Source organism: Solea senegalensis, linkage group LG17 (genome assembly GCF_019176455.1).
Source record: "Solea senegalensis isolate Sse05_10M linkage group LG17, IFAPA_SoseM_1, whole genome shotgun sequence".
Taxonomy (NCBI): domain Eukaryota; kingdom Metazoa; phylum Chordata; class Actinopteri; order Pleuronectiformes; family Soleidae; genus Solea; species Solea senegalensis.
The window spans coordinates 2,520,380-2,664,558 of record NC_058037.1 but is presented as its reverse complement, the minus strand read 5'-3'; the positions used below and the strand labels follow the sequence as shown (position 1 = coordinate 2,664,558).

The window sequence follows — 144,179 nt, the reverse complement described above, 5'->3', positions numbered from 1 at the left end:
AGCATGATCAATATCACATCATTATAGATTTTGTTCAGGATAAAAGAGATTTTTCATTGTTAATTAAAGGAAAGTGAAACTAAAAGCAGGGAAGCATAAAAAAAAGAGAAAGACGGAGCATGAGGACTGAATCCGGTGAGGTTATGTCATTAACGTCCTGACCAAAGTAAATGTGATTCATGATATTATTGCCATACAAGTCATGCTTTAAACTCGTAGTAGTGGTAGGAAACAATTTTAATATTGTTTACATCATAGGATTCACATTTAAGAATCTTAATTAAGATCTTTATAAAACACAAGGTTCTGGAATGACTGGAAATGCAGCACAAACTTGTTGTGAGTTTATCGAGATGCACAATAATATCATACATCTTTCCAGACTTTACTTGCAGAATTCATTACCATTCAGCCTACAAAGACCATGGTGAAATAATGTCTCATGTTATTTATATATCATTTTATAAATGATGGTTTTAAGCCAATTTAAAAACCTTTTACACTACATATACATCTGAGAATATGTGCATGTGATGTTTACTTTGTGCGTGAACAACCTTCTGCCAAATATCACAATTTACTGCATAGAAATGTTGCCAGAACAGCTGCTCCTGATCCTGATCCTGATCCTGGGTGAGTTTGAAGGACAGTGTATCTCAAGGACAACTCCTTCTCTCGGTTTTACATTTAAAAAACAACAACAGGTAGAGTATGAGAGTATGTACACAGGCCACAGTTTAAGAGGGTTATTGGTTAGAATGCCATAGGTTGCATGTATCTCCATAGGTTTTCTCTTTTGGTACTATATTGTGGTATGGTATTCAAAGACACACAGATTGGGCTACAGTTATTGGAAATGCTAAAGTCTAGCATTAGAAGGTATATACAAGATTTTTAACCCCGACTGAAACAATTAAAAAGGCAATTCAATTCAGTAATTGCCTTTTTTTGTGAATTTTGACATCACATATGCGCCAGGAACAAAATTAATTACAGGAACCATAGTTGTACAAGTCCTGTTTCTCGGGCTAAAAAGGGGGGTGGGACATTGGGCTGTTCGGGCTCTGTTGTGGCTGCTAGTAATGGATGTACAGTAACTGCTGAGAAGAAGTTCAATAAAGAGGATCATCTGTCGTCATTATTGTTTACAAGTTTAACCACTTGGATTGTCACAGTAAGGATTTCTACAAACATTAACGCTAATGGCTATGAATTGGAATTGGTTTTATTTGCACACTCACCAATTAGTGATATTGAATTTGACCTCTGCATTTAACTACACACCAGTTGTGAACATACACAAGTCGGTCACATGAGCAGCGGGCACCCCAGTGCAGGACTTGGTGACCCTCTGGTTACAAGCCCCTTTAGCTCGGCCCTGGGCTGCTGTATGCTAACTGCCAGAAGATGAATGTGCCTCATATAGTAGCATTGAGCCAGAAATGGTACAGACAAAGAAGAAATGACTGATGCACTGATGCCCACTGGTGCATTGCAGAATCATTTGACCCAGGTAGTGAATGTCAAACACATCCCCACTGTAAAAAGCACCTTTAAACCAAAGATTAAATTAGTGTTTTGACCAGTGGGAATGGAGGATAGACCACAGTTGTGAACATGAGGGTTAATGGTTGTTTGTGTCTGTGCTACGCTGGTGAACTATCCTGGGTCATACCCTGCCTTTCACACATCGCCAGCTGGGATGGCTCTACCTGCCCTCATGACCCATTTGGATGGCTGGAGGTGTCTGTATTTAGTAAACACTGCAGTTTGTATCTGTACGGTAGTTTTCCAGGCTTGACGAAGACTGAATGGGCATGCACCGTTTCTAAAAAGGCATAAAGAGACCTGTACACGGACTAATCAAAACATGTATATTGTTGTTCTGCATCTTTCCATTGAATCCGATCATTCAGTCATTCCAATCAATACAAATGTACACTTTATATATGCTACAAGCCCATGACTACACTGTAAGGCACATTTTATAATGCCGCTACTTGATTTAAATCTTTTAATAAAGATTTTTTCTGGCCTTGTTGACCATTCAAAGTGCTTTACACTACAGTTGTGTCATTCACACACATTCATCCAGTGCTTCCATCTGCAGCGCATTTTTCCCGTCACTCATCTGTCATTCCCATTCGCACGCCGCCGGCAACACACACACACACTCCCCGGCCACTCAAGTATGTATAGTTTTCTTTTAGCTGCTGCACTAAATCACATCACAATGTGCACACAAGGAAGCAAATGCATAAACAAATCAAACCATTCACAAACAGTCACACATGAGCACGTGCGTGCCACTGTAACACATTTCGCTCAGAGCGAGACTTTGGTCCATGCCACACAACTGCACCATTGACGTGTCACATTTCTCATAACAATCGATCTGTTGTGAGAGAGAGCCGTGGTGAGAAATGATGCATGCCACGGCCTGAACACACTCGCTGGGGCATATCCATGGATGTGCCAATTTTCTGCTCCACTGTGATATGTAAATCATTAATAAAGCACTGTGGCAGACGGGGCAATTTATTTACTCCCACTGAAATTACTTATTTGACAGTGACAAATCAGAGTGAAATGTTTTGCTGTATGTGTGACGAGGGACATGCACTTATTTGTCTAGTTGTATGTGTTGGGTAGAAAATGAGCTTGAAAGAGAGAGATAAAAAAAACAAAAAAAAAACACATTATTGCCGTGAAACAAATACAACAGAAGCGCTATCAACGGTAAAATAAGCAGCGTTTGTGTGAATGCCAAGTTAGGGTTGGTGAGGTTTCCAAGTGTCGAGGCCATGACCTCGGAAATTCGTAATTTCAACTACAAATGGAATGTACCATGTGGCCCGATACCTGGTAAATGTCTTGCTTTGTTGCCCATTTTCTGTTCAAATACGCAGGGGAGGATTAACGCAAGAGCAGAGGATGGTGCCATCCTGTCACATGCCTGATTGATACATGCATGCTTGTTGCTGTCTCTCTGTATGTCACCAATATAATATTTGCAGACACACATATTATACACCCAGGCTTGTGTGTGACATATTTATTATGGCTAATCAAAAAAACGCAGTGAGAAGGCACACAGTGAGGCACTTTTTCGCCAGCTCATGACAAATGTCTAAAATTATGCTATCGCTGCCTTGATTATAGGCAATACCAAGCAAGGGTGTGTATGTGTCGTACCAAAAAGCTATTTGTATTTCTCGTGAGACCCAAGACTTTGTGAGACCTCCTGATTCCAAGGACCCAAAAGGCTGGTGACCGTGATTTTGCAAGGCTGGTTTTCTGCCAACAGATGGTAGGAGGAGTGAAGACGGCCCCCGATCTCGCCACAGCAAGTCATTTAACCATTAAATTAGGGTAAAAATCATGACAACCACAGCTGGGACGTAAGGTCTGTAGTGGGTATAGTTCCTGGAAATTCTCGCCTTGCGCGATACGACTTAGCAAGTCGTCAATTAGCTGCTCGTTAGGTGAAAGTATCGCTGGAAGCGGGGTTCTTATCCATACAGAACTCCAAATGTTGTGTCCAGCTCTGGATGGTGTTGTGGACCCACACTGCATACGTTTCTACAAGGGAGTGTGTATAGTAACTTGTGTCATAGAGCTCCAAGTAATGTAAACTCAGCACACGAAAGATTTGCACCTGGTCCGGTGTGAAAATGTTTGAACAGCAGCAATAATATCTAAAGTTTTTTGGTCACAGTCAAAGAAAATGTTTTTTTTGCTGTAATGGTATAATGAACTACTGAGTATAGAGTAGTACTCAGATTTAAATAATTGTACTTTTCTCAGTGAGAAAAAAAAGGTGATATTGATTCATCCCTAGCTGCCACTGTTGGTTCTGTCTCGGCTGCCTGTACAAATCAACAGATTTATTTCACAGCCAAGTTAAACTTGAAGTGTGCATTTACATGCATGAGCACATTCATCTCCTGGTAAGCCTGAGTAAATAAAGGGAACCTTATTTCATCACCGGTTCTCTCGAGCACACTTTCACACATACCAGCAAATCCCCCACCTGCACACACACACACAAACACAGTCATTAGTCATCCACATGAAGACCCACCCCCACAGCACACACACACACACGCATGCAAAAATGCACACACACCAAAGCACACTTAAACACAGACTGTAACAGCAATCCCTCTCAAATATTTCCCTAGGGGCCCCTATAATGTTTCTGACTAGGGTGGAAATATCTGAGCTGGTCCCTTTATAGCATGTTGCTGAGGTAAGTGAACACTTAAAAATAACCTCCATTCATGTGTAAATATGTCAGAAATGTGTTCTGAGCTTTACCCAACTTGGAAAATATATCCACCAATAACACAAATCATTGGTTGTGTAAATATTAACAAGAACTCTGTAAAGCTGGAAGTTAATGACATCCTCCAAGTCGAGGTGATTTATTTTCGGCCCCCAAATGTTTTCCCCCCCAACTGTTAAATTGTATGATTTTATGCGAATATGTTTTAAATGACATGCTTGAAAATTAATTTACCAAACATCTCTTGGAAATGTTTCCTTAATCATTTTGAAAACCACATTACGTGATTTGGCCGTAATTGAGTGGCTCCATCCACATATTTGCTCTCGTCACAGTTGATATTGTGATCTTTGCCTTTGTAGATTGTGATGAGTTTTTCAGCAGCGGTGCTTTTTATGTCATGAAAATGACATGCATCCCCATCAGTGGTCTTCTTACTGGCCCGTCTTTATGGCAGTGAGTCAACCATAATACACCTGGAACAGTGGGGACACAAAGGTCTTTGGCCTCTTTGACGGCTGCTGTATTTACCCCATAAGGGTGATATTCAGGCTGACAATATGGGTCCCAAGTGGGTTTGTCTGTGGTTTCCATGATGGCCCAACCCATGTTACTGAAACCATGGGACCTGTGGAAGTTTCCCACTTAAGCCATGTTTCCACTTCTGGTCCCAGCTTGCCTCGCCTCTAGACGGTTTGGTTGGTTTTCCATTACAAATTAGTACCTCCTCAATGTGGGCAGAGTCATCACTGCACGGATGCATGAAACTGTGTGACACGCGACACAAACGGGTGACTAATGACTTGTAAAGCAGTTGTTTGCAGAGTACTGAATCAATGGAATTAGTTAATTAAAAATACACCTGTGCTCCATGACCAGAGCACAGACTTCTGACACACTCACTGGACTGAAATAAAGCGGCAGGGTCACCGGTCGCAATCGCTGCTTTCAGCAGTGCCGTCGTTAAATACACCAGTGTCCTCTGTTAAATGATGAGACTTTAGACATTTCCCAGGTAGTTGTTGGGTCTTGATAGTTGATTAGGCCACGTTTTTAGGATTGTTAAAGGTGACATCGAATGCTTGCATCGCACATATGTTAGTGATGGAGGTCTATATATATATATATATATATATATATATATATATATATATATATATATATATATATATATATATATATATATATATATATATATATTAACTTGTTTTCAGGGTCAAAATCCTCCTAGTCGCTGCAAACAAGCCGATCGAAATATCACCTTACTGATGCTCTCGTTAGCCTCGCCATTTCGGACCAAAATCACACCCCCAGAATGTGGACTGTGTTGTGATTGGCCAGCCAACAAGAGTTTTCCCACTTTCCTGTGATTGGCCAGGTACCTGGAAGTGACATAATTAGTAGGTCAACTCTCAGATATACAGCTCCCCCCTCTGGCATGATGGATGCTCTGCATCTCAGCAGCTACAACGAGAGTAGTTCTGCAGTTGAAAGTACGCAACCGGATGTGCCCGGACCACCACCAGGAGGAGCTATAGTGGTGAGAGGAGTGGTGAGGTTTCCTGATGACACCATCAGCAAACGGAATTGCCTTTCCGCTTTGCAGAGCCCAGGAAAACAATAAAACCCTATTTTCTCAGCAGTGGCTGAACTTTTTGTTCTGTAAAACGAGGTAATGACGCAGATACACACACAAAAGCAGCGTTAATTGGAGCTTCCAGTCTCTGTCCCTGAGCTAGAGTTCGGCATTGTTCAGCTTGATTCTTGTGTCGGATGTCTCTTCCTGTGATGGCCCACTGACCAATCAGTGCCCGGCCATCTGGCGACACCATGCATAGTATCACCTAAGCGTGCTTGGAACTTCGCCAGAGCAGGTACTAAAAAAGAACCAGGTTCCAGGTACTATTGCTATACTATATGGAAACACAAAATAACAGTGTTGTGTCATGATATAACCCTTATGGGGGCCCACATGGACATGCTGGCTGAACCTCCAACTCAAAGATTCAAGGAGGAAGAGGAGAAGAGGCAAAGCAAGGGAGAGAAGGCAATAATGCAAATGTCCCAAAAAGCCAGTTGTTGCAAAACACCAAATCAAACCAAACCTACTTAAAATGCAACTGCTGAATCAAAATCCAGTATTAAGGCTTCAATTATTATTCCCCTTTCCAGCCGACTTCCTCAAAAAAAGGATTTCATTTAGCAGGCGAGCAACAGGAGACTGACCTTGTTAACAAGGTAATGGGAATCTGCTTTAGGGAGAAATCTGCCATGTAACAGAATTATGAATAGGTGGTGTGAATCAAGGTGACAGTGAACAGAAATTAGGAATCGTAATGAGCAGATGGAGTAAAAGCAGCTTCATTCTGCAATGCATTATAATTTGAGTCTGTAGTTATGGTTTGGTACCGAGAGGACGACCACTGCCCAGCATATTTACAGTACACTGCATTGACAAATGAGCAAGTCAAATGATCTTTGCCTGGGGTGGGTTGGAGTGCAATGCAATTGAGTGCTTATTGATTCTGGCCTTGACCATCTAACCCTCTGCATTTTGTCTGAACCCTCACACATGTCAGCCTGGGGTCAGTCTGAGGCCTCTAGTGGCAACAAACGGCTTCCAAAGACATTGGGTACAACACCACTTTTCAGGCGGTGGAGCTCATTAAAAAAGGGAGAGCCGATTTTTGAGGATTAACAGAATATAGCCCAAAGATGGCTGTAGAGAAATATGCAATATCTTCAGTCTTCCTCCCACACCGTTAGTCAGAGATCAAAGAGAATCAGAGAGAATCAGAGAACGGTGAAGCCAGCAGAAAAAGCAGAGATGTTGTTTTACAACAGGCTGCGGAGATGAGATAGACACTGGCTTTCTTTAGCAGTTCATCAAAACAGCAGCAACAACCAGCTGTGTAACCACTTCTGAAGGTGTTGAAAGCACACAGACTTCAGACTGATTTATCTTTTTATAGTATGCACTTGCATAGTCCAAGTATTAAGGCAGCTAGGCAGACAAATGATAAACAATGAGCTTGCACTCAATAATATGACTCCAGTTGTATGTGAAGGAGTAACTGCGTGTCATCCCCGTTTGTCGGCTAATGGGAACCAAACTTATAAAATATGATTAAAAATGACTCATTTGCAGTTTTTATGGCTTCTATTTTCATAAATTTGGCCCTATCAATAGAAATGGAGGTCATCATCAGTTGGTGGGTTGTAAATAGACAGGATTACCAATTTGTGGAATATTGAGGCAGCGGTGATTGTGGCATTCGAATTTATCTGAACTAATTATAGGTCATGTGACAGCCCCAATATCAGCCGCAACCAGACACCTATTAGCTGGTACAAGCTTGATCACATTAGTGTTGACTCATATGTGCTGATGACCAAGAACTAGCAATTGAGAGCATTAGGAGCATCATTATATGTTAAATCATCACTGATTCAACATATAAGGGGGAAGTTACTATTTTTTCCCCAATTCAAACATAGTTCCTTTTGCAACTAGTTGAGTAGCACCCTGGTGGCCAACTGTTACTTCCTTCCTACTTACTTGGCTTCACTTCTTTTGAACGAAAACACTATGTCCACTCCTTAAAAAATAGTCTATGGCCACAGTGTGGGACTGGGAATGGAGGTGGAAGACAACACACAGTACATAACAGGATTTTTTTCCCCCCACAACTACCGAGTTTGCACGTCATTAACATTTTAACAAGTTTGACATACACGGTCAATGGGCTCCCTGCACATTTGGTTTACCTGCAAGCAACCAAAGCAAGTTGCAAAACCTTCGTATTCTGCATATTCACATGCAGGATGATCTGTTTATGGAGATTACTACTGGTTGTGAATCGATGACTGTTAATTGATCTTTTACTGAACAAAAATTGAAACGCACTATTATCGTATTATCTATTATTTTGTGTACGTGATTAAGGATGCTACAGATTTCCTCTGAACCTCCCGTGATTCGTCTCAGCACTTCTTTAAACAAACATTTCTTGCCTCAATTCAAGCAAAGTCCAAACAAGACGGTTGGATCACTCCGAGATATTTTTTCTACGTCTGGACTCATTCCATCAGTCCGCCTCTGTCTGTTGTTGTGTTGCTCCCCTGCTGTGCTGACTCCATATTTTAGAGCTTAATGTTTCATGAGGAGAGTTGAGACTGACACGGTGACAAAAAATAAAGATGCACTGCCATCCATTTCTGTCGGCCCTGTACTTCATTTATAATCCAGTATGGTTAGCCTTTATGAAGAGATGACTGAAGGAAAGAGGATGAAGGTGAAGGAGAACGTGTGACGCAGATCCTCGCAGAGATGAAAATTTTGGATTGGATATTGCAACTGGAAGTTCAGAGGTGTCTGTCCTGAAATGAGAGCATCTATTGGTTTGCCCATGCACATGTATCATGCTTTGTTTTTTTTCCTATAAGAAGGAACATACTTTACAAAATTCACATACAGGTTTGAAGATGACCTTGGGAAAATTTTTACCTACATCATAAATCAAGTGAAAAATATGCTAATTCTCGCCTTGGATTTTCGCTCTGCTTTTGTTTGCAACCAGTAGTCGCCCCCGGTGGCTACCTGCTATATAAGCTTCAATTTTCAAACCAAAGGATGTCAGTTTTATAAATTGATGATGGAATCATATTAACCTAATCAGTTTGACTTGTGACAGATAGATTCTTATACTCTAATTATTTTAACGTCTATTTTTTATTTTATTTTTTTTTTACATGGAGCAGCAAATATTCTAGATTGTCTAAATTTTTTATGACACAAAATGACATTTTAAAGGCCAAAAAAGGCAGGTTTTTTACTGTTATTACATACGTTATTAAACAGGTCTTTTTTTTTGTTGGGTACTCCCGATGATCTCTGCATTATGAACCTATAATCACCGACATTTATGTCATGCTATTACGACAAGAAATAATGAATGGGGACCGACCAGCTTGTAGGCAGTTAAAAGCGTGTTCAGGAAGCGACCGTGCATAATATCAGTCATTAGCATCTCCATGGCAACACGATGCTGATGAGCATCACAGCTGTGACAATAACTCACTTTTTTCCGAAGACGAATTGACTTGACTAAATTAACATCCTCTAAAGCAAAGATAATTTGAAGGCCAATACGAAGATAATGCAGCCTTTGCATGTAAATATGGCCACATTTGTGACTATTTAATAGCATGTGTGCTCTCAAAATGAGTCAAGTGGTGAGTTCCTATGAGTCATGTCACACAACAGAGAAGCTATGTTTAGCCTGATGGGGAGTCCACGTGTTAACCACTTTTTAACTGCTCTGCATTTCAGTTTCTGTTATGCTTAACCTAGGTAGACTAGGGATGAGCCTATATGATATCCATCCATCTTCTACTGCTTTGTCCTCCACACGAGGGTCGCGGGGAAAGAAGACTTGATAATGGTCTGTATTTATACAGAGCTTTTCTCATCTCGATGAGCTGCTTTACACTACAGTTGTTCATCCATTCACAAGCTGCAACATGGGGTTAAGTGTCTTGCTCAAGGACACATAGATTGAACCCACAACCTTCCAGTTGGAAGACAACCTACCACTGAGCCACCATGGCTCAATCTATATTTGAAATTGTTATTTATATATTTGTTTTTTGCACCAAGGGAGTGGCACCCAAATTTCATTGTCCACAAAATAACGACAATAAAGGCTATTCTGATTTTTTTTTTTTCTATTCTGATATGACATCCATTCGTCAATATTAGTCAAAACACTACATTGGTTGTCTGAATAAGATAAAGTTAAGTCAAGTCAAAAACCGTATACATCACATAAATGCTTCACAAAGCACAGCCTGTAAATATTGATAATTTCATTCACCAAATGTCCTTGTTACAGTTTTGACAAAATAATAAAATTGAATGAAAACAAACATGCCTACTGTTACCTACTGTATGTACACATATAGGCAAACACACATTTAGCATCAATTTAAAAAAGAGGGAACAGCATTTGTCTTTATTGTACGGAAAAACAGTCTCCACTGCTCCACTAAAAAAGCTGTGTAGAAGCAGCACAAAAGTTATATTTCCCTGTAGGTTCAACACTCGCACTGACCCCTTTTTGCGCTACAATTTTTTATCCAATGTAAAGTATAAAATATTAAGGAGTGCACTTTCAAGTAGAAGATTGAACAAATGAACTTGTCACCGTTTTGGCCTTTCTTCTCAAATTCCTTGTTTTCTCTGCTGTCGCCATCTCAAATCCAATTATCTGTTACTTTCCGAGACAAAATAGGAGTCGCTCCTCATTTTTTTATTTTATTTTGCTTGAGGCAATCCTCCCTCAAGTGCTTGATAATGAGGTCAGATGAATGCAAGGGGGGAGTAAGAGAGATCCAGGTATTATACTGATACAATCAGGACTTAAAAGAAAATGTTGGATGCTTTAATGTAAAACTGGCAAATGGGGATAATCTTTGGGATTAGAGCTCAGTCATGTAGACTGATACTAAGAAGTATATGCAAACATGCCTAATAGAAAATATTTGGTTACAAAGTACACCACGTCATTTCATCACAGTACTGGAGGTAAACGTGGATATTTGATGTTATCTTGGCAATTCCCTGACACTTTTCCATCTTCCATCTTTCATCTTCATGTTGCAGCATAACTATGTTGATACTGGAATACAGACTTTTCCACTGAAGTAACATGGACAAGCAACTGCTTAGTAGCACAGCCAATACAAATGACCTCCCACTCGGAAATGGCCCGTGATTGGTCAACAGACCGTAGAGGAGGTGAAGAAGACTAGCACTCTCTCTCAGGTCACTCGATTTACATTATGCTGAAAGGATATTGTGAGATTATAGATCAATAATTCACAAAAATATCCCCGCTTTAACACAAATACAATGACTAATTGATCTGCCCTTTTATCTCAGAAAAATAATGATAAAATAATCAAACATTCACATCACATCTCTAAATGTAGGCTATGGCTTCATATCATCAAATTTGCACTCTATGTGTGCCAAATTGTTAGTATAAGGCAGGTTTTTGTGTGTGTGTTGGACACTGTTCTTTGACAAAATGACAAATTTGTCTTCATTAGTAGAATTGGTCTGTGGAACCAGTGTCCTTTTGCCCTGTGGGTTGAAGCCGCCCCGCAGTCTCAGATGCTGAACAAATACCCATGATAGCATTTCTCAAAAAAAAGAACCAAACTGGCAAGGTGAGTCAAAGTCAAACGTGTCACGACAGCATTCGCCTGCAGGAGAGAAACAGACCCAAACTAATTAATCCAAAAGATAACGAGGGGCTGAGGGGCTGAGGGTTGCAGTGTGGTGACAAAACCGTGAAAAAAAATAAAGAAAACGAGAGAAAATGGGTGAGAAAATCTCCTTTTTCTCTCCCTCTATGGACACTAAAGCAGCACATGTGGCAGCAAAGGAGCTCTTAAATAAATGAACCCAATTCCCTGGTGTGCCTTTACAGGGGCAATTTGCCAAGCCTATTGTTACTGCTTTAATGTCACTTATTGATTAGCTGCACATTTACATCAAGGTGAACCTTTGGAAAGATTACAAGCTACAGTACGTTGGATAAGCCGTTACACTATCTGCTTTTCTCCCTCTTCTCTGGCAGCGGTGGCGCGTGGCCCAGGACAGAGCTGATGTAAAGGATGCTGAGTCTGCTGTCATTTTAAGTTGAATTAGGAGACACAATTTGGCAAGAAGCCTCTGATTTCAGGGCATGACAAACCGCTCTTGAAAAGATCAGCTGTAAAGATAAAAGTAGAGGGTTAAAAAAACAGGGACAGGGGGGTCAGTTGCTTAAAGGGGAAACTTGGACTTTGCAAATAGGAGATTCAAATTTCTGATATCGATAGCCAGGTTACTGCTGCATCGCTCTGCACACAACTTTTGCCAAATTCTTTAATTCCTCACAAATACTTTTGGTAATTTCTGTACAACATCTCTACTTCTTTGGCTGACAGTGTACAGGTCTGACTTATTTAAATCCAGGAAGTGACTAAAAATATAGCCCATTAAAAAAGGAGAAAAGAGGAAAATAATAGGGATAACAATGACGGAAGTCTCCAGTTTATAGCAATAGCCCCATGTGGCCCTCACAACCTGAGAATAGAATTTTTTTTTTTTCTCTGTCTCGGGGCAAATTGCTGATGCAGCACCCTGTGCCCTACACAGATAATCCTCAATGCCACCTGGCACATTCAGAAAGTCACTGTGCCGCTGCTCTTCTTTTTTTTTTTGCAGCTCTAAGCTGCCGGCAAACAGCAAAAGTGAATCAGTGCTGAATGAGGAATATGAACGAGCTCGAACCAGATGTAGCGAAACTGATAAAAGCTCAGATGAGTGCAGGAAACTCTGTTGCATTGATTCAGAGGAGGGGATGTGACTTTGCAGCAGAGCTCCTTTAATACAGGTGCCCACTTCACTGCACTGTCTCTGCCCTATCTTGTAATATTAAGAAGGCAAATCACAGCTAAAACCTAACAAGGACCAAGTCTTGTAACTGCACAACGATTAATAAACAGACATGGTAGGCTTTGCAAATATAAAATACTAGTCCCAAAATAATTAATTGTGTTTTCCATTTATAAAACATGCATATGAAAACAAACACAACACCTTTCATGCACAAATACACCAAGTCAACATGATTCCATACATTTCTAAGTGTAACTTGTAAAAATGATTTTTTTCTCCGTGTTCTGTGCAACTTGTTCTCCAACTGAAATGGGTCGTTTTGGTCAACCCCAAATGTTTTAGTGCATCAGTATTTTTTAACTCAATGAGTTTGGGAATTATAGAACGTAGAGTTTCTATACTGTGCGCTATGTATTTATGTGAGCAACTTATTGAATAAACATTGAAAACATTATTAACCCTTAGCATGTGTGCTGCTTTTTTCCAGTACTATTTTTAAACATAGTAAAATAAAAAAAGGCTAGAAGAATGTGCAATATAGTGTCTTATATCCTTTTTTCCAGCACAACCTAGGCAAAATAATTTGACCTATATAAACACACATGACCAAAAAGTACTAAAAATGTTTAAAATTGGATTGAATTGAAATTTGGAAATATGTCACAGTTCAAAGTTGACTCATCTTTATGTGCAAAAAGAAAAACAAATGTCAATTTTTGTGACTTCTGCACAATTATCACTACTAAAATGTGATATAAACACAAGATGAAAAAACCCACATTTTGAATGGGACCTATAAACACACACCCCCAGGATGTCCGTATAAGGAGTTGTGCATTAGCACTAAGGGTTAATGTTATTTCTTCCCTTTCTTTTGTTGTACAAAACTGTGTCCTTAAATCAAATTGTTAAAGAAATATCAATTCATATCCATGTCTTTTAACACAGACATGTATAAAGACACGATGGCCACTGCAACATTCCTCGTCTTTGTATTCACATCATCCTGCATTTACTGTGTTTTTATTTACAGAACGTGCTTTATCTTGTGCTGCAATGTTTTTTTCTTGTCTTCACAACTACTGTTTTTTTAGGTTTTCTTCTGCCCCTAAAAGGCAGAGTAAAATAAACTAAAATCAAAAAAACCCTGCTTTGGTGTTAGAGGTCACTGCTCCACACATTTGTGCCTGCAGCAGTGTGGGCAAGCATCTGGCATCAATTTTATACAGTAGGTTAAAGCCAAAGAGGATGAGAGCGGCTGCTTCAGACAGCAGCGTATCGATCGGTGATTCATCTTAAACGTACAGAAGCGAGGAATCCTGCATGTGTGGGCTTTTCTCATGAACATGAGCCTAAAGCAGAACGAGGTGCAGATGTACTGTATGTGCACGATCTGCATCGCAGCGCTGCACACCTGAAGATCCCACTGGACACAGCTGAGAGGCAGAATAATGAGGAGAAAGTCTCATGAAAAAATCTATACAGCATGAGAAAAATCCAATTAAAGACTGTCATCTAGTGGTGAAGCTGGAAGTTACATTATGTGAAATTGGCTGATCGGAGCCAACACACTGTAAACTGGATAGACAGCAATTTATTGCCTGGGTTGCATATTTTAATTTGTCTCGTGTTTTATCGAGATGAAAAGTCGCATCTCGGATCAAGTTAATCTAAATAGTGTAAGCAGCCGTTGCCATGAAGGAGGTGATGCACATCATTTATACTCCACTTGTCAGTGGGATCCGGTGATAATATGATCATTGTGTATACAGCAAAATCTAAAAATAACCACATTATCATCGACATGATGAAAACAAATATGCTGCACAATTTGATTATATTGGGAGTCTCTTCCTCCCTGCTCCTCTTTTTGGGGCCTCTGCTTTGAATGAAGAACTACAGAACTTCAAGCAGTTTTATTCCAGTGGACCACAGTAACGGTTTTGATATCTTAATACAAAACTATTCAGACTAAAAAAAAAACAGTTCAAACCACAAACTTTAATTAAACAATAGTGCCCCATCAGATCAAATTAAACAGCCAACGTGAAACCACAGAAATTAAATACAAATATAAAATTTAGTACTATCCAATAAAATGAAACAAAATTTTAACCCACTCACAGAAACTACTTAACACTAATTACAATCAAATGTGAACATGACATCACATAACCACATGAAGGCAAGCAGTGCTGTGGCAGAGGAGTTTGATTGTGATTCCCAAAGACTGGGTCAGAACCCACAGATAGGTGATTGTAGATTGTATTTTTGGAGGCCCCATACATGTTTGCAGATTTATATTATATTTTATATTATAACATTCCCACACCTCAAAATGATGTCCTTAAACATGTTCTTTTGTCCAACAACCCAAATTATTCAGGCATTTGGATCACAATAGTTTGCTATTTTTTAAAAAGTGGGTACCCATATAGAGAGTTTGGGAAATGCTATATAAAAAGCAGAGGTAGTCTCCTGGTAATTTATTTAATTTTGCAAAAAGGAAAAAATAAACTGAATTAAAGTATATGGGTAAATGAGACTTGATTTAGAACAATGGTAAGAATTTTCCTGAGGAGTTAAAGTTCTCAATCGCTTGTTTCAGGGTCTTCTTCAACAGCACATGATGACAAGTTTGTAAATTCTATTCCCATTTGGAGGAAAACAGACCATAATATACAGCACATATGAGTGGACACTGAATGACAGTATAGGCGTCACATAATAGGAGCCTGAGAGCAGGTAACATCTGTGAACGTCCACTTGACGTAAATGAATTAAGTGACATGGCATTAGTCAAAATTGCAAATCTGCAATTTGAGGTCTATGTCCACTTTTTATATAGATTCGATGGTGATTTGTCAGCACAAGCTGGAAATCTTGCCAAGATGAAGTTGATGTGAAAATGATGCACCGTTGCTGAACTGTACCACGGAGGATAAAAGAGGGATGACACCGCTTTGGCTAGAGACTATGACGGAGAGGCTGAAATGGGAGTTCAATTTTCAATTCAAACTTTATTAAACCAAACACAAAAAAGGGCCAGTACCGGAGGAAAATAAACAAATCAAGATGGGAGATGGGTATACAATATCACACAATTAATCAAGTACAATTCAGATGGTTTTGCCAATGGTTTCATAACCTGGATGACTAATGCAAGCAGCTCTTCCTCGTGGCTGGTTAAAGCCTCTGCAATGCTGTTTTCAGGCTCATCCAGCAGGAGAAACACAAAACTATGCAGCAAATCTCTTCGAAGCTGGGTCAAATGAGGGGACACCGATGGACACAGATAATTGACGGGCGCTCTGACACCCGGGAACCTGAAGCAGAAGCAGCCTCACTGCGACCATGACCCTTCTTCACACTGCTTATCTTATAACTGCACCAAAGATGTGCCTTCTCTGTGTGTATATGGTCGTTGTGCAAAAAAACCTCTAAATAAAGAACATTTAACATTGACTGCACATGGAAGATTAGCCTATAAGCAAAAAGTATACAACATTGTGATGAAATGGCCAACATATGTATTCCCTTGCTGGTGACAAATAAACAGGGAAAACTAATCTCCACTATACACATATTCTGTTGCCTCTAACTCAACATGCTCCGATAAGTAACCCAACAGTGCCACATGTGGCTAACCTGGTTACTACACATTACACTCTCTTAAAAAGTCTCAGGGGAAAATATGGAGAAGCTTTGTCAGATATTTGGACACCACCAAACCCTGCTCATCAGTGTTGTGCCTCCGTCTGCCTGCTACAAAAGGGAATATTTGCATAACTAGCAATCACCATCACTGCCATTAAATCCTCAGGCGTTATTGATCAAACTGAAGTGATCAATATTGTTCTAATGTGCAGCCACAGCTAGTGGGAGTCAATGTTTAATGCATTTAACAGATAAGGATACAAGCAATAGGCTCAGGAATCAATAATTAACTATAGAGCCTACATTACTAAAATGACTCGCTAGTTCGCCGAGCTCACTGAAGCACTGGAGAAAGAAAACGACCCAGAAGCTGCAGCTAAGGAGTCAGAGCCACTGCACTTTAAATCCACCATGAACGGAAAAATCAATTGGGTAATGATGGCAGTAAATTACACTTTATGGACGTTAGTGATACTTGCCAGGGATTTAAAAAAAAACAAAAAAAAACAACAACCACAATAACAACAACAACAACAATAATAACAATAATAATGATGATAAATAAAACAGACAAAAGCTTTTCAAACAACACCTATGACACAAAATTTGTGATTTTTGCCACTGGAGCCACAACAGAGTCCTCTGTACCTAATAAAATGGTCGTTGAGTGTATTTGACCGAATGAGGCCCAAACAGTCCTTTAAGCCTTATTTAAAAACATTACATGGCCAATACATTTAATAAAACATAGTTTTCCACTTGCTAAAGAGTGATTACAGCTCCTACCTCACGACTGAAAGGTTGTTTCTATCTCAACACAGTAAAATTATATTTATGGGGTTATAGTGGAGAGATTACGGCACTCTCTGTCCTTTTTACTTGATTAAAAAACAGTAAAAGGGCCAGTACAAACAAAGTATGGTTTTTCATTTGCCAAAAAGTGACTGGTGCTCTTAATGTTCTCACTTACACTTACTTGTTTTTTGTCTCCAAAAAGATTTGATTATATTCATGAGGATTATATTTGACCGATGTTAGCGGATACTCAGTTCTTTTACCTGATGAAATATCTGTTAAGAACCAACAGGTTTTAACACCTGGGAGTCAAACCAAGGTTTACATTGTACACAATGGCTCCAGTTGTTTATGATTTTAAAGAATTTTGCAAGACATATGCTTCCTTTCTTATTGATCCTATATGGGAATTGCATCAACCTTTGGTGTACAGGTATAAATCTGCCATCTTTCTGTGTGAATACAGAAAAATAATGAAGCAATGTGTGGTTTTCACTGTAATATCATTATGTTATTTCTACCACCATTACAAACTTCAGGTCCACTATAGACACCAATTCTCTCACTTGTCCTTTTTTTATTATGTTATTTACATTAAATTGTTTTGGACATTGTTTGGTCCAGGTTGACAAGCAACATCTTTTCGTCTGATACAATGTTAGCCCAACGCAGTTTCTCTCCATAACAAGTAGCGTAATGTTCTCAATTTTGACCATAAATTATTAGTGGGTCACACCTTCATTAAAAGGCAATCACTTTTCATGGACCCTCAATACAAAGTTTTGTAAATCTGCATGTTAATCCTTCACTTTGAAAATGACTCTTTGACCAGTCAGGTATCAGTTTAACTATAATGACAAATCACATGTACTACATTGGCTCTGAGAGCTCACAATACAACAACTTCATGTTGCTCAGCAATAATCAATCAAGCACTGGACCCAAACTGGGACCAAAGACATTAAAAAAAGTCTAGTCGCCATTTAACTAAGTAGTAGCAATAGAAGGCCTAAAAGCTAGCTCTAAAGCAGCCTCAGGGCAGCCATTTTGTACACCTGCCCAGGTGAAGGCCTTGATGGCATGTTTCCACTGTGTATGATTCTATAATAGCTATGAAATATTAAAGACCTTTAACCTTCAACTCACCCTTCTTGAGTGCTTCAGGTGTTTTCATCTTATTTAGAATGAATGCAATTTAAATTGAATTGAATTCAGAATTAACCACCACTACACACAAAGTAAAACTCCAGTGCAACACTCACAACTGCCTATTTACAGCAATGTAAGACAAACAATAGCAAGGACAAAGAAGACATAAAATATCACATAGAAAGAAGAAAATGTAAAAAACAAGTAAATACCTTGCACAGATCCTTTGAGACACACAGACAGGTTTTCTCTCCAATATGTAATCCCTTGACAGTTGACACAGTGACTCAATCAAATAACGCTTAATTCTTAATTGTAATTTAATGAAAGAAAAAAAAAGGATCCTAGCAAGTCAAGCACCAAACAAAAGCTAGCCTCAGGTGCTCCATGTGAGAAGAAAGGCCCAGATGAGCTTGCCACTCCCCTTTGTATAGACTCCACCCCTTTACCTGGGTCCTAGTGCTATAGGTATAGGACACCTCCGCTTCCCTTCCACATTAAAGAGATGGCTCAGGATTTTTGAAGTGTGGTTATACGAGATATTTTTATAGCATCAACACGGATATTGCCAAGCATACTGGTGTTGCTGTAACCTGCCTGTGACTGGGATACACACTGTCTCTGATAACATGGCTGCACCAGGAGTGAGTGTTTAACGCCTTACTGTTTTTGGACTGTGGGAGGAAGCTGGATTACCTGGAGAGAATCCACACACACATGGAGAGAACATGCAAACTCCATACAGAAAGGCCCTCAGCCCAAACACTTACAGGTGCTTCATGGGAAATAAGTGTGTTGTAGAGCAGAAACAATTAATCGATTATTAATTGATTACTAAATTAACTATTTTGTCATGATTAAAACAAGATTTCCGATTGTTTAAGCCTCTTAAATGTGAATATTTTCTTCATTTCTTTGCACTGGATAACAAAGAAATCATGAAAAGTTCATCATGTGTGGACAAAACAAGATATTTAAGAACATCATCATTTTCAGGTTTGTCAATATTCTTTAAGGTTGTCTGATATTTTATGGATCAAACGATAAATCGATTAATCGAGAAAATAATCAACAGATTAATCGATTATGAAAATAATCATTAGTTGCAGCTCTAGCGTGTTGACCTCTTTGCTGTGAGGCAACAATGCCAGCCATTGCACATAACGTGTGGTTCTTCTTTTCATTATTTAGGTATAACATTTGCTCTGTGCATTAAGTGAGTGAAAGTTGTTGGCTCAGTACATTCAAACATGTTTGATTGACTGCGAATGAGGCCGAGTCGGGTCTGTTATCGTCACACACTTGTCGAATTTTCCATTCAAAATGTTAATAGATCCATGATAAAAAAAGTTATCCAAAACACCAACAGCTCCTGTGTTCCTGCAAGCAAATGACATTATTTTCAGTAAGTGTTGAAGGCACTGGGTTTGGCAGCATCTTACAGAATGTTTAAGTCGTATTTCAGTCGTCTTGAGTTATTTGCCAGGAAAAAAAACTCCATCAATACTGATGCAACCACCATTTTAGAAACACTCTACATAAATCTTGAAATGTTTGCCCTGAAAATCCACAAAAACACCATTGATGGCCCAGCAAACACACACACTATGTCAAATAATAAATTCAAACCTGCAAACCAGCTCTCTGTCTCAGTCCCCCTGCAGCTGGAGTTCACTGATGCCTGTGGTTCTGGGGTTTGAGCAGGAAGGCAGCATGACGGGTACACATTAGCTTATCTAGCGGGCCCAGACTCTCTGCTTGATTGCCAGTGTCTGTAAACCTCCTCTAAATATATGCAAATCTTCAGGAGGGGTTTGAATAAATGGGTGTGTGGGTTTGCATGTGTGTCTTCTCCATGTCTGTTGTGTCACTGACGTGTGACTCAAAACATGTGAACTTCACAGCTGCAGAATCAGAAGACGGATTGGCAGGAGTTAGAAGCTGAAGAGAAAGTTTTTTTTTTTTGTTTCAGTAGATAATGATCTTTTTTATGATATTAGATGAATCGTTTGAAAAGGACTACAAGACTGTTTCTGCCTCATTTTGACGCCATAAAATGTGTGACATTTAAATGTGCGAGGCCCAGACTGGCCTCTGTGCTTCAGCTAAGACTGACTGATGAGGGGAAATGACCTCAGATGGATGTTCTGCCATCCAGGTGCCTGTTTACGAACGCTGGACAAAAACTCTCACTCTCTCCGCGTGGCCCGCCATGCGTCTTCTCTCTGCCTGTTGACATTTAATGAGGTGACCTTACGGATGGCAAGAAATCCGATCGTCCTGACATTCATGAAGAGAAATGGCGCGTTCAGAGGATTACCTTTGAGATATCAGCAGTACAAGGCAGATGACACATCCTGGGCAACAGTGATTTGTCCTCGTATCCTGGTGTGAATAAATTATACAACTGGAAGTGGGAAATACATTTTAAACTATAAAAGTCAATACTAAAAAAATCTAGCTGCTATCATTCAGCTATTTGTTGAATCACAGTTTAAAGCTTCAGTATGTGATTTTTTTTTGTTTGTTTTTAAACTAAAGCAAAGTAACATGTGTCAGTGTTTATCTGCTCTAAATGAAGTTGGAACCATTAGCCTCATGAAAGTATTGATGCAGCTTTGTGGCTAAAATAAAATATGAACAGTCGCCAGAGTCAGTCAGTCAGTCATCATCTAACCGCTTTATCCTCCACCAGAGGGTCGCGGGGGGTGCTGTGACAATCTCAGCTACATCGGGCGATAGGCGGGGTACACCCTGGACAGTTGGCCAGTCCATCGCAGGGCCACACACAACCATTCACTCTCACACTCACTCCTATGGTCAATTTAGAGTGTCCAATTCACCTAATCCCCACATTGCATGTTTTTGGACTGTGGGAGGAAGCCGGAGAACCCGGAGAGAACCCACGCACACACGGGGAGAACATGCAAACTCCATGCAGAAAGGCCCTTGTTCCAACCGGGGCTCGCTGCAAGGCGAGAGTGCTAACCACTAGACCACCGTGTGGCCCAGTCGCCAGAGTCATTTAGTTAATTAGTCTAAATCGAGGACTGCACGATGGATGAGGCAGTAATATAGGATTAACTGAACATTAAAGCTGGGTTTTATATTACCAGTATCCTCTTCTGCATTAACTCTTAAACACAAGAGAGCACCGGGACGACAGCTTCAATCATGACTGACCTCATTCACAGAAGACATGTTGTTGTATTTCAGCAGGAAAGGCTCATGTGTTACGGATAAAAATAAAAATAAGGATCTGTTTTGTTCGTGTTTGTCAGGACAAGGTGGCACCTTGAAGCCGAGGAAGCTGAATGGAACTCAGCCACCATTCATTTAACTGATGTGAGTTTTCTATTGTGAAAAAGGCTCATGATGACATCATGTCTGAATTGTAATAAAACATGTGATGACAATGACTGCATGTTTTGTTTGTTTTATATTTTGATAGCTATAAAATAAAATAATCTCAGATAGCATTGACAGACTCAAGCTTTAAAGGTCCAGTGTGTAACATTTGGCTTTTATTGGCAGAAATTGGCAGTTTTCAAAGCCTTAACATAAGTTGTTTATATGTACTTTAGGAAAAGGGTCTTGCTTTATGGAGACTTCTACAGCTCTACAGCAGCCTGAACAAACAAACAAGCCAGAGCATTCAATTCACTTCTGTAATATGAATCATTTAACTTATCATTTAGATGAGATAACTGTGTTATCTATGTCATGGCTATGTTATTTTGTGCAATTAATTAAGTGCTAGCATGGAAAATGGCTCACATTGCTTATAGGGTAAACTAAATTAAATTAAATTAAAACACATTTCTCGAAAAACTACTATTTCATGCAATTTATTGACAAATTGACAAAATCTAACGTGAATAATAAATATGTGTAAATGCACACAGCCTGGACTTAATCTATTGTGCTAAGGTAAATTTGTGTTTAATATTCTTATATATATTGCCGAAGGTTATTTATTTTGGACCCATTTTTTTAATGATACCAGCAGCTGATTGACCTAAAACTGTTGACTCCACGAGCGTAACAGCAAAGCAGCAGCACAGTATCTGATATTGAAGCAGTAATTCTGTTTTATTTCAGTGGCTTGAGAGGCTTGGGGCATATTGATTAAATCATTAACGCTGATCCGTCTGCATCGCAGGAATGACCAGCACAGCATGTGGGCAGCTCTGCTATAACCATTCACAACTTAAGAAGACTTGAATCATTGGCCTGTAACGAGTAAAACGGTTTTCAAGCCAAACATTTTAAATTTAAAGACACTGGGCTCTGATTAAACTTTGGGACAAGGTGCCCCTTTGGGTAAGATACATTTGCCGCATCGTGTAATATTTAGTTTATTGTGTAGTAATTGCCAGCTGTTAACCATTAACAGTGTTAACCTTTACAAGTGGTTCTAAAACTCAAATTCCCAATTCTAGCTCTGGATCTATGCCATTATACAAAAAAAAAACAGTGTTCAACACTTTAAAATCTTCTGACTTTGTCATCCTACATGAAAATGTGCCACTATCCTAACCTTGCTAAATTTGAAAGTCCCTAAGTGTTTAATTAGTCACATGTTTATAGTAATATATTGCTGTTGTCAGCTGCAGTAAATGATAAAAAGTTAAAGTGTGCCATCTGCTGGTCAAACAGCTTCACTACCTCTTTTTACAGGAAAGAAAATACAAACGTGTGACACTGATGAACTGAAGTAAATGAGACGGATAAATGTTGACTTTTTTAATAAAATTTAAATAAATAATTGGTCAAAAAATCTAAAGTAATTTTAACACATGCAGTTATCACAACTGTCTCACTGTTATGACACCACTGCTGCATCAATCACTCCGTTGGATACATAATGGTTTTAAAATGAGGAGAAAAATCGTTTAGAAAATTAGACAAAATGGATTACTGGTTGCCGCGCAACTCCATTTGAAATCCCTGCAGGAAACTGAGCACATTATGGCTTTGGAACCTTTCCAAACAAGAAATTAGAAGCTGCCATAATTCACTGAAGCCCCAGTATCTGGGATATTTTGGGTTCAATTATTTATAAAGTATGAGGAAGTGGAGATATATCATACTCTCTAAACAAGTGTGAAGTGTGTGTGAAAGTCTTTGTGTGTTTGGTGTGGGAGAGTTAGCAGTTTGATTTCAATGTCCATAAAGAAAATCATCATTTTTAGGTCAAATATATTTGGGAGCTGTTGCTCTACCGTCGCCTCATTTCATAACACTGTGTTACTTCAATGAATCCGAAGAGATGTTTTCAAACACTGAAGTTGCAAAATAACAGATTTAAATGTACTGATGAGGGTTTGCAGTGGATCACATTACATTACATTACATGTCGTTTAGCGGACGCTCTTATCCAAAGTGACTTACAATAAGTGCATAGCACTAAGTAAGTGGTACTCATAAGTGAGATGTACAAGTTTTTTTTTGTCAAACAAGCAGAGATCTGTTCTGCTACACGTATTTCGGACTGGGAAAATACGAGAATGAGATGGTAGTGGTAAGCTGTGATGGGAAAAACCATGAGAAAAGGCTGTCGAATAGAGCAACAAACATGATGTCATAGACTTTAGCCAACATAGATTGTATTGGGATGGTTATAAGCACAGATGGCCATTAATGTGATGGCAGTTCAGTGCTGAGTCGTTGTCTTTTTTTAATATTACTGACAATTTGATGCACTTTGTCTCACTGTGGAGGAAATTGAAAATAATTCCTTGTTGGAATATTTTTTTTCTACTGTCTTCAGATCTAAACATATCACTTTCAGGCCTCAGCACAGACTTTAATGTATGTGTATAGTTCATTCATTCATTCATTCATGAGGGCCATGGAGCCACTGGTGCCAATCCCAGCTGACATGCGACAGGTGGGGTACACTCTGGACAGGTTGCCAGTCCATCACAGGAACACACAGGCAATTAACCATTCACTCAAACACAGTGTCAAATTAATCTATTTAATTAATCAAATTAATTTATTTTGTTTTTTGACTGTGGAAGGAAGCATGTTGCCCAGGTGTATAGTGGTCTATGGTGTCAGGAACCTCACATTTACTACAGTTCAGCATCCTAGGATAAGTGTTGGTGTATACTTTTACAAGACGTTCATATAATTAATGTTGAGTTCTTGGAGTATTGGCAAGCTGTAATCTTGGTGATGTTGTGGCAAGAAGACATGACTTCATGTTCACAAAAACATGTGGAAATTCAGGTATCACTCATTAAAGAGACAATTTTTGTCTCATCAGGTTTCTGTAGAAGCAAATTGGAACTGATATTTTCCTTCAGAGCTGAATAGTTGAGTCATAATCATGCGCTCATGCGTGAAAGAACATGGATCAGGAAGCAACTGGTCTTGTCATCAGTCTGAGAGATGGAAAAACAAAAGTGACGATGGCAACTTGATTTGTAATGTTATATATTCATTTAAATGAGATAGCTGTGTTTTATTCTGTGTAATTACTTACTAGCATGGAAAGTGTCTCACATTGTTCATTACATCAAATTAAAACAAATTACACCTCTCCAAAAACTACTATTTCATGCAATGCAGCTGTATTGTCCTGCATAAAATTCCCTACAGTACAGTAAAGGTTAGATTAATGCTCTAATTCAAGATGCCGGCAATGTATAAAAAGAGTCAGAGGGTGGCGCCAACCCCTCAAATTCATTGTATGCCTATCAGATATGGCAGATAGTTCAGTTTATAGTAAGTGCAATGTTTGTCCTTTATTTAAGAATGTATAATTAAATCAATCATTTCATTTATTTATTAAGCGTGTCCAATTTAAGTAATCTCCTTTTTCTATGTTCAGGGTAGGTGGTCAGATGTGTGTCTTTCTATTCCAACATAATGAGGTGTCTTGCTGATTTGAGATACTTCAAACTGGCCTCCATGAAGTGCAGATGAATATATACAAAATGTAATATACAATAGAGCATTACTTATCATGTCCATGCAACTTGTGACTTCAAAAGGTTTTATAGGAATGCTGAATCTTAAACCCTCATATTGCTGTCAAGCATAGTTCAACTCAAAGAAAAACAGCATTTCAGTGCAAATAAAAATGCAAATTACACCGAATGATTAAGTGGTTCATTAATACTGTACAGGTGAATGTAACAGTCAAATCAGTCAAACTTTAGACCAGTTTTGGCTGGGAAATATTTAGATAATGAAAAAAAACAAAAAACAAAAAAAAAAAACCTGTATGATTAATATAACCTAATAATAAACACACATACAGACATATTATATTTAGAAAATCAACAAGAAGTTCAGCTGGGAATTAAAGATAATAATTGCTGCAGGTGGATTGTTTGAACATTCATTCATTCATTCATTCATTCATTCATTCATTCATTCATTCATGTGGTGGTCACTGATTTTCCTATTCATGGTGTGTCAGATCTGGACTTTAGCTCAGACTTGCAAAGAAAAAAAAAAGAAAAAACTATCATCATCTTTGTTTTCAAGTGCTTTATTTATTTTTAATCTTTTATAACCATTATTATTGTACATTTATTTCCTTGTTGTTACTTTTATTTAGTTTGTCTGTCAACTTGTTTGGCTTTCATTGATCTGGTCTTTAAAAAGGTGCTTAACATACATGAAGCTGTTGTGGTTATTGTTCAAGAAATTACACATTTTAGTTGTTATGGTTGTTTTTACTATGAAGTTGCAACTGGTCGACGTCTTCATATATATACTGTATATATATATATATATATATATATATATATATATATATATATATATATATATATATATATATATATATAAAAGATGAATGGGAAATATACTGGAGATTTGGACACACGCGCACGCACCACGCAGACACACAGGCGCAGGAACCGCGCGCGCTGCGCTTTTTAAATCCACCTGTTCACGCGCTGTGCTCCCCGCTTCTACTGCAGCTGATTTTTCAGGGGAAGAGAGAGAGAGAGAGAGAGAGAGAGAGAGAGAGAGGTGAGGAGCTCCAGTCAGAGTCAGAAACAGTAGCACTGTCTGTCTGACTGACTGCTCCTGCCGCCGCTGAATGGATCACCTTTCCCCGGTGCTTTTGCGCGTCACCCTCCTCCTCTCACCGGCTCCGTGCCGCCTCACATCCTGCGGTTCACATGAGCATCTCTCTGACGCCGCGGCCGCTGAGCGCTGATCACGCCAAGTGCGCTGATTTGAGAGCAGCTCTGACTTCAGTCACATCGGCGCTGCTGGTGGGAGGACGCGCGGCTGCTGCTGCTCCTCATCATCATCATCACCACCACCACCATCATCACCAACACCACCACCACCATCATCTGAGGAGGTTTTCTGCAACAATTTGTTGCGAAGGGCGAAGTCATGGTGCCGGTACCGCCTCGGCTCTCCATGGCACCGTGAGAACTTTCCTTCTCTTGGCTTCTCTTTCCCACCTTGACTCTTTTTTGTAGATGTTTGTCAGTGGGATTGTGCTCCTCTGGGAAATTCTTCATCGTTTCCGTTTTCAATTATGTTCACTTTTGCTGCCTTCTGCTACATGCTGTCTCTGGTCCTCTGTGTGTCCCTGATCTTCTTCGCAATATGGCACGTAAGTACCTGCACATTTGCTTTATTCTGAGATTCGTCGTCCATCACTGGAGACGCTTGTGTCTGCTGGACACAGGTGTGCTGTTTGTGAATTATACACTGCTCACATCCGTGTGCGTGTAGCTCGTGCACCGTTTAAAGCTGCAGGATTTTTCATTTCCACAGCAGGACAGGTGTGCACCTGTATCCCCATGCGTCCAATATCATTACTGCTTATTTTCTTTTCACTGGGCCAAACATTCAAAATCAATTCAATTTAAAAACATAATTTATTAAGGTGCAATCAATTATTAATCGCCAACTGTTGTTGTTTTGTTAATTTTCAGCTTCGTAAATGAGAATGTTTTCAAATAATTGATTAAAACTAAATCATTTTGGTTTGTGGACAAAACAAGACTTTTGAGAACATCATCATTTTGAGGTTTGGGACATATCCGTCAATATTTTTCAACATTTTATGGACCGCAGGACTACTCCATTAATCGCAGAAATATCAAAACATAATGAAAATAATCCTTCGTCGCAGCCCTATTGCAAAGAAGGCCACTAATGTATTAATCTACAGTCCAATTTATAAATACAGTCATACAAACATAGAAACATCTACGTTTACAACCTTGCATTCCAATATAGAGTTAATATTGTGATGGTGTCTCGTACAGGGAATACATTTCTCTCAGAAAAATCACAATCATTTCCCCAAATTGTTCAGCTGTAGCGATGACCCAGTTTGATATCCATGAATGCCTGCACTCACGTGCAGTATCCAAGATCAATGGAAACACTCGTGCCTCCACATCAGTGAGGAAATCTTGTATCTGGAGCCTGATCTCCCTCTCATCTCATCTCTCTCCTCTCTTCCTCTGCCTCTAATCAAACCCCAAGCTCATACACCAGTGCCAATATGACAGACTGCATCATGATATGTGAATAATCTCATTATTTGCTCCCTGGGTAACCATCTCCATCATGCAGGGGCCTTATGTAAAGACAAATTTGGGTCAGGTCTTCCAGGCTACAGCCACAGGGCTGCCTCCTTTTTTTTTGTGCTGGAAACATCAACAGACGTGATGACTGATGCTGAGGCAATTACAGCTAATAATCGGCCTGCGCGTCTGTCAGACACTGACCCACGTGTCGGCTCAGGGAGCAGAAATTGAACGACCATGACGGTGACAGTGCAGACTCTGATAGAAGGAGTGATTATGCAAAAACAGAAGGACAAGCCGTTACAGAGGCAAACATCTTAAAGATGTTCATATGATTCCCACTCCAGAGCTGAAGGCAGCAAACGCTTCCTTCAGCTCTGTCTGATGTAAGTTTGAACACCGTTGGAGGGAAACACAATGGAAGGCAACATTCTGTAGCTTCAGCAATAATCCCCCACGTTGCATCGGGCTTTATCTCTCATTCTGCTTAACACGGCAGAAAACAGTAGAAAAAGCCTCCTCCGCCGAGTTCCCCCCATTCACGGCGACATACAGACACGCAGCAACAATAATAAGCTGTGGGGCTCCATACTGCGAGGAAACATAATTAGGAGGAGGCTGCGAGCTGGGAATATGTGGAGCTGTGGAAAGAGGGAGAGCAGAGCCAAGGCTGCACATTAACACCAGCCACCTGCCAAATGCCAGGATTTTATTTTTTTTGGCTGCAACTGTTACATTTTACGTTATCGACATAATCTGCTTAAAAGTAGGAGTCGGGTTACTTTTACCTCCTGAGCAGCAGCGCAGCGTGCTGAGTCAAACCTACCCAGGGAACAATCAGTCTATAAATAAAATGAACATAAACAGAGACGAGGCTGTATGAAACAGAAACAGGCCATGTAGAAGAAGAAAACAATGGGAATAAAGTGAGCAATGAAGTCCTCTGACTCAGACTTTTCACCAGTCCTGTCAGCAGGTGACATGTGCTTCTGAGTCACTGAGTTACAGGATGACAAACGACTGCACAAAGGTGGACTTCTGTCATTAATCGACATTAATCCATCAAATCATCCGCTGCCGGGTGAAGTAGCTCATTAGCTGGTCTTCTCTATGTATTATCAGTTGCTGATTAATGTTTCATTAACACTCACTGGGAGTAACTGATACTTCTGCCAATCACAGTGTGCTGTTAAGGTCTGGGTTTAAAAAAAAAGTGTGAAAAGCATGTTTGCTATCTTTAGAAAATCTATTATCATTAATCACTGGACTCTGTGTGGTTTGAGGTCTTCATTATTCGTGGGTCAGGTAATGAAACAGGGCCAGAACAAGACTGTGGTGCTGTCACGGTTCATTGAAGTAACACAATGTAGGATTTGCTCTTGATAAGTTGATTCAGACCAGATGCAGTAGTCTACGTTGTAGCATTTTATGAAAAAATATGATAACGTAGTTTTATTTCTCAAGATCGTTGAAATGAAATTTGACCCAGATAAAAGCGACAAAAGAACAATGGTACATTTATGAATGAATTTAGGGCAAGCTCACTGCCATAAAGTAGAATGTTCTTTTTGTGGCATAGACCTGAAACCAGGAGTTACATAGTGTCAGTACAGGTGATGCAGACCGGCTCAGAGGTGCCAGTCACCCTGTCGCAAGCTGATGCATCATCAAATAATCGTGGAGACATTATCTGAAGGTTGACGTCCTTCACTGTGTCACTTTAAAACTCACTGAAAATAACTTATACTTCTGCCAATAATCCTCACTGTAAGTGGGTCAGGTAATAAAGAGGCACCAGATCTGACTGTGGTGCTGTAAAAGGTTCACAGCATGATTGACTGGATACAAAACGATGCAGTTTGATAACAGATTATATCATGAATAATCCACCTATAGATGCTGTCCAATCAGCCGCTTAACAGGCGTCACGCTTGGCAGGTGACTTACTAAGGACTGCCGTGTGTGCAGAGCCGACTTTGTTGGCGTTAGGATAGAAAAATGTAAGAGTTATCAGTAGAAACACAACAGATATATGACTTACACGGCACACCAACGGATGTTCTGTTCATCTGCTGTTCCTCGCAAAACGGTTTGATTGACAGCCTTCAGTCTTGGCAGGTGACTTACTGAGAGTGTCAGTGTGTGCGGTGCCCGCTTTGACATTGGTTGGAAAAGAAACGCAAGGGATATTTGGTAGACATGCTACATATGCATCACATGTGACAGATGACTCCAGGCAATTTTTTTTATTTTCCAGGTTTCAGAGTAGTCCAGAGTAGAAATACATGGAAGATTCTTTAAGTAGTGATGCAATAAAACAGCCACATGGAGCACATGCTTGCCCCTGAACTGCCTTTGACTGCACAAAGTCTTCCATGAAGGTATGGATTGAGCTATAAGGCTATAAACACAACTCATAGACGCTGCTGTCTTCTTTTTATTTTGGACTTTTAGATCAATTACAAAAACAAAATAATCATTCAGCATCAGTTACCCTTTACTAATTCTCCTACACGTGTCTCCCACTCTCTCCTCTATATACTCCGATAAATGACATCGAAAATGGACCCTAACATTTTCATACATCTGCCCCAGTGAACGCTCTCTAACAACATTTCGGCAACCTACCAAGACGTGCGTCCAGTTGGACTAAAAACAATATTAAAGCAAACCTATTATTTAATCACACCGCAAATGTCTCATTTCCAACCACTTGCCACTTGTCTGTTCATTACATAAGATACAAGATCACATCACAGCCTATGGGAGCACTTGCTGAAGCGATTTGGAAGCCATTTTAATTAACATGGAGGGTGAACTGTGGCCTCCCCTGAGCTCCATGGTTCAGTGCTTTAGCAGCTCCTTCTCTGCTTGAGTGATCCCCCTCCCTTGTAACCACAGTCCCTAATGTGCTCTAAGTGTCATTAAAGTCAAGAGCGAGTCAGACGCTCCTTTTGGTGCACATCTGATAGATGGGCGCGCCCCGTGGCACAGTTATGATGTAGAGACTGTCCTGGCAGCATGGCAGAGGGTAGAATGTCAAACTGATGTCATTTTCACCCCCAGTTGGGGTTTCCATTATGTTATGGTAGGTTTTTAATAAAATATAATAGAATAATAGAATAGATAATAAAGAAGTACAGTGTAACTCTTATCACTCCATTTTCCCTTAACATTTATTTACATATATTTCCTAGATTATGCTTTTGCCAACACCAATAGTATAGGAGAGGTGGAGGGGACTGTGGTGGTACATAAGAAAGTCAGCAATTGTGAGAAATATGTAAGGCGGGGTGGTTTTTATTATTTTTATGCTTTTATTTTGATGCTTTGGTTTATGTTTCATGATTTTTTTTTCTATGTGTTTTTTATGCTATATCTGCAATGCTTTTATTTTGTGAAGCACTTTGGTCACTTGTGGGTTGCTGTTAAGGGCTATATATTATAGGGCAGTTTGTATTTAAAGGGTAACAAATCCCCCCCTCTTCTGTAGCTAACTCCTCCTGATTTTGAGAAAAAAAAAGCCAATATATAATTGTATAATTTCAATACTTTTTTGATTTTACACCTGGATCAACAAATAACATTATCAGATACACACTGGTTTAAAAAAGTTGAAAAGTTGTTTGTGGGTTTAGTTACACTTCAAATCAAATGTGTTTGAACTTCCACTGCGACTTGCCTTGGGTTTCCGTAATCCATATCAGTGCAGCGCTGTAGCTCATTCACTCATTTCCTCAGAGAGACTCACAAGAGAGCAGTGAGTTTGTTCCTGAAAAGTCTCCTCAGTTGCACTGAACAAGTTCTCTTTTGCAGCATCAGACACAGAGCAAACCACCTCCTGTTGTGAGCTTTGTTTAGATGCAATAGTAACTAAATGCAGCAAGCAGAATTGTGTCTAGTTGCACTTTAACCCCGAGGAGAAATTCCCATTTATAAATGTATATTAATACCAGAGTTTTCTGGCGTGACACTGCAGCCTAACATTAACCTAGATGCCTTGGTGATGCCTACACCTAATTATGGCTGCAACTAATGATCTTTTATTATTATTATTATTCTGTTCATTTTGATTAACATTATAGTCCAGAAAATGTAGAACATTTATGTAAAATCAATATTTACATACTGTATTTAGAAAGAAATATTGTATAAATATGTGTATATGCATATGTATACACACACATGCTCCACAAAATGTACGTCTGTCAACAGTAACAAGTTACATTTTGGTATAACAATGCTATTTAGTTGTAGAGGAGTATATAGAAGATAATGGTTGTCAGTGTCTCCTGCAGCTTCTGCAGTGGTAAATATTTTTGTTGGGCTCAGCGTCTGAGCAGTTAAAGAAAGAAAAGCTTGTCTCTGACAGCATGGTCTCACTCATTGGTGTATATTCCGCTTGATCTGTGGGTTCTTGAAGTAGAAGTGCTGGCCCTGTAACAAACACATCACACTCTGTTTGGAATTCTTGATGTTTTAGAATTGTTTCATGCTAGAAAAAGGAGAAGAATACTGTTTTTTTTATTGACTTCTGGTACTTTTCATCTGGGTTAGGGTTAGGGTTAAAGTTCAGTGTTACTCTTGAATTTAGTGAGCCTCATTCTGTCGATAGAGCTTTGGTAGATAACCTCTAGACTGTATATACTAGACAACATGGGAATGTTGTTGACTGTTTTCATCATAAAAATGAATATGGTGTTATATGCTCATAGGGGGTAGAAGAAGATTAAGTGACGGGAATCCACAAGCAACATATTTTGTGGTAAATCTAGTCCGAGTCCATGATTTAATAAGTCTGCACAGCAACGTTAACACAGCAATTATTGACAACAATGTTATCTTTAGCTGGTAGACGCCAGAGTTGAATGTTTGTCTCAAAGCCAGATTGCGTCCCTTTATTTCCCTCCAGACTCTTGTAAACTTTCAGTGACTCTGGAGTAAGATGAATGGAAGCTAATCAGGAAGTTGAAGATACAGGTCTGGAATAATCTCCTCTCTGGCTGTTTCCAAACTTATAAAAGGCATGCTGGGGGAATTACAAGGATCGGATGTATTCAAATCAAGTTTTGTCATATATCGGTCAATCTTCATGGATTTAAAGTGCAACTCTGATTCATTTCTGCTACATCCAGCATGGTGGTTCATAAAACAAGGTTATAGAAACAATAAAAATAATGACTGTAGAAGAGTTTAAAGTTAATTCAATTAGAAGAAAAAGGATGTTATTATACATGGCTTAAATAAAGTAAGTTATTATAGTGTAAAATTCAAGATATTTATTTAAATAATGACTTAAATATTATGTTGTCAACAGTAATCAGCCATAAAGCTACGACAAAGTGTACATAATAATTCAAATGATGTAATTACATCTTTATTTAATCCACCCTCACCATTCCACCTGCCTTAACGGGGCTCGCCCAAAGCGACGCTACACATCAGGATCGCATACAAACTGTAGCATGGTATTTTAAAGGGGACAAGCTCAGCTAACGTTGCTGCCGACATCGCTTCCTTGCTGAGCGCAGCTCTGCGTCACACTGAGATTTTGACAAGTACACAAGGCATTCACGGGTTTAACAGAGGTGTCATGTGAATAATCGTTCGCACAGAACAACCATAACACTCCCTCATCTGTTCCTGTCTCTGCGGTGTTCTGATGATGGAGCAAAACAAGTTGTTGCAATGTACAAGTTTTAGAGAGAAGTTGGCAGAAGAGAAAAAAAAAGGAAAGAGGACTTTCCCTCGATGAGATATAATTTTGCAAATTTTAAAGTATTTTTTTTTTATGTATTTTTAACTTTAAACAATTTTATCCTTGGTAAATACTGCTGAGTCAATAAGACAGAAGTTGTTTTTTTGGGAAGTTTAAGTTTTTAAATGATCTGTTTTATGGTTAAATATTTAGTTAATGCATACATTTTTATTTGAATTGCAGTGCAGGCACAAAGTGCAGCTTTGGGAGACAGACCATAAGTGTTTAGTCAATAAATGTTTTGTTAAAAGTGCTTGTAAAGAGATAAAAGTACTATCTGTTTTCACTTTGCGGGAAAATGTGTTCTTAGCCACCTTGGCAAATATGAAAGATAAAAAAAAGTTATATTGACCTCTATGTCAAAATGAGGAATCAATACTGAAATGATATTTAACCAAACATGGCTTCAGGTTCTTTCAAAGTCTATGCTTGTTCCTGTGCTGTGAAACACCACAGACATCCACCGTAATGGTCCTCCGAGGACAAAGTGGACAAGACCCATAGGAAAGGAGCAGAGAAAGTCACAGGAAGATGAATGGAAGGAGGATGATGTAGTGTCTGCTGAAGGAGACACGAATGACAGGAGCTGCAGTGATGATGGCGTGATGGAGAAGAAAAGGGGGGAAAGACCACAGAGACTATGGATTTCATGCACTCAGGGGTTCAGCCTTGGGTGGACTGGACTGGATGGATGAATGGATGAGTGCTGCAGGATACAATCAATCAATCAATCATGAAGAATAAGTAAAGGGTGGCAATGCAAATGAGGAGAGAACAAAATAACGCAGGGATGATTTATCAACGAAAAGTTTCTCGAAGTAGAGTGTCTCCCCTTAGCTCAGACAGGATCAGACCAAAGCAATTGAAAATGTGCTGGTGAGGGCATTCTAACTTTGCACTGTCTCCATCTGGATTATTCATGTCTTAATAGCAGCATGAAATAAAGATGTGGCTGCCACTTAATATTCTTGTTACAATTGTTGGCCATGTCTTAAAGAATTCACTCATTCAATATTTACTAAATGCTGCATAGGGAATTCAAGAAAATGCATAATTTAGTTGCCCGATTGGAAAAATATTTAATCCAGAGTCACTTAATGTAGAAACAGACAACTGTATGTCTTTATTGCACAGTATGTGATTTCTGCTGCTGGTTGTCCTTCAGTCAATACAATAACAAAAGACAAAGTTTGATAGCGTTTGGTACCAGCGTGAGATCATAGTGATTGTTGTGGGGAAGCTTTGACAGCCGAACATGCAGCAAAGATCCATTGTAAAAAAAAATGAAGAAAAAATACACACAACGATATAAAACAAGACAATGCAGCTGCTAACACAGGCTATTGAAGCTTTCTACAGTGGATATTATTTCTTTTCCACCACAACAACTCAAAATAACCCCCACGATGGTTGGATTATAGCTATCAGCAGTTACAGTCTGAAATGCTTTTATACTCATAATAGTGTATCTGTATGTGCGGATGTGTTGGGGCTATTAGTTGCTTCCTCCTAGATGGAACAATAGCTTTTTGCTATAACTATAAATAAAGGCTACAACATCCTGATAATCAGAATAAGCTTCAGTTTACTCAGTTTATGTCTGGCTCAGACAAAAAAATACAGAACACCTGTGGGGGCAGGTTCGGACAGAAAATGTAGCCTGAGGTGCAGTCTGCTCCAAAACCAAGGAGATCCATGGACCTTTGAAACAAAATAATCATTAATTTCCATTAATCCCACCATCATCAATTGAAACTGTGTGGAGAGAAATGTGGAATACAAATACCATTGCTCTGGTTAAAAAGGGACAGCAGAGCCTGTATACCCTCCATTTCAACTTGGCTATGAAGCTACTTGTGTCTTTTTATCACCGCACTATCAAAAGTGCCGGGTTATTGCATCTCAGAGTGGTTTGCCAGCTGCTCCTCAGCACACAAGAACGTACTCCAGAGGGCTGTTTCCACAGTCCCACAGAAAATCATCAGCTCCCCTCTCTCCTCTCTGGAGGTCATTTACCTGACACACTGCTTCAGGAGAGCACATGACATTCTTAAAGACCCGTTTCACCCTGGACGTCAGCTTTGAGAACCTTTGTCTTATGGGAAGCATTTCAGAAGCATGGAAGCACAGACTAAACAGGCTAAAAAGCCATAATTGCACTAAAGAGAACACTTGAAAAACAGTTATCTGTTAATGTGAGACCAAAAATGTTATATTGTTTATATTGTTTTTTTTTTACACTGTGCTCTTCTTGCAATTTGAGGCATTTATTCAGTCTTCCAATTCTATTAATACCAATGGGTTTGCATTCTTGTTCTTTAGTAGCTGCAGGGAGAGCTATGATTTCATTGTACATCACTTATGCAATAAATATATATAGGTCTAACAGTCTAAATGTTAACTCTAAGTAACAATCAATTTCATTAAAGTAACGTCTTAGGCTGGGAACCAGTGTCCCTGTCCAGAGGCCACTGAATTAGTATTGTTTTTTTTTAAATAAGATGGTTGCAAATGACCAAAAAGTGAATGTGACATACTTTTCATTTCAATGCTTGGCTTCAAGTAAGTTCAATAGCTGATGTAGACCTTTGGTTCCACAACTTAGATCAAATTGAATTTGTCAAGCCTTTTACATAAGATTAATTAAGAATTGACTCAAAAAAGGTGGGCTCCTATGTAAAAGGATTGTTATGTATAATATTAGTTTCACATATTTCTAGGTTTAAACTATTTTATTTTAATCCATATATACTGCTGTCAATAAAAAAAATGTGTTTTTTTTCATCCAAAAGTTTATTTTGAGGAAGTTTAAGTTTTTAGATGACTCTACGTAATATAGGGAGGTAAAAAAAGAGGAATGAATGACCTGACTCTAGACTAAGCCTGCAATGACATATGCATATCGAAACTGAAATCGCAACACTCTAACCCACGAACCTGTCATGGTTCACAAGTTTTTAAATGTAATTTTGTTAATATATATAGATATATATGTATTAAGTAAGGTTAAATAGGTTGAAGATAAGTTTTCTCATAAAGCCTCCATTTTCCAATCATATGACGAGTTCAATGATGTGAGGAGCAGAGAAAACATGGCTAATTATATTGAAATTACGGTCCCTGCTAGGTCAGCAGGTCAGACTACCCAGTATAAAACAGAGATGGTATTCTCGTTGACCCACACCATTTAACCGTAAGTGTTTTAAAAACTTCCCCCCCGAGTGTCAAACACGTCAGGCATGTTCAACGACAGCCTGAGATTAATTTAATTGGGACACGGAATAAACGCCTACCACCGCAGTCTACTCTGCTAAATGTATTTCACATAAAGTGACATAAAGTGTCACAAGTTAACAAACAACCTGCTACCTTAACTTGTGCACGTCAAACGTGATTTTTGGAAAATGTGACATCCCCACATTACGGTCCCACTGATTTCCCACCAAAGTACCCTGAACTGTAAAGAAAGTACCTTGTACTCAAGTTGCCCTAGTAAGACATCAGGTGAAAGAAATGCATAGGTGTATAGGCCTATTGTAATCTCAATGAGGCAGTCTGTCAACAGGGCTTTCTGGCACCAGTCACTGGAAGCTAATGGAGGTGGCATTCACTATATAGCTTGGTTGGTCCTGCATCGATCCATGTGTTCATTAACCCCCGCGGTCTCCTCATCCATCATCCTGACTCTACTGTTTCTATTGTTTTCACTGCACAGTGCATACACTGGGGGATTATATGGGTGATCCTTGTCCTCTCCTTTTTTTTTTTTTTTTGTTCCCTTTCCACTTCCTTTCCTCTCACAATACAGCATCATCACCTGCTGCAACACCCACTCTTCATCGCTGAATAATAACAGATTATTGTCAGCCTTAATGTTGACAAATGTGCAGCTTTAACAGCCTTGCTTCCTCTTTTTTTTCATTAGCTTTTTTTAGTGATAATGTCACAGAGGACTCATGGCAATTTTAGGGAAACAACAGTCTTATCGCAGTGCATTTTCAGAAGCCCTGACTGTTCCCATTAAGCAGCTCCATCACTGACACAATACTTGCAACATTAGACAAATTGCTATCCCAGCGGTTTCTTTGTGGCTATGTTTAGTCTGTGACAATGTCTCTGGGCCATGTGATCTGTGAAGAGGTAAGGCTTGTGTGGACTCGTGGAATTACACTCAATAAGATTTGCATAGATTTCCCTTCTGTGTGAAGAGGCTTCCGTTGCTTATGTGCAGTAGTGGATAACAGTCAGTGTGACAGGCAGTGCTGTTAATGATGAGCAGAAACAAATAAAGGTCGCATGCAGGCTTTTGGCTTGAAAAACAGCCTCACTTTGTCCCTGTTCTTGATTGATAAGTAGCCATGTAAACATCATATACCTTCCATTTGCAAACTGGAGATTGGTTTGGTTTGGTACATTTGGTACATGTCAGTTTTTGTCGTTCTATATCAATGCTGTTGTTTTAACATAGCGCTAAATACCCTTGAAATTGTTACTGCAATATCACAATAGAGTATTGTCACATAAATTTAAGCTCATTTTGCCCATATCTACAGAACATCTGACTGCAAGGAGATACATTAATCCTATAAGGTATATAATGGTGCTTTTATAGGCTTGTGACCACTCAAAGTCAGTCAGTCAGTCATCATCTAACCGCTTTATCCTCCACCAGAGGGTCGCGGGGGGTGCTGTGCCAATCTCAGCTACATCGGGCGATAGGCGGGGTACACCCTGGACAGTTCGCCAGTCCATCGCAGGGCCACATACAACTAGAGACAAACAACCATTCACTCTCACACTTTACCTAATCCCCACATTGCATGTTTTTGGACTGTGGGAGACAGCCGGAGAACCCGGAGAGAACCCACGCACACACGGGGAGAACATGCAAACTCCATGCAGAAAGGCCCTTGTTCCAACCGGGGCTCGAACCCGGGTCTTCTCGCTGCAAGGCGAGAGTGCTAACCACTAGACCACCGTATGGCCCACCACTCAAAGTGCTTTTGTTTATAATTTTGCCATTCACGCATTCATACAGCACTTCTATTTGCAATTATATGTCACACAACTAATATTCACACACTGCTGGCACAGCTGCCAGGAGTAAAGTGGGATCAAGTGTCTTGCCCAGGGACACATCAGTCTGTAAACCATGTAGAGGATGACCCACAGCTGCTCACAAATTAGAGGCTTAATGTATATGTGTGAGACTTAATGTATATGTTTTTCATTATATGTGTGTGAACTTGGAAACGTTATTATAGTGCTCATCAAATTGCTGTTAAATGTTGTGGCAGCTCTAGTCAGGTATGGTTGTAAAGGTGTTACCCGCTAACTACTTGTGATTTGATATATTAAATTATGCTTTTTGAGTATTTGGCACAAATGCTTGAGGATGGGACTGGAGAATGAACTGATTAGAGAGTCACCAGGACAAGGTCACTCTAACTCCGAAAACAATCCATTTGGCACATGTTTACGGTGGTCAAAGGTCACTTTGGCCTCATGAGACATGCATTTTGACTTTTGGAATTCATTAGTAAATGTAATACCCCAAAGTAAATATATCCAAGTTATGTTCATCCATCCATCCATCCATCCATCTTCTACCGCTTTATCCTCCACAGGAGGGTCGCGGGGGGTCGCGGTGCCAATCTCAGCTGACATTGGGTGATAGGCGGGGTACACCCTGGACAGTTTGCCAGTAGGGCCACATATAGAGACAAAGCACTAACCGCTAACCACTACACTAACTGTGTGGTCTACACATATAATATGAGACTGCAAAACAAATAGATTGACACTCTTGGTCAGCAGAGGCACAAAAAACACTGTAACTCTGGCTTGATATTATTGCTAGGAAACTGCATTTTCTCTGTGCAGCCAACAAGCTTTGTTATACTAGAGCTGCTGTTTCAACAATAGCACACTAGGTTGCTATCATTTAGCTACACACGTGCAAACAACAGTGCAAAATAAACATTAACCACTGCCAGGCCATGTAAAATATACTGTTTAAGAGAGATGGAGACATGTTGTTACATCGGTGGCACAAGTCTTTGTGTGGGTTTATTCAGATTCTTTATTCAGACACTCCTCTGTTAGTTTTCGTGCACCTGTTGGAATAAATTATACTATATTATAGACATTGATCTGACATTGAGTAAGTCGATAAACAATATTGATCCAGTTAGTTAATCAAGTAGGACTGAATTTATGTTAATGTGGTTAATAACACCTCTGTTTTACCACACTGTCAAATCAAGATGACTGTTGTGAAAAGTGTCTGTTCTTATTGGTGCATGATGTTGTTTGACCTCATGTCAAAGCTTAGCCTGCACAGAACACGAGCAGAGGCCAAAGGCCAAAGATCACACAAGGGGTCGTCGAAAAAGCGGGAAACATCAACTTAATAACAACTTGCTAAGCCGCCCAGAAAAGGGGAATCGCATCGCCACTTTTTTACATTCTGCAAGTTTTGCAACCCTATTACAAAAGCATTGATCTGCATGCTACCTTATGCTTATACTACCTTAATAAAATATTTCTGCTCATTCATGAGCACAGGTGGAGAAGAAAAATACATTTGATTAACTGGAAGATTCTGCGTGAAAAAGATCATGCAGACAGTAATCATGTTCTGTTATGAACATAAAAATACTGTGTTAAGTGAGTTAAATATTTGAGAACCTTTTTTGTTTTTGTTTTTTAATGATGCAAAATCAATAAACCGCAGAAAAATGATCTTACTAACAGCGTCTTAAAGTTAAGGAAGCAAATACTATAGTGAGCACTGTTTCCATGGTAATGTAACTCTCAATATGAGCTCTAATTATAAATATTTGTATCAGAAGTTTAAGTCACTGTTAAATGTAAACTACACGTGCTAGCTGATGCTACAAATTATTTTGTCAAACCGTAACCTTTTAATGACTTTGACCCAAAAAAAAAACATGGTGAAATTCAGACTGACAAGGAGAATTTGTGTATATGTTTAAAATTCATGCTCTGTTAGCTTAAAGAAGGAAATATTTTGAAGTTATTGGACGGTAGAATTCGACATGCTACCAACTATCCACCAGCTAACGTTGCTTTTGAGTTGGGACATAATAGGTGAACTGGGAAGCGCCTAATACTATCAAGCTGAAAGGTTGCATATCGCCACCTACTGTTGTGAAGTCAGGCAGTCTTTGTTCTAGGAGAAGGACAATAGTGCAATTAAACTGCGTACTGAAGCTAACAATGCATGGTATAGAAAGTAGTTGCATTATATGTGCTTATCGTTTGCCTTTGTTGCTGCTCTGGACGTCCTGACAGCTGAATAATGCAGACTGATGTAATGCTGATATGATTTCTTTTTGCTGGGGGAGTTTGTGGGCTGAAGTGCTTTGTTTCCTTTGATCCCATGGGTTCGACTGTGCCAAGAGACACTGTTCAGGGAGTTAGGGGAACCTTTTACAGCCGTCTCTTCCTGACAAGGTGTTGAGCACAGATACTGTTACCCAGGTGTTCAGCACAGATACAAGGCCTACACTGACATGCGAGTGATTACGCAAACAAGCCAGCTCCTACAGCAAATGGCCAGTCAATGACCTTTTCGGAAGTGTGTAGCACAGTGCCTTCCTTTGCCGTATTATTTCAAGTTTGTGGGGGAGCTGGAGCCATTCCACCTGACAACTGACAGAAAGCGGGGTGAACCCTGTAGAGACAATCCACCCTTCACGCTCATAATCACACCTACAAGCTATTCAGAGTCTCCATTTAACCTGCATAAGCCGGAGTAACAAGAGAAAAGCCCAACACAACATCAGCATGTGAAGCAGGTGAGAACCCTCATAATTTGGCATCCAAGCTGTTCTCTCTTTGTTTACCCATCATTTCATTAAAATCAAGCCACAAAGACCAAAAACCCTCTTACTGACATCAGACCTCTGTCTCTTGGTTAGCGACTTTACTCTCTGCTTGGAGACAGGATGAAAATTTAATGTTGCTCATGGGGAGATTGCCTGTTTTCTAATCTTTGCATCATGTCTGATGGTTAGAGCAAACCATTTCACCCATTAAGACCAGCATTTGTTCACTTCTCATCTGGTCACATGCGTTGAAGACGCTGCTGTTTAGCTGCAGCTTCATTGGGTGATAAATTGTGCATCAGAGGTTGGTGAGAAGTGGCTGTGCAGAAAATTAACCCATCCTGAGTGGATTTAAAATCCCCAATAAATAATTAAGGCCACACTTTGAATAATTTAAATGGACCATGTAGTTGTTCGCATTAGAGTGGAGGTTCCGCTGATTGCTGTTGTTGTTCTTAATCTTGTTATTTCTATGTGGATTCTTTGAAGGCAGCACAGAGGGAAAGCGATCTTTGGTCGGTGGTAGATTCCAACAACCGATAGTCAATGAAAATAAACATTGAATTTACCATTATGGACTTAAGCACAACAAATTAGGCTACATCCGTCTTTCTGTTCCACTCTCTCGTTGCAGACGCACACAAACACAGCAAGGCATCAGTCCACAGTCTGCTCTGAAACACAGAACCGAGTGTGCCAAGAGAGAGGAGAGCGGGGGATGCCAGTATGCTGGCTGTTTGTAGCAGCCAACCTTGACTTCAAAGCAGCCTGGTAAATTAAACATCCACATGAAAAACAGAGCTGGATTTGCAAAAAGAATGAATCCTTAATCATTGCCAGGGATATCACCCTCAGAGCATGTCACATATTCTAGATTCGGTCCTCTGGTATTACATTATTACTCTAGTATGTATATGCAGTTATTACATTGACAATGCTTGTTTCCTTACAATTAAAAAATAGATTATATTCCTTTAGATTGTTATCATATCTCAAGTGATAATGCACCATGAATCTGAATGAAAATAAATAGAAATCTAAGAATACTCTATCACAAATCACAATTGCAATATCGAAAGAAAAATCCAAATTAGAACTCTTTATGCCCTACTTAAAGTGTTTAAAAACACTTAATTACTCATTGATAACAGGCATCGCTGTGTCTTTGCTTCATTTGACTTTGAGGGGCAAACACATGAGTAATCAGGTGATTAAAGTGGCAGTAATGGAACCCAGGCTGCAAGTAATGATTATTTTATCGCAGATTAATCAGCTGCTTATTTTTTTTTTAATGAATCTTTAGTTGTTTGGTGCATAAAATGCCAGAAAATGTTGATCGCTGTTTCCCTAACGCTCAAAATGATGATGAAATTATGAAGTCGTAATGTTTTCTTTGATGTATGAAGCAAAGGAACTAGAAAATATGCACATTTAAGAAGCCAAAAAAGCTTGATTTAATTATTTATGAAGACATTCAAACTATTAATTGATTATTTAATAGTTGGTAATTAATTTAGTAATACATTAATAATCTATTAGTAGTTGTAGCCCTAAAAGGAAGCATCGGGAACGACCTATTTAAAATCCAAAGCCATCGCACTACAGATTACTTACTTCATGTATTTCAGCTTTAAAATATGGCAATTACCAATTTAGATTTCCAAGCATTTTCATGTGAAAGTGTTAAAATGATTGCACAAAATATTACCTCGCTGTACCTCTACTGTTATAATGTTATTGTTTTACAAACACTGACAACCCAAATACAAAATCAGACACAGGTGAAAACACATTAGGGCGGGGCAGGCAATCAAGAGGGAAGACAGGACAGGAAGTAACAAGATTTGACAAGGTATGCAGAAGGAAAAGCTACAAAATAAAAGAGGAGTCAAAGAACAGAAAACCAGACACAAAGAACTCAAAAATCAAGGTAAAACAATACAAAGTCCAAACTGAATATTGTCTAATAAAAATGTTGGCGTTAGTGAAGAAAGTAAGAATTGCGCCATAGAAATTTGCTCATCTTAAGACTTGATCTGGTTTTGTCATCTTTAAAAAGTCGGTGCACATATGAAAAAGTTCATAAAACAGTGATAGAGAGCGTTTACGTGTCCATGTCATGTTTTGCATGTGAGGAGGTGTTGGCAGTTTGCAGTGTTTTCTGCACGTTCACGCTCTGCATGTGTCACTTTTGAAGAGTGGGAGTGTGTATGGGTGGATTTATGCACCATGAAGACTTTTGTGGGTGTGTGTTTCTCTCTCTCTGAGTGTGTGTGTGTGTATTCCCATATCCCATGAGGAACAGCCTGGGGGAAGCTAGCACACTGTAACACAGAGAGGCAATGAGCCAGGATCACTGCTGGAGTCTGCTGGGAAATAACATGTAAAGAGAGATGTGTGTTAGTGCGGGGGCGAGCCCAGGGAAATAACCCGCGAATGGTGTGAACCTCTGCTGTCTCTCTGATGTTAATTCCCCATACTGGGCACTAACACTTTCACATGTACAAGTACACACACACACACACACACACACACACCATTGCCTCATCTGTGTCTTCATCATATTCCCTTGTATGTGTGGATGCATGGACTTTTGCACACACACACACACACACATACATGTTCTGTTCTGACATGTTATGCAGATACTCTGATTGATTGACACGCTCATATGTTGTCCTCCCTCTCTCACACACACACACACACACACACACATTCCCACACACCATTCTTACATTCCTACTCAAAGATATAATGCATTCCCGAGTCACTTACCCTAACCTTAACCATCACAACTACATATGTAACCATTAACCCAAACCTAACCTGAACCCAATTCTAATTCTAACCCTAAACCCAGGACTTAACCCACAAAAAAAGCTCTTTAAAGTTGTGAGGACCAGAAAAAATGGGTTAGACTCTGGTTTCCATGACTTCAGAGAACATTACATTGACTCACATTCACTTACTCTAACCTTAACCATAACTAATACTGAACAAACCCTAACATGTCTTCACCTTAACAAGTCCCCATAATGTGTGAACAGATGTGGGTCCCCACAACATGAGGAACATCTGGGACACATACACACACTTTCCTCCTGAGGCTCAAAAATGTAGAAATGGTGCTCATCGAGCAATAACATTTGTTTGTTGTAGAGCAAGTGTCTCCATTGCAACACCAATAGAGTGGTTCACTGTTTTGTGTTGTGTGTTTTTTTGCTACAGCTCATCATTACTCCGTGTTGTTATTAAGAGCCATCACACAATGTGGCAGCGAGTGGGCGGCAATGACACCAATTCAAGCGTGCTATAAGCTTACATGGTTGTGAGGCAGATGTGAGCCCATCATTTAGCTGGAATAGATGGTATTAGTGATGATGATCATAATGATGATGATGATGACTATGAAATAGATGTTTTTTTGTTTGTTTTTTTAATGAAGATCTATTATGAAACAGACCTTGACTATATCGTATTCTGTGGTCTGTGTCGATGACGAGTAGCCGTTGGCAAAAACGTGATCATTTCATTATTTCATCAGATTTTTATAACACATTAATAACACATTTTATACAACATTGGTGAAAAGGTCTAAACATTACACTAATTAGATTTATTCACGAGTGAAATATCCAGTATATATGTATTTGTTGTTGTTTATATTACATTTTTTTCCCCCATTTCTGAGGAAATGGTTAAGTTTAGAGCTAATATTTGAATTATGTTTACATTAAGGTTAGGGTTAAGCATGAACTGGTTATGGTTATGGTTTGTTTAGGCTGTCCAAATGGATGGATGTCAGTGCAGTGTCTTAAAAAGAAGAAACCTGTGTGTGTATCAAACATTCAAAAACGATTCAATCGCAATATTTTGTCTGGTTACAATAATTATTCCATCACATTATTTAATTTAGAATAAGAATGATGATATTCATGGAGCTCTGTAATAAAGAGGGCACTAGCATTTTGGGTTTTGACCCAAGGAGCCATAATCATTGTGAGACATGTGGACAATACTTAATTATAGAGTGAGATTTGAAAAGAACTTAGTGATTATCATTCCAATATAGATATTACTTTTTGATGTGATTCCATGAATCTTATCAATTCTCGTTGGTTGAGGGAGGGTGGGAACAAATGGGTTTATAAGCATTAGCATTCTGTTAGTCTGTGGGGTCCACCAGATATAAAAATTAGAAATTAGAAATGAACACGTAATAAAACCTATGAATTATTCTGTTGAAATTAAATAAGCAGGTCACTCTAATAACATGTCACTAGTGTAAATTACACAGCAGTCATCATGATCTGAATTTCATGGATGGAAATAGGGATTATTCATACAGTGAAAGTAGGTTTTGCAACAAAACGTGTTAACGCATTAGACGGGGGAGAGTAAAGTTTACCGTCAACAACAGACAACATGACATTCATGCAAAGTAATCGAAAGCTGTGTGGACAAATGTTTCTATCGTGGAAGCAGGCAAACAGTCCCAAGGAATCGAGCCACTGGAACCTGTTCTCAACGAAAACTGTGTTTTGACGACAGCAACTATCTGAATTCATTAAGTGTTGCATTTTGCATGCTGGTGCTGAGACACACTGGGCTTTTGGCAATAATATGTGCTTTTTTTCCCCCTATGTTGTCCATCTGTTCTACTCACGATATAGTAATCACTTCTGATCCCCCCTCTTCATCTCTCTGTCTCTCTCAGATAACGGCTTTTGATGAGCTCCAGGCTGACTTCAAGGTGCCGATTGATCAGGGGAATCCACTCCACGCGGTATGTTTCATCTCCCCTCTTAATTAAACTGTACATTTCTACTACTACACACACTGCCTCCATGTTTTTTTGGCAGTTATTGGCTTCTTTTGTCTGAGGAAAGTGACCAAAATCCATTTGTGCTGCAGATATCGACACCCTTGTCTTCTACATTCTCGATCTGTCTCTCAGCAGCTACTCGCTGGAACTTTCATGTTTTATTTTCTCTCCCCATTCATTTTAAATCAGGCAGCTGGCAACATCCTGACGTCGTAAGCTCCTTCTCTCCCCCACTTCCGCGCTGACAAGCGGAGCTTTCTGAGACACGAGGGCAAAGCATCATGTATGAATGAATCGACATGACAAATACTGCCTTATTTCAGACATAAATAAAACAAAGCCAATGAACAGAGGTAAACATGACAAGTGAAACTGCTTTAGATCTCATAACAGCTGCTACAACTTCAGCCTAAATCCCAGGTTTCGCAAAACAATTCACTGTTGGATAGTTTGTCCAAAAGTGTCCAATAGACCTTGGCATGTCGGAGGAAACGGAAATACCTGGAGAAAACCCACATGCAAACTCCAGGCAGTATGGCCCTCAGGGCCCCAGAACCGTATTCCCCTCATATATATGATTTGCTATTTAAATAAGAACACTATTGCATTCTAATAATATTAATCATATAGCCAAGTTATAGTAACACGGTGTGTTTGATTTCCCCAGCTCTTTCAGTTGTGAAATGAATATAAGATGTTTAAAATGTGCCCAAGCTGATCTGTATAAGTGTGGGGGATATAAATACTGCCACTTTTTCACCCTTTACCTCACACTTGTCTTTTACTGTGACCCTTTTGCTTAAAAATTCAAACAATGGCGAGAAAAGAAAACGTGTTGTGGTTCATTGCTCGCACAGGATCCAGCACACCAGCAATCATGAGAAGCTGTGGACAAAGATATACATTAGTGTTGGCCAGCACAGCAAAGCTGCCCCAAGCAAAGTTGTTTTAGGATGAATTCCAGCTCGCTAAACCCCCTTCCCATGAGCCCTTTGGGCTTCCACCAACACAGCTGGCTCTTAATAATACATGGTGCTACAGTTGCAGCACAAACAGTTAGTCTGGAGGTGACTTTGACTTAAGAGCACTGGACTGTATGACTCCTTGAAATATTGACTTCTATTGTTCCTCAGGGATGAGCTGAAAAGACAGGGGAGGAATGTTGGAGAAGGAGAGAGAGAGGGATCAAAAAGTAACTGGGAAAAAGAGAAGAGGTGGAGGCAGACAGACAGACAGACAGACAGACAGAGGCAGAGATGGAATGAAAAGAGTTCTCCAGCTTTGAAAGGGATTTTTCAAGAGTCTGAAAACAGTGCATTGAACCAGATTTCCCCTCACTCATCATAGCCACTTTCATACTTTGTCATATTTGCATATCATTATGCAACACAGAGCGTATCAAAGAGTTCAGCAGAGGAATGGGCACAAAAAAATCCATCTAATTTTCACTTCACTCTTCTCCTCACACACTCTCTCTCTCTCTCATGTTTTCTAAACGCAGCCTTTCCCCTGGCCTCCCGCTTCTTGTATGAAATGCGTCACTGCTAACAATTTTCACATGAAATGGAGTGGCCATGAATGGTTTCTCTTATATAACATTTCATCCGTTTAATATAGTAAGTTGAATGTTTTCTAATGAGCTCCCATAGGCTCCCCGTAGCCCTGGAAAGTTTCTGAGAAAATAACATGCAACAGCAGTGTTGATATGTACTTTGAAATATTCATAATTTTATTAATAATAGTAAATTATTATTATTATTATTACATTATATGATGGAACTAATAGCAGTGACTTGCTGCAGAACAGGGTTCAATGGAATCCCTCCCATGGCGATGTATTTGTTTACACTTAAAGCTGCTGATAATTTGTTTAATCTTATATTGTTATCAGTCTACATTCGACAATGATGATAATTCTGAGAATGAACTTTTGAAACTATTAATTTAAGAGACGTGTCTATTCAGTCATTTTAACAGTAAAGGCATAGTTCCATTTTCCGTGTGCTTGTACGAGATAATGACACATTTAAGTCACTTTTATGTTTAATTAAGTGATTCCTTAATCTTTAGTGGAGGGAAATGATCCGCTGTGGCGACCCCTAAAGGGAGAAGCCGAAAGAAGATTAATCTTCAGAAGAAATTTTGTTTCAATAATGTCACATTAAAGGGATAGTTTAGGTTTTTTTTTAAGTGTGATGTACTGCCCATGTGCTTATAGAACCTGACAGGTACACTGGGTCATTGTGTAACTAATTAAATCTACGCTATCTTATAGCTTAGAATACAGAGTAGGTAGTAGTAAGCTGCAATATGGCAAATATTGCAATACTGCAATATGGAGATAAACTGTTTTTACCCAATTTAAATGCAGTTGGTTCCACTGAAAGGACTGTTATGGTCAGAAGAGCCGGCACACTGGTTTGATGTGAAGGTGGATTTATCACACCACCACACAAATATCAGAATGCAGTCCTCCACTTTCTAATGTAGCCTTTAGGAATCAAAATAACTCTGGCAGAACTTTACATCATTTCCATATTGAACAAGGACATGGAAAAACTTAACTTCTAGATTTTAGAATTTTAGAATTCTCATATAATGTGTTTAATTTTATCCAAATGTCGCGCACACACACAATTCTACTCCACATCTAATCTTTATTATGAAATTAAAGACTTATTCTGGTTGGATTAGGCCCAAAACCTCCAGTGATTTTAAACCCAAGAAACACAATGTTCAACTTTAGTCATTGTGGTTGGATGTTTGGATAGTTTGTAGTCTGGGAAATGCTGAAAGTATAATTTACCAAACTTGTTGTGATACCTATTTTCTACATATTGGATAAAATGCTGGGCAAATCTTGAAATGACCCACTGGAGAGTAAATTAACCATCAGTTCATATATCATACAGTTCATTATTTGAGGGTTTGGGGGGGAACTGGAGCCTAATCCAGCTGACATTGAAGAAGAGGCAGCATAACCTCAGAGAAAGTGAGAGAAAAGTTTAACTAAATATTGTATGTTAAAGAGAGGTGTCTCGTGTAATCATTAGTCAGAAACACTGAAATTCTTTTAAATCATCTCAAATCAAATGTTCTGAACTTCGGCTGTCAGTGTGATGCTCATTTCAGTAGCTGCAAAGTGAACGCTCTTCACTGTCATGTCTGAAAAGAAGAAAAGGCTCACACAAGTAAACAGGCCAGTGACAGTACTGTAGTGTCGTTCACACACGAGCTCGGCAAGTCGTCATCAAACATGTTACACCGCTTATTCTACAAGAGCGCATGAATAAACTTTGATGTGCTGCTTTCTGATGTGGCTGGACCTTTTTTCCGGCAGCGGGAACCAAACTGTGAACATGTTACAGGACGTAGAGCATGTGTGCGCACACATTGTCATGTGTGACAACATGCAGTATTGTCTCCCACGCCAGCGCGGCTCGAGAAAACACAGCTTGCTTCGCATGTTTGTCGTAATTTCACACCCGTCTCTCCCTCACAGGCGCACATGCACAAACATACTGTAGATGCCCTGTGACCAAAATACATTTTAGCTTTAATTGCATTGTTTCCCACTGTGCTAAGAGCTTAATGTCTCCACTGCTCAAGGCATCTGTTACTTGTGTGAGTGTCACACACACACATATGTTCCCATGCACATTTTATGATGAAGAGATGACGCTCTATAGCCAGGAGCAATGACAATTATGAGATTAAAAACAGAATTAAAACTGAAGGAGGAGATTAAGAAAACATTTTCCCACATGGTTTTTGATATTAAAGAATATCTTCATCAGTTCTGCACCAAGGCCATAAGCACAAGTGATGACAGCTTCTGTGGCCTCTTCACTCTAGTTAAATGACCTGTCTGTCCCTCTCCCTCGCTGTGCCACGCCTGTCTCCCCTGCTTTACTTCAAGTCCGTCTCGGGTCACAGGAGAAATTAATTCCACAGCTTTAATGAAACACTGTCACACATATTTCGATTTGGAGTATAGGTATAACTCATTATTTTTGTACCTAAACTATAATTTTTGCAAAAGAAAAAAATATAAAGTATACAAAAGTAAGTTATAATCTGTTAACAGAAGATTTTTGGGCAGTTTTTAATCACACATTTTGCCATCAATTGTTCAGCCCAAGTTTACACCAGCAGTACATTATCATTAACAACCTCGTCCACTTCTTCTGTAGAGGTTCTTTGCACAATTTTGCATATATAACCCTACATACTACTCAATGTTAATTTATAAACATCCATTTTGCTCAAGATACACCTGTTGTCCACGTTACCCCAGTGTTTTAGAGTCCAGAAATTGCCACTATAGCTCAGTTTTTGTTTGAAAACCTTTATTTTTAAAATAAAAGGCGTTTCTAACAGCTTTTTTTTTTTTTCAATAACGGGGATCAAACTAATTACTGTTTCAGTCGTACAATGTTTTACAAAGTTGTATTATAAATAATTAAACATACAGTTGAATTTAAAGTTTCATTCAGGTGGGCACATCCAAATTATTTGACATATTTGAACATTTAAAAAGTAACACAATAGTTTAATTCCCTGGTAACTAGTTACTTTAACAATGTAGTAACTCAGTTACTAACTCAGTTACTTTTTGGGATAAGTAACTAGCGACTATAACTAATTACTTTTTTTTCAAGTAACATGTCCAAAATTGGATCGTTGTTGGAGAGTCTGAACTCCCATTTTGGAGAATCTAGAAGTTCACTTTGTCCTGTGCCATGTTGATTTTTTGCAGCCAGTGGTGGAAACTCAAGTCGACTCAAACTTGTATTTGCAGAGCACATTTGAAACATCTAAGTGCTATAGAACTGCATCAATCAAATAGCAAAACATAAAACAGTGCATAATAGCTAGCTCACATGTGTCATATAGTTTCTCCTCAATGAGACCATTTAAAAAATGTACTTAGATCAGCTTAGAAGTACAATCCCCATAGACTTCCATTCAAACATACTTCTTTTAACTAATAAGTATATTTGTTTCACTTCCTGATTTATTAAACTATACCCAGTCTGTGGTCTGGACAGGTAAATAGAGACCTTATATCACCATTATTGAAATGAAAAACATTTCCTGATAATAACATCATAGTTTGTCCTTGTTACTATTCCGCTCTCAAAATAAGCAAAACATTTCAGAATCCTGTTTACACCAGCATGCACACGCCCAGTGTACCTGCATATTCTTTCAGGGCCAATTAGTATGGACCCAGCTTACTTCAGCTTTACATGAAAATATAGTATTACATGGATGTAGCCTGTTTGCTCCCAACTACCCCACCCTCCCCTCTCCTGACTCTTGTTGATACTGTTCTCCCGCACTCACTCCCCTCACTCGTCAAGCCAATTCTCACCGAGTAAGATTCCAAAGAGCCATCAACCTAATTGCTTGCTAATGAGGAGACAGCTGCAACAGACATGCACACACACACACACAGTGCTGTTTGGAGTGGAATATATTTGTGTGTCCTCGTTCAAACCCTCCACAGCAGATGAAGGCGAGGGGAGATGGAGTCTCTTGGAAGCGTGAACTGCATGTTTTGATGATATGCATGATCTCAGCTACTGTAGATAATTGGCCTTGCATGGCTGTTATGCTGTACTTTTGTGGGAAATGAGCGTTTGTGTGCAGAAGTAACACATATTAAATGAACACTGGCGAGGTCTTACAGAGGACAGAGGGAGGGTTACAGCTCTACATTTACTGTATTAGAACATTGAAGTGTTCCTGTACATGCACACAGCGAAATGTAATCCACCATTATGACGACTGAGTTTAAGCCTGACCACAGTTTTTTATCATTCCTTCTCCCAAACATAGATCCTTGTGTTTACTCATCATTCCAATCCCATATATTGCACTGCACAGTCAAACTTTCTTCTGCTAAACTGACTTTTCTTTGTACGTCAAAACATTTTAAATGATGGACAAGGCAAAAAAAACAACAACTGTTTTTCCACAGTGCTCACTTCTGATGCGTTTATGAAACAAGTTAAAGCTATAAGGTATTTGGGGACAATAGGGAGTGAAAGTGGGGATACTTAGGATAATTAGTCAGTATCAAGACACAATCTTTGCACACACATACAGAAGACAAGAATAAATGACAGAAATGCACACAAGGACACACAAAACAAGCTTCCCAGAAAACCACAGATGCTGTAGACCAAGTAATATTGGACAAAAGGCTTGTATATGCTCTATGAGAAGTCAATTAAATGAATCACTGATTGCATTTGTATTACAGGCAAATGAAGAATATTTGTTTTGTAAGATCTCTTTACAATTGTGGATAAATGGGCAAATACTACCTGGAAACATTACTATGACAACACGACTTCAGAAAGCTTCACACAGAGTCCAACACTAATCAACCAGTTATCTTCACTGTAAAAAACGAATCTCACCAAAAACATGTTCAAGAGTAAAGATAGCAACACACTAGAGGGTTTTTAAATTGTAAAATGCACACGGTATATGGTCTGCACCAGATAAAGGACCACAACCTGAATGACTTGTTATCTCATAGAAATTCAACCATGACTTAAAGATAAAAAAAAAAAAAAAAGCCGATTAAAAAAAAGTGTTTTAGGGGTTTAGTCAACCTTTAAAACAAAATGTGGTCTTAGCTCCATGTTTTAACCGATATGTTCTACAAAAAACAACTTGATATCATAGTGTTAGATACAGACACACGGATATGCACACATACGTTCCAGGAAAGAGCTGGAGGAAATTGGAGGTGTTAAAAGCTATCAAAGGAGTCACAGCAACACATTCAGCAGTGAAATGTAATATTTCATTTCATATGCAACAATAAACAGACGACCGAGGCAAGGCACAAAAACAGCAGGGCCTTGGTTCTGCCTCATTACGGCGTCATCCGGTACCCAAGAGGGTGACTGGCCCTGATGAGGTCAGTGTTTATAATGGAAATGGTCTTAAAGATACAACAAAATGGACTCGCGCACATTAAACACACATCTTTCCCGCACTCAATATGAGCAGATACTTCCCCATTGCAAAGTCGTAGCCAGACCATTGAAGACTATAACATTATACAAGTTTTACTTGTGCATGAATAAATATCAGTTTAGCTTAGACATGCTATTTTTGACATACAGTATATTAGCAACACCAGTGCTGTTCTCAAAAGGGACACAGTCTTTGCTAACTCGGGATGAGCAGGTCCTTCAGTGTCTGCAAAAAGAAGCTCCAGGTGTTCTAACAGTCCGTGGTAGTGAGCGCCATTTTTATTTTGAAAAAGCCAAGGGCACCCACAGACTTAATGAACATTAAAAATACCAGGTCTGTGGTTGGGTCCAGGCTTACCACTGTTGAAAAGGTGGCTGAGGACACGTTGTGACCACAGTGTGAGATCAATTTATGATTCACAAGCAGCCAAAGTTCTGCATTGCCCCCCTGTGGAACGCATTGCACTGCCACTCAAGTCCAGATTGCATTTCTGTTTGAATTCTGTTAATATTTGATGATGATGTTAAAAGCTCTGGTGAAGTGGTGGCTCAGCGTTGTCGCGACTGCTGATCTTTGCATTTTACAGCTGAATACACACACAGAGACCATAGAAATGATAGAACTTACTGACTTACATAAACATAATGGCAATTTCCACTGCTTATGGTGACCTCCGTTTTTTTTTTTATGGGTCACAAAGAAAAATGCCGTAGGAGTAAAATATGTAACATTTGCATTTTGCATTTGAAAGATAATGTAGACACAATGCAAACCTGACATAATCTTTAAGATGTTCAATGTGCACGCATGTGTTCAATGGACTGGGCACATATGGTGTCTTCAATTCATGTCTGACATTCTCAGTGTCTTACATTTTCTGCTTCATTAACTGACATGGCTGCATAATCTATGCTGATATTCCACCCGGAGCTGCCTTTGGTAGTAGACATTCTGACACCCCAAGACTATAGCAACACACTGGTAACCCACCTAATGTCCATTCATGTATTGATTATCTACACTGTGGGGGGAGCTGGAGCCAATCCCAGCTATTTCAGGAAGTCTGTATTTTACTGTTACCCATTGAAAGGAGTTTGAATCTTAATTCATCCACAGTTTATTTGGCTGTGATAGTCCTTTCTTAGTCTTTTTGGCTCTGACAGATGTTTGAGCAGCTTTCATTAATTCCCTCTCTACCGGGCATCAGGCTTATCCTTCAACTACCTTTCCTCCAAATACAGAATAAAGACAAACTTATTTCTTATCTGCTCCCTCTTTGATCACATGTCAGCATACTCGGCCTCATAAAAAAAAGTGTGTCATCAAACTTACCTTTTCCTTCTGTTTGCCGTCTTTGCAGAGGGAGAGACTGCGGAACATTGAGAGGATCTGCAACCTGCTGAGGAAGGTAAGCAGAGGAGGACAGGTTACATCTCACTTGTGTTGTATCGGTCACGCTAAAGGGATGAAAAGGCTCAAAATGAAAACTCAATAATTTTGCTGATGACACATTACTGATTTTGAAGTCTATTTTCTTGTCATAGCCTCAAAATGGTGTGTCCACAGATAACATTGGGTTTTCTATTCATTTCTTCAGATTTCCAGCTTATTAAATGAGAATTGTATATTCAGCTTTTGTAATGTGTGTTTATTTTAGTTTGTCAGCAAGTGTTTTGATATGCAGTGGTGCTTTTTACGTCATGCTGGACGGACATGAAAAAGGAGATAGTGCTGCAGATGCCTGCTATTGCTCTTTTCCCCCCTTCTCTCTCCAAGTCTGTCTATATGCAGTTTGCCTTAAGGTATCAGTATGAGGATGAGAAGGGGCCTCCTCTCAGCTCCAGTACGACATCTGTTTCTCCCTCCACCTCTCTGAAACTCAAGCTGTGTCTGCATGCTTCACGTGTGTTTATGCTGGAGGTTCATCAGTCAAACAGCTGATCTTGGTTATCAATGTTGTCAACTCGAGCCCCCGGAGCACAAAGCAACACACTCAGTCCTTGCAGCACAGCAGGGATGCAGAGAATCTCACTCAATATAGGTTCTGATCGCAGCTTAACCAATACTGGTTTGTTAAAACGTGTCCAAAGGCCTGGAGTCCAGCTTCTAGAATTGTGATGAAATCAGTTTAGATGCTGTGTACTTTTGTGTACCTCTTATTGTCAGTTTAAACTATTGAGAAACAGTAATATTATGCGGGCCTATGCTATTCAACCATAGCAGGATCTGACTTGGCATTGTTCAGCTTTGGGGTAAACTGGTCATCTGTGCAGGATGTAACCTGGTATTGGTTCTATAGCTCTTCCATGCTTCTCAAAGATAAGTGGTATGGCTAATGGATGGGTGGAATAAAGATTGGTCGGTCTATTAATCAGACCGCCATGAAAAGGTGGTCACAAGGAATCAATTACATTTACGTTACTGTCAAATTATTTACCAAAATCTGCTTTAGCCCTGGTTCATATAGAATCCCCTTGCGCACACAAATACATCAGATAAGCACACAGACGGGAGGGTGATGTGGTCTCAACGTGCATCCATTGCGATGCACCTGTTTTTCAGAGATAATACTATCTCACATAGTTTTTGAATGCAGCCATCACTTTCAGTGCATCTCTTCATACTCGGGACAAAGAAGTGCTGCAGGTTAAACTAGACTTTGCTGACGCTGAAATAAGTTTTGAATCCTCATCATTAAGATGGAGCCTGAATCAGTTGGTGAGCGATACGATTATCTATTTTTCTCTGCACGCAAATCATACAGCAAAGCTGAGATGAGGGGTTATCGGCACTGTAGATGCATAGTCTTTGTTTTTTGATGTGCTTATTAATTTTGTGAGCCTGCAGCAACTTCTATCACCTGTAACTCCCAGGTTTTGGTTGCTTATTAACAATGGAAGTCCAACCACAAGCACCTTGGTTTAAAAAACAAACAAACCTCCAGAGCCTTCCCAGCTTAATTACGTATCATGTGTTATCTATTAGACCACCATTGCTCATGTCCACATGACAAGTCAGTACACCCTCAGCTGTAGTGGGCTCAGGTGCACTTCTGTGTCATTGCAGCTAGAGTAATTAGTAGAGCCGTAAAGCAGCGCTAGTTAACCTAACTGATTGAGGGAGCTCGTAGCTGTGATTATCATGGTAGCCCTGGGATGACATAGCATTGCTCATTGGTTTTCATTTGCTTTTTAATAGTGGCTGTAACACCAGTCCTCCAGACCATGTCACGCAGCAAATTGTGCACTTGATGTGACCATATTGCTGAACTCCTGTGGTGTATTGGAAACACATCTGTTCCCCCCCCTCGGTTCAAACCCCACGTGTCTCAACACAGCACAGCATTCATCGTAGCTATAACCATAGCAACACAGATTTAACCAGAAATGCATCAGCTCAATAACTACAGCCTCAACCAGCACAGAGAGGCTGTGAAGTGTCATCATTTGGTCTTTTAAAGGGAATCATGAGTACTCAGTTTAAAGTTTCACATGGATAAGCCACTGCAAAATAATTTGTTTTGGAATTTATTGTGTGAATGTAGAAACATCTGTCCATCTTATAGTTATGTATTTATTGTAGTTCTAATACATTTTCTTTCAGGCCCTGTGTGTACAGGTCGTATACTCAACCCATGAATAATCACCCAATGTTTGAAAATGAGAAGTGGGGTTGTGCTATTTTTTTTGCACCATTTCTGTCCCAATCTCAACTTGATGACTGGCTTTCTCTATTAGATATAATAATAATAACAATAATAATAATAATAATATTATTAATAATAATAATAATAATAATAATAATAATAAATCAACATGCAAAAATAGAAGATTATAGCCAATTTACATCTGTAAGGCACAATTATTAGATGAAGATAAAACACTCAAGTACATAAACTTCATAACACCATTCAACACTTATTTGATATTACCTGCCTGTTTTTACGTTATACTTTTCTCTGTTTTATATTTCTGTGTTTGCCGTCTTGCTGTATTGTAAGTTGACTGAGTTTGTTACTTGCAGCATTTGGTTTTCATCAAGACGTTTGTTTTATTAGAGATTGCTAGCTATAGGGGGCTTGTAACCAGATTTGTAATCAGGGGGTTACTGGTTTGAATCCTTGCCAGGTCAAGGGCTGGGCATGGTCACTCTACATTGCTGTAGGGCTGCAACTAAGAATTTTTTTTGTCATCTATTAATCAGTTGATTATTTACTTGATTAATCGAGTACTTGTTTGGTACGCAAAATGTCAGACAATGCTAGAAAAAGTTGATCAGTGTTTACCAAAGCTGGAAATGAAACGTTTAGTCCACAAACCAATTATTTAATTATTTATTTGTTATATGGAGCAAAAAGAACTATGACGTAATCACATTTAAGAAGCTGAAAAATCAGACAGCTTGTTTTATTTATTGAAAAAAAACACTTAAACCGACCAAGTGATTATCGAAATAGTAGACAATTTATTCAGTAATTGATTAATAATAGATTAATTGAATAATAGTTGATGGGCCACATCCGTTGCACTCCTGGTTCCAAGCCTGGATGGGAGGGTTGCGTCAAGAAAGGGATCTGCCATAACAAAATAAAATAAAATAAAATAAAAATCTGCCAAATCAAATATGTGGATCACCCACTGTGGTGACCTATAGAGAGGGAGAAGTGGAAAGAAAAAAAGAGATATATAGCTATAGATACATATCTACCTTAGGAAATAAAAACAAAGTGTGGCACATAAGCTCCAGTATATGCACACAGTTTAGGAAGTGTCAGTGTATTTTTACTCTGTTGCACACTGTGCTCGTCAGTGCAGGTGCCTAAGGTCTCAGTGCAGGAGGATCTGCTGCATTGTGAAGGTTTTTCCGTGGTTGTCCACGTCTCCTCTCTTCCGCCTCTAAAATGCCACATGTCGCTCCAGCTGGCACAGTCACACCATGGTAGTCCTGATTGATTTGGTTCAAAGCTTTTGGCTGTGTTTCTGTAGACTGTCATACCTACTTGATATTTTGTCACTATGGAAATGGACAGGAGCCATTTTTGGTGTCACTGCAGTGTGTATTGTGTTCTCCTGGGATTTAGGTGGCTGCAATCCCATGGAAATGACAAAAGCTTGAAGGGATATATGCTGTCCTTTACTCTCAGCTCTCTCTCTCTCTCTCTCTCTCTCTCTCCATGTGTGTGTGTGTGTTTTGTTCATTAGCCGTGCACTCTCATGGCTTGAGCTGCTGCGTTGTCACAGCAACTGAGAAAACCTGAGTGTACTCATTAACACTCTTCCTTCCTTTATTTTTGGGCCCCGTCTCTCCTCCTTTTCCTGCATCTCCTCTTCTATCTCTCCTCCCTCCCACTCTCTCCCCTTCTTACATAGTGAAGTAATGAGTAGGGGTGATGCAGGATGAGCACAGCATGTTATAGAATGTTTGTTTTTAAGGTCCCAGGAGTATTTCCTTTTTCATCACCAGTGTGCTGTCTTTGAGAAACTCAAATTTGGCTGCTTCCCACTTGTGCCACCAGGTTACTATCAAAATCAGTGAACTTTAAAATAATGTCTGCATCCCCGTGGAGAGCAATCTGCACCAGCTGTCACAGACAGAACAGGGATGTTGGGTTGGTTGCTTTATGGTAACTACGTCAAAGATCTGTCACAGACAGAAGAAAAACTCTGAAAAAAATCCTGCTGACTTTTGCAACAGCACTAATTTTTGAAATTCCGGTGTCAGCGCTGCTATAAAATGCTTTTTGCTATGAAGCTAATGCATGTTTACATTCAGCAGACACCAGCAGAGCGAGGTGATAACTTGTTTGTGTTTATTTTGAGGTTGTAAAAGTAGGTAGTGGACTGCACTGTATATTGATAAGTAGTTTATTTGAATCTGTTTGCATACAGAAGATCAGACATATCTATCATCCATCCATAAGGTGCCCACCAACTTTTGGTTGGTTAAAGGTAATATCTGTGAAAATGCCTTTCTTACACTGCTGCTAGCTGGAAGCAGAGGTGCACTGTGATGCTGTCCGTCTGTTATAAAGCACTTTGTGCTGATGCTAACAAAGACCGGAAGATTTTCTCAAATGATTTAAGGTCGAATGCAAAAGGTGCTGGCACTTTTGGGGAAACAACATCTTTAAAAGTGATTTCAATAAACACTTTGTTGGAGTCAGGTCTAACCGTAGCTTGTCTCAAGAGAGTCTAGTGTGGAAAAACTTTTAAGTAGATAAAAAAGTCTGAATCATCATGTCTGATTTCCTACAGACAGCTATCTTGTTTGTTTTCTTTTACTGTGAAGAAAACCCACTCTGATCAATTTGCCATGAAAGCTCAGATCAGATATGTGAAAGCTGCAGTGATGGTAAGCCCATGTGGAAGATATCTGAAGCCCAGCCATAGTGACAATTAAGTTCATGTTATGTTCTGTTACAAAGTCCCCTATCTTCTGAGTGCTCAGTTTGGTCAGGCAGCCACCAAGAGTCAAGCTTGATTCACACCTTGTTGTTGCTACTGTGGCTTTCAAGAACATTCAATGCAGCTGTTTTGTTGTAGACTTCACCAGATCTGTGACCTGATATTGCTGTTGACCTCATGTCTTCAGTCTTTCTCTGACATGCATCGTTAGCTATAAGACCTTACACAGAAGATGTGTGACCAGTCAATTACATTTACAATGTGACATTGTATTTGATCTGTTTTCACAACTTTGCCAAAAGAGAAAAATCAAAAAGAAAAAAAGAAATAAATCAGTTTTACTTAAACAGGGTTATGAGTGAAGACTGATTAGGGGAAAATTAGTTTTCGGGAATTCAGGCTTCAACATTGGATGATTCTAGCAATCAATCACACTGTCAACTATGGCAATAACACATTAATACATTATCTCAGTACAGAACCTCTAAATGTTTCAAGAAAGATATAAAAAAAGGATGGATTGATTGCCTTGAATCATCTGTGGTTGTGTGGACTCATCTGATGAAGAAGCTCAGTTCCGATCCCTAAGCCTAAAGATGAAATTCAACAATTTTCAAGCAATACGTTTTTAATTCAAACGAGTTAGTATATTATTAATGCCTGACTGATGAAACACCCATGTATCTAATAATATTACACATAGTATACATAGTATACATCCACATCATCCTCTTACTATCAACAGTCTGTGTTATTCATTGACGGTGCCTTGGTGAAGTGTGAAGCAGAAGAAAACAGCTCACACATGTATGAAGAGGTAAGAAGCAGTGTACACTCCTTCTGCCAACAGATGGCTGATCTTACACGAGCATGTTGTCAGTAAATAGACAACACACTCTGTAACAAAATACAACATATGCAAAGCAGGTGATATAGGGCAGTCTGATACAAGTTTGCTCACAATGACAGCGAGTAAATTGTGACGAGTCGTAATCATTCACAACATTGTACAACGATTCTCCATGAGTTGCCAACTCCATCCAACCATCTGTCCATCCAGATGCTACTTGTACATTCCTCCATATTTACATGTACGGGCCTTTCTCCCATCACACTAACTGCATCGAATACAGTATTTGCAAGTGGAAGCACTGCAGCGTCGCGTTGTGAACTCTCTCCAACAATTTAAATTCAGTCGGTCGGTCAAAGTCAACTCAGATTCAAGCCCAGGGCAAAATAGCAAAGTTACCTGAGCACTTCATAAATATTCACCACTCACTGCTTGGTAAAACACTTAATTGGCATGTGTTGAGGTAACTCCGACAGTTATGTGTTCTGCATGACACAGTGAGTAAATCTGCAGTTCCCCCACAGTGCGAGTGTCCTGTTTGCTTTAACTCAGTGAATGAATGAATATAAATTCTCATAGACTCACCACTTTCATTATCACGTTTACAGCAACAATAACAGGAAAATGACAGAACGGCAACCGCCACTGACATTTCTCAACACTAACATACGAATTAGATAAAGGTTAGACATCTGTTAGCAAACAAAGAAAGTTGACAAATGTCAGTAGATCATGTTGCATTAACTTGCATACTGTATCTGTGCTTTTACTAGTATTAATACCTGACATATGTACAAGTGAAAGGCCTAAAATCCAACCTGAATTGAACTTTTGGGTCAACTATACCTCTATATTACCCTGTAAAAAGTATGGAGTAAGGCTGGGTAATAATTCAATAAATGTATACATATTGCACTATAACTTTCTTTTATATTAGTATAATAAAGATTCAATGTACTGTATATGAATAGAATATGCTGAATGTGCAAACACATGTTGAGAAACATAACAAAATGAAATGTGTTGGGTTTTTTTGTCCATTGAGTATTTTAAAACTGCAATTTCTTCAACTTTCACTTTTTAATTTTCTGACATTGTATTGGGACAATTATAGATATTATATTTAGTTTATTGAGATAACATTTGTGGCCACATCCCATTGGCCTATATGCAGGCCATGGAGATTGTTTCATTGCCTGTATAGGATCTAGACACTGGCATACGAACATCTTCAACTTCAGCTTTAGTCTCCGCTCTTGTTTCCAGCCACAGCGGGACATGATCTCAGTAAAAACTGATTCAAAAACCCTCTGTAAACTACCTCACCTGCATCAATGTAGCCACCAAGCCCAGTTCCTAACTCCTCACTTCAGGTTGTCACAGCTGCTGTTGAACACAAGCGTCCTCCGATGCCAACGAGGGGAAAGTAAAATAAGGACTACACTTCCTGGTGTACCACAGCTGTTCATGTGCTCATCTGTGCAAGGGAGTATCATTAATGCCTCAGTGCATGTAAACATAGTGGAGCATTTAGCAGCTAATGAGCCACTGATCTTCTACAGGAGTTGTTCAAGTTCAAAATCAGAGGAGGAAGAAAGTAAATATTAGACTTTCATCAAACACGTTGCCGAAAATGTGACTCCACAGGAGTATGATCAAAACTGTTTGTATGTTTAAATAAGCAATTAAAGGTGACACCTCTGTGTAATAGTCAGTGAAGCCATATGCCATATAATAGAGCACGTTAAAAATAACAGAAATTGAGACAAAGTGCTTCATACTGCAGAAGGTAAATAGGGCAAGAAATATGACAAAATGTTAAATATGTGCAATGAATTAAAACTGCAAAATGCAATCATACTACATCACAATGACAAGCAAGATAAAAAGGTACAATAGAATTGGATTTGGAAATATTCATGGTAAGAGAGAGGGTCTAATGTAAGATAGGAGGTTATTCCACAACTCAGGGGCAGAGACGGGGAAATCTCTGTCACATTTGGTTTGCAAATGAGAACGGGACTGACAGGAACTGTTGTGAGGATGACCTGAGTGACCTAGGAGGAAAATATGGGGTTTGAGGTCCAGTCTCTAAAATCAGAGGGGTGGGGTTGGCAGCAGAAAGTGAATTATATTACCCATAAGTATCACTTCAGGGCAGGTTGGCGGGTATAGCCACCTAAAGGGAGAAGCTGAAAGAATTTTGGGTTTTGTTGCCTTAGAATAAGCATCAGAGCAAAGGACCTTGCCTCACAGAGGATGTTTTATTACTCCTTAGCCCAAAGAGACATTCCAGCCAGAGGTTATTGTGTATTTTCTCTGTGAGGTGGAAGCTTACAAAGGAAATTAAGAAGAATGACATCCTTTTTGGCATGTAAAGGCCACCGTAGATCCCTGATGTGCATGATGTCTGTTTGTTACAACCTGCAGTCTAACCATTAGATTCAATGCATACAAGTCTGGAGTTTGTCAAGATGCACTAAGGAAAAAGTGACTGCACTGCACAGATGGTGGTTGTTTTAACTGTGTGTGTATGTGTGTGTGTGAGAGAGAGAGTGTGTGTACTTTGTATTTGTTACCACTTTAGTGTCAGGACCAGTGCAAATGAGGCAGAACCTCATTTCTGAGGAACTGAGCTTGGGGATGAGGTTTTCATTGTGGTGAGGTTAAAGTAAGGTTTAGGGGTTATGGTTAAGTCTAAATGAACTGACTTGCAAATGAACAAAAGTCAATAAAGCGTCTATAAATTGAATATTCTCAGTGTGTGACAAAAGCTGGCGTCCATCAGTCACGTAATCCTCTCAAATAATGTAGTCAGTGCAGATTTAAATTGAAAACAGCCCATAATGGCAGATTGACTGATTAGATCAGTACTTGCTGTTACATGTGATAAGTGAGATGAGTTTTATCTGTAATTAGTGATATGCGTGAGGGGCAGGGAGTGATTCTGCATGTGGTTGCCAGCACAGCAGCACAACTTCATAAAAGATTTAAATGTTCATGAATTCACTGGATTGTTGTAGATGTTGTTTTTCTGTTCAGGCCCATAGCTAACCTCACACACTGACGTCACAGCCTGGATTAGTTAGTGATTGGTTAGTCACTTCCTTTTTGTTTTCTCTAAATGACAACTAGTAAATATAGACCTTTACATATAGACGTAAAGTGGGTTAAATGTGTTTTTTTGACCAGTAAGAATTGGGTATAGTAGAAATGTTTCCAATAACCTTTTTAAACCTTATCCTATAGGTTATGATACTTGTTCAAGTTTAACTTCAATAAATGTAAAATTATTTCTTGGATTTGCTCGTGTTTACGTACCTAACCTTGCAAACACTTTACTCTGATTTCATGCTGACAGCAGAGTAGACACAGCAGCTCTATGATCTGAATCTAATTTGAATCAGAAATGAGTGTGAATCGGAAATTGATTTTGAATTTAATCATGACCCAAAGAATTGGAGTTGAATCTAAACTCTATCAAACTCAAATTACCTCGGGGCCACAAAGGGTCTAGTTTGATCAGTATAGGCCGGTCAAGTGATGATATTTCACATCATTTCATTTGAAATGAAGAGATAAATATTTCACAATACAAACATGTTTATTATGCAAAATGAACCCATTAATTAAAAAAAGTAAAAGAAAAACAACATACAGAAATAATTCATTTTAACTTGATATCAAGTTGTGGGTCACATGGAATCGAGTGCAGGGCCCTATGTTGCCTGCGGGTCGCGAGTTTGAGACCTCTGGTCTAAAGGATTCTCACCTCTATTATCCACCGCCTCCCCTTTAACAGTGAGTGACAATTTCTTAAGTATGAAATCAAGTACTGCATTTTTTTGTTGTACAAACTGTTAAAATCCAACAATGCCAATGGTTTGCAGAACGATAGCAGTTGTTTTCAGGGAGACCAGGTTGTCAAGCTGCATCTGTACCTCCACATCTGAGCTTCTGCTACATGAGCAGCTCTCTACCACAGTGGATGACAGCGACAGTGGATCTGAAATGCGCATTGCAAATTGATCCTGTATGAACGTAATTCCTCGGGTAAGATTAACAGTGAATTGTGAGTGCAGGGGGAGAGGTGTATAATCCATGTTCCTCACATGCTTAAGCATTTCCTCCTGCAGCATTTGCCTTTGCATGGTTTTCGTGTGTTGTTTTCTAGAAAGGCCACGTTGTGGATTCATGCATCACGTCTGTGTGTCAAATATTTGTGCACTTGCAGAAGAATAACAGCTGTGCGCTGCCACCTCTGCACCACTGCTCAGGGTCACAGCTGTGCTTTTGTTTCGTTTGGATACGATGAAGAATCAGGTTGGATTCACATTCACTGTACTTAATAAACAGGCGTGATAGTCGTACTCGCGGCTAATGAGTGCATCATTCTCCATGGAACTGTAACTTTGCATGTACCAGACGTGTTCCTTCTGCCTCTACAACAAGTGACGCATCCAAATATGTGTGTGTTTACCATTTTAAAGAGTGCGTTCCTACGAACTAATGCCTCCCTTCTGCAGCTGTGTAGTGGCCACTGACTTCCGAAGATTCTCCTTCACTGATCCAAGTGTACCACATTACAATTATATGGCTGTAGATTTATTTACTGTCAATTTGCTCTCATAAGGATAATTAACACATGCATTAGCATAAGAGGATGATAGTGATGGCTGTCGCGGAATCTCAGCTCGAGGTGAGGATGTTCAAGGATGGAGGGATGACTCCATTCCTACTGCATCACTGCTCCATTCCCAAAGCAATTGTGTGGAAAATTTTAACAGCGCTCTGTTCCGAGTCATTGGGACAGCGTTGGAATATGTGGGTTCTTTGAATCAATGTTACCTGAGGGCTCCTCTTAATGGCAGTTAATTGCACATTTCAGTAGAATCTTTATAGATTGTGGTCGCCTATAATCGTTGTCAATTTCTACATGGTTAGCAACAGCAGTGGGCTTAAACAGGAGTGGTAACATAATTATTCAAGAGGTTCTTACCATAGGGGGCCAGTAAGAACTTGTATGATAACACAAGGAGGAAACTGCACTGACTTTGCCTTTTGTATAGCACATATCTAAACTAACTACAACATTGAGTTTTTCCCACAGGTGCTGATGCGAGAGATGTTGTTACCATGGCACATTATCGTTAAGATGAGATCATTTTATTGCCATGGAAGAGATTTTCTCCTTGTTTCCCTAAACCAGCTCCACACATGATGTGACTCAGTCAACACCACCATGTTGGCAGGGGGGTTGGTGCAAGATCACCTACTCATACATCACGTGGACACGCCCGCAGTGTTTTGGTCATTACTCAGTTCCCTAAGTTCCACACTTGGGCTTTAAATTGTAAATTGGTGACAAAAAAACTGATGTGTTGACCATTGTATTGCATTGGACAGACAGGAAAACAGAATATCTTTATGTTGTTGACAAATAAGACATTTGACAAAGTTGTTATTTTGAGGTTTGGGGAAAAAAAAATCTGAATTTTTGTCATTTCACAGACTAATTGAATAATTGGGAAAATGTTCTGAAAATGAGGGCTTTTCGTCCATGTGGTAAAACCTCTCTACTCTCACATGGTTAACTCGGTCTTCCAAAACAGAACAGGGTATAATCACATTGAACTGCCAGAGGCTGCAGAGGGAAGAGTGGGAGAGGAGGTTTCATTAGCTTGTCAGGAAGCCTGAGAATCTCTGCTCTTAGATACCGGGCAGAATATAAAGGGGGGAGGCCGAGAGAAAGTAAGTGATAGACGGAAGAAATGATACCACGAGGCACAGCAAAATATTCAGCCCAGTGTCCCTGGGAGTGAAATCTCAGAGGACAATTCTGCATGTAATGATTTGCCTTCCAACGTGGGACAGTATGAGATTCTGACAGCATGATAACCTTAAGCAAAAATATCATGATATTGTGATATCAGCTCTAAAATGTCACCTCCTTTTCCCATCATACCATCGGAAACACAGCTGGGGGAGAGGGGGCGGTGCTACTAAAAGCCAAACACAACCTGACTGTAGTGGTTTTGATGCCTTCATTTTCAATACTCTGGTTTACCTTGAAAGCAGTTATTGGCCCATGCCTATAGTTCTGATGCCAGTGTTCTTTTAGTGTGAGTGCATTTAAAGTGAGGTGGAAGTTAATGGAGTGCAGGTCAGAGTGTGGAATAGCTCAGCGTTCCACTTAGCTTGGACAGTTTCAGCGTGCATGCTGGTTCACTGTTGCAACGTCCTGACTTCCATGAAGTGAACAGACCCATAGTGAATGTGATCAGTGACACTTGCACTTTTCCTATTGGCACATATCAAAACGGCTGCTGTGCAATGGATTCTGTAAACAGAATTTGAGTAAATTTACTTTTTTACAGGTTTTACAGGTAACTTCTCCAGATATTTGTGTATGTGTGACACACTCGATAGATAGACATTGGATCCGTGATGAAAGATGTTTTTTTGTTTTTTTTTGCTGTCTATTTTTGCCGTGAACTAAGCGCGGCTCGCTGGGAAAACAGGCAAGATTCGCACTCTGAAGAAGAGCAGTGCAGTTTGACAGCACTAATATGGGCGCTGAAAGGAAAAGCAAGATTTCCTATGACAGAGACGAACTGCCCACACATCCACTGTGGCCGAGCTATGAAACCTACTCTGAGATCACAAAACAGCCAGCAAGTCAACGATGATATATATATTTTTATCATTACACAAGGACAAAAAGTCAGTGTTTGATGTTCTTTATTATGAATGTCAGCACTTCAACAATATGACATGTATTTCAATGAGATCATGTCCTTGTCTCATGATTTCAGTGCATAATACTGTGTGTCTATTTTTCACTTCTTGGTAATCCACACGTGGACACCCTGCTGAAGCCATTTATTACGAAATGAGATGCCACAGTTGATTAAAGGGGAACTCTGGGATTTTTCAATCTGGGCTCAATGCTTATAAATGTGGCTGTCAACACTACTGACAGAAATGTTTAGAAATAGTGCAGGAGCGTGGCTCAGATGGCAACGGTGACATGTCAGCTACAATGACGTGCTAGACCACTAATCTCAGCAATGATATGATTTTATTTCTAAAGGTAATTATAGTGACAACTTCAATACATTTACACAATAAACGTACGTACATGAAACCAAATGACTTACATTGATTTTACCGCACATAACCATTGAAACAAACTTGCCGATCTAATCTGTCAACAAAGCAAGTGTGACAGCTACTTTGCACTGTTGAGACCTAAGTGAATAGTACTTATAAGTAGATTAGTTTGGGCGCCAATGGCTATAATGTAATCCAATGGAGCAACTGCAACATTGTGTACATGAAAAGTTATTGTTTTCGTTAATAGGTGGCTTAAATTGTTATTGCACGAGTCTGACAACTTGAGAGTTGTTGAGATACTATTCAGTGGCACAACCACAGTTAAAAACACTTCAAAAATGAATGTCTGTTGACATCTCACAAGTAAAGCACTGGGTGGCAGATGTTTCACATACATAAGTTATTTTTCTCCATTTCTTCTTCACAGAATGATACAGCGTTAAGAGCAACTCTCTGAACGAACCTCTCCACTTTCTTCCAGCTAAAGGCCATATATCACATATGTCCCAAAACTCCACCCGAGTGTGTGAGGGCCTTTAGAATATGCCAACCCCTGAGGCAGCTGTCCTGAACTGACTCATGCAGAAAGAGAATTTCATTAACTCCACTGCAAAAAAAAAACAAGACTCTTCCAATTTAATGCCTATCTGTCCAGCCTGAGGGTGAAAGGGCAGCAGCTACAGCACAAAGACTGAATGCTGTGGTGAGCTGAAGAAGAGAAGCTTTTGATGTTTCAACTCAAGGGAAAGAAGCCCCTCAACAGCTCGACAATCAATTAAAGTAGCCTTTGACTAATGTACAGTTACCACAACTGTTATTATCCTTATATCTTCACATGTTGATAGTTTACTTGTTTTTAATCTGGATTTAATGAGAAAAATCTCAGCTGTAATCTGTAAACACAACATCTTTGAAGTACAGAGCTATACAGCTTTACCAAGTGGTGGAGATTGCACCTGATCACATTTCAGTCACATTTCAGTGCTTTATCTCTGTGTTGCTCAGTAAAGAGGTGTTTAGGTCGTGTAAAGACAGATAGAGGCAACACTGACACTGCATTAGTAAAGCGAGACTACAGCGACAGAGTATGTCTGAAAACACAAAGAAGCATTCACAGAAAGGTTTCAGAAGTCAATTCTACTGCTCAAAAAATCCGCTCATTTGACAGTGTAAGGCAGTTTTTACACCTAATAGTCTCCACACACTCCCTTGGTCAGGTCTGATAGTATTGCATGTTATGTTTTTTGTTTGTTTTTTTTATTTTGTTTTTTTAGGAAGCATCATAATGTCACCTGATTTCTGCTCAGGAAGAAGAAAAAAAAAGAAATAACCCAACGTTATGTACTGCAGTTTAAATGGATACAACCAATGATCTTTAAGGTAAAACATGTAAAAAGACTGCAAAATGTAACATAAAATACTGTTTTTCTGACAATAGTACTAAACAGGACAGCTTTCATCCATGTGTTGTCATGCTGCTAAACTTAACTTAAACAATCCGTAGTTATGTGCAATATTCATTTAGTTTTCAATTAGTAATCATTTGTGTTATTTTAATCTAATTCCATGGTATGAGTGTTAATGTTATCATTTCTAAAGGTTGTTTTATTGTTGTCCAGTTGATATTTGAATTCCGATGCTCAATTCAGCTGCAGCACTATACAATTTGTCATCGTATATCCTGATATATCTAGCACTTCTAGCACAAAGCAAATAAAGCAATAAAAAAATATATATATATTTACATGTCATAAGTCTATATTTAGTGTTGCCTTTCCTGAATATAACCATGTTTGCATCACATCCTGATTTGTGTCTGAATTGGGGTTTGAAATTCAAATCGAGAGTGCGCAGTTGGCATGAGTGCTTTTACTTTGAAACAGGTACAGGATGTGTTGTGGTTGTGACATATTTGACAGATATAGACCTTGTCACCGTGGTGAAAGATCATTTTCATCACTTGTTTCGCCTTGAGCTATGCTATGCTGCCAGTAAAAATAGACAAGAGGTCTATTCACAAAAAAAGGAGCAGCAGTGTCACCAATCATATGTGATAATGCTAGAAATTAAACGCAGGATGTTCCACGATCCAGTTTGTCACAGGCTCTCTCCACTGTTGAGATCCATGCTTTCCTCCGTGCTGCTGCTGTGCAGGTGGCTGACAAACAGTCAGTGTGACCAGGGTGAGATGATGAGTGGGGAAATTAAACTGTGAAACTGTGCTCTTCATGGCCAAGCAATTATCACATCTCATCTTCTTCTTTTTTTGCACATCTCTTCTATGTCATCTCTTTTATTTCTTATTTATTTATTTCCCTCATTAGCGGTGAGTGTCGCTCTGTGACCTAATGTTCTTACCCTGCGTGCCTCAAAGCGAGGCTGCGTGGAAAGTCACATTTGAAAAGCCCTCGTGCCTCCGTTCAGCTGTGAGTGTGCACACTCCATGGCGGGTGGCCTCACTAATTGGACTTGGAGAGGTTGAGAGGCCGAGACCAGCCAGGCTTCCACTCGGGCTCTAAAGAAGCGTGGGCTGAGGCGCTCAATTACCATGTTGGACGGCGATTTGCAGTAAGAGGTCTGAGAGCCATTTGCTTCAGTGCAGGGGTAATGAGAGGGAAAGAGCATGTGAAAGTGACGCTGTTTGGGGAGAAAGATGTGAAAGTTGCACAAGTCAGATAGAGTTAGAAATAATTTTGGCACCTATTCGTCAAAGTAATGTTACTCAGAAGCTATCATTAGAGGTAGATCATTGAGTCAGGACAATTTTTTGATGTCGACATTAGTGAATTTTTATTTAAAGGCCACATAGACCGGAAGCTCCAATTAACGCTGCGCTTGTGTGTGTTTATCTGCGTCATTACCTCGTTTATGAAACCCTAAAGTTTCAGAACAACAGTTCAGCTACTGCTTAGAAAATAGTGTTGTATTGTTTTCCTGGGCTCTGCGAAGCGGATTGGCACTTCCTTAATTTGGTGTCGTCATCAGAAATCCTCACCACTCCTCTCACCACCATAGCGCCTCCTGGTGCGGCACTAGTCCGGGCACATCCGGTTGCGTACATTCAACCGCAGAAGAAGAAGATCTACTCTCGTTGTAGCTGCTGAGATGCAGAGCATCCACCGTGCCAGAGGGGGAGCTGTGTATCTGAGAGCTGGCCTATCTATTACGTCACTTCCAGGTACCTGGCCAATCACAGGACAGTGGGAAAGCTCTCGTTGGCTGGCCAATCACAACACAGTCCACATTCTGTGGGTGTGGTTTTGGTCTGAAACAGCGCGGCTGACGAGAGCGTCAGTGAGGAGATATTTTGATCTGCTCGTTTGCAGCGATTAGGAGGTTTTTAATCATGAAAACAAGTTAATATAGGTAAGTAGACCTCCATAACTAACATATATGTGTGATACAAGCATTCTATGTCGCCTTTAATGAATCAGCTGATCACGTAAGTTTACACATTTATGTTTTCATAAAGTGTATTTTCTACGACAATATTATGTATGTTTATACATTTTATGTATTAGCGATCACATGGATTTAGCGGACACTTTAATTATGCAAAGCATAACCAAAAATGATGCATCCGACTGGGCAATTTCTGTTTAATTCAGTAGCCTACAATTCAGGTTTAATGTTACTTTTTGGCTTTTTTGCAAGGACAGACCTGGAGATGGTATCAAGTTTCATAAATGTAGCATACTAGTGCAGTACCTGTTCAACATGTGCCTGTTTTGCATGTATTTTGGAGTTTCTGGGTTTATTTGGTGTATATTTTGGTATGTTTGCATGGTCAGTGAGGCAGATACTTGCATTTCTTCTCCAGACAATGTCAAAGTCTGCACACCACACACTGGTTACCTGAATAAGTCACCTGTCATGTCTGAAGTCTCTTGAACTAACTGTTGGACAGTTATGAACAGTTACAGACAGATAAACAGATGTTCCTTGGGTTTATAGCTACAGTATATGGCAAACATGCCAGATTGCTGCCAGCAACAAAACGTTCCGATTGCCCTCCTAGCATGTCCATGTCATAAGGGTTTGGTCAGGCTGACAATATGGGTTCCAAAGAGGGTCCATGGAGGTTTCCATGGTGGGCCCCACCAGTGTATGCCCACATGCTTCCCATGTTACTGAAACCATATCGGACCGGTTTTATTTACCCATTTTAAGCCCATGCCCACTTAGTACCCAGGTAGCCTGGAAAGGGTACTTAGTGGGCATGACTGAACACGGGTGGGGCCACCATGGAAACTGCAGAAGAAGGGCACCTTGTAAGAGCCGCTTTAGCCATGGCGCCCCGTTTGTTGATTTGCAGCACGCTCTGCATCTGGACAAATGATTGTCCTTTGGATCTTGGTCAAAGTCAGTCCTTTTTAAATGTCTTTGGTGAGACAGAGATCTTGGGATTTACATTTCCCAGACATCACATAACTTGCTCTCTCTTGCTTTACGTTACTCGCTCAATGTTCTGCATGGAATCTCATGTCAACGACGGAGAGAGACAGTGGACAGTGTCCACGACACCGCTAGTAATTACAACACGACATTTGTTCTGTGTAGGTTTACGTACATCAAGCAATGCAGGACGCATGAAGTCGGTGGTGTCATAACAAACAAGGGAGACATCAACTTAACCTCTTTCTTACACAAAATTCAATCATTTTGAATGACCCATGTCTATTTAGTTAAATTCACAAACTTTCAAGGACTTCAAGGACCCATAGGAACTGTGTATACAATATATGTGATGTGGGACCACAAGATGACACATATCTGATTTGATAATCAGAATTGGCGATGACATTTCTGTGTCTTCACAGTCCTGAAAAAAATCTGAGTCACATCAACCAAAGCGAGTCACTTCAGCCTATAATGTGAACGTAGCCTTAATCTCTCGTCCCCTCATCCACACTGACTTCTGCTGTAATGAGCTGAACTCTCACTCCAGGCCACATAAAGGAAGCTCATCATTAGACTCTGCGCCTGCTCATATTTTGCTCGCACATTTATTTTAGACATAAGGCATCAATATTGTGGTGAAAGTGTGATTAAAAAAAGCCAGTGTGAAAGTGATGGGATGGACACAACAGCAGTATATTTTAAATGTCCAACGACAGGGTTGATGACATCATTTTCAGAGGCTTCAGAGTTTACTTTTTTTGGTCTGTTGACAGAAATTATCAGGGGGCAAAATCTCTCCCTTTCCCCACCTCCCTCCATCTTAATGCCCCTTTCTCACTGTGTGCATAATACAAAGATCATACATAATTCATGCACAAATGTGCAATTTTTCACGGGTCTGAGCCGATTTATTGGAGTTTATTCCCAATGAACATTGGAGATAATGATATCCGCGGGAAGTGTAAGTCAAACTGAATCTAAAAATATGTGTTTCAAATGTGTGTGAATTGCGAGAGTGAAAATACTCGGTCTTCTTTTGGCAAATTGGAAGTGACTAATTATTAAGATAGACTTGTTTTGAATTCCCTTATCTTGGAATTTGATTCAGCATTTTTAACAGTTTATCCTGTTGTTGGGGTGCAACATAAAATGACCACCTCACATTATTATGCAGTTTAATATTGAATCCTTGCAAAAAAAAAAGGTTGTTTATGAAACTGAAAATGCTAATTTTCTGTCGAGGCTGTGCCAAAAAGAGGTCGGGTGTAATTTCAGCTGTCATGGTTCAGCTATATTATAAATGATTTGTTCCTGCATGTGTAAACACACAGGTCACACAGCAAGTGTTTCCAACTTGAAAAGTCGCTTTGCATCATGGGACACTCGTTGTGAGTGACTGCAGTGAAATGTACTGTAGCTTCCCACATGAATGAAGTGTTGCCAGTGTTGCCGCGCGGTGGATCAGATGGGTATAAGGGACGCCCTCCGGCACTGCAGCCAGAGAAACAGACCTACAGTCCCAGCCAGACACAGTCCCAGATGGGTCCCTCAGTCAAAACACACACGCGCACATGCACACGCACACAAACACTATGTTATTGAAGGATGAAAACAGTTTGTTACCCATTAGCATGGAAATGAATACATATGCTCCAACAAGCACAACTATAGCATTGTGAGCATATTCAATGAATATAAAGGGTACACTAAATGTTATCATTTCAATTTTGTGCATTTGAGCATGTAAACGCACAGCTGTCCATGCAAATAGCTGTGACCTTGACAGAACGGTTCGTTGCCAGGTTTGTTTTGGATTCACAGTGAAAACAGTGCTTTCAAATGGTAAATAACTCCACAGTAGCCCATGCACCAGAGGGTTTACTCAGCCTTGATAAATTAATATCTGCATTTAAAAAAGAAAATAAAAGATAGTTTCAGGTTTGTATTGCATTGTAGAAACAGTTCCATATTTAAAGTATCTCAACTGTTTTGTGTTTTAGCCTGTGCGCTTTGACTTTGTGTCATCTATGAGGTATTGTATTGCATTCACAAACAAATATCTTTATTATTATTTTGGGCTCTGTTTTTTCCTGAATTAAGGAGATAATATTTTTAGTCTACTATTTATTATTTTCAAGTGAATGCAATAGGCTTCCAAAATTTGCCTTTTCTTGTTTTTTTAGCTCGCTTTTTCAACTACATCAGTAAAATAACAATAACAATAATAATAATGGCTTAGTCTGGAGATAAATTGATCGAATATTAAATGTTGATGGAGACAGACACATTTGACTGCCTTCCTTTTACTGTGGTGTTCACACCAAACTCAATTAAGAGCTGTTGCGTGACCAGAATTAGCAGCAGCAGCGTGACAGACGCAATGCGACAGGAAGAGTTGGAATATTTCAACTTTCACATCAAAACCGTGTGACGTCATTTCTGTAATAAACAATCACATTTTCCAATGTCACCGATGTCGTAGCGATGTTTCATGAATACAGGCCAAAATTTAAGTTCCGGCCATGGTTCTCAAACTGTGGTATGTGTACCACTGAGCTTCTGTAGTTACCACGGTATGTGATCGGAGTGGAACTGAGGCATTTTTGACTGGAGTGCGTAGAAAATGAAACAAAACAAATATAATAAATTAAATAATAATCATTAGATCTCTCGCTCCATCTTAATCTAATGTCACTATACCAGTGTGTGAAGTATATGTGAGGAAGAGGAGGATGATGAGAGAGCAAATTTATCTTAGTGGGAATAAAACGGCGTCTTGTGAAAAGTCCGTCGCTGACTTTGCTCGACCTATTTACTCCACTGTATTATAACGTTGGTGATGATCAGTATTTCCTCAGGTGGTTCTTGGTTAAAAAGTGTGAGAACCACTGAATTACGGTAATAGTCACCCAGAGCTAAACACAATCCTTGTATAATTTCAGCCATGCTTGATGCTGAAAACAAACAGGAGCTCCAGGACTTTGCACAAAAAACGATCCTGTAGTTTGAACACAGTGAGAAAGTAGTTTGGAGGTCATGAATAACAGATATAAAGATGAGAGCTATAATTAAAAAGTGGCTATATATACACTTTTTCTTGAGTCTTTACAAATCTCAATCTTATCTGGACTCTACGGAACCCATGGTTCACCGATGTGATGGGCACAGATTGGTCCACAGCCTATTGCGTTGGCAGTGAAGCTGTAACTTCTCAGGGGATTAGATTATAGCCTCATTATGCACACATCAGTGGATGTAGATAGTGTTCACACATCCATGAATCTTAAACTGTAATTTGTCAAATTTAAAACATGTAGTTGGGGTTTTTAAAGAAAGAAAAATAAGGTTTTGTTGCCACTTGATTTTTAATTAAAAAAACATGCATACTGCAGAACGGTGTTATCTCACTTTTGTATTAAATCCTCATGACTTTGTAGTTTCTCGATATTCTCTACTTGGAGACAAATGCTCACATCCCATTCTTATGTTGCTGTCTTTAAAGTTTTATGTACTCCTCAGTGTCATGTTGTAACTGCAGTGAACACTGTCAGCAAATATACATTAGGGACCTTTTTTACATGCAAACAAGCTTTTAATTTGATAGTTGTGTACATATACTGCATCCGAGTTGCAGCAGCGTGTGTGCGTGCACCTTCTCTGCTGTATGTGTGAAAGCAAATGGATATATATAGGTTTTGTCTTAGCAGCAGTTTCCTGGTCTTCCGCTGCTCCATAGCTACTGAGCGAAAACATGTTTTTCCATTATTAGGAGGCATGTAGCCATTTGAATAATGCATCCTGAGCACTGCCTTGTCACAGCGTTTGTATACAGCAATGGCATAGCATAGTGCCATAATGTGTGGCCCTGTAGATGAAATATACATGAGTGCTGAAGTGGCTTTCTTTGTGAATAGTATTAACTGTGATGGTGAAAGGCTGCTGTAGATTTTAGTTGACTTGGGGATGTTGTTTGTAGAGATTTTGCATGACGCTAAGCCTTAATGGTTGCACGTCAACTCTTGTCGTATCCAGACATGAAACAAGTGTTGAGTGTTATCTGAAGTGGTCATCTGCCACATTGGCAGTGCTTAAAATGCACCAATGGCTTTCGACGACGTGCAACCAACATTTAGCTCATCATTTTAAAGCATTTCAAGCAACCAGACAGCTCAAAAACTCCACCGAAGCCACTCAGTTTGTGAAACAACACAACCAAAATCGAATCATGGGTCCCTTTCTTGCATCATAACCTTCATTCCCAAGAACATTTCATCAAAATCCATTGTTTAATTTCCCTGTGATGCTGCTCAGACAGACACACGTGGGCGAAAACATAGCCTCTTTGGCTTTTCTGGCAACATCATTTCTTTTTAAGTAAATGCACAAAAGAAGACTTTCATGTAAAATGTCCCTTTAAAACTAAAGTAGCTCAATAGCATAAGTTTTTGTTGATTCGATACTTAAACATGCAGTAAAAGGGTAGCGCTTCTGGCATTCCCAATACTGCATGCAACACCCACCACAGAGTTCAACTCAATATCTCATCACTGAAAAAATGCCAGATGCACTCAAAGAGTTTTCAAGTCGTGACACATGAGAATAAACAGGCTGGTGCAATCCTAAGCAGACAGCACGACGTGTGCAACAAAATACTCTAGCTTCAGTTAGATCCACTGGTAAAGCTGTGATCTCAGTTGTTCTGCACTATAGTCTCCACGATTAACTTTGATTTAATTATTTTAATTATATCAGTAACTTTGCAGCAAATGAGAACATGATCCGCTCCATTACTTTCCCCCCTTTCTTCCCCGGCTCTGCAGATGGTGCACAGCTACAACATCTTGCTCACAGAAACAGGACAATTAGCTTATCTATATTATTATTTACAGTATTGAGTTTGAATTATAATCTTTTGTTTAATGGCTGAGCTTTCTATTTATGTGTGTTAAGACTACACTTGGGTAATCCAGTTAAATTAAACAGTGACCATGGTTACGGCTGTGTGTCGGGGAAACAGTGCCGCTTATTATTGTCATTATTATTATTTTTAACTGCATATTTTTGGATTGGATACAAAATAAGTATGTCATGTTAGGGGTGGTCACCATTTTTATTCTGGCTGCGCTTCAGCCCACAGCCAGAGGCAAAGCAGTCAGAGATTCTCTGTGGCTCCTGAAGTCAATTGAATGAGGTAAAAAGCTGTTTACATATACTTGTAATTCCTTTATAGCACCTAAGGTAACCTAAATGGCAGCTATTGCAGCGTTTACAATACATTTACACAAGAGACCTGGCAGTGAAACAAACTGTAATTTACTACTTTCACATTAAACTTTCACATTTTCTTTTCTACTACATTTTTTTCCCCACTTTGTGATTGTATGTCCAATATTAACAACCTTTTAATTGTTCCAAAATGTTCCATTGTTTTCAGTAGTGAGTCACTGACTTTGCATTGTTGTTTGGTTCCTTAATGATTTGGAGAAATTAAAGTGTCGCTGCTCCAGTGAGGGTGAGGTGGATTTGTTTTGCTTTGGTGGGAGGGATCCTTGTAGGTGGTCTTGCCTTAATGTATATAATGTGATAACGATGGCAACCTGCCATCAATGTGTGCTGCCTAAGCTCTTGCTAACCTAGATGGAGGCATTATCCATTTGGAATGCAGATAGACAGATTTCAATGGCTAAAATTAGGTTTAGGCTTAAAATTGAAACGTTCATGTTGCTTGATGTGTTTTGTTTTGCCTATGGCCATGAACATTATAAAGTGGAATCTGTTTACAAACTGCCCTTTCGTTGACTCTAGTTCCAGTTAAAGTTAAGTCTGCATATACCAACAGCGTAAAATAGTAATAGGAGAAAAAGTAGGGATGCATATATTAGACTTGTTGTTGATATTTCATATGCTGATAAATTCAGGGTGCGTGGGTCTATTTCCAATACTAATATAAGTTTTCTTCCTGTGCCCAGCTGCAGAGGTCATTTAGTCTCTTCTGTAGTGAAAATAACATGATATTTTGGTTTTAGATAATTCCCTGCTCCAAAACATCTGATTCACATGATTGACTTGTTACCAGGCTTTTGCAGAGCTTGTTGATGAGCTGACCATTTGAATCAGGTGTGATGGAGCAGGGAAACATCTAAAACAGGCAGTGAGTCCATAAGACCAGGATTAAGAAACCCTGCCCTAGTGGATAGTGAGTCCCCAGATTTGACAAAACACTGTCTGGTAACACGAAGACGACTCTACATCTAATCATTCTCTTGCTCTTGCTCTGTATTCTTCTCCTGTAGTTGGTGCTACCAGAGTATTCCATCCATGTGCTCTTCTGCATCATGTTCCTCTGTGCTCAGGAGTGGCTGACTGTGGGTCTCAACATCCCACTCCTCTTCTACAACACATGGAGGTAACTATCCATTCTATCATAGTGACCATATGTATGTGTGTGTGTGTACTTGTTGCCTAAATGTATTAGCTATATACAAATGAAGTCCTCATGGAGACCGAAACCTGGAGTTCTGATGATCTGGTTGAAGTTTAGGACTCACATTTGAATTGTGGTTGGTTGCGGCTCAGGTTTGGCATTATGTTAGACTTTGGATAGGCTGTCCACATTAAGGGATGTCATGCTGATGAAGAAAAAAACATCTCATCATCTGCAATAAATGGAATTCTCATATGAGTCACAACGGCAAATCAAGACAAGAATTAACCTTGCTAGCATCAGTTGTTCTCACTTGAATAAACTGTATGAGTGTATTGCCATATATGGTCTTCCTGGTTCAGCTCATATGTGGACTGACTGAAGTACTTACTTAATAAAGAATTACAATAGTTCAAGCTCTTACCAGTGGAGACTCTCAAAATCTGTCTCATCCCAGATTTAGGACAGAAAGGCACCTCCTATAATAATCCAAAAGCTAAGTTAGGCTAATTATTCTCAATACACAATATTAGACTTATTATGCATGTGCATATGCTGTATTAAGTCCTTAAGTGTGTGCTTGGCTGGAGAGTTAATGAAAATAATGAAATCCTTATTCCACGATTTTACACCTCTATTTTTATCCACTGCTAAAATTCATTCCCTAAACTATAGTCATGCTTCCATGGTGCCAAATACTGCACATGTAATAGCCATCTCTCTCTATTGTCACATGACTGTTGCTATAAAACTGTATATATTATTAGCGAGTACCATATATGCAATTTTGCCATTTTCCAGTCAAAGTAAGGTGTACAAACTCAGGCACAGACATAGTAAAATAGAATATAACAGTATACATCACAAAAATGAGCAAATACTCAACTAATGCTTTTTCTCGTGAACTTTCCAACTACACCAATTTTGCTAAATCAGACCAATCGCTTCTATGTAACCAGTAATGAAGATGTAGACATGCGTGACGCCAGTGTCTCACATCACAATACTTGGGTTCACTATAAGCAGTGCAAAAGCTTTTAACTGGAAATAAAACACAACTGTTTGCAATGTGCACTTGCACCGTGTTGAAAAGCTAAACGGAAATTCCATATCATTAGACCTAAAAACGTGTACAGACAAAATAAATTAAATATATAAAAGTATCTATCAAAATGACCAAAATATTTCCACTACGCTGTCAGCCAGTGATGCAGAGGCATTCTTCTGTCAGTGTCTGCAGACGTTACCAAGAGTATTTAGGGTCAAATTATAGAATCTAACAGAGGGATGCAGCAGTGCTGTGCTGTTGCCCTCCATGACACTAAAATTTAAACACCTTTTAATTTTAGGCCATGTTGAATCCCTCAGGGCTAACTACTAATACAACCAATAAAAGACAATGCAAACACACCATAAAAAGTCCAAGTTTCCCCTTAATGACAACTGACCGGAGGTTAAGGAGCTGGCTTATATTTTAGCGGGGGTTGTAAGTGACAATTCGATTCGATTCACACCTTTAATTGCATGTTGGTGATGTGCAGGATTTCTGAGGACAGACACCCTAATCTGTGTCTTAAAAAAATAGATACCACTCAGTGATCTTCAGGTTTCCTTTGCTGCTCCTTCATTATCTGTTTTTTGTCTTTGTTGCTGCTCTTACTGCTTGGATAAAGACTGCTAGCAGCCTGATTGGTTCACACTGATGTGCTCAGCTGGTTGAAGTTAGAGAGTGAGCGCAGAGGAGAGGAGAGGACAGCCAAAGACAGAAAAAAAAAAAAACATCTTGCCGTCTCATTAATCGGAGACTGTGCCAGATGCCCAGCAGCTACAGATAGTGCGTCCACAGCACAGCTGAGAGAGAGAGAGAGTGATGAGATGAGAAGGCAAAGAAGTGGTAGAGAGCATAAGAGAGGTGGAGGAGGATGGATGGTGATGGAGGGAGTAGCAGGAGGTAGGGATACAAGGCCAGATAGGAGAAGAATGAGTGACAGCAGAGAGGTGTAATATGGACAAGGTGATGCAGAGGGGAGTGAGAGGAGGAGGCATTGTTAGTGGAGCAATATGAACACACAGTTCATGGATACATGCAGTGTCTATGCTTCACACAAACAAATACCTTGATGTGTATGAATGTGTCAACACACACAGCTTCACTTAGATGTTTCCGGCAGCGAGATTCTCACAGGTATCATTGATTTCCGCGAGCTTGTCATTGCAAACTTGTGTTGAAGGATGTTGTCATAATGGCTCACTGTAAATGACTCACTGGCAGTCTGGGAGCATGGGAGCCAGGATTATTTGCTGTGATGAGACAATAAGTTGACGGGAACAACAAATTCTGCGGTGAGTGAACTCGCTGCTCACACGAGCAGCTGTAGCTCCTGCTGTGTTTTAATGAACGGATCCAGGGAACGGGAGTGTTTACTTTTAAACAAGTGCAGGACGTGTTGTGCTTGTGACATAAGTGGCTAGATAGAGACTTTGAAAATGTGGGGAACATGCCTGGCTCATGGAAAAAAAAAAAAAAACAGAAAAATAGAAAGGCCTATCCTCAAGAAGAAGTTGTTTCAGATGCATCCCATAGACACATGGACAGTGTGGCTGCTCTAATCTGCTCTATATGGGTGCCTAAATAAAAAAGGCTGCAGCATGTCTCATTTAATTCAAATTTGAATTAGTGATAGTGATTTAACCTCTGCATAGTGAACATACACAAGCCAGGAGCAGTGGGCAGAAATGTTCTGTGTCTGGGGAGCAATAGGGGATTGGGTGCCTTGCTCAAGGGTTGAACGGTTACAAGCCCAATTCCTTTATTCTTAGCCATGACCTGCCCATGTTAAGTAATGAGACTGTTCACATTGGCTACATGAGTCAATACTTAAAGTAGCAGTAGCAACTGGACGTGGACAGCTTTTTCTTAAGTTTCTTTCACTGTCAGCAATGGTAGCCATGTTTTCATCAAACAACAGGAAATGTTCCCATGTCAACTGTCAATCAGCATCAAGAGAGCTTCTCTCTCTGTGTGGATATATAGATAGAAGGAGAAACATGAGGTGGAATGTATAGTATATACTATATTGTGTGAGATGAAAGGGTCAGGAAATTCCTGATTCGATTCTTTACAGCCCCCAGGTTATAGCAATGCCATTGTACACTGAAATGTGTCTGCTGGACCTGCCAACCCATGGTCCAGAGTGTCTGGAGCATTGTGTCTCAATGACAATATAATGTGTGGACATTGTCGTACGGTGAAGTTGTGTTTCCACCCGGCTTTATGATGCGTTTCAGCTCACTATGGTACAGTTTGGACCAATAAACTCTGATCTGGCTAGCGTTTCCATCACAGAATGTGTAGGCCAAATGGAGACCGCCGTGTCAACGACAGAAATAGTGTAACATTGTAGCAGCGTGATGCAGTGTAACCTGCCAAGAAAGTACTTTGAAGAACATGACACAGTAAACACTAAACAAGCTTAGACTCTCTGTCATCATGTCAGTTGGTATAGAGCTGTTATTTTGGTACCCATTCTGAATTTTGACGATTGAATTGCAAATGACTGTGAAACGAATTGCATTGCACTGCTGTGATGATGCTGTGCCCTCGTTGGCCTCCGGTCTAAGGGATGTTACTTGTGGCTAGTGATGATAATCACATATAATTATCACAGCTCTGCAGTGATGTAACTAACCATCATGCAAGTACTCCGTTCTTAAAGTGCATATCTTTGTTTAATACAAAAATAAAATAAAAAGTATGTCAGGTATGTGGCGCGGTAGCTTTCTGAGAAGTCTTAGTCGCCAAATGTATCACCATGGTGTGTGTGGTTGTGTCAATTGTGGAGGATTTTTTCATGTGTTTCCCTCCCGTCACGTGTTCCTTTGCTCCGGAGAACTGTGTGACAAATGGTTGTTGTGCTGTTATCAGCTAATTACATGTAGCATATTGTGTTTTTCATGTTACCTCGTTGTACCTCAGCATCAAGTCATTTGTGCACGTGAATGTCGGAGTGTTGCCGCGTCACTTGGATGACATCAAGATGCATTAATGATTTTTTCCCATGTGCATGAGTCATATTTGTCATACAAAAAAAATGAATTATTGAATGTACATTGTAATTCATTTATGACTACAGAATGTACATGGTTTTACGTTCAATAGCAACCAGTGGACATGAATAAACATCCAGTATGAACATGCATTAATCATTTGTTCACCTGGGTTATGACATAACAAACTACATGCATTCATTATGATGGCAGCTTCCTGGTTCTCAGACTTCATTACCCATCAAGCCCCTGAAAAGTTGAATGTAAAATGAATTTGCTCTATTGGCAATATCACTGAAACTGAAGCTGACTATCCTCATGCAAGTGGTCTGTTGTGTTAATAAAGTGAACCCATTATGACAGAAACCTTTCCATTAAAGGGAAATTCCACCCTATATAAAAGCAGCAATGAGGTCATTCATGCAAACTGCTTTCTCTCACAGCAACAATTAGCAGTTGCAATTCTCAGAGTGACTCAATTTCATAATTATAACAGCCTCAGGGAAGAGTCTCACTGGAATGTTAAGTTCCTGGAAACAGCCAACAATTCTCCAACCCCAGACGACCGTTAATCACTTCTAATTTTTTCTACTTTTATTTGACACAGCCTTAAGAGAAATGCAGAAAATGGTTTGTGTACAAATATTGATTATGTTAAATGCCTTGAAATATTAAATGCAGTCTCTTCCAGGGTGGAATTTCTCTGTTATAAATCAGTCAGCAACTGAAAAAAACTTTTTTTTTTCCTGGAGAAAATGCTCTGATAGAATTCATTGTGAAAATGACTTTGTGAATTATTTTTTCTTAGAATTCACCAACTAAGCTGACAGGATTTAGACACCCTGGAACCACACAACAGACCTGGGTCAACATATATTTGATTATCTACTAATATATTAAACATATTTTGTTTATCTTGTTACAAACTAACAGTTTGTACCAAAACATGAGACACGCTATTTCCCTTATCAGGTGGACTGTTTGCTGCTCCCGTTTTGCTGCATATGTCAAGCTTTCCATTTTAGCATAACACACACACACACACACACAGTGAAAGATTTACCATTTAAAATTCACAGTAATGTGATTTTTATGCGGCAAATCAAAATGCTCATTTCTCGATGGTGCCTGTTGATGTTCAACCGTGCACAGCTGCAAAGCAATAATCTTGTCAGCCTACCCCATAGAGCTCCAGGTGTCACGTGACTCGGTTTGTTTACGCTGCCGTGTTAGCAGGAAAAGCTTCTGCAGAATGAATGGTCGCCGGTGCCAGTTTCAAGCCGTCAGAGTTCACCGCGCACATTAAACCCATGGAGATTGAGCAATATATCCGACAACTTGACAGACTGAATATATCTGACCCGTATAATGCTTCCCAAAATGCTTTTCAAGTATGGAAATGGCAAGAATGGATATTTTTCCAGACCTGCAGTATTCCAACATTTTAACTGTCCCTCATTTCCCATAGATCCATCTTCTATACTCGTGTTATGTGCTTTGTTTTCCCAACTCTTTTTTTTATCTTAGGGCACAGCAACTACTCCCTGTCTTAAAATTACCAACTGGCAAAGAGTTGCAGGATATATAGTGCCACTTCCTGTCACAATGGTGACTGCTGCATAATGGGATTGCATGGCTACTGGAGCTCTATGTGCTTGACATCAAACCTCAGCAGTGTGGACCATCCACATCCTTTGAGAGCTTCTCTATCATCAGTTAAGTCACAACTGGATATAATGTTTTTCATTAGAAGAACACTGAAAGACTTTCCTCCATGAATATCCTTTTCATGGAGGAACAACCAAAACCAACCACCAACAACCAAAATCAACCAATCAGTCAATCACCTCTGGCAAGAGCAAATATTCAATGAGCAGCAGTTTCCTGCACGAAAACACCTTGTTGAATGACGGGCCACTTCAACTCAAATGACAACTTGTTGCAATCAAGGTATACAGAACATCATCTCTGAAAACAAATGAACCACATCAAGAAAACATGGGCCACTTTATTAGGTACACTATATTACCTAAAGATGTGGCCCATGATGTGCTTCTAAACCTTCGTTAGCCTATGTTTACCAATCATCTTTCATATTATAGCCCCATCCAACGTGTTTAGAAATCCAAAGCTTGACAGGCAGCAAAAGAGGTTGAGCAAACAGTCAATTACCACAAGCATACTGAGTTACTCTTCCACCCATGCCTGCTGCATGATGGTGCCTGCCTAACTCATCATGGCATCTTTGTCCATACCATCTTCTTTCCCATTTCCTCCTGTCACCTGCCCCGCCTCCCTATTCCTACCCCCCCGGGTTCTGGAACGGGTCAACTACCCGCGGTGTGGTCTTTGCCTTGTGTGGTAGGTACTTTCATTCCCCAACGGACACCAAGGAGCTGCTTTACGACCCGGCGTCTGTGATGAACGGCGACACGCTCAAGTTCTGCCTGAAGGAGGCCTGGTGCAAGCTGTCCTTCTTCGTCCTCTCCTTCTTCTACTATCTCTACTGGTGAGCACGTGGGCACATTGTGTGTGGGAGATGATTGGATTACATGTAAAGAGGTTACATTTAATCTGATTACAACAGCTGGAGTTTAGGGCAACAAGAGCTGAAGCTACTTAACATAAACCATGCATTAGACCCGTTTTCTGAAGGGAAACAGTGATGACTTTAAACAAGGGCACTGAAAATGAGCGCTCACATCACATTTGATTCTAACACAGTTTCTATAATTTCACAGTTTCGATGAAGCGATGTGAGTGCAAATCACTGAATAAAGCAACCATTTCTCTGGCAATCACATGCAAGCTCCCATTGAATAATGTAGGTCAGTGAGGCTTATAGTTAGCCAGTACTGCTAATGCATGTGATGTTAAGAGAATTTGATTCTTTACTTCATTGACAAGCACCACCACCATGCTAATGGACAGCAGAAGGACAGCCCTGCTTCTTGTACAGATATCTGAATGAATGTGTGGTGATGTTAACCAGTGTTTTTTAATGTTAAAGTATTACATAAATTGCACTGACTGTTCATGTCTAATAACATTGTTACTAATCACTCCGGATTCCTGTTCCATGTGTCATGTGGGTGCTGCAGTGTGTGGAACCTGGAAATATCCCTCTAATAGGTCATATCAATGGAAACACTTAAAGGTACAATCCTTATCTTTTCTTGACTTTTTTATGCTGAGGTAGTTAACACTGAAGAAAAAGAATGACAGACCTCCATATGGCCACCACATTGTTACCTGATTCACAAACATGTAGTTGTATCCATTGATAAATAGCATATAGCCAACCTATACATGGCTATATATTAATTCTGTGGAGCCATGTCTGTTTTTTGGGGACAGGATGAGGTTTTTTGATGAAAAATGATTTGGATTGCAACTTTAACATGGAGTTGCTCTTGCATGTGTGTGACAATGCTGTGATTAAACATTTAACACATGCTGCTCCGTCCAATGTGCCTGCCTTAATGTTAAGGCTGCAGGTATGCTGTAAATGTGTGTCACAGCAATACCACACAGGTAGAAAAGCAACATCATGAGCTGACAGTTTTGGCCTTATTGTTCTACAGATATGGCAGTGCTTAATATTATGATGTATAAGTTAAGTTCTCATTTCACAGCACAGTTTACATGCAAAATAGAAGCATGTTGAATTGTATTTTCTTAATTATTATTTTATTTTGTCTTTTTAGCATGTAGTTCCCCTGACAGCTATAATGTTCTTCAAATGTCCATTAGAGATCCTAAATTCTAGCTCTTATGTTAGCTACAGTCTACAAAACACTGAGATGACAGCATGCTCCCTCCTGGCATGGAAGTGACAAAACATAAGTACAAGAAAGTGGGTAAATGATTTATACCCATTGATTAATGCTCACATCTCATCCATTTTCATACCAGTGATCAGTCAATGGATAAAGTCGAGTCCACTTTGTTAAATGTTGAACAAACATGACACCTTTGATGTTTAAGCCTCTACACAACATATTCATATGCATTTACCTACTTGTGTTGTGCGCCTTCTTCATCGAACTCCACATTCACTTTAAATGTAATTATGTGTGGTTTAGTCCATACAGTGTCAGAAAACCGTGAAGAAACTCCCTCATGTATTATTTCTTTGTCATAGAAGAACAAATAAATCATATGTAAGGAGCTAAAAATAGTTTGCAAATAATTTAATGATCAAGTAATCGCTTACTTGTTGTGGCGTTCGAGTCAGGTAATTGAGATTGTGGAGAAGAGTGTGTTTCTGTCCCATTGTGGACGGTGGCCGTCCGCAGCTATAAACAAGAGCATTCATCATGATATTAAATCATCTTGCTTCTCCATCTCACTCCATCCTATCCTGCTCTATAGCTCATGTTGGATTGATCGGATGTTTTAGTGACCACTGACAGCAGCAGCCGCAGCAGCCGCCACCGTGAGGTATTCAGTGCTCTTCACTACAAAGCAGGTTGATGGCCCGTTCACTTTTAAAATCCATCAAGTTCAACATAATTGGTTCTGACAGCTTGTTCACAACTGAGATATAATCTAGACTTCAGGATGGCATCAGTCTGGGAGCTGGACATTTCAGCAAGTTGTCTATTACATCTAATTTTGTGGAAATGTGATTTTTCTTTTTTGCTATACAACCTTATGAAGGCCGTTACACCAAATTAAGCTGCAGGATGTTATTGTCAGATGCAGAGACACCTAAAAAAAACTTAGTAGCATAGCATCTTTTGCATACTTCATGATTGTGCTGAATGAATTTGGGGAAAAAATCCTAATTGCGATATTTTGTGCAGATATTTTGATCACGTTTGTGATCATTTTAAATCAAATTTCAGCACATTATTCTTTGTAATATATTTAAAACATGGATCACCAGCACATCAGAAATATTAAAGTAAAGTAAAGACTAAAAACTGCTTCTCTCCAGTCCTTCGTTCAGGATTGTATAGGTGTGTGTATTGGCGCTTTTCCACTAGTTCCACTCCACTCTTTTTTGCTAGTCCATTAGTGATAGTACCCGATACCCGGTACTTCTTTAGTACCTGCTCTGGTGAGGTTCCAAGCAAATTGAGCCGATAGAAAATGTGAGAGTGACATGCGACACAAGAATCCGAAAAATGCCGAAATGTAGATTAAAAAGATGTAAAAACCCTGAAAACATCCAACATTTAGCAAGTAAAATGTCTAAAATCTTAATATTTAACAAAGGAGTCTGGTGTATTTAGCGACAGCACTGCCAGTCATGCAGGAAGTACTGAACTAATGTATTTAATTGACTGTTTCTAATGATCCAGATACACTGAAAGGAAGTGCTTTGCCCTTCACAGCATTTTCATGCAGCTGTGCTATGACGACCAAGCCCACATTGAAGAGGTGTTATCTTATTAATAGAAAAAGAACCAAACCATGTAGAGCACCATATTGAATTCTTGACCAATCAGATCTAATAGTTAATCACCTGAAATATGACCAATAATGACAAAAATAATCCTATATGCCACCATAAATATTTGTCATGAATATTTAGAACTGGTTCGAATTAGAAGTGAAGACGCCTGAAACCTGCTTTGTGATGCTTTATTTTCTCTTGCCCCGTCTCTTAACACTAACCCTTCTTTTTTGTCTCCACCTCACCCTGAAACCAAACACACCCCAGCACACTTGTCTGCATCTGTGACCTTCGCCTTCACAATTAATCATGCAAGAATCCTCACACACGTACACCTATATTCACCAAATGAAACCCCGCATGCACCCTAAAGACGCCTCGACGAAAACAAAGTCTGTGCCTGAGCATTTAGGCTCCACACACCTGGATGACAGGTGATTTAAACTCCTCTGTGGTTGGTCAGTGGAGCGTATCCGGCGCAGGTGACCCATGGAATTACTCTATAACTCCTGATGTGGTCCATGTGGGCAACAGCAGGGGGAAAGAAGCTCAAAATGGAAGCAAACATAAACTGGGATATGCCAGTGTACTGTATATTATATTGATAAATAATTCAAGAATTACATACTGGTACAAATATATTATCATACAAAGATATATAATGCATGTATGTATGTAACACTCCTCTGCTATAGCGCTTCCTGTCACTGGATGATAATGTCTCACTGCCTGAATTTGACCTTTTTACCTTTAACCCTTCAGTTTCTCTCTCTTTTTTCCTTTTTTCCTCTGTGGATGCTGTGTGTAATGTGGTGTATAATCACTTTTTTTTATTCTCTTGGAAGAGGAAACACAGACTCCTGTATTTTCTCTTTGCCTTCACTACACTAGCATGTGATTGGGTGCTTCTGTCTTAATGTACATTTGCAAGTAAAATCTTCTCATAAATGTTACGCAGATGATCATCTGAATATGAAACAACCTTTTATGATACAGTTACGTCCGCATTCTTCATTTATATCATTTCAGGTTAATGAAATGCCTAAAGGCAAAAAACACACATGGATTCTGATATGGCTGTCCTCATTCATGCCGCATGGTCACATATTATTGGATATATATCTGATTGGGGACATCGTCTGATGTGACAGTATCTGGCAATTTGATTTGTGTCCACTCAGCGCTGAAAAATAGATCCATATAAAGTGGAAAAAATAAAATCAGAGACAAATGATGTCAAATGTGTTCATTTTGACCTGGTCGTCTTCTTTCAGTCAAACATGGAACAACCTTCTGTGTGACCTCTTGACTCTTAAATACTGAATATGAAAAAAAAGAACACATTTTGATAAAACTAGAGTTTTCAGATGAGGGACACGACATTCTAATGACATCACGTTGTTCTTGTTCACAAGGACTAAAATGCAATTTGCATGGACAGTATTAGAACTTGTCACAGAGTCACAAGTGTGAATACATTAATATCACATGCATAATGCATTTACTTAGTTTTTCATCACTTAAATTCCCCAAAACAATAATAAGAGAATCAGGAGACTGCTGACTTTCTACTTGAAGGTATTGTTGTTGCAGTGAATCACATAACGGGCGATGCTGCACTGCACTGCACTCTAATTAACAACAGGATGTTACCTCATTAACACATGTTGTTCATGTGTAGTAAGGTGTCATGTGAGGAGCCCGCGTTCAGCACTAATTCACCTCACATTTGCTTTAATGAGTGTGGGATTTAATTGCACTTTGGCTACATTTACGATACAGTTCCTGGTCCCATGACTGGTAGCACTTGACAATCGCACTGAACACAGCTGCACTGCCAGCATTAAAACAACTACGTCTCCATTGCTCAATTATCTATAAATGCAAATATCAAATAGCACAGCGATGGGTGGGCAACAAAACAGATATAAGTTTCTTAAACAACAATTTAACAAACATGAATATTTTTATAAATTATACTTCTGATTTGGAGATTTTATTTATTTGTCTATAAAGACGTTTACAACCAACACTTAACTGCCTTCTTCGATGTTCACGCTTAGGAGCAGAAACAATATTTAACGCTGACATTTATTACTGGAAATGTTTGGCTGTGTTGCTCAGTACCAAATATTTTATTATACAGCTGACATTTAATGAGGCTGGGACAGTGAAGGAGCTGCAATTTCAACACCAACTGGTGTTTCAACCAATAACGATGCAGTTTAGGCCGCAGACGTTCAGGCTGACACATGCAGCATTCAGACAAGACACGCTCCCGGGTATATACTGTAGTTGTCACCATACCTGACAAATGTACTCATACAGAAATGGGAGCCTACAAGCTTTTGCTTATTGACATTATCTGTGATGAGCAGCTCAACATCTACAGCATGAAACACTCTGACGACAGCTCCTTCTCGCAGAAACAGCAACATGCCGTTTAATTAATAAGGCATGTTCGATACTACAGCACTCAAAAAAACATCGTGTGGCGACCTAGTTTTGCAAGTTGCTTTCATTACAGCCACACAGGTAAGACAATGAGGTTGCGCCGATGAGAACCTGATTCATATGAATTCTGAAAGATACAAAGCTGCTCATGTCAAGTCTAAGAATAAAGATAAGAGAGCACTATATATATATATATAGTGCTGAATATGTGCTAGACTTCATCTATCATCAGTTACAGATGACGACGTAGGGCAGAGTCTTAATTCTCACAAAACCATAACTGACAGTAAATAAAAAGGTTTATATTCCCATTAAACATGTTTATATGAACAGTAAAAATGTCACTTGCCAGACTAGACTGGGAAAAAACATCCACAAAAACCTGTTCCTGAGTCTCAAAGGTTTTACAGGAGTAATGATTCACTCCTGCTCTGTTTTTGCTTCGCTCACAGTGAATACAGAACTGTGGGATCATGAGTTGATGCCAATCTGTTCTTGTTAAGTCACAGATCTGTGAAACAAGTGTCAACTTCCCCAATGTGTGATTATTTGCTGCTGTTACTGTTCAAGGGATTCCTAATTAACCCATTTTTTTCCAGGTTTAAATCCTATGTAGACTTAATTTACATTTTTAAAAAAAATGCATAATTTTGCTGGAATCATCTTGCACTTTTCAGCAATGTTGTGTTTTAACAGCTTATTTTACACATGGTCATTGCATTACATGATGCTCATCAGGCTTTGCTTTTTTTTAATTTTGCATCCAGTGGTGTTTCCACAGCTGCAGCGTTTTTAAGGAAATATGAAAACAGCACCAACATGCCAGGAAGGATTGTTGCTTTGACTTTTGTTAGATCACTGTTGTAATAATAAGGTTCAATCATGATATTCATTGTAGAAGAGTAATGCAGTTTTATTTTCTTAATAACAGTACTTTAACATGTCTGCCATGTAATGTTCCAATGTCTAATATTTCCCTTTTAAAAAATAGAACATTTCTAAAAAATATTATTTGGTATACAGGTTTATATAAGGTGTGATTTTGAAATTACAAAATTACAGCTCTTAAGAAAATGATAATATGGGTAAAGCAAAGCTTTGGATCTGAGGCCAGCAATTCACTTTAAACATAATTAAACAGTGATAATTTATAGTTTTCTCGTGTGTTTGGGGGGAAAAGTAATTCCATTATTTGTTTTCTCTGCATAAAACCTGATCTATCATCTCTGTAGCCTTTTTAAGCTATTTTTAAGCAATAGCTGGCTTCACCCATCGCACCTTAGTCACACATTATATCAATAGGTAGCGTCCAAATGTCATGGCTTCAGACCCAACACTGCTGAGGATGTAAGAAATCAAGGTAAAAATTGGTTGCTACGATCAGTTTCACACAAAAACAGCTGAAAAAATGTAAACACTTGATAAATTTTACATCAGCAGCTGAAATTTACAGCATAGTTTGCAGCATAAATCCGTGTAGGCCCCAAACAGGGTAGTGGATCTCGAATTATTAAGGTCACTTGTGATATTATAATAACAGTTATTTCTCACTCAGGCGAGTAAAGAGGCTGCCCCCTTTCTTCCACACAGTGCTTACATGCGTTAGTGTGGACACAGCTGTACCTCAACACAGGCAGCAGATGAGAGCGTCTGTGTAGACACAGATGTGTTCTGCGTGAACTTGAACAAAAACAGATGACGAAACAAAGAGATGCACAACATTATGTCCGTTTTACTGCAGGAGCCTGTTTGCTAACGTTGGCCAACCTAAGCTATTAGGTCATAGCAGATCTCATTTGCTGACCAGAGCAAGAGGACATTTCATTGCACAGAGATCCAGCTTTGATTTGACAAGGAGGGAATGACAATTGTGTCTCATTTTAACGCCACCAATTATTATTGAACTATGACCAACGTGGAGCCGTTGAGGTGAACAGCACAAGAACAATGCAGATTGTGACAAGAGAGGTTTTAAAATGGATGTCACATATTAACGTTTTGTGCCAGATACAGAGATAAATAAGTCAGAGATGAAGCAAAGTACACAACAGACCGACTACCTATTAATTCTGCAAGCAGCTGAGGCAGCAATCGAGATCAATCACCAAGAAAAGCAACTATGGATCAATGAAATGTTGAACACAGAGACAGAGAGATATTGAAAGCTGTAGAACAGTCTTTTAGATGAATTATCTGAGTTATGTAACTGTTTTCTGTCACCTTGTGTCTCGACTCACATCCTTCTCCTGCTTCTTCTCTTGTGTTGCAGTATGATCTACTCCTTGGTTACCTCATAACAACTGATTTTATACAGCAGTGACATAGCAAAGCCTCTGGATACACAGACTGCCCCTTTGTGTCATGCCAGAATTAAATATGACAGGAAATTTAAATGTAAAGAAGATAAGAGAGACACGGAGCACTGAACACAATGTATCGTGGCTGAAGCTTATTCTCTGCTTCCTTCTCTCCCTCTCCCCCCCCAAAGAAGAAAGGACATGTTTTATGCTCTTCTGTATATAAAAACTGAAGGCTAAATCTGCTGTTTACAGTTTGATTGGTCAAGACCCAAGTTAATCACTGCCTGGCCAATGTTTGTATCTCACACACACACACACACACACACACATCCTCTGGAACGGTACCATACTAACTGAGCAGCACCAGTGCCGGTAGCCCAGAGGAGAAAGAGCACAGTAGCGTTTGCACAGTTTGTCTCAGGCACAGCACATGGTGAAGCACTGTCCAGCCCCGGCACCACTCGCCGACCCTCAGTCATTCCTCGCTGACGCGTCTCGCCAACCGTAGCTTCCTCGGGCGAGTCAGAAATCGAGGGGTGGATGGGAGAGTGGACGGACGGGAAAGGGAGAGAAGCTCTGGAGGAAGCGTCAGAGCTACAGAGTTCTCTCTGAACTCAGCCCCCACCCCCCACCCCCACCCCCACAGACGACACCGAACAGTCCACGGCCTGTGAATTTTTCTTTCTGACGTTATGTGAATGGCTTTTGTGACGTGTGCATTCTTTTGGTGTGTTCTTTAAGAAAAAGGTGTTTCTAATTGATCTACAGCAAAGGTGTTCTATACAGCAGAAGCCTTCTTTGTGTTGTCCTCATGTTTGGTCTATTGTGGGAAAACTTTTCTAAAACTCCAACTGACAAAAGGAAAAAACAAAAAAAACAACTAAACCCTGGCAAAGCTTTTATAGTAAGACGAGTACATATTCTTTGCACAAATGACGTCTATGATCTTGCACAATATTCGCAATATTTGGCTATATATTACAAATGATTTATGATAGTCTAGCCACACAGGTGAAGGTCTTCCAACATGTAAAGAACTACCCTGCCCAGTTTGAAGATGGGGGGGAGGGGTGTGAACCTTTTCTAGCTCTATTTACACCATGGACCAAAATGTTGTCTTTTCGGTATTTGAATTATTATTTATTTCTATATCTATTTGTGAGATACTGATGGCTTGCCTCCATGCTTAAAGAAACCATGAACATGAAGGGAACCATGTCTTTGTCCTTCTTGATTTGCATTGAAACAAAAAGTAGCCTCAGATTCTAGGAATACACAGCACATCAAGGTGTTAATATTATTTCCCAGACATGGAGTTCACGTCCATATGCAGGTTCAAGTTCCGTTACATAATCCGTGACAGTAGCAATGAATTCAGTGTCGCGCTCGCAGACGCTTTAGCAGCAGTGGTTTGAAGCTCCGCCCTCCACATGTAGCACCGTCTGTGAACCAACAAAGCCACTCCTCTCGATCTTCACCATCGTCCCTCACTTTGTACGCGGAGACTCAAGGAGCAGACAGCAACGCCCACTTCTTGTTGTTTTCTCTCCTCGCATCAAGTCATTTTCTATCCTTACTGTGTATGTGACCAACCAAGTTAAATTTAGATATTGTTTATGAAATAAAAAGTATTTTAAAAATCAAAGACGTGACACTGGTATTTTCTTATCTCATTATTTTGTCTTCTACTTTTAGGGGTCGCCACACTGGACCAGGTATAATGCTTAAATAAGATCAGTGGGGGGTCATTTCCTTCAAATGAGGTGTCAAAGCTTTACTTCAATCCTGAATTGATGGGCAGAAAAATAAGAACATTTGTTCACTTTTCAACATTTGTGAGAATTGAAAATGAATGTCAAATTATGAAAATTGTTCATCTATTTCAATAATCCAGGTAGTAAGGGATACAGTAGCGCAACATGTTTTTGGGTGCCCATCAGGATGATTTCTTCAAATAATATTTAAAGAAATGTAGTTGGAATGAAACCTTTTTTGGATCAATGTTTGCAGCAAACCTAACACAGTATACTTAGGTGTTGTATGCAAGAAAATCATTGTATTTACTTCTAAAATGCTTGTGTCAGAATTAAATGTCAGTCTTTCCGCAATTTAAATTTTCAAATTTTAAAGCCTACAATTTCTGTTCATGTCTGTTCAAGTGCAGCTCCTCAGATCTGGCCTTTGCTTCTTGCCGATTGGTTTCAGGATTGATTGATTTATCGCAAGTCACACTGTCACGTTGATACCCGCCGATGTTATTGCAACCATGGTGCAGAATCACCACAAGCGCATATTAAATCTGTCATTCACTGCCAAAACAACCACGTGTTTTCATTTTTCTTCCACACAGGCTACTGAACAGGATATTTGTATTGATGTTTTTGCACATGGTGCCATGATATCGATCTGGTCTCTGCAGATTGGCACACTGGCCCAAATCCTATTATCTTAATGTTTATAGACAGTGGCACTTCACTCCTTGACCGCAGGCAAATCAATCAAAAGACATGCCATGCTTCAGTGACCTTAAAGCTTGAAATAGACTACTTCCTGGCTTAAACTTGTCACTATCATGTTGAAACTGATTACACTACACAGCGTAATGATATCATGTTGCTCTTCTATAACCTTTGCTTCAATCATGTTAATGCCTTAAGTAACTGTGTTTGCCACACATGAAGAACATTATTCTACATTATGAAGAGGAGTATCCACCAGTTATCAACCAATTTGTTTTAAATCCAGGTTTTGATTATGACTCAGCACAACACACTTCTATTGAGGACAAGTATCTACAGCTGTGACTTTACAACACTTAAAAATAGGAACCTAGAGGGACACAGAAGGTGTCTGTTGCCCTCCATGTAATTGTCCTTAAAGAATGGGTTCAGAGTTACTCACGTGTTCACTCCTCATGTGCTCCTCCAGTCAATGAGCTCCATTACTGAGTCTGTGGAAACATATTCAAAGTTTTAACCAGTATTAATGAGTCCAAGCGGGAGCAGTGTTTCCCCTACGTGCACCACGGCGGCTCCATTACTGAGCACAGCTGCTAAAACTCCTCAAAACCATCAATATCAATGAGCCACAAATGACTGTCACTCATAACTTGAGCAACCAAAAACTTAAAATGAATAAGGTAAATTTAAAACAGATATTACAGTTTATTAAAATAAAATTAAATGCATATATATATATATATATATATATATATATATATATATATATATATAGATATAGATATAGATATATCTATATCTATATCTATATATATATATAATAAGCTCAATGTTTTGTTTGTTGTTTTTACCTAAGACAGAAACACAAAGGTGTGGCACACAGGGAAACGCAGGAGGGAGTGGAGATAACGAGACACAGGTGTGGGTAATCAGGAAAAAAAGGGCAGGAATTAGAGAAGATACTCTACAAAATAAAACAGGAAGTGATACAGGGAGATGTAGTACTGAAAATCTATGGACAGAAATACACTACAAATTCTGAAATATTTAAGGTTAAAAGTCACACAATCAAAAACCGGGACAGGAAGTGAGTGAATTATCCAACAGAAACACAAGGTGAGTCCTCTTTTAAAATAAATCTGAACCAAATAATGACAGATTAGGTAGATAAGGATAACTGGTGGTATAATGGTTCACAAACATGCTGCAACTGCATGTGGTCATTCACTTTGAGAGAGTTTGCTTCACGTGTTGCCAAAATGCATTTTTGATCTGTTGCTGAATTACATTGGCTTCCACTGTACACGTGGAAAAACTGTCAACTTCCCAAGTGGTAACGCAAGCACCAGCCTGTCAAATAATGTTATGCAAATATTCCAGCACAGGTGCAGGCCAATCACATCCTGTTACTTATGGACAGCAACGATGGACACCCTGTCATCCCGGTTTTAGCAACTTTTGCTGAGAAGTTGGCAACTTCTGAAATCTGCCTCCACCACCAGGTGTTAGGCACGCCCACTTTCAACCTTTAAAAGTCGTGTGCGTGTGTGTGGCAAATGTGTGTCTGAGCTGTGTCAGACAGTCATTGACAGATTGGTGACAGCCTGTCTTCCCAATAGCACCTGGGTGTCCATATCACTGCTATGTATGTCATCATGATTCAGTCAGGTACACTGATGACCTCTTGGCTTTTGATTGTGTGTGTGTGTGCTTGCACAGACAGGAAGTTATGCAATTAGTTAAGGCCACGTACTCACACATCTTTCTCTCTGTTTCGCTATTCCCCAAATCCTCACCAGCATCCAGTGAGCCTCTTAAAGCTGGGAAATGACACGAGCTCAGCCTCTGCACTGCGCTCAGTCGACTATAGAACCTGATGTTTGTCTGTAAAATTCAGTTTCTTCAACTTTTTTTTTCCCAGCCAGAGAGTTGGTTTTAATCCCACTCACTCTCAGTGTATGGGAGCTGGGACTGAAACTCTTGTGGCCCACAAGAAAAAGGCTCTGTGAGTCATGTTGAGTTCAAAGTTGTTGTTGCTGTTGATGTTTCTGTTTTAACAAAAGACGGTGAGTCAGTTTTTGTATGTAGGATGTATAGGAGAATGTTTGTTTCAAGGTGAGTGTAGTTTTTTTTTTAGCTTTTCGGGGTCTTCTCACATAGGACCCTAACTAGTGAGAGTGAGGATTGCTTGATATAGAAAAAAAGCTGTTGACCAATAACAGTGTCAGAAAAACAGATTAGACAACTTGAATTGTTCAAATCACATACCTTAAAAAGGTATTTTTAGGCCTTGTTTTTTTGAGAGAGCAGGGAAATGCCACAGTATATGAAGAGTAAACCTGCTGCTCCAGGTATATGCATGCATGTTTCATGCATCATAATAAGTCAACTTTGATCTGTTCATCTGTCTGTAATTGAACATGTAAATATTCTATATGTCATGCCATCAGTATTTCTTGAGCCACATTTCACTTAATGATGCACGGAATGCAATTATGATGGAGAATGGAATATGCATCTCATGGTATTCATTTATAAACCTCTAAAAAATCTTTCCAGTTTTCACAGGATAAAAACCAGTTAATTAACCTTGGGTATTCCTCATGTGCATACCAATGTTGGCAGCACTGGTTTCAGGTGTAATGTTCAATTTAAATGGAATCAACTCCAAACAGTCCTCAAACTCAAGAGTTATTTCCCTGTTGGAGATGTTTTTTTTGTTTGTTTTTACATTCAATGTGTTTTATGGTTCCACATTCTCGTTTTATCTTTGGATTGTCTTTGTTAGCTATTTTTGTTTTGTAATAGTTCACACTTTTTTCGTAAAACAGATCTTGATCCCCTGATGACATAAAGTTTGAATAAATAAATAAAACATGAATGGTGAGACAGCATGAGGAGGCTTCCTGCCCATGTCAACAAATAATAAAATCTGGTTAAACTGCATTTTCATAAATAAAAAAATCCAGTCCATTTAAAGTTGATCGCACTCTTTGGGAAATAATAACATGGAAAGTAATAACATTTTATCTTCCACCTGAGTAGTCATTAGTGTGGACTGATTGGGTTTTAAAATACAATGGAAGGGAGCTCATTATAAATCCCTTCACAGCATCACTGTCAGAAAGGCAAAAATTAAGCACAAAAATAACATTTACAGCCCATTCTTTCAAAGTTCAGACAATTTATTTCCCTATGTTGATTTCCATGTGCTAAATATTGCGGACTCAGAGATTTTACAGTATATGCTGACAAACAGACTATTGTGCTTCTGATCTGCCAATATGTCAATAGCACATTGTGTCCCTCAAAGTTGTCTCACCTGTGAGTAACCTTGAGGCTCTTTGCTTGTTCATGAGCAGGGTTAGGGCAATTCATTTCCAACTCTGACAGATGCTGGAAACATGCAGCTAAACTGGAGGAGTACCTAACAAGAGCAACAAGAGCTAATATCCAAGAGGCTGAAAACTAACTCAGATGGAGTATTCATAACATCAATGAGCTAAAACCATACAAAGTAAAACTGTTCCAGAGTAAAGTGTGAAGAACTTGACAATAGCAAAAGGTTCAGGAAATCTTTTGTCCAGTGATTGTTAATCTGTCCCCCATGAGCTGCTGGAAAATATGAATTTCCCCCATGGGGGATCAATAAAGTATCTATCTATCTATCTATCTATCTATCTATCTATCTATCTATCTATCTATCTATCTATCTATCTATGGCAGAGTCATACAAATACAATAATTAATTTATAAATCAAAACTTAGAAAACACTCCAAAAAGGCAGATCAATGAAACATAAAAAAAGATGCCTGGGAGACTGTTTTTATCTCCTCTCAAGCACTTGTTAGTCAATTATACATCTTTTATATCATATGTCCAACCTGGAAGATTTTCCTAATTTCTACTCAGATGCCCTCAGTTTTTATATCTCTCCCATCAAGACTCTTAAGACTATCAGCACATTATTCTCTTCAATCTTAAAATAAATTCATGTTCATTCACTTTCTTTGTGATTAAACTGCCTGGACTAAGGCAAAAACTATTGTACTATGTTAAAATAAGAGAGAGAATAAACGTGCCTCACTTCACTTCATCTCAAAATAATAGAGTGAAAAATGAAAAATGTTTGACAAACTTGTAAAATAGCGCCAGTGTGGAGCTTCGTTTGGCCCTTGTGGACCTTTGAGTATTTTCCAAAAAAAGTGTCTCCACTGCTGATTCTCACTCTCAAAGATACACACAGAGAAAGAAAGATTATTTTTCAGTTCTTTGGTAAGTTATGTGATGTATATGTGTCTTTTAACATAGTGTTACTTATCCAGATTGCGTCCAGGAAGTTTGGAGCTGCATGGAGAAGGAAACAGCAGCAGCTGTCATTAGCTTTTTCTTCAATCCGAAAAACATTTGTTTCATCTGGTATTTACAATTCCATTTTGTATATGGACGCAAAATTAAATGATCCGACTGAGGTGTGCGTAGACATGCATCAAGCATTCAGTTGGAATTGCACTATTTTGATGTACAGTGTTGTCTAATTCTCTAAAAGTAGAAGAAGCTTCGCTTCTGCTGCTGTAGTAAACAAACGTTGCAGGTGTCAATGTGTCACGTGTCATTATTATTATGAATTATTTATGTTACGGAAGTTGCTTTCTTTCGTCTGCATTGTTGATGGGGTGGAGCCCGAGCGCCCGCTATTGACGAGCCGCCCCTGCTACAATAACATAAGAGAGTGAGAATTATGTGGAGCTGATCTGCCTTAATCAGCATTGTGAACTCATTTGACAATGTTTTTTTGAACATCGTGTTCGTATTTGTTAATCTTTAAAATGTATGCACTATAGCTTTAAATTGGCAGCCAATTAAATGAATATGATAATGTAATGGAACTTGCCAAATTAAATTTGAATGACTAAATTTAATATGGGCACCTGATGTAAAACATATAAGTAGGTAAAGAAGGGAGGCAGGACACGTGGAACCTTAGTGATCAGACAGTCACAATGGGAAGTAATAATGCTAAGAAATACCAAGGAGTAAGTACATCTCAGAGATTTTGACATTCTGAAGAGACAATGTGCAATGGCAAAGGAACAGACCTTTTTGAAACTGACTGACCTGAACCTGTAAAACCATCATCATCATCATCATCTGACTCCAGACTCCTCCCCAAAGAGAAGCAATTCCTGCCATCGACTGAAAGAGGTTAGTGTGATGTGATGTGATATATGCGATCAATAATTCAATACATGCCCCCGGGGAGGACATAAAAATTGAAATGGTCCTTAATAGTGAAAAGGTTCCCCACCCCTGCTCATGGATGTGCATGTGAATGTGAGTGAGTGACAGTGATGTGTTCACTGTCCCCAGACTCCAGCAGCACAAGCTTCTACTGATATTAACTATTTAATAATTCATATGATATAAGAGGTAAACAATGGTATCACTCTTCTCTATATATTACTGTTGATACACCCTTAGTAACAATCAAACCAAAATACTATATGTATGTATATATATATATATATACATACATATATATAAAATCATATAATCATAATTAAATAAATTATGATTATATGATTTTTAGAGATGTTAAATCACAGCAACTCATATCCCTCCATATGTTGCGTTTAACTTTGAGCCAAGTGAGTGAATAAAAACCATAATTCAACAGAATTGCTGGGTAATCATAGAGTCGTGCATGTAAAACAACCATTAAATCATGCGAGTGCATTTGAAGGTCACTAATTAATGTTCCATTAACACGTTTTGTGAAAGTGGCACACGTAATTTCCCACAGCTCAAGGTCATTCAGAGCATTATTTTGACAAAGAGACACACACCTAATAAAATCACATTTTAAAACACCTGAGGCCAGTATTTATAAAAAAAATATATTTTTAAGTTTTCACATGAATTGTGCATGCCGGTAAATGTTTTTTTAATGGATACATTTATAGAGCTCCATTAGTACCAGAATATTACAGGTCAATTCCACTGCAATTACCTGACATTATATTTTTGATGATTGGTTCAAGTGTAGCAATAATAAATTGAATTGGTCCACTTATGGAGACACCACATCAAATACCATCAATTCCTTACTGTACAAGAAACCGGGGTTAAATTCAATATGACAATTTTGAATTTATGACAGTTGCAAATTAGCCTCCATTAAACACTACATGATGCATTTCTGTTGGGTGTGCCAATAAACCTCCAACCATGTTGTGATCCCTACTACATTTTAGTGCTGTGTTGTGGATTAAATTAATTAGATTCAGGATTTAATTTGAGATTAGAATGAGATATTTGAGAGTCCTGTACTACTCTATGAAACTGAGACATTAGCATTTTATTCCATGTCTTTACACGTGCGTATTTTCTTTTATTTTCTACAAACCGATTATAGTTTCACACCCATACACAACCATACAGCAAATAATACAGAATTTAACAAACTGAAATGAGGCCATCTGAAGAAGGGGTTTATGGCTCTTACCATTGTAATGTCGAAGAGAACTGCAAGTGAACTCATCTCTAAAGAGCACTTGTACCTTCACAGCCTCTGGCAAAGACTCCAGTGATACAGAAGAATCACCCTTTACTGCCATTTGCACTGTCGGAAACCTCTCCTGCTTTAATGCATCGGGAAAGAAAGCGTTTAAAAGACTCTCCGGGGAGATATTAAACACTGAATGATGTGAATGATTGATGCACTGTTTAAAAACATGCCGTTTACCAGTGTTGAGGTTTGCCATGTATCAGAGACTGACCATTGGCTGAATTCCCCATGAGAGCCATATTGAGGGTCCATCTAGAACCTAGAGAGAGGTCGGCAAGTGAGATTCTGATGAAAGTATGAGTTGAAACCTCTCGTTACTCTAAACGGGTATGTTTTCTTACAAAATGTAAAACAAATAAATATGAACGACTGTGTGGCTCCATCCAGTGATATGGATTGTAGTGGTTGCTTGAAGGACATATGTGTGGTTGGTGGTTCATCTACAGTAAAACATGGCAATTATAACACAACAGAAGAGAGTGCAATGGAAAGATGTGATCAAGGATAGTATACTATGTTGCTATGCTTTGTTTTAAAGTGTTTAATAATTATTTTAGTGCTTAACCCTAACACCTCAAAATGTCCATCTGCACTTTATTTGGTTTATTTTAACCATCAAAGGGCCAAAAATGTCCTGTACAGGACTTTATCCAACTCTCTGCTCTCTTGTGACAAAGAAGCTGCAACTTTGCAAGTGAGATTACCGTAATAACCACATTTTGGCTTTGACTTCCAACTTCTCAGCTCTCAGAAAGCATTGGAATTGTTCCAATAGCACAAATTGTAGCTTAATTACGGTAATGCAAAGTGCGCTTGTGCAAACGTGTGTTGAAGGGTTTACACACCTTTCACCTTTCTAGCCTAAATGCCATATCCTGGCTCCTTAAAAAATGCATTCCCACACATTTAAACCACACTCTCAATCGCATTTCGCAAGAAACACAGCATTTTACCCCCAATTACTTTCAACCCTTAGAACCCCTTTTTTCCATTGCCATGTTAAAAAGTATACAGTGTATACAGAGGGTATAAATATGTGCAATATAGAGGGTCTTATCCATTTTTTCAGCACAACTTAGGCAATTGATGATTTTTACCAACTCTATAAACACACCTGAGCAAAAGGTTTTCAAAACATGTTACAGTTCAATGTTCACTTGGCTCATTTTTATGAACAAAAAGAAAATAATTGAGTCTATTTTGTGACCTCTGCACCATTATTGCTACTTTATATCACTACTAAAAATGCAATATAAAATGAATCATACATTTGACTCAACAACACATAAGAAACACATTTGTTTAAAGCCTGAATATGTGACCTATAAACACGCACCCCCAGGATGTCCATATAAGGGGTTGTGTATTATTCCCACGGCAAATTACCATGGGTGTATATGCGGCACATGTCCGTGCCACGTGAGCACTAAGGGTTAATTCGTTTTTCACTTATCTTCTATGGTGATATATGGTTCCTATAAGAAGAAGTCCACTAAAAGCAGCAGCTGTGAAAACATTCCAGTGTCTTTTTTGACAGACATTATGTTGTGATGCCTTAAGAAAAAGAACTAGAATTGGTAATTGTTCATTATCACCATTTCCTCGTTTCTGTCCAAAGAGCCACCACGGGGCAAAACACCACCGCGTTGAGATGCACGTCTTTTACATATTTATTTATTTGCTTCAGAATTGTCTGTAAATTCTGTCACAAAGACAAGGTGGCCTCTAAAGGTACCTTAAAATAAAAGAACTCTGGCTCCTGGAGCTCTTTGAGGTCCTCAGCATTGCAGCTCATAGTGGTTGTAAGAAAGAGCGAGTAGCATCATCGCCTGATACTTGTATACATGTCAGAGTTGAATCCAACATGCCTTGTGAAAATGTGAGTATTTTTGAACACAATTATTAATATTTAAAAGCTCTGGTGAGACGGCAGAGTACAATAATCAGAGGAGTCCTTGTCTCTATTACAGGCTTATTCCAAACATAACATTTTTAATTTAAACCAATTACACACATGTGCAAACATAATTATTGGTAGTATATTCAACTGCTTATAAACCTGATCCTAAATGTTACACAGTGGACCTTTAACAATTCAGTGTCCGACTGAGCCGGCGTGAACAATCCTGGAAAAACACAACCATAATAGAAGTTTTAATCTTTACATCTCAACAACTGTGGTTTTGACTCAGGCTTTTCTTATCACTGCACTATTAGGAATCTTTTAAGCTATTTGGATTTAGTTTGTCGGTAAAATGAATGTCATCAATGAACGTTCACAGTGAGGGAGCTTTGCCTACCTGTGTGTGTGTGTGTGTGTGTGTGTGTGTGTACAGTTTTGCTTATACACAGATGCTGGGCTCTGTGGGAGTGCTAATTACTAAAGATATGCTTCCATCCTCGACGCTGAGGTGACCTTCAACACTGTTGCATTAACCACGAGGCTGGCGGAGCGCACGCAAACACCCACACACTCTCAGACACACACACACACACACACACGTATGCACTAATAGCTGAGAAACACTTTTACTCTCCTATGTCTGAGAAGCGTGTCTATTTACTCAGAAACAGCTTTAGACATTGAATCCTTCCTCTCCATCTGCTAATGACTCAAGGCTAAATGTAGATCCTCTACTGTAATATAAATAACACAAATGCTAACTTTTTTTTTACCGTACACAACACAGGGGAACAGTGTTTGACAACTGTCAATATGCCCCTCCATAGCTTGGGTTCTTTAAGGTAACAAGTGTAAGTATGAAGATTTTTAAAGTTAAAATCTGTCAGAAACGTGGGCATCAGTTATACGTACCATCAGTTATATAGTTTACCTTAAACAGCTGACTTAATGCAGTTAGAGTTTACATTACTCAAAATAAAAACCTTCTCAAATATAATATATAACAGGTGGCTGTGTTATCAAAGATAACAGAAATGCAAAAGACATTTGTCATACTACAACAATAAGGCAGTGATGAATTCTGCGTTATCGGCCGCAACATTGTTAGGATATGGACAAAAAAATACTGTTTAAGATTTATTTTTGAGCCTTCACACTTACCATAGTACACCAGTGGTGCAAGTGAGTTTGAAATTAGCAGTGGGACATATGAGCAGGGACAATGCCATGCAAAGAGAATGGTCTATAGCAAAAAATAAATAGATTAAAAATAATAATAAGTAAATAAATCCAATATGTTCATTCCTACAGTGCAGGTTCACCATAATATCTATATGATAATACACCCTATTTGTTGTTTGATTAAATGTACTATTCAATATTTCCTATTACACAAACCTACAACGCTAGCGTTTTAAAGGGTCTGCCTGGTTTTACGACACTGAAACTCAACTTTAATGAGACTTTTTGTTTTGTTTTTATGTTGATTCATATCCGTTACTATGAAAGCAATAAACACACAGACCATGTGTCCTAGAAAATCACAATATCGCAATACTTATAATGTGAGTTAGACTATAAAAATAATAACATAATAAACTGATGTTGCCATTCCATACAGACATTACTGTCTTGATTAACATTAATGTGTGTAATTTAGTGATCACTGAGGCCACGACTCAAGCCGTTTGAACCCACAAATCCTAATGAAAAATCTTTATAAGACAGTCTCTCTTGAATCAGTGGGCTATAGGTTATGAGGAAATATACTTTCTCCTTTTATAAGCACTATAAACGCTGGGTACCCCATCAGATTTCCTCCTTGATAAAACAAACGAAACACAACGACGTCTTCTAGTTTTCACAGGTGTCGGTGTGGAGTTCATTCCAAGAATATGATTAACTTGTCATCGTAAAATCATAAAAGCGTATTGAATAAATGCTTGAAAAGCCTTAAAATTGCTCCAGGCTCATTTCACACAGGTTGATTTGAATATCTTGAATATTGACCCTTTTAGTTTTATTCATCTCGGTGGATGATTTGTGTGATATTTGTGAACACAGACACAAATTTGCCACTAGGCCGTGCACACATTTTATTCCTTTAGCCTTTCTTTTACCATCTTTACTCATCTCTGTACTCCTCACACTCTCTCTCTCTTTCTCTGTCTTCCACAGTTTAATTTCCTCTCTCTTATCCCCACTGGCTGTGTGTCAACCATGCCAACCTTTCATCCGTTCATCAGTATAAGGACACCATAGGTAATAAAAATAGACGGAAACATGCACACTCACATGTATATGTATATTGAAAAATGCTCGTGACACACTGACACATGTCTCTGGAGGAGAATTTTCTGTTCTTAGGTAATCTATTTTTGATGGGGCTTTGGATTTGTGTGTGTGTGTCTAAATGGCTGTCTTAAACTGAGATTTCATAGCATGAGCCAGACTTCAGCACTCACTAAAACATGAGGTTGACGAGCAGTGAGTTACATGAGGTCTGTGACGTGGGATTACAGTAATCTAATCACCACAGAGCTGAAAAGGCTAAAACAACATGACACGTCTCTCTCTCGACATAACACGACTTTATGACTCCATGAATCATGATGTCCTAATCTGACACGGTGACCATTTTCACAGACAACTCATCGTGAAGTTTGACTTGCCTGAAAATTGATGTCAGACCACTTTGTGAAACTTTTTATCGCTGACATCAACAATTACATTTAATGGTTAAGAGTTAAGCCTGGATTAAAACCTCCAACCGATTACGTTATGGCATACCAGAAATTAGAAAAGCAGCAACATTTAGGTCCAACTACTACAACTACAACTTTTACTATTATCATGATTATTGTTGTGGGGTCTTTTTTTCTTTTTTATATGATTTATATGTCCTTTTGGAAAAAAACAACCAATAAATAGATTTGAATAATATAAGAGTTAAGCATAGATTAAGCTTCCTCAGCTTTATATTTGAGATAATTAAACCAGCACTGCCCTCTGACCATGTGATTGGATTCTACTGTTAAAATATTGTATTGTTCTTTTGTTTCTGTATAAACTATTCTTACAATACTCTTATCTTTTAATCCTCTATTTAGCCTGTACTTATTTAACTTTAACTACATTTTAATGCTACTCCTTATGCTGTTGATTGGAATCCCCCATTTGAGATGGAGGGGAGGTTTCAGTTAGACTAATAATATCTTATCTGAGCTTAAACTATACACTGTCAGTAAAGCACATAAAGACTTTTCAGGAGAAAAAACAGTTCAGGAGCATTCACATTTAATATTAATTGTCTATTGAAGGCAATGATCTACAAATTTGTGCATTAAAAGATACAGCAGGTGGGATTTATGTGAAATTATTGATCAGTAATACCATACTAAACTTTCATCATAATCTGAATCAAGATTTAGGAGATTTAAGAGAACATTTATTTGCAGCTTCTGCAATGTTTGACTTATCGCAGGAGATTTTGTCTAGTTCAGAAAGAGAGAGAGAGAGCAAGCTCCTATCGGCTGTTCCACTATGAATACTTTACACACAGTTCCCTTCTGTGGAATAATCACTTCTCCAGCCTGGAAACAACTCCCTGTGCTGTAAAGCTATCTAAAAAAGAGAAAGTCTAAAAGAGAGTCGGACAATAAAGGCAATAAAACACTGGCAGAGAGTTTTAGAGATGGAAGTTTGCCGCGGGCCATCTGTCGTCTGTGAAACAAAAATGCATCTGTCCAGGCTCATCATCATCATGATGAGAGGAGCTCAGAACGGAGAGATGGGACCCAAAACATTAATATTTTAATACCTTGTGGACGAAACTCAACAATCAACTGTTGTCTCAGCAACACAGCCTGCTGTGGCAGAGCACTGATGCTGTTTAAGCCAAATGTTTTTGCACAACAGGAGGAAATGAGCAAACAAAAAAAGAACAAATGCCTTTAGCCCTCAAACTGAAGTATGTATTCATGTCCTGTTTGATTATTTCTTACCAGTTCCCCATTGGAAACCAACTGTTAATAAAATTACACAACTTCTCAATAAATCGCAACATAGAAAAGTAATAAAACATTCTGTAATCAAACACATTATCACTATACAATCCAACACGCACAAACATAGGGTGCTATTATGAATTAACGTGAGTGGATTTATTATTAGCAGCATGCTTGACTGGGTGTGTGCCAGGAGTTATTAGCTGTGGTTTGTATAGCTGCGATGCTCATGTCGTGTGTCGCTGTTGATTTAGTGCAGTCTGGAGGTCGTTCTTTTCCACAAAGGATAAAATAAACTGCTACATCACTCCATCTGTCAGCGCCTCAGTGTGGTAACTGAGCTATTGTTTGGCCTGCCTCCAATCAAGAAGGTGGCAATCACTGTTTACTGAGTCAGTGTGTATGTATGTGTGTGTGTGTGTGTGTGTGTGTGCAGTACAAATGTGTGTACATGCTACATTGTTGAGAAGAGTGTGAAGTGAATTACTGCCTCTGGGAGTTCTAAAATAAGAAGGACACTCAGAAGGTACTGCACACACACACACTACTTTTCTTAGGACACTGCATTATTGTGGACAGACAACCTTACCTAACCTTAACCATAACCAGTTAATGCCTAATGCTGTGGTCACAGTAAACCCAAATTGTTGTACGAATTGCAATTTGGGCTTTTTTTGTGTGCATTTGCACCTACCAGGTAGACTTCCTCACTGACTGTATTCCAAGCTTTTCTTAAACAGTCCCTGTAGATAAAATCTGTTGTGTTGTAGACGGCTCCGGGTGTGAACACACAGAGATGAGAATCTGAGCAGCCCAAACACGAATGACATGAAAATGCTTATATATAAATAACACCGGTCCAGTGTGACCACAGCATAATGACAACCTTAACCTAACCACAATTCAGATCTCAAATCTAAACTTTATCAGCTCCTCAGAGATGAAGTTCTGCCTCATTAGGACCAGGTTTTTGTCACCATGAGGACTACTGCTACTGACAAGATCAGTGTTCGTTCCAGAAAAGGTCCTAAAGAAGTAACAAATACAACGCGACTTCAGAGGACATTATATTAACTTACAGACTTACACTAACCTTAACCATAACTACTACTGGCCCAACCTTAACTAAACCCTAACCAACCATACAACATGTGCACCTTAAAATTTAATAATTTACATGATGTAGACTTGCTTTTGTCCCCATAAAGAAGACAAGTCCCCATAATGTGACTATGTAAACAGATTAAGGTCCTCACAACATGAGAAATACACACACATACACACACTCAGCTGGGTACCAATGTTTGGACGTAGCCCAGTTGTTGCCATGTGTGCAAATGAGATAAACGTGTCAGTATCAAGTAGTTCCAGTAACAGTTTTGCACATTTAATCAGTGTCTGAATAAATTATGAGTAAATGGTGAACACTTTAAGATTCCAGCCCTCATGGAGAGTGACTTGATTAAAAATGATTGCAGATAACTAGCGCCTTATGTGAACAATAACATACATACAGTAATTTAATGTATGTAATATTTGGTCCACACACATCTGTGCTCCAACCATCACACAAATCCCAAGTGATATAAATAAATGTAAAAAAAAATCACACATTTTCACAACTCAAATCACTTCATTGGTCTTTTAGATATATAGATTCAAACTGTCAAACAGACTATAGTACTTGATGTATTTTTTTTTTCTACTGGAGAGTTGAAGAACAATATTTTGTCCATTAAAAACCCTCCTTGACACACTATGTTGCACATAATTTCACGTATTTTCAAATTGAATCTCCATGTTGTCCCCATTTAAAGGTACAATAGGTAGAATTGGTGATGAAACTGTGGCTGTGAAGCTTCGTCAGTGTCCTTTTTATCTTTGAGCAAATCATATGAAAAAACTGTCCATTGATGAAGACCATGTTTCCCCTTTAATATTCTATATATGACTAAGTACATTAAAGGTACAGTAGGCAGCATTTTCTTTGGCATGTTTGCTCAAACATTTATAATATAAATCAAGTGATATGTAAAGACAACAAAACATGTGCTCGTCCACTTTACACAGTTTACAGCCTTGTAACTAAATCTGCCCTTTAATGGGAAGCTTTGACCAATCGAAGGGCTTTACAGAGAGAGTGTGTGCTTTTATTGGCTGTTCTAAAACACCTACTTTGTCTACAGGCGCTATTAGTGGAATAATTGTCAGTTCAGCACCAACAACAACTTCCTCTACTGCAAAGAACAACTAGGGGAAAAAAATCTAAATAAGAGATTTAAACACAATAAAACATTTCAAAGTTGGAGATATTGCCTTGGGTCATCTGTATCCATCTGTGCTCACATGATAACAGAGGCTATTATTGGATAATATATGTATTTTTGTAATATGTAATAGAAGCTTAACACTCTACCATTTGTCCTGCAATCATAACTTTTACAATACAAATCAAGCCTATCCTGTTTAAGGCTTCATTTTTCGACCAGACTTTGCTGACTAGCTGTGTTTCTGTCTTGACGGCGTCTAGCCTCTGTATCACTGCCACCATCATTTACAGCTGACAGAAATCAGTGGATTCTGCCACAGGGAACAGGTGGCTGCTGGCTGCTGGAGTGGGTAGCGATGAGCTGAGAGATACATGCGGTGCCAGCAGCAGCAGAATGAGCAAATGAGTTTGACAGCTTAAATGGGCTACCCAAATGGTGATGGCAGTGTGCAAGCTCAGCTGACACATGAGATGACTCAGAAGCAAAGCATCACCTTAAGTCATCTACCTCAGCTAAATTGACGGTTCTGTTATGTCACTCAGAAGTATAAAGGAGCCAGATACAATGTTAAACATGCACAAGAAAACAAACAAGTCATTTGGAACAGAGTAAAAGTCAGGAAAAGGTCATGTACAACAATTTCAGTTGTGTCATTCTGATAATCAGAACAGTAAGTGTCTTCAAGGGTATCTATACCCCCTCTTCTTCTGATGCCAAGAAGTGGGCTGAGAGTGAGGTAGTGGGTGGGGAGCAGTGCAAGGGGCATTAGTTGGTAGCAAATGTGTTGAGTTAACCCAATCACTGGGAGGGGCACATCTAGTGTACTTCCAGTGCAGGTCCTAAGCATCTGGCATCGCCAAATCAAATATGCGGATCACTGAAGACAACTAGATGGAGGCAGATGATCTGCCATGGTGACCCTTAAAGGGAGAAACCAAGAAGAAAAAGGCAGAAGAGTGGAAAATCCCCACAGGGATTTAGTTGTATCATGTCTGTGCTATTCATAATGAATTGATTTATTGATATTATTGATCAAATGTACTCTTAGTGAAAGAAAAACAGTAGCACATGAACAGAGATGGTTAGTGTTTTGTTTGCAGAAACAATGCAAAGAACAACAGGGAGAATATATTTTGGTCCGACAGTTGGACACTGACTACCAATTACATTGCGTGACGAAACGTGACGGTGTCCCTGACAGGAGAACATTCTACAGGTCCGCGTCATGTCAGGAAAGTGTCCAGCAAACAGCTTTTTTCTGTCTATGTCTGTGGCATGACACATTTAGAAATGTGCCTGAATATAAATCAGGCTATAACATCATCAGCTCAATGACAGAGGTGAGCTCTGCAATCAGACAGTTTTGAGAAAAGGACCCACATGCAACCACAGCAGGTTGAAGGAGAGCAATTGCTTTTAATGACAAAATAACAGGCTCTCAAGAAGAGGAAATGTCAACATGGCAGACAGGTACTGAGTTAGAGTCTTAGGAAAAAGCAAGAGGAAAACATAGACAAACAGACCAAGGTTCAATCTCGAACCTTCTCACAAGTGAGGTACAAGTGGTAGCGGTTAAAAGTCTAGCCTTGAAATTTGGGACATCCCTTCAAGAACATGAAGATGCAATTTCCATTCAAGATACAACATCCTCTTGAAAAAGCAATTGTCAGCTGTTGTTATCATGGGCAAGCATCGATCTGCACTGCATGAGTTAAGATATGACAGAAGACTTTAACTGACTGATCAAAACTTGATGCGATCAGCATAGCTACACAACATGCCAATCAATGTTAGCTGTATGACAGTAACTTTGGTTTCCTTGGCTTTAGTTAATTTGGGAGGTATCTCCAGTTGAAGAATTGTTCACCCTAACAATTCATTCATCTCTACTTCAACAAAAATCAGGACACACTACGCCTAAAGGCCACAGAATGGAGGGATAGAGCTAAGTGGTAGGGACAGGGGATGGAATGGGATTGAGCCCAAGACTGGATTACATCACAAAGACAAAATGCTCAAGAAAAAGCCCAGTTATGGGGGAACAGGTAGTTCGCCAACAGCAACCACAAGTAGGGCCGCAAATAGCACCGAATGGAACAAGGGCCTTTCTGCATGGAGTTTGCATGTTTTCTCTGTGTGTGCGTGGGTTTTCTCCGGGTTCTTTGGCCCCCTCCCAAAGTCCAAAAACATGCAAAATGGAGATTAGGTGGTCACTCTAAATTGACCCTAGGTGTGAGTGGTTGTTTGTCTCTATGTGTGTGGCCCTGCGATGGACTGGCGAACGGTCCAGGGTGTAACCCGCCTTTTGCGGTGGTGGATAAAGTGGTAGTTAATGGATGGATGGATGGGCCCTAACCCCTCTACACATTATGTCAGAGTATGGCAAATGTAGACCACAGCCTGAATGTAGATGAATCAATATTTGTTACTGGGAGCATACTTCCTGTTGAGGAGTAGGAGTCGAAATGACTAGCTTTGCAGTTTATCCTTTCCCCACTTCTACACTATACAGTACTGGCACGGCATGGCTTCACGGTTTGGTTTGTTTTCCATTACTTCATAGTACCTCCTCAACGTGGGCTGAGTCATCACAGCACGGCTGCATGAAACTGCCATGACGTCACTTACAATGCGACACACACCAACTAGTGATTTGTAAAGCAGTTGTTTACGGTGTACTCAATCATTAGACTCAGTTAATTGAAAATATTTTTTTAGTACTTCCTGTATGACCGGAGCACAGACTCCGTTTGACACAGTCACTGAACTGAAATATGGCGGAAGGGGTTGTGATGCGGTTCGCCCCCTCGCGATCGTGGTTTCTGGGCAGTGCTGCCGCTAAATACACCAGGCTCTACTGTTAAATATTACGATTTTAGACATTTCCTTGCAAAATGTTGGTAGGTTTTGAGGATTTCTAAGTCTTTTTAACGGATCTACAGTTCAACATTGTTCAGTTTGATTGGAACCTCGTCAGAGCAGGTACTAAAAAAAGTACCAGGTAAGAGGTACTATTTTTTAAAAATTGAAAAAAAAATGTGGAGAGTCGAGCCATGCTGGAACTGGGTAGTGGAAAAGTGCCAATTGTGGACTGATTGGCCCTAAAAAGAGATGGGGCGGCAGCCTGCTGTGTGCTATTCCTGCAAACATACTTTTGGCTACAACCATGGTTGCCACGGTAACCCGCATATAGATCAAATGAAGATGAGGGCAATGTCTTTTTGGGCAGAAGCCTGGTACATGGCTAGTGGGAACACTTGGCTTCTCCCTTTAGGGCTCTCCCTTGTGTCGTCTTCCATTAAACCAACTGTCCTCCTGTTCTCCTTCACTACATCCATGAACCTTGGTTGGTGGGAACACCAAATGTGTAAATGTGTTTTAAACCGTAATTAATGCAAAATGATTTGGATCGCCCTAAAGGTCAGTAGGATCGTAACATCCACAGGTCCTGATGTCCACACCAAGTTGAGTGTTTTTTTTCTGCATGGCAAGGTCCTCAAAAATGTGCTCAAAGATGATGATGGAAAAAAAATAATCCAAGTGAATACAATCACGCCTTTGCATCAGTCGATGCTCGTTGGCAATTGGTAGGTAATTCATTTGATAATATGTGGCTTAACCAAGATAATTGGGTCTAAAGGAACAGCACAACTGATTTAGACAAACCTGTATTTTCTAATTATGTCTCTAAATATCTCTAAATCTCTTTAATCCGTGAACCAGTAAGTCATGACCATTCTCATCCACTGCATGTTCAATTTCTCCTCCCCATCATCTTATCTGGCCAACCGCCGCCCTGCCCTGTCCATTTCTTTCTCTCCCATTCCCATCTCATCTCCTCTTATTTTCTCTGTCATTTAATACAACAGAGCCTGTGACAATGGCCCCTGGGAGAGAGCTGCAGATCAATTTCCCTGCGCTATCTGGTATTGAATGGTGTCTTTGTGTTGGAGGGGGAGTCACAGTGTGTGACCTCGCTTCTTCACATGGAAACCATCACACCACAAAGCTGTACAAAATATTTTACTCATGCCCCCTTATACTCCGACACTGTTGACATTCAATTAAACCTGGCATTGTTACTTTGGTGAATTTACTCTTTAATAATGATTTAGTAAGTGAGATTTCTCAAGAGTGCTTTTAATAATCTGGGCGGGCAGCATGAATGAGTAATGCCCAGCTCTTCCTCTATAGCAGAAGACTCTTAACCTGCAGTTAAGCTGCTTAGTAGACAAAAGCGTAAGAGTGAGGTTGTTCATGTAAGCTCCCTGTTGTGCATGAAATGTATTACAGTCTTAAAGAGCGGCGGTAGAACTCATTAACATGGCTGATAAATAACGGTGATAAAAGTGCAGCTCTGGAAAAGTGCTGGGCAAAACAAACAGTAATTAAAAAGTGGAGGAGGCAAAACATAGGGACAGGCTGTTTGATTGAATATTTGCGTTTTAGGAAAAATGCTTAACATAAATCCCATGAGAAATCTCAGCTGAGGAGAAACGGTACAGAGGGCTCCATGTGAGAGTAAACGCAATGAAGCTACAGTTGACGTAACAGGGACAATAAAAGCCATACGTTATTGGTAAAATGAAATGCAGAAATATGAAGATGAACAAAATATATAATTAATAAGATGGACTATTATTAAAAAAAGGTCAAGTCAATCAATAAAATGTAATAAAGTACAGCTGTATATAGTATAGGCTTTAAAAGGGAACACAACTACCCTGGAAATGTTAATTAGTGATGTCAAAGGGAAAGTAACCTTCCCTCTAGGACTGTGTTTGTGTGTGTGTAATATCTGATTACTTATTCAAAGTTCATGCCATTTAATCTGGAAGGCGAGTAATCAGAGACAATAGTGATCTGAGCCACAAATAGCACAATCAGGCAAAAAGAACTAAAAGCATCCGCAGATGAAAATACACAGTGATCTCACTTTCAATTTAAAGTCACTTATTAGCCCTAAAAGAGTGTTTGTTTTTGTTTTTTTCTGTAGAGCAACATATCCCTTTTATAACGGGATCGTCGCATCATATTGTATGAAAGTGAGGTTAGAAAACTAGATGCAGAACATTACAGCATAAATCAAAGCAAACACACTTTGGGGCTGATGAGTTACTTAATGTGACGTCTTATAGCTAAAGGGCAGTCATTGCTGAGGTGTTGCTTCGTTGGAATTCAATTTGTACCTTGTGTGTAATGAAACTGTAATCACACATTTGACATTTGAAACTCTGACAAACATGGTTTGTTCAACACACCTTGGCATTGTTTTTTTTTAATATATGCATATACAATCTTGGGCCACACAGTCGGTGTAGTGGTTAGCACTCTTTGCAGCAAGAAGACCAGGGTTCAAGACCTGGTCGGAACAAGGGCCTTTCTGCATTGAGTTTGCATGTTCTCCCCGGGTTCTCCGGTTTCCTCCCACAGTCCAAAAACATGCAAACAAGGGAATTAGGTAAATTGGACACACTCACACAGGTGTGAGAGTCAACGGTTGTTTGTCTCTATGTGTCCCTGCGATGGACTGGCAAACTGACCAGGGTGTGACCCCGCCTATTGCCCTATGTCAGCTGAATTTTTCGTTACTCGTTAATACAAAATAAAAGTTGAGCTGGTGACACAATGCCTGTTTGTTGACGCTAGTTTTTAGCGGCACCAGCTGTTAGCCACAGATTTCGGCTCCAAGTGGACTTAAAATATGCGGCTCGTTTTTTACCGTGTCCGACACCGAGGCTCTGGTCTCCTGTCTCCGGGTTTCTGTTGTGCACTCCGGACGCCAGGTTTCAGCTATCAGTCGATTCACCTCTCAGCTGAGCCGCCAACTGGTGAGCTAGCGAGCTAACCCGTCTTGTTCAAAATATCGTTATAATATCGCTTATTGCCATTCGAACAAAAAATATTGTGATATCAGTTTTGGTGTTGGTGTTTTCAGACACAATGTGGCTTCACTTGGACTTTGTGCTTCCTCCACCTTGCCTGCTCAGTCATGACATAAAATGCACCACTGTGCAGTGTGGGAATTAAGGTCACTGGTGACAGAAAAAAACAAAACACTGTTCTACTGAGAGAGAGTCACAGAGAGATGGAGCGATAGAGAGTTATAGGGACCAGATCGGCCTAATCAGCATCATGTGAACTCATTCGACTATGGTTTAAACGCAGTGGAGGTTTGTTTGTATTTAAAAGTTACAGCACAGCTGTAAAGATAATTTGCAGTTCAGTTACACATTGCTTCATAGTCTTCTTTTTAAAAAAGGATCACAGACTATTTATACAGAAAAGCCAAATCTGGTGCTCTACAGCACAGTTTACAGAATCTTGTCAAAAAAGCACATTATACGAGTTGACGAGAGATCCAAGGCGAATAAATAACAGAGGGAAAAGGTTACTGTTCCAATAACTCCACATGACGCCCATTTAGCTGCTCGCACCTCACTTCCACTGGGATTATGAAGTGTGTGTACATGTGTGTGTTTCTGTGAGACTGCACTGCATGCGCCTCAGCTTGAGCTCCACTTTGCTCCCACTGTGTACCTCCAGTGTTGGAGGAAGACCTTTAGATTAACTTTAAACCAGCTCCACATGGGTTCAGAGTGTAAATATTAACAACCTCACACACAGTTGCAAACAGGCAATCACACACCGTCATCATCATTAAAGATGACTGACTTGTAGCAGGTATTTTGAATAGATTTTAGTTCATGTTTTTCTTTTAAATATACAGTATAGCTATTAGTGTATTTCCTGGGGATGCTTCAAAGGTCTTGTGTGTGATATTCAGTATGGTTTAAGTGTATACTTGCTTTAAAATAAAAAATGCTGGGTTGTTTTGTTTGTTTTAGTTTTTTTCTTTCGGCTTCTCCTTCTGTAGGGGTCACCTCATGGGGTCATCTGCATATTTGATTCGGCACAGATTTGTACACCAGATTCTGGTCCTTGACACGATCCTGCCATTTATCTGGGTGTTGGGACTGGTACTAGGAGAATACTGGATGTGGCCCTACCCAGCCCTTGAACTAAAAGGAATTTGAACCATTTACAATCCCAATTCTCTTCTGCTCATCCATGGACTACCCTTTTCTTAGTCGTTAAGCTTATACCCTTGCTTCTATAGCCTGAATGGACAAACCAACCAGAGCATGTGTTTCATGTTTTGAAAATGGTTTGACAAAATGGTGTCTGACAAGGCCGACTTCAATCTCAGAGTTGCAATTGTGGCTCTGGCAAAGGCAATCCACATGATGGGTGAACTCCATGTCAAAAAAATACCAGCAACAAGTAGAATGGCCTTGCCCGAGAGTTCCGTCAGGCCACTGTGAGCATGAACACAAAAACAAGATTGTGTTGGCTGGAACTTGAGCTACAGCTTGAAAAGATTTACTTTGTAGTTTCAGCTGAAATGCAAAGTAAATTTATTTCCAAGCCTGCATGCATATTTGTGTGTGTGTGTGTGTGTGTGTGTGTGTGCACTGGTCATACACGGAACATCAATGGCCACTCACCAACAGGGGATGTCATTGGAGATCCCTTATGGTAAAGATGATCCACTGTTGACCTTACTCACCCTTTCAGCACTGATGCTGTATGTTGAAGTTGTGTCATCCTTCATTACTCATCACAACTGTTATTCTGACAGCTGACCTGAAGTGCTTCAGTTAGCTCAACAGCTCTCACTATACAGCAGTTTGAGTGTCATTGACCAATGCAACACTTTGCAGACTGTTTTCTGTAGACCAGGGAGAGTTAACGATGCACTCACACAGATGCAGCACTCTAACGCTGCACAGTGGGGACACCTGATACTTGGTGTAGCAGAGCAGTGTCTGTCATGGTCAACTACATATCAAGATTTACTAATGTTGCTTATTGTTGGGTGTACTTTGTCAAAAAGACATTGTCTGAGAGCTCCTTTTGGATGGAGTAGTGATAAACGATCACTTGATTGGCCAGAGCCTATGTTGGAATATTTTCATTAAGTGATTTATTGATTTTCTGCATGGAGTCTGCATGTTCTTTCCGTGTGTGCATGGGTCTTCTCTGGGTTCTCCAGCTTCCTCCCACAGTCCAACGAAAATGCAATATGGGGGTTAGGTAATTGTCACTCTAGATTGACCGTAGGACTGAATGGTTGTTTGTCTGTGTGGCCCTGCGATGGACTGGAGAACTGTCCAAGGTGTACCCCGCCTGTTGCCCTATGTCAGCTAAGATTGGAACAGCACCACCCACAACCCTCAGGTGGAGGATAAAGCACTAGATAATGGATGGATTTGTTGGGTTGGCCTCTCTCTCTCTTTGATGCTTCAAAGTTGTTTTTCAATTCATATGTGTTAGTCAACCATGGGGACTAGATATGAGATCAGAATCCACACAGACAGCAACAGCAGCACCACCAGTATGAGTGATAACACAACGAACATGAAGACTCCATTTTGGGTCAACGGGGATATTAATAATTTGTAAATAAGAGTGGGAAAAAGTATGCAATCAAACATGTCAATATAAGTGGAATATTTCAGAAATCTGTCTTGTATGAAGGCTCTGTGTCTGGTAGGAGGAGGAGAAGGAGCAGCAGAGACAAATGGAAGAGTAGAAGGAGGCAGTAATGCAATACTTAAGCACATAAATACATAAGCAAACTGCTGTGAAAACCAAACCAAGAACAGTCAAACCAAACCAAGTGTGTCTGCCCATGCTCAGAGAGCTTTAATGTCCTGGGGAATGAAATCAATAAACAACTACTTTTCTACCAATCCTGCCCCCTGTGGCAGAAGTTAAAAGATGGAAGAGAGAAGCAAGGAGCAATTTATAGCCCACAATGTGTTACTAAGGCAGCACATGTAGGAGAAATCTGTGACAAGAATTGCAGCGCATGAGGAAATATAAATTCCAAATTTAGGTTAGAAGAAAGTGAGCAGCAAGGTTGTACTACATCTACATACCCTGAACCTTCAGCTCAGCTGCTGTTGCATCTCTATGCACCATCTGCTGCATTTTAAATGATGCTCTCAAGGCTTTTCTGTATCGGCTGTGTCCTTGTTCAGACAGTCTGTGTGTGTCACATGGCCTCGAACCAAAGAAGATAGCGGCAGAGGCGAGGCATGTGAATATCTCAGTAGTGTTATCACAACACGGGGAGTAGTCTCCTCTTCAGCAATTAATCACGGCTGCTGCATGGATGATGAATTATAATCAGGGGTGATGGTATGATTAGCAGCGGGTTATATTTCAAAGTGCCTGGAACAGATCTTTATTTTAAATGTGTTCCGAAAGGTACTGTGTGTGTTTGTTTGTGTGTGGTTAGGGATGAAGATTGGCCTCCAGAAAGGTCACATTCTGCTCTACTTCTGCAGAAGTGCCTTCATTTTTTACATTAGTTTCTATAATAAATATTAAAAGGAAGGGGACAAAAATTTGCTTTGAAATAAGTGGAAAGTGGGTCAAATTTTGCTTTTCCACTCTACCATGATAGACTAGAATTAGTAACATGTAAGATTTGATGATTTTAATTAAGTGAATACAGCATGAAATGTTATTGTAGGCATTTGCAGAATTCTCGCTACACTGACAGTGATGTAATAATGATAATGAAAAACAAATATTTCCAGAAGATCCATTTTACCTTTGACACGCGGATAATTTGGAGTTAATCTCAACACTGCATTCATTCCCTTATCCTGAATGTGTGTTAAATCCACTATTGATTTATCTTTCACCATCATCTCTTAAAGACACAGTTTCTTCTCCATTAGTGAGTGATGTTAACCCGAGGAAAATCCTTTTACTATTTTAAAAAACAACATAACCCTCATTTGAAAGTTAAACCTCAGTGAACCAGCAGTTCAATTACATCCTGTTAGAAATTGGAGCGTAAATTAATTTCCAACACATCAAAAGGCTTTTATTTCCACATAAATCTCTCTTCCTATCCAAGGATTTGGCGCTCATGATTTAGAGGCCACTGTATTCCACACATCTGAATTTCACCTGCGTTCTGCTCAGTTACTTCAGAGATGGAGATTAATGGAGGCTTGATTTTGTAACAACGATTTAATGATTTAGCCACAGTTGCTTTTTTTTTTATTGTTTATTAGATATAAGCGTTATTATCTAATTTTAAAATATAGATATTATACATTTCAGGCCAGTGAGGAGCAGTGTGAAAGGCTTACCAAAATAACAATCTTGTGTTTGAATCTGGAATAGTAATGGATCCCAGAAGCAGGAGAAAGTAATTCAAATCATAGCACATATGGACATATATATACACACACATATACATATATACACTCAAGGCTGATTAAGTCTATACATATAATCTAACACATGTCAAGACAGATGGAGGCAACAGCAATATTGTGCAAGTAAAGCGAGATTGCTTGAGTATGACTGGAAACACTTAAAAAAGCACCCACAAAAACTTTCAGAAGTCAATACCACTGCTCAAAAAACCTGGTTGTCAGCAGTTTAGCATGAAGGCATCTTGCCCCCACACCTATGCTGCAGGAATATGCACACAAACGCACCTTAAGTCAGGCCTGATAGTACTGCTTGACAGCTCCCGCTTTTGTATGAAGGATGCAGCAAACACATAGTGTTGCATCGTTTTTCTTCATGAAGCCAAGACAGAGGCAGAATATCATCATCATCATCAACAACAACAAAAATCACCAAAGGTTGCACATTGCAGCTTTAAATAAAGAGTCACTTAAATATCACTATTTATCAGTGTAGGACACAAGCTGCTGCATCAGTGAAGAAAATGCTTCAGAAGCACATTGCTCCTGTAGTGGCTTGGCTGGTGATAAGCACATAACGCTGAGTTTAAGCTATGCATTCAAGCAAACACATATAATATTCCTCTCCTCTTTCTTCAAAGGATCTTTACTTCACAATACATCACTGGAATATGTGCAAGGGATTTTTTTCCCAGCCCATAATCACTACAACTAAAGTGTATTTGAGGCAGCTGATGTGGTTCAGGTGATGTGATTGGCTCACAGGATGTACTTGGGCTTCTCCGACTAGGAGGAGACCCTGTGGCAGAACCTCAAATCCCTGGAGGGATTAGGTTCCTTCTGGGTGAGGGACACCTCGGGATCCCCTATAGGGGTAGTTTGAGGGGATTACAGGGATGGTTTACATAACCTGCGGACACCTCATTCCCAGTAAGTACCAGAAAATGAATAGATGGAAATGTTGATTGATAGATTCCTTGATGCAGCAGCATACACTGAGTCTATTACAGTACATCGCTGACGAAAGCTACATCTGTTGCATTCTATTTGGTCATTTAAGACATCCATGTTGTATTTTCAACCTTACGTCCAGTACACTTTCACTTGAGTTGCTAGGATATTTTGTACTGCCACTTATGATAGTAGCAATAGCATCTTGTTTGCAATAGTGACTGCCCAGGGGTCTCCGTGGATTATGCTGTATGCAGATGATACTGTAATTTGTAGTGAGAGTAGGTGAAGGTCTGCAATGGAGAGAAGAGGAACAAGACAGAATACCTGTGTGTGAATAACAGTGAGACAGGTGGTATGATGAAGGTGAAAGAGTAGAGAGGGTGGATGAGTACCTGTCGATTCAAAAGAATGGACAGTGCACAAGAGAGGTGAAGAAGAGAGTGCCGACAGAGTGGAGTGGGTGGAGATGAGTGTCAAGGCTGATGTGTGACAGAAGGAGAGCAGCAAAAGTTTAAAGGGAAGGTCTACAAGACAGTAGTGAGACCTGCTATGATGTATGGCTTAGAGACAGTGGCACTGTCTGGAGGTAAAACTGGAGGTGGCAGAGCTGATGATGTTCAGACTTTCGTTACAAGTGACGAAGATGTACTGGATTAAATGAGCGTGTTCGAGGTACAGCTCAGGTTTCTTACATGACTGTGCTACATATCCTTCTTCTCTCTCCCCATTATACCACATAATACAGGCAAAATGATAAAAAACCTTTGTGTTGATGGGAAGTTTTGATCATGTTTCAGTGCAATAGAAAAATATATAAAGCTATACATTAACATATTGGTGCACATTTCTTGATTAAAAATGATATGAGTGAGGTAACCCACAATAAAAGCAGATTGTCATTTTAAGAGACAGCTGGTTGCATGAGCATAGTCATTAAATCTAATTTCAGGATGCTTCCACAGTCGCTAATGAGAGCTTATGAAGCTTGTGGCTGACAGTATTGTACACGTTTCATATACACAGCTCACTTAGTGTGTACAGTATCGGGCTATCTTACCATTAGCTGAGCTTCCAGGGCAAAAAACGAGAAGTGAGGTGGAGAATTCCTCAGTATATTTGGACGAGAGCTGGTTTGACTATAGTTTTGTCCATGACTCCTCCTCTGTGATGCCTACAAACACAACACAAGAACAAATATGAATGAAAATATCTTTTGCATAAATGGAGTTGGCCTTGCAAATAAAGCGCGCACACACACAGCTGGTAACTGGAGGCACAGAAAAATCTGTCCAAATTATTTGCATGGCACATGACACATCCATTTAACATCACAGCATGAAAAAGAAGCAATCACAGTGTTGGCTGGCCAACATCAGAGCTCCTAATACATTATCTATGGAGCTCAGTGATGCAGCCCCCGCTCTGATACCCTATCTGTTCTCATTTCAGAGACGAATGGAAAGCATTTGGAGGATAATAATAATGATAAATAATACCAAACATAACCCAAACCATTTATTTTTCTTTCAATATGTGGGTTTTTACATGAGATAAAAAAAAGCTGGCATTGTCTTTACTCATGTAATAATAAAAATATTGGTTTTGGATACAGATGGAAGAAAATATTGTGCTGCAAATGTGCTCTTAATTTACAAACCAATAGTATTGTCAGTTGCAGTGAAAAAAAAAAAAACCTGTTTGTGATCAACGACCCCATTATTTTAAAACTTAGTAATGTAACTGTATACAGCTGTGACTGTTGTACAAATAAATCTGGTCTAATGAACTGGCAGCATCAGGAAATAATCCATTACAGTAACATTAATTTACCCAGGAAAGGTTAGTGTGCAATATCACTAATACAATGTTAATATTATTATCATTACCGGTTGCAGGTTTGAAGCTTTAGTGGCTCCAAAAAAAATACATAATTTGCCAGAAATGAATTGCTGCTAAAATGTTCAAAATCTTAAAGCTGGATTTCCTCAGCTTAACCGTGAGAACGCACAGCATTTCAGCTGCCTTTTGCCATTACTATGTTTATACGTACAGAGGCTATTAGAATTATTTTTTAATTTTTTTTAAAATTGGATCGAATTTGTGAAATTTGGAAATATGTCACAGTTCATTTTCACTCATTTTATGAACATAAACAAAACTGTATTTTTTTTTTAATTATTGCTACTTTATATCACAAAAAATGCAATAAATCAATCAAGTTTGACTCAACACACGCATAAGAAGAAGCATCTAAAACATATTTTTTTAAAGCCTGAATAGGTGACCTATAAACATACACAGGATGTCCATATAAGGAGATTTGTACAATCACGTCTGTGCCGCATGAGAATTAAGGGTTAAATACGTCTGTAGCTGCTTTAAAGTGGATAAAATATCTTTATATACATTGTAATTGCAAAAATGTATCAATATTATAATGAAAGTGTTTGTAGTTTAGATCATTGTCCGACACCACATATGATTATGGACAATACTGTCGTTTAAACTGTGTGTATATATGTTTAGTAGCCTTGGTGTAACAATATAATGTTGATATCTGGATGCAGAACTGTAATAAAAAACACAATTTAATAGTTTACTTAATTTTCACACAGATGCATGTTATGAGAAAGAGCACATTTACAAATGACTTTTGCCAGAGGGAAATAAGTAAGATAATAGATACTTAGGTCATTAATAAAAAAATAAACAAAATTCCAGGTTATCAGGCTGCAGCAGGCACGATTAAAGCAGGAACATGATGGAGAACAATGGAAGTGAACACACCAGAGAACTGTTTCCCAAACCCTCAACAGCAGCTTAAGCGACGATTTTCCACTTTAATCCTGGATTTAATAGGTCTGAACAATGTTTCACAAAAGCAATGGCACATAAATTGCCATGGAGATTTAGTCTGTGCCCGCTCCAGACCAGGCTAACAACCAGGCTTACAGTGCGTCTAAAGCCGGCCCCACACTCGAGGATTTTCAAATCTGACTTGATTTTAAAAACGTGGGAGACCACAGACACAACGAACTTTGAAACAGATTTTCAATGTTTTAAATCCGGAGAAACCAGATGATCCAGTCAAGGGAGGAGATTCCAGGGATTTGAGATCTCACAGAAATGTGATTTAACGTGACTTCACATTAACCCCTCACACTATAAGATCATTTGGCCTGATAATCTGTCCTGTTCAAATCAGCCTAAAATCGGAAGACACCCACGATTATCAGAAGGGCCCGAAATCTGGTCAATCACCCTCTAGTGTGGGACAGGATTAAAGCCATGACAAATATCTCTTTGTCACCAAAGAAGAATCCTGAATTTCTCTGTTCTGCTTTTGTGAAACAGCCCTAGGACGGAGCAGGTAATCAAGTAATCACCACAAAGCCTGGAAACACCACAACAGGAAGTAGCAGACATTTTAGGGAAGGTGATTTTGGACTTTCAACAGGAAATGGAAATTTAAGGACAAAGGAAATGGAAATTGAGCCACTTTAAATATGAAATGTGACCAGCAGCCACGATGTTGTCAGATGTCACTGACAGCTAGACCGGGAGGAGGTTGGACTATGTAAATCTGATTTTACTGTCACTTGGCTCCCCAGGAAGGAGCAAATCTTTGAGGCTAAAATTCTCTCTAAAGTCTGAGGAGTGCCTACATTCACTACATTCAAATATGTTCAGATTTCCATGGAAAGTTTAGGAATCGCGTTCAGAATCTTGTAAATAACTAAAAATGTCCCTCAGCAGACTTCTTCCTTGTTTTTCCATGGCTGGGCACAAATGTCATGTCATGTCATGTCATTTAGCAGATGCTTTTATCCAAAGCGACTTACAATGGAATTGAGTACAATCAGCCAGGAGTGGAGTCGAACTTGCAACCAATGATGTCTTTCACACACAGGGTACCGGTCTTAACCACTGAGCCACTCCACGCCCAAATGTGACGAAAAGAGAACCAAATGAAGCTGTAGCCTTACTTTAGTAGCCTTATGTTTGCTGAAACTAAATAAACTTGCCCGTCTTTCTCTTCTGTTCTCTTTCTCTCTCCCTCTCTCTCTCTCTCTCTTTTTATTCCTGGATGGATATCGACCGTTTCCTCTGAGAGAGAATTCCTTTTTTGCATCGACTACAGCAAACGGTGGCACGGTTTCATCTGCTCGGCCAGCTGTGATTCCCGTCTGAGACGTGGCCACCGTCAATATTGGCAGTGGTCAACCAAGCAGAAGGTCTCCCATACTGACCTCATCAGTGAACATCCTATGCACTGATCTGTGTGTGTTTGCAGTACATTGCATCTCTCCACACCCACGTCAAGGTCAGACACTCACATGTTGGTTGGGTGACTCACTGAAAAGGAACATCATGTACAATGAGCAATTTTAGAGTCAAATGAGAAGCTTTAATGATACGGAATAAATGGATGACAGGCGTAAGAAATAAATGGGGGGTGGCGAGGAGACACGACTTTCTCTATAATGCTGGTTTCTGTTTGAGCTATTCAAATGCTCAGATTGCAGATAGCCCACTGAAATACACAGAAGGTTATCCTCCTTTAATTTTATTATTATCAGTTATTAAGTCTGACTGATGAGGAGCAGGAAAGGGAAGCGGGAGGAGACGGAATGAAAAGGAAGATGGGATTATAAAAGAGAAGAGGAAGTGAAAGGATTCATTTTATCCCAATCACGACCTAATTGCTTCATTTGCACATGAAACGAAGAGGCAGCTCAAATTCCAGTCAGCTGATGCTGTGTGTTGTGTGAGTTGTGTCCTGGTGAGTGGCTGTTGACTTGTGTTCTGTCAAATTATGTTTGCTTTTATACACCGAAAAAAGAAAATAGCTTCAGATGGTAGCAGAACACCCAAATGAATTGAATTAATTGAAACTAAAGTTACGGACCATTTCCATGTGTGCTTTGCTTCAATATGCGTTTCCCTTTTTTCACTGTTTTATTACCATTAAAGTGATACGATGTGTAAGTGTGGCAACACATTTTAAAAACATCCTTCTCGTCAAAGCTCCACCCACAGAACACTGTAAGTCATCGTATGAAATGCAACTGGGAAATTTGGCTGCAATACAATAAATATTCAAGGACACAGGTTCATAGCAATGACGGCGATATGGAATCTATATGGAAACCCAACAGCACATTAAATCTCACACTGCCAAATAGTCTGAAGATAAATTCCCCGGTGAAGGTTAAGCATCACAACATTGGAAACAAAATTATAATGATTTCACTTAAGAGAAGGAGATTATAAATTAAGAGGCTTGTTTATATTTGAGAGTTGTAAAGTGAGAACAAATGTTAAATACGGATGTGTTTTAGTGTTGGGAGGCAAACTACGGAATAAGCTCCGAGGTGAGTTAAATAGTTAACGATTCTCATTTAAACGAAGAGGATGTGAAATAAGTGTTATTGTGTTCTGCTCTTGCTGTGTTTGCTGCTTTTTAACATTTTAAATTAGGTTTTGTCGCATTGTTGCCGATATTCTGGGTTATTTCCAAGAACAAAACAACCCGAAATACAATTCATTCATTCATTCATTCATTCATGATGCATGAGCCCGGGTACATAGACAAACCAGTTAATTAAAAATGCATAAATTCTGCTCTCAGTTCACCTGCTGATGTCTCCATTTCTGTTTGAAAACTGTGGCATTTAGTACAGTTGGCTGACTATCAACAACTACTGACCCGAAAATGGGCTTCTTGTTCACCTGTATGCCCATGTCCAGGTATCAGAGTGGTCACATGGTGTTATATTATATTATATACATATACACACATATATTATAATGGATGCAGATTCCTTCTGGACACAGATCTTGTTTTATTATTATACTTGTTGACCTTTTTTGGATTTACATTGGGATGTAAGGGGGATTTTTTTTATAAATCTGGGAATTAGCTTATTGGACAATGAACTGAGGTACAATCAATCAATCAATCAATCCTGTTGTGTCTTCAATATGTGGCAATTAACACTTTTCTCTTGAAATTACATTTTTCAAAAAGGCTATTTATGCACTTATTAAGGTCATCCATTCACTCATATGCATGGTCATGTAGTCTATATGATATTAAATTAATATTTTATATTTTCATACAAGTTACCCAATACAAAGATTTATTATCATTATTATTATTATTATGTTGTTTGTTTGTTTTTGGCTGTGATAGCTCTTATAAACGGTCACCCAAAAATGTCTAGTTGCCGTTGCTGAAGCCCAATTACTGTGAATAAATATCTGGATGTTGGCAGCGTGTTAGTCCAAACATTCATTATAGAGAATTTTAATGAATGGATCAAACTGAGAAATTATTATTAAAAGAAAATAACAGCAGAAAAATAGGACTTTCCATCCCCAGTGGGAACTGTGCTCTCGCCCACATCAGAGCTGTGACACTGATGTTGATCCGGTGTTAACAGTGATGGAGGATTGTGCTGCTGACGTGGTATTTTGTGTGTTGTGTGAAGCTGTAACTGTAAAACATATGGCTTTATAATTTATCACCCTTCAACTCACAGGAACATATCTCACTTTTTGCAATTCAGGGCAAAACTGTTAACATCTGTCTTCACCTTTGCTTTAGCTTTATTTATGAATACTACGGCATTGTGGGTAATATATACTTATGGCTGTCATCAGAGTTTGTGTATGTATGCCTATGGCCTATGCTCTTTATGGACACATCATCATCCAGTTTAATACAGAAACAATTAACAGTGATTGACACAACAGTTGATTTATAATTATGCAAAACTGCATGTAATCCTATTCATTTAGCTTTTCTGTTTGATATGATTTGGATTCATATTCACATTACTACAGATACATCATTGCTTGGAGATTCTCAGAGCTGAAATCTTTAGTCAACTCCTCGGCTGATGTAGTTTTTACTTCTAAGGAAGTTGTGTTTTGGCCACAGATGCCTCTCGATTTGTGAGCAGCATAAGTAAGAAAAATAATAACTAAAAGACGGATTGTTGATTAAAAGTGTACATTATAGGCCAAGGAAGAAATGATTAGGTTTGATGATGATCCAAATTCTGATTCAGATAAAAACAAAATACATACATTTAAAGTTTGATATTACAGTTTTAGATCATTTGAGATCATTTAGTTCACCAGTCACAAGTACAACCATTCACGCTCACTCTTGCAGTGTCCAATTCACCAAATACACAATCTGCATGTCTTTGTGGGACAGATCCCATGCGCACACCCAGAAGTCATGCAAACTGGGATCCAAAGCTTTGACCTTCTTGCTATGAGGCAACAACGCTAGCCACTTCATCATCGTGTGTCCCAACAAATTAGATGCATTTAATCATGGAATTTTGTTTTTAATCTAGGTTTTACAATCAAATTTTAGTGTAGCTCGTGTTTTACATCAACTGAAGGACAACTTGCTTGAACGTTCAGTTCATTTAATTCAATCTCACTCACTTAATGACTGTGTTGAGTCTTGACTTCCTCTCACTCAGCCTTCACCGAGTATAATTCCTCAGATCAATCACGTTCATTCACGTTGTAACCAAAAAGTTAAAGACTGTCAGGGAAAAGATCCGTTGTAGATTTTAATCTCAGGCTTTTCATTAGTGTCAAAGAGATGAATGATGAGCGCATGTGGAGGAAATTATTTCCTGCAGTTCGGGAACTTCCCATATCCATCAGCTGATGTATACAATATTTCCCTGGCTCTGTCTCTGCATGAGCTCACGCTTCAGATTCATGAGCTGCTCTGTGTCCTTGGGATGTCCTCCCTTGAGAAGCTGTTCTCACACCAGCTACAATGTTATGGATAGAATAATATGGAATATGGAGCGAGAATGTAAATGAAACTGGGCTCTGATCAAAGAATCTAGTTTGCATCATTTATATCATAGAAAACACCCTTATATAAGGGCGAGCATTTTAGATATAGGATATATTGTGTGTCAAACAAGAATAATTAAAAACATTTATTGACAAAAAAAGTTACTAGTAGAACCCAGAGCTTAGGATACACACTGAGCTGCAAATGAAGGCAGTAATGCAACAATACAGACGCCTTGTTTACTGACACAGACCAGGAAATGCAGCAACTTAAAAAAAGCACCAGATAAACCTCAAATAAAAATAATCACACATGTACCAACAACGGAAGAAGCTTTTTTTCGTTTGTTTCATGTATTTGAGGAAGATTGTGAAATGTTCCCTCTCTCAGTTCCTCAACAACTTCACTTCATAAAGACAAAGCCTTGGGAACAAATGAACAGCACATTAGGAACACCACAGGAACTGTGCACTACCTGCACGGCACCAAACAGCAGAGAGACAACATGAGTGATGAGATGCACATAATGGAGTACATAGTATATGAAGTGCCAGATATCTGTATTGTCGTGCCGCTGGTGCAGCCCTCCACAAGAGGACATTCACATTCCTTGTTCACATACAGTAATTCTGTTTAAATTGATGTAATGGTGCAGTGTGAAAGAATTATCTGATGGTGAAACAGCTGATTTGGCTGTTCAACCTGCTGTAGGAACATGGTGTCACAAAATGGTGACATCCATAGAGCAAGACTCTTGTCTTTGGTAAAAATAGAGTTTTATTCTATGGCTGGGAAACTTTAACCTTTTATTATTTATAGCAGATTTACATCTCTACAAACACTCATGGGTAGGATATCCAATGTCTGCCTATACACCCTCCTACATGTGCCAAAGTCATGCAACGAAAGCCAATTAAAAGCAACGAAAAAATGCAATTTTGTATGAAATGTTTTAGTTAAAGAGTAGAATCATAGATTTAAAAGATCATTATTTTGTGAGGGCAGAACTACCTATAAGCGACTTCTTAACATGAACCTATGCATTACCATATATAAGTGCAATTCTGGTTGGTTGCCATTGGTTAAAGGCTCTATAGGATAATGTGTGTTAAGCAATCAATGATTGGTCCTTTGTCTTTTAAAATACCATAAAACTATTGATCTTCTGTTTTTGATTTGAGACAATGGGTGATTTTGTGTCAGTGTAAAATTCTGTCTCATCAGGTGATCACTTTATCAATCTTCATAATCGACCAGTGTCAGCCTTCAGTTCTGTTCATTTATTATTTCATAAAATATCCCTCAGCAGCTACAGTGGCCTGACGCTGTCCATGGTGCTGAACTGGAACAGCTAAGAGACAGATGAAGTTTGATATCTCTCTATAAACATTATACATATATACACATATATATATACACATATATACTTTACTTACATGATAACATACAGGAGTTGACATAAACTCATATATATATATATATATATATATATATATATATATATATATATATATATATATATACATACACATATACATATATATATACACACACATATACATATATATATACACACACATATACATATATATACACACATATACATATATATATACACACACATACATATATATACACACATATATATATATATATATATATATATATATATATATATATATATATATATATATATATATATATATATAATGAGTTTATGTCAACTCCTGTATGTTATCATGTAAGTAAAGCAACACATTCACATACAAACATTCAGGACAGTGAAATAAACATTTGTATCCATCTTGCTAAAAGTTGTTTTTTTGAAGGATGTCAAGTGTAACTAAAACCACAACCTTTGGAGTATTAATAAGTATACTTAATAAGTATATTGAAGTATGCAACACTTTTATCAGAAGCTTGGAAAAGGAGACTTGATGGATTACTAGCCTTTTAAAAAAAAAAAAAAACTATTAAAGTGATTTTCATGACCCAAGAAAGAATTTTATTCTGAAGAGGATCTGATTAAGGTGATGGATACACAATGTCTAACATAAAAGAAAAGAAATGAAAGTGTCAGCAGGTGCACTGTGATCTCAGAGCACATTCTACTGTGGTTAGTCATTTAGAGAGCTTGTAAAAAAACATTTACACTATGCTTTTGAGAAAAGCAGAAAAGCTATTTCCTTCTGTGAATTTCCTCACCGTGTTTTTTTCTGATAAAGCTACGTATTGTTCATTTTGAGTGTAAACGGTGAGATAAAGCCAACATCAGACCAGCATTTGGCTCTTTGTGGATGAAAGATTAGCGATGAAAGACATCACATCAGATACATTTTTATTGCAAATTTATTTTACTGTAGAAATAAGATATGGTTTGTGTGTCCATGACTTCAATGGGTTTTAGATTATGTTCCCAGTCATTCAAATGTGTGTATGCTTTCACAAGTGTGTTTATACATATTCTTATTTGTACACTGTGAAATAACGTGCTTTAAGCTGCTCAGTATCATGTCACTGTCCAGCTACAATCTAGGACAGTTGTGGAGATGATAGGGCCCCAGTCAAAAAGAGTCTTACACTGAACCAAAGCAAGCTAATATCATTTGTTTTCCAATCACAATGTCAGTAGATGTGTTTCCATTGCAGTTTGTCACAAAATGAAAGCAATATTTCTAAAATATCAATTGCTACTTGCAGATGTTTCCATTGAAGGGTAAAATCTCATCCCACAAGACTCCACTGTGAGGAAGATGGCTGAAACAATTGGCGCTCCCACGGTTTTGGAAAAGTGATCTCGGTTGCTGCTGCTTCTGTTGCTGTGATTGTTTAACAGACGATGAAGGGAATTGGTGAACGCTGTCCCCACATACCACACCATGTCTGAAGTAAACTGGTCATGTGATTCCCAGGTGTTTCCATTACCACTCTTGTATTGTCTTATTTAGGTTTTGCACATTTCTAAGGGTAATGGAGCCCAACTATTGTCTCCTGTACAAAGCTATTTGGAAAATTTAACAGGGTTCCCACAAAATTATTTCAAATATTGTTTTACACTAAAATAATAGGAGGCCCCTCTCAGATCCCAGGTCCCTGCTCTTTCTTCATCTCTCATACACACAAAGGTTTGATATCAGCAGAAGTGAACATCCTAACCAAGACCTCATCCCTCACCTTAGAGCTATAGCATGTAACTATGAAATAAAAAAAATGTAAATGTCCGTTACATTCAAACCATCGTCTATCAGCCGCATGATTCTTCTTTATGATGACATTCCTGCACCACAAATAGGAAATTATTTGTTTAATGTAAAGAGGCAACAGCAGGAACACCGAGCTGTTGAGGTGTGACAGCTGCAAACGGGTTGGATTCTGACTAAAAAAGCACATATAAGCACCACTAAAAAAAAAATCAGCATATACATAATGTTACATAATTTCTGTTCATGAAGACCAGACAGAGGCAAACTCACAACAAAATCACCAAAAACATATACACTGCAGCTTAAGCACAACTCTCATTTTAGACTTAGCCTTAACCAGAGCCTCAGAAATAAGGTTGTGCCACATCAAGACCAGGCTTTGGTTCCTAGGAAGACTGCTGGTCCTGACAAGGTCAGTGTTTATACCAGAAAAGGTGTGTGTGTCAGCAGTGTTAAGCAGCACAATGAGCCCTGTGACATCAGTGATTAGTTGGTGCAACAGAACATGGAGCTCAGGTCTCCCTGTAGGTTTGCGTCCACTATTATTTTCTGCTTACTGTAATATGAATCTGACAGTGAACAAATTGAATTTGTGGGTGATACTGTGTGTGTGTGTATATATATATATATATACACATATACATACACACACATACATATATATATATAGATATAGATATATACACACACATCCACAGCTTTAGTTACAGCATAGACATTCAACACGAAGCCCAGTATCTTGACTTTTTCATGGGAGGTATCAGGTGGATTTATGTGTTTGTAGGATAATTGATAGCCAGTTCACATATCTATTGCACTCATGTCTCTGCCATCTGTCTGCCTGATTTATGACACAAAACACCCACTCTAAATCCTGGACCTGGATGAATGTGAGTGCGATCGTGTGCGAGGAAGCTGCTGGGCAAACCGTGGGCAGCACAATTCGGTGGATCGGATTTGTTTTTGAATTATTTGTTTATCTACAGGAGACAACGCTCATTTATCAACGCTGGCATTTTGTAAACACTGGTGTTAGAGTGTCAAAGTTAAATCAACAGATAATGCGTCCATTAATCTACTGCAAGATCAAAATTTGTTTAATGGAGACAAACCTGACACCTGATGATAAATCAAGCTGCATTCACGTCAGTCCTAAATATAGCAGGCAAAGGGTAAAACAGGAAATGTGGTAAACTAATTAAGTGGGTGTCATGGTGGTCTGTATCTATGGGTTTAGTAAAATGCAGCACTGCATCACGTCCTGTCCACTTCTGTACTCGCCCGAAATATAGTCCAAAAGATTTATGTTTAAGTGAGAGCTTAAGCTGTTTTGAAATGTGGTTAAAAGAAACAATGTGCTGCGTCTCCTGCACCAAAAAAGAAAATATCTTGCAGGGACACAGGAGCTGCCGCTGCTTTACTGCCACTTTGTTTGAGTTTGTGACACTTCAATAAATCCGGACAAAGTTTTAAAAGAAACAGGTCATAAAAAAAAAAGTGTGTGACTTGTTGGGAGCAATCAACCGACAATTGCTGTGTGCCTTTTTGTAAAATCAATGATTTTCTCTGTATAGACTTTGATGCAGGAACTCAAGGGTTTACAAAGCTAAAGAAACCTTGTAAAGGGTGAAAGTTGGACCCAGACAGAGAAGACGGGATGGCAGCAACACTCACTCATGCACCGCCACAGCAGACAGGAACCATAGGACAGAGGGAATTCTCGTAGTCGGGGACAGGAGGCTTCGTTAATGTCTTGGCAGGTAAAGCAGGAACAGGAAATCAGTCCATAGAAACCCTGGGAGGTCTTGCGTTGGGGTGACAATCTGACAATGAGTGAGTCTTTACACTGGGTTGATTACAGATGTAGAGCAGCTGAGTGAACCAGGTGAGTACAATCAACTGATGAGGTGGGTGTGGCTGACAGGCTGGGTGAGGAGGAGGGGGCGGGGTGAATGGAAAAGTACTGAGTTGACACAGATTATCACACCTCTCTTACTGGCAAGAAAAAGTTCAGTTTGTTTAGTTTTAAGTGGCTAAAATCAGTTTTTCGTATATTCTTCTATCCCTGCTGGCAACCATGTTTCCATAATAGCATGTCGCCGTGTCTCTGGGTGCAACGTCATATTAAGTGACCTCTTTTACAGGTTGAAACTCTTGTTCTTTCCACTGTTCTTATTTCCCAAAGTCAAACTCATTATATTACCAGTTAAAATTACACAAAATAATACAATGGAGAAAAAAAGGATAAACTAAAGCAAATGGAACAGGGGCATAAAAACAAGTGGAAGTGCATATTTGGCCATCAAACAATCACAAACTACTACTATTGTGTGGTTACTATCAACACCGTCCTCTCACAGAAACATCGGCAAACACCAACTATTCCACTGCCTGCACATCACGTCTCAGGCACCAAACTGCCTCCCTTATTGTTAGTCTGACATTTCCGCAGCGCCCCTGAGCAAAGAAAGACTCTTTTGTAAAATACCAAATGTTATATAAAGGCCTGTCCAGATGGGATTAATTGCACCAGAAGAGGTCAAGTTATTCTTGTGCAGGGAAGCATCATTTAATGAAAGAAAAATATGTGCCTCAGCAGTCTGGAGAATTAGAACTGTAAATGATTCATCCAGGACTGAGGCGTTAACTGAGATCACTGTCCGCCCTTTGCACACTCAACACCATTCTGACATGCAGTCCTGCCTTTTAAGGCTTTAATGCTCTTTTCAGTGTATACGAGAAGAAACGATCAATTTTAAACAGCACTATTGTCCTTTACACCATGGAAGTGCACTGTTCGATCATTAATTTTCCTCAGTTATTGACATCACCATCTGTTGGAAAATAAATCAGTGGTTCTTCTCTCCCATCCTTTCTGGAGCAGCATTGTTGCATTGCAGCTGTTGCTGAAATCATTAGTAAATTGCAAAGTGATGTAACCCACAGCAACTGTGGAAGACTGAGCAAACAGGGCTGCTTTTGGCTCATGTGTCAAATTGTAGATGATTAAAATGGCAAAATGGCAAATGTTCAAATATTTAAAAGTCCAAAGTTTGCTGAAGTTCATGCATTCTGATGTCGCAGTAATGAGTTCACGCAATCCAAAGTTGTTTAAAGCATCCAGCTGACGGTGACACCACGGGTTCACGTTCCCCCAACGAATAAAATAAAATAAAAAACAAAAATAATATTGGAGAATAATTAGGAGAAAGAGAAGAAGTCGTAGAGAGAGTAAAAACAAGGCTGTAATGCAACAACTGCCATAAAACAACAAAGCAGGAGAAATATGAATAATGTTGCATGACCATTTTCACGGTCTGTTCTGTGAACACATGCACAATTGTGATTGCATTAATGCTGGCACTTTTGTATTCTCAAACAGTGAATTAAGATTATTCCTATCACACACAATACTTAACATATTTCATTAGAACTTATTTATCTAATTTTTATTCTGTTTTCATCCTCATGAGCACTTGTCTGTGTCCATGTTTTGTGTGGTTTTCAGGTCTGTGTTTAATATGGATGACTTCCTCCTTTTTTACTGCAGAATGAATCTAGCTACGGGTATAAATAAAGTCACCTGAACCCAAATAAACTGTCTATACTAGAATGATATTTCAGCTCCACCAGTATTTAAGGTCGCGAGTTCAGATTTCTGTGGAGAAAACCTTGAAACACAGACTCTTTAACGAGAGTTTAGGATCAATGGATCCAATGGATGTATCTTTCTGATAAGAAGTACAAGCCACCACACCTTAAGCTCCAGTGACATCTTTCATTTGACTGATCCACATGTTCGGACTGAACGTTTGCTGCCCTCTCTGCTTGGAATCCTCTCCACACTGAACTCAAAATGACAAAACTAATTTCATATGAAGCTTTTGGCTCCATCTTAAATGACCGACAACGGAAATCCATTGATCCGAGCCTGTGTTCTTAAAATTGTTCCTGCGTTCACAACTCCCTGCTCTTTAACTGTCAACTTTGATCTTGACGTCTTGATCTCAGTGGCTCTTTTACCAGGTTAAATAAAGGTTTTAAAAAAAAAACACGTAGAAACAATGTGACAGTGTGAGAAAAGTGATTAGATTCCACTTTATTGATCCCGCACTGGGGATATTCTCACGTTACAGCAGCAGACAAGTGCACTACAATAAGATATAAACACAAGGTAAAATAAACAAATGCAAAAATCCTTGATGAACGAACAGCCTCATTTTCAGGCTATAGATAAGTGGTGATATACTGTAAATACTATCCACTCTAACAGCACCGATTGAATTAGAAATAATCACACTAATTCCCTCGGAGGCAGAGTAATAAAATGATGCTGATTTCATTTGTACTCCGTGTACAGAGCAAACCATGTATACATTCTCATATAAGACCCATAATACCTTGTTATTCTGACAAAAAGATGCCATTTTACATCCTAAGGGGACATACTATGTTGCTGTGTCCATCTGTAGGGAGCATGTTCAGCAGAGCAGTACGACTCATGATCCTGGCGTCCTGCTGTAATTGGATTAAAACCTTTTTTTTTTTAATCTCCTGTCGCCTGTCATCACAGCTGTATTTCACGAGTCAACCTGCAGAACATAGCCACAGGTCGTTCCAATTATCCTGGGATCAGAAGGGTTTTCCACGTGTTGTGATTATGTGCAAGAAATGAGCGAGTGCCAAACAAAAAGAGAACCTTAGACCGGAGAGGGAAGGAGACATGGAGCACAAGTCAAAGTCAATTAAATACGACCTTAAGTCATGGAGAGCATGATATCATCTAATGAATGTTAGTGATCTCTGTGTGGAGACAGACATGGATAGACAGTATACTGTATATCTCACACATACACACACTCACTCTATGCTCCACATGGATGATCAGCATTTGAAATCATCTCATCACACCATGGGTACACATGGGCTTAGGGGACATCGGGGCTTTCCCACTGACATATCCTGCTGCCCTGAATGCATTAACCATGTTTGCAGTGTGCAAGGCCTGCAGCAGCTTTAAGTATGACTGAATGCATTAGGATTTATATGGCTGGATTTTCACTGTTAAAGAAAATGTACTGTAGCACAGTTACTGTTCTGTAAAACATGCACATGTGAAAATAAACAACATAGAATAACTTGTAATGTTTCATTTTTTGTTGGTATTGATCAATAATGCCAATAATTAATGGAAAATCAAGTGATCTTAAAGATATGCTCCTCTTCTGTATTATTTATATCAACCTGGAGGCATGTTTATGGGTGAAACTTCCAGAGTAAAAGTAGAAGATGGAGAGTGTAAATTAACTCTAAAAGTAAAGCTGTAAAGCTGTTGACAATGGATGGATGGACGTTTATGGTGGTGTTGTAAAAATATGTGCTCGTATGTATATATTTGTATGTAGGGGGAGTTCTGTAGACACAAAGGTGAAAAAGCCACAGGACTTGCAAACTTCCTCTTTAACATCCCGTTGCCACGGAAACACCGGTTCTGCTTCAGCAACAGGACGCACCAAAAGTGGCTCCCATAATTCACACAAACTGTCATGGGCCCTGGGAATAAGGTGGATAGCACTTTACTTAACAATGTTACAAGGTGCTTAACAATTTTCTATTCACACGCTGCCATCATAGAGGGCAGGACCAACTTGGGGTCAAGTGTCTCGCCCACAAAGACATCAGAATGTAGACTAGCAGAGCCGAGGATAGAGCCCAACCTTCCAGTCGGAAGACAGCCCACTGAACCTGCTGATTGGGTTGGTGGTAATTAGGAGTCACATACCCACCGGACGTGACTCATCCACTAAAAAACGTTGTCAATTTCTTTGGTAATCTCTCTCAGAGAGTCCCAGTGCTACAATCAGACATCACATCAAACTGCAGCCAGCCAAAATGAATGACACTCAATTAATGCAGCCCCTTTGGTGCTGTTCTCAAATTGTCTTTCTTGGATGACAAAATTCTCATTTCCATATGAAATGATCACATCATTTCTGCTGGCAGCTGACTGTGTGTGTGTGTGTGTGTGTGTGTGTGTGTGTGTGTGTGTCTTCACATTCCTAATTTACCCCCAAACAGGCTTAGTTGAGTGATTCTAGGAGAGAAGTTCAGGCAGCTGCCTGCGCCAGATGAACATTTCAGACTTCATAAGTTTGGATGAAGGAGTTTCTTTTAGTCCAGCAGAGATCAACATGCAGCTTTGCTTTACACCAATGGGGGGTCATACCAAAGCTCCTCTGCATTCTGGAGATAAGCGAGTTTCTATAGAAAAAAAAAAGACAGCAGGAGAGTTTTCACCCTAAAAAAATAGAGATTTGTGGGTAGAGGGAGGGGAGCAGTGTTTGATGGGCACAAGTCAGCGGCCATCTGGAAAATACAACAAAGAGCAGAGTCAGAAGCTGCGACTGCAACAACACCCGAACCAGGTGTGCATCAATGTGCGTCTCCAGTGTGTGTTCAAGTGTATCTTCATATACAGTGTGTGTGTGTGTGTGTGTGTGTGTGTGTGTGTTATTGGGTCATTGGTTTTCACTTTCATGCAACAGCCTCACAAACGAAGCTGCCGTCAAACGCCCTCGGCATTCTCCAGCTCTTCATGAGGAATCCTGAGACCAGGATTCCCAAATCAGATCAAATGTATTATATATATATATATGTATTATGTTATACCATCACTAGATACTGTAAGTAGATCAAACCACTTTCCTCATGGGTGCTTCAAATGTAATTACATACAGAGGGAAAATAGCAGCGTTAATCATTCACTGTCACAATCCTTTCATTTCTGCTCTAAATTGACCGTAGGTGTGAGAGTGAATGGTTTTTTATCGCTATATGTGTCCCTGCGATGGACTGGCGAACTGTCCAGGGTGTGACCCCGCCTATCGCCAGCTGAGATTGTGGTGGATAAAGCAGTTGAAAATGGATGGATGGGTAATAACAGACAATGTACCCCTGCAAAGTATAACATTTAAAGAGGCTGTACATTAGGAATCCCCGATTAGTTCTCCAGAAGGGCCAAACATACAAGTGTGCCACACAACAGGCCAAAACATGTAGGGATTACTGAAAAATAAACCTGGAAATGCAAATCTGCAAATGGCTTCATAACTATGGCAAGGTTCTAGCCTGGCTAACACCAGACTCTATTGTTCCCACTTCCAATTGACATAGACGAAAATGCCTCTGTACACAACTGGATAGACCTACAGACCAACGATCCGAACGACGTATGCAGAGCGACGGAAAGCATGGCAACAAATGTGCGATGGCTATCTAGAAATGGCGTCTAGCATATTTTGCCCAGGGCAGCTCTGTGGAGCAAAACGCTTTAAATGGAAGCAACAGCCAAAACGAGAGATAACTGGTTATTGGTAGTCACCATGTTGGATGGATAAGATTTTGTAGTTGGCCAAAGCAGCGTCTGTGCCAGAGTGAAACTAAATGCTGGGTTCAGTTGGGTTCACCCAGTCTAACAAGATTCCACTAAACATGGAATAATGGAGTTCTTTTGTTCATTAACACTTTCTGATCTTAACGATTGGTTGTTTGGTTGCTTCCTGAGAAGTCTTACAGTTTATGAATACAAACTAATCCACTTGAGGCAGTTTAACACATTGTGCTTTCATTATATTCCTTTGTTGTTAGAGTTAAATAAATGTTATATGCATATAGCCTAGATTAAGTTATTTGCATACATCATTAGTTACTTTGGTAATAATATAATTGACTCGAGATCGCGATCTCAGGTGTATTTGATATTAACCGGCATAACACTCTCCCGTGGCTATAGCGGCGTCTTTACTCGTCCATAAAATTACAAACACGTTATAAAACTCTTTGGAAACCAGATCTTAATCCATCTGTTCGGCCAACAATAACAATTCGCCAACTACTTTCTGGAGAACATTCACAAGCACCCACTACTGCAATGAAACATTAGTAAAGTCATGTTTACAGTGAGCCGGTCCTCCAACATGAAGCCATTTCACAACATTTTGTGAGGAGCCTCAGTGGGTTTAATTAGTATATCTGCTGTGTCACATTGATTCATACTTCTGTAACACAGGATCGTCAGTCTACTCAGATGATTACCTCCTTTTTTACAGGAATAATGAGGCAGCACAGAGGCCCAGAGGATAGCACAGCACAGCACAGCACAGCACAGTTTCCCCCAATGTAAGACTGTGTACCAATTTAATGTTTAAACCAGAGGACCCAGCACTGTTTTCATAGTTAAAGTGGCCTACACATGGTTCCCATGAGGGCTTTATCCCTGACACTGTTTCAGCCGTGTGTTTGATGGACTTTCTTGATTCGGTATTGTTACGACTCTGCTCTGATGCCTCAAGTGCACATGTACGGAACATTTATCTCAACATAAACAGCTTACAGCTTTGATTTATTTACTTAATTTAATCAGACTGGAGGCATTTCAGCGTCAACTCAGACATCATGCAGTCGGAAACTGGGTTGTGATTGTGTTCAACTGATGCTTGAACTGTGCAAGTGAGTATTTTCTGTCTGTGTCTGGCTCAAGGTCATAAACACAGCCAAATAGTGCAACTGAGCCTGGTGGATGCCTTTGTTTGTGTAAATGCTCCATCATTCTGCTGCATATAGTTGATGTTGATGTGTGTGGTGACAGATCAGCAAATCAGGACTGAAAGAGATAGTTTGCGGTTTTTGAATTGTAGAGAGTTCCGAGGTTCTGCACTTGTGCATCGTCAGTGTTACAGACAGGAGACAGACAATTGAATACATTTGTGCACAGAAATACATTGAGAAAACATAGTGGCAAAAGACAGCAATTGCTGAAAATGTTCAAAACAAAGAGTTCAATTAGTTTGTTATTGATCTTTATCACATTTTCTCGGCTGCTCCTGCATACAACACAGCAAAAAACATAAAATAAAATATGCAAATAGCAATGTTCCTGTGTCTTCCTCTGCAGAAAAAAGGGTGTTTTAGTGCAGAACAAACAGTAATAAGACAATAAAGAACCAGATTATAACAACTCAAGGTTAATAATGTGGATTCAATTAAGTCAAGCAGTACAAGAATTAGCTAAAGCTGGCAATACACAGGCAAAATACATACAAACAAACACACCTTTGATTTTCTAGACCAACTACACACTATACAGATTGTTACTGGTACAGCACAAGTATTCACGTACATGTTTTTAATGATACTTACGATATAACTGATCATAAAATAGTGGCAGCTCAGTCTATAGTTGGCTACAGCTCTTCACTTTACAGTTTCTACAGTTCTAGTTCTAACTCCCCTCGGCTCAACTCTGCTCAGTTTGGTATCAGACACGTCGTTTTCCACTATGATAGCACCTCCTCAACGTGGGCGGGGTCATCATAGCACAGCTGTTTATATGTTCAGTACTTCCTGCATGAGCGGAACACAGACCCCGTCAATGAAGACCAGACTCCTCTGTTAAATATTGAGATTTTAGAAATGCCCTTGCTAAATGTTGGAGATTAACACGTTTTCAGGATGTTTTAAGTCTTTTTATATGATTTAATAGTCGAGTCGAGCCAAGTCATGCTAGAACTGTATAGTGGAAAAGCGTAATTTGTCACCAGGACAGAGCCACGCCCATAAAACTGACAGAAATTAGAGAAGCAATTGATGCAAGTCAACTTAGTTTGACAATAGTCTATAATTCACTGGCAAAGAGACTGTATTAGATTATTAAATATGGATAGACCACTGATCTGGGACACCGTCATTCACTTATTGCTTAACTTGTCCTGAAACGTGTAACGGATTCCTGGATTCATAACATGTCGAGGCAATTTATGGATTTTGATATGTTGGGTGCACTTTTTGAAAATGTGGGTTCAAGTGAGTCAGTTTTGCCAAAGTGGTGGAGAAAAATCATTAAAACACATTTAGCCTCTTTAGCGTGAGAGGTCACAGAAGCAGAGGATCAATCACAGAGTTATGACACCCTTTAAAAGGGTTAAATGCAGTCGATAAAGGTCATCGCTCAAAGATTTGTTGAGGCTTTTATTCTTAGATTGTCTCTGATCAACATTTCAGTGTCACTCTTAATCACGCCGTGCAGTAATTATAGTGATTTGAATAATTGTTTCTTAGAAAGTGCACAGAGAACCATTAGAATGATGACGCAACACCAACAGATCAAACTGAGTATACTCAGTGAATAAGTGAATACTGTCTAATTCAGTATGAATCAAAAGAGGAAGTAACAATTGGCTGAATATCCATGGTTTTATGCTGTAACTGCATAGTAAAAGTCTATGGGAAGAAGAGTTTGTGGTCTGAATTGCTTGTTTCAGATATTCGTTTTCTTTAATTTTCCTCCTAGAAGTCTCCATTACAAGATGTAAAATAAAATAGATTATTAGATTAGAGGAAATTTACAACCGTACACACTTAAATAGTAGGAAAAGGGTAAGGGAAAAAAGCTAGAAAGTAGTGAGAGCTGCTGCTATAGGTAGCCACACGAGATCTTCATTTTCAATAAAGGGATGAACATGATCAGTAATAATACTCAGATGGACTGTATATTAACAACATTCATGGAAAATAAAATCAATGTATATTGGTAGTCACTGGTTGTAAAATTACTTTGGACAAAATGAGCCTCACTCTCACCTCACTCCAATTTTAACACCAGTAAACATTAAATGTTTTCCTGAGTAGTTGATGTTGATAATCACTAGTTTCAGGTCTTCATGTCCATTTTGTCAACGACATTCTCATTTGGAGTCACACTGACAATGAGTGTCTTTTGAGGCGTGGCTATGGTGGGATTAACAGATGTCAAGTATGAGCAACATGATGATCAACTATTTACACTTGTCTAGACTTTAATCCCAAAATGGTCTCTTCTGTTTTTTAAGGAAAAAAAGATGGAAACTCATCTGCACGAAAAAGACTTCAAAATAAGAGGGAATTTCAAGTGCACTGTCAGTACTGTCGGTTTTTAAACAACGCTTTTGTTATTATCACATCCAGCACCCACATTGTGTAGGGATCTCTAAAAAACTGGTCTCAAATCAATGGTGCAGTATTTTCTCCATTTAAATAGCAATGCACACGGCTGGACCAATCATTCATTCTCAGGCGTTTCACTGTTCACTACACTTATATCGTGGTTATCTGAGTTTTGAGAGATGTCCGACCACTTGTTTTCTCCACTTTTGGGTCCATTCTAAAAACTCTAGAGACTGATGTCATTATGATCTCATTATGAAAGTTGCTGAGGTAAATAAGCATGTATTATTAGAAGGGGAATTTTGTACCATTATATTCATTTGACAAAAACATTCTCTCCATGGAACTTTAAAACCCTGAGAGAATTACCCAACCGTTATAGTTTGAAGTGCAACAAAACAAAAAGCCTAAATACTAGACATATTCATAAAGGTAGAAGGAAATACTGTATGGACTGTAAGTTTTCTCATAGACACTCTCTTTGCATTTTCAGCTTTGTTCAAATTACTTTGGATGCAACTGAGCTCCGCTCCATTTTTTTGTTTTAATGATGACAAGAGCACAGTGTGAGACTAATGAACAAATGTAATGATGCTTCTTTGCTCCTGGATTCAGTGAAGTTAATGGAACAATCTGCCTGGAAAGAAGCATCCGGTTTTGTCTAAACGCTCACGGTGGGATGCACACACTCCTGAGTTCTCATCATCTCATCAACAAAGAAATATCAAAGCATATTTCTTTTTTATTACAAAAGAGAACAGCGCACATCTAACCCCTGCTTTTTGAACTCGACAGATGAAAGATGAACAGACGTGGTTCACTAGAACATACTTTCTTTCTTTTCTTAGAGTGGTGGGTAGACGGCCTCTACACTGATGTGTGTGACATTCAGATAAAAGAAAGGTCAGAGTTAGAAGATGAGATCAATGGATTGTGAGTTCTCCACACTATAAAAGGCAAAATGCACAACATGACACTACACTCACACAGAGACGCCCTAATTGTCATTAATACACGTTGCCTGATTTTTAAGCACAGAACGAATTAAGTTCTGTT

The 144,179-nt window shown here is 39.2% G+C and overlaps 1 protein-coding gene across 1 annotated transcript; it reads left to right on the top strand.

The window, feature by feature from the left end:
- The first annotated feature begins 26,344 nt into the window (after nt 1-26,344).
- Nucleotides 26,345-94,345, top strand: cnih3 (cornichon family AMPA receptor auxiliary protein 3). The gene is given in 7 exon segments (XM_044049482.1): nt 26,345-26,836; nt 26,839-26,937; nt 46,194-46,262; nt 54,661-54,708; nt 78,365-78,477; nt 84,908-85,051; nt 92,670-94,345. Coding segments are annotated over 7 exon segments (537 nt in total). The 5' UTR covers nt 26,345-26,800; the 3' UTR covers nt 92,698-94,345.
- Nucleotides 94,346-144,179: the final 49,834 nt, after the last annotated feature.